We start from the raw sequence: 144,179 nt of genomic DNA, 5'->3' as shown, positions 1-144,179 counted from the left end.
TAGATTACTGTATACCCGGCCTTTGAAGCACCTCCCCAGTATGTTTTGCCAACCTGTGAAATGGCAGTGATGCCTAGGAAAGAACCAACGCCTCCTTATATACCTGCCTGAAGAAAGTCTGCCTTTGTCAATAAACACTGTACCGGCTTTTTGTCCTGTTTATTTTACAGAATGCTGCAAAACAGGCCTCTTCATACTTGTTTGATACAAAGTACATTTTCCTTTGTTCAAGTATTTTTTTTCAAACACTAACAAGCTATTTGGATACGTATTAAATATCAGATTTTGTTGTTGCTGTTGTTAAGAATATTATATTTTAGTGGTTTAAAAAAAAGAATATTACATTTCAGTGGTTTTTGAAGATTATCTAGGTTAAGCAAGAGCAAAATGCCATTGTTTGCCTTTGATGGGGGTTGGTGGAAAGGGGGTGTTCTCTACACCTATTCCTTTTTAACTGTGCACTTTCTTTTTATAATAGTTTGCATTTTGGTTATTTGCTATCCTGGATACTTTCAGGAAAAATGAATTAAATATTCAGGGTGAATGAGTTCAGTGTAAGAGCTGAAGTTTTCAGCTATAAAAGCAGGAAAAATATGTCACATTTTAATTTGACTGTGGAAGATGATGGTTGCATGTTTCTAATTTCTATGTGCTTCCATCTTTGAGATAAGATGCTTTAATAAATCTATTAAATATATATATATTTTTAAAGCAGCTCAGGGATGTGATCAGCTTGCCACCATCCTTTAAGACCCAAGTCAAATGTCCCTCTGTCTTCCCAATACCCCAGACAGTCCCGGTCCTGGAGAGCTCCCGCCAGCAGCCCAGGCACCCTGCCCAGGGGTGACAGGTAGGTCCTCAAGCGCAGAGACTGTCCCCTCAGTGGCACAGTGTCTGACACATGGTAAGTGCTCAGTAAAGAGTTTTCTAGCAGCCAATCACTCGATCAACACCCGTAGTCGTCAGTTTTACTTCCTCCCCACCATCCTGCCCAGTCAGGAAAGATCCACCCTACTGTGTTGGTTCAGACTCCTATCACCCCTTGGCTTCTAAGCAATCCCTCTGCCTCCCTTCTTTTTTTCTAAATTTATTTTTAATTGGGAGATAATTGCTTTACAATATTGTGTTGGTTTCTGCCATATATCAACATGAGTCACCCATAGGTATACAGATGGCCCTTCCCTCTTGAACCTCGCACCCATCCCACCCTATCCCTCCCCTCGAGGGTGTCACAGAGCAGCAGATTTGAGCTGCCTGCCTCATACAGCAAATTTCCCCTGGCAATCTAGTTTTACATGTGGCAGTGTGTATGTTTTGGTGCGCCTCTCAATGCGCCCCACGCTCTCCTTCCCCCACCGCGTCCGCAAGCCCCTTTGCTCTCTGTCTCCATTGCCGCCCTGCGAATGGGTTCATCAGCACCATCCTTCTAGATGCCGTATTGTGCCTCCCTTCTTTCCCCTCATAATCCATGCTCCACATGCCTACCAGGTTTCCTTCCTAAACAAAGGTCAGACCAGGCCATTCTGCTAACTTACACAAAGTTTCAGGTACTCCCCAAAGCCTGCAGGATCAAATACACATTCTTTAGGCTGATTGTTCAATGCCCTTCCCAATCCAATCTCAAACTAATCTCTCTGGCCTCAGGTTTCACTGGATCCCTCCTTCCCTTTATCCCGTCTACAGTCAAGCCCTAGAATGTTTCTCAAGCAGACCCCACTCCCACCCCATGCCCTACTTAGAATGCGCTTCCCTCATGTTTTCACACTGGAAAACTGCTGGTGCTTCAAGGTAGAGCTCAACTGCTAACCCGTCACAAAACATCTCCTCTCAGCCCCCAAATCCAAGATTAGTAACATCTTTTCTTTGTATTAATACATAGCTATTCCTAGCACCTTGCTCAGTAGCCAGCATGTCCAAGTCCCATCCTGTCCCTGCTCTGCGCTGTCCCTCATCAGCCACTGACGCAGCCGTGAAAAGTGCAATGTATGATAGAAACCAGCCCAACATTGTAGGGCAATTACCCTCCAATTAAAAATAAATTAATAATTTTTAAAAAAGAGTGGGAGGGTCGGGAAAGCAGCTCCCTCACCCCACGTGGGAGCTTGCATTCCCAGGAGGAAAGGGAAACAAAGCCACCCTTGTTCAAAACTTCAGACAAAGAAACAACTTGACCCGTATTCTAGGAAATGGTTTCTAAGCCTACAAAGAAGCATCCATTGTTTCTGGATGATTTCTTAAGCTCAAAAATAAAATATCAACTCTGTGATTTACATACTATAAATAAAAGTGACCTCCCCAGATTGCTCATTTTGTTTATCAAGACCTCTTTTTCACTCTTTTTCACATTTGCTTTGGGAGCCGTTCAAATTTATATCTACAGACGCAAATGTAGGAAATGCCCGGTGGAATATGAACTGTAGGATGAACTCCCCACATGGTGAGTCAGTGGTGTCATTGTTGGACACAAAGGGCATTTTTCAGCTGCCTTAATCAAGACACAAAGGAGTAGCAAAATAAATCAATCATGTGTTTGATTAAAAGTGTCTTCCTAAACATCTGCTCCAGGTCAGCAATAGCAAACACCTTAAATCAATGTTAAACCACTGATGTGACTGTAAAAGCTTTGTCACTCAGAGAAAGTCAGTCAGTCTCTCCACATACAGATTTTTTTGATATCCACTTTGTCACTCACTGGGCTTCCCTGGTAGCTCAATCAGTAAAGAATGTGCCTGCAATGCAGGAAGCCGGGGTTCAATCTCTGGGTGGGGAGGATACCCTGGAGAAGGAAATGGCAACCCACTCCAGTATTCTTGCCTGGAGAATTCCATGGACAAAGAAGCCTGGCAGGCTACAGTCTATGGGGTCGCAAACAGTCGGATACGACTGAGCAACTTTATCACTCACTGGTCTCTTCCTTCTTCTCCAAGACCAGCTTTCATCAGTTACCAAAGCGCATCAATGGCTGATTGCAAATGGTGGGGTTGGGACCCTGCACAAAGTTCTCTGCTGTCTTGGAATTCACAGTCCCACGCAGAAACACACATGCAAAACAGAGGCAACAAAATGGCCCCAGTAATATGTTGCATGGTACATACAACATATGAAATATCAGATTTCTCTTCATTTTCACATCATCCTGTGTGGGGACAGCTCCTTTGAAGTTTACTCTGTTTTCAGGACCACCCTGGGAGAGACACTAGGCAGGAGACTTCTGTCTCCATTTGACTAATGATCACACCAAGAGCAGAGGGGCTAAACGCTATGCCCAGGTTCATGCTGGTGAGTCCAGTGACAAGGGCAAAAACTGCGTCTGAATCTTCTGACTGTATATCCAGAGCTCTCTCCCCCTCTCCAGGGCTGCCTCCCACAGACCTGAGAAGATCAGAGAAAGACGGACAACGTTGGTGCCCTTGGAGGAAGAGAGAGATCTAGAGCTGGTGTTTAGGTGGGGGAGACAGGGAGAGGCTTGAGGAGCTAAGCCAGCTCGGACAGGTGGGATGCAAGCAACTGACACATCCAGATGAGGGAGATTTTTGGAAACCTTTTTTTTTTTTAATGGCTGTGCTGGGTCTTTGTCACCATGTGGGCTTTTTCTCTAGTTGCCGCTAGTGGGGCTACTCTCCAGTTGCCGTGTATGGACTTCTCATCGCAGGGGCTTCTCTTGTTGTGCGGCACAGGCTCTAGAGTGCCCTGGCTTCACTAGGCTGCACGTGGGCTCCGTAGGGCAATCCCCAGGCTCCAGAGCTCAGGCTGGTGTTGTGGCACACAGGTTTAGATGCTCCGCAGCGTGTGGGATCTTCCCAGACCAGGGATCAAACCTGGGTCTCCTGCATTGGCAGGCAGACTCTCCACCACTGAGCCACCAGGGAACCTTTTAAAATTATGGGAGAAAACTGACTTGATTTGTGGCAAGATGAAAAAAGAGGTAGATGAAAATGCAGGGCTTTGACTCTTACGGTGGTTCCCATATACTTTTTTTTGCCTAAGTGAATTTTTTAATTAATTAATTAATTTTTTATTGAAGGTTAATTGCTTTACAGAATTTTGTTGTTTTCTATCAAACCTCAACATGAATCAGCCATAGGTACACATATATCCCCTCCTTTTTGAGCCTCCCTCCCACCTCCCTCCCCATCCCATCCCTCTCCGTTGATACAGAGCTCCTATTTGAGTTTCCTGAGACATACAGCACATTCCCCTTGGCTGTCTATTTTAAATATGGTAATGTAAGTTTCCATGTTACTCTTTCCACACATCTCACCCTCTCCTCCCTCCCATATACTTTTGAAAGACACATTGAGGGTAGGAAATTCTAGATGCCCGTTCAGCTTCCCTCTCTTTTCCTGCCAAAACAGGAGCAAAGTTCCCCAGGGTCTGAGGCTACATCAGGAATGCCTGGGATCAGCAGTGAACTCTGGCAGCCCGTAAACCAGAGTTACACAGCAGCTGTCCCAGTAACTTGGCTAATTAAATTAGAGCCCACTGAATGCTTTATTGACCTAAAGCTCACTCCAGTGAGCAGGCCCACTTGGAAGGTGACTATGTTCACGGTTGTTGGTTAACAGATTAAATAGAATGGTCAAGGAAAATAAGGAGTGACGGGAAAAATCCCCTCGCTGCAAACAAATCATCTGAAGCGCAGCTGCTAGGGAATGACCTGTAGGTGATTTATCTGATGTTACGGGTTGAATTAGGACTTCCCTGTAGCTCAAGTGGTAAAGAATCTGCCTGTGATGCAGGAGACAAGGGTTCAATCCCTGGGTCAGGAAGATCCTCTGGAGAAGGGAATGGCAATCCACTCCAGTATTCTTTTGCCTGGAGAATTCCATGGACAGAGAAGTCTGGCGGGCTACATACAGTTCATGGGGTCGCAGAGTCGGACACGACTGAGTGACACACACACAACGGTGGAATTGCTCTCCCTCCACGGAATTCATGTGTTGAGATCCTAACTCCAGTGCCCCAGACAGTGACCTTATTTGGAGATAGTGACTTTACAGAAGTAACCAAGTTAAAATGAGGTCATTAGGATGGGCCCTGATCCAATATGACTAACAGTGTCCTTAAAAGAGGGGGAATTTGAACAGAGGGAAGATGATATGAAGAGACACAGAGAGAAGATGGTCAAGGAGAGAGACCTGGAACAGATCCTTCAGTTCAGTTCAGTTGCTCAGTCGTGTCCGACTCTGCGACCCCATAAATTGCAGCACGCCAGGCTTTCCTGTCCATCACCAACTCCCGGAGTTTGCTCAAACTCATGCCCATTGAGTCAGTGATGCCATCCAGCCATCTCATCCTCTGTCATCCCCTTCTCTTCCTGCCCCCAATCACTCCCAGCATCAGGGTCTTTTCCAATGAGTCAACTCTTCGCATGAGGTGGCCAAAGTATTGGAGTTTCAGCCTCAGCATCAGTCCTTCCAATGAACACCCAGGACTGATCTCCTTTAGGATGGACTGGTAGGATCTCCTTGCAGTCCAAGGGACTCTCAAGAGTCTTCTCCAACACCATAGTTCAAAAGCATCAATTTTTCTGTGCTCAGCTTTATTCACAGTCCAACTCTCACATCCATACATGACCACTGGAAAAACCATAGCCTTGACCAGATGGACCTTTGTTGGCAAAGTAATGTCTCTACTTTTTAATATGCTATCTAGGTTGGTCATAACTTTCCTTCCAAGGAGTAAGTGTCTTTTAATTTCATGGCTGCAGTCAATATCTGCAGTGATTTTGGAGCCCTCCCCAAAAACGTCTGACACTGTTTCCACTGTTTCCCCATTTATTTCACACGAGGTGATGGGACCAGATGCCATGATCTTAGTTTTCTGAATGTTGAGCTTTAAGCCAACTTTTTCACTTTCCTCTTTCACTTTCATCAAGAGGCTTTTTAGTTCCTCTTCACTTTCTGCCTTAAGGGTGGTGTCATCTGCATATCTGAGGTCATTGATATTTCTCCCAGCAATCTTGATTCCACCTTGTGCTTCTTCCAGCCCAGCGTTTCTCATGATGTACTCTGCATAGAAGTTAAATAAGCAGGGTGACAATATACAGCCTTGACGTACTCCTTTTCCTATTTGGAACCAGTCTGTTGTTCCATGTCCAGTTCTAACTGTTGCTTCCTGACCTGCATATAGATTTCTCAAGAGGCAGGTCAGGTGGTCTGGTATTCCCATCTCTTTCAGAATTTTCCACAGTTTATTGTGATCCACACAGTTGAAGGCTTTGGCGTAGTCAATAAAGCAGAAATAGATGTTCTTCTGGAACTCTGTTGCTTTTTCAATGATCCAGCGGATATTGGCAATTTGATCTCTGGTTCCTCTGCCTTTTCTAAAACCAGCTTGAACATCTGGAAGTTCTCAGTTCACATATTGCTGAAGCCTGGCTTGGAGAATTTTGAGCATTACTTTACTAGCGTGTGAGATGAGTGCAATTGTGCAGTAGTTTGAGCATTCTTTGGCATTGCCTTTCTTAGGGATTGGAATGAAAACTGACCTTTTCCAGTCCGGTGGCCACTGCTGAGTTTTCCAAATTTGCTGGAATATTGAGTGCAGCACTTTCAAAGCATCATCTTTCAGGATCTGAAATAGCTCAACTGGAATTCCATCACCTCTACTAGTTTTGTGATGCTTTCTAAGGCCCACTTGACTTCACATTCCAGGATGTCTGGTTCTAGGTGAGTGATCACACCATCGTGATTATCTGGCTCGTGAAGATCTTTTTTGTACAGTTCTTCTGTGTATTCTTGCCACCTCTTCTTAATATCTTCTGCTTCTGTTAGGTCCATACAATTTCTGTCCTTTATTGAGCCCATTTTTGCATGAAATGTTCCCTTGGTATCTCTAATTTTCTTGAAGAGGTCTCTAGTCTTTCCCATTCTGTTGTTTTCCTCTATTTCTTTGCATTGATTGCTGAGGAAAGCTTTCTTATCTCTCCTGGCTATTCTTTGGAACTCTGCATTCAAATGGGAATATCTTTCCTTTTCTCCTTTGCTTTTCACTTCTCTTCATTTCACAGCTATTTGTAAGGCCTCCTCAGACAACCATTTTGCCTTTTTGCATTTCTTTTCCATGGGGATGGTCTTGATCCCTGTCTCCTGTACAATGTCATGAACCTCCGTCCATAGTTCATCAGGCTCTCTATCAGATCTAGTCCCTTAAATCCATTTCTCACTTCCACTGTATAGTCATAAGGGATTTGATTTAGGTCATACCTGAATGGTATAGTGGTTATCCCGATTCTCTTCAGTTTAAGTCTGAATTTGGCAATAAGGAGTTCATGATCTGAGCCACAGTCAGCTCCCGGTCTTGTTTTTGCTGACTGTATAGAGTTTCTCCATCTTTGGCTGTAAAGAATGTAATCAGTCTGATTTCGGTGTTGACCATCTGGTGATGTCCATGTGTAGAGTCTTCTCTTGTGTTGTTGGAAGAGGGTGTTTGCTATGACCAGTGTGTTCTCCTGGCAAAACTCTATTAGCCTTTGCCCTGCTTCATTCCATACTCCAAGGCCAAATTTGCCTGTTACTCCAGGTGTTTCTTGACTTCCTACTTTTGCATTCTAGTCCCCTATAATGAAAAGGACATCTCTTTTGGGTGTTAGTTCTAAAAGGTCTTGTAGGTCTTTATAGAACCGTGCAACTTCAGCTTCTTCAGCATTACTGGTTGGGGCATAGGCTTGGATTACCATGATATTAAATGGTTTGCCTTGGAAACGAACAGAGATCATTCTGTTGTTTTTGAGATTGTATCCAAGTACTGAATTTCAGACTTTTTTGTTGACTATGATGGCTACTCCATTTCTTCTAAGGGATTCCTGCCCACAGTAGTAGATATAATTGTCATCTGAGTTAAATTCACCCATTCCAGTCCATTTTAGTTCGCTGATTCCTAGAATGTTGACATTCACTCTTGCCATCTCCTGTTTGACCACTTCCAATTTGCCTTGATTCATGAACCTAACATTCCAGGTTCCCACTCAATATTGCTCTTTACGGCATCGGACCTTGCTTCTATCACCAGTCCCATCCACAACTGGGCATTGTTTTTGCTTTGGCTCCATCCCTTCATTCTTTCTGGAGTTATTTCTCCACTGATCTCCAGTAGCATATTGGGCACCTACCGACCTGGGGAGTTCCTCTTTCAGTATCCTATCATTTTGCCTTCTCATACTGTTCATGGGGTTCTCAAGGCAAGAATACTGAAGTGGTTTGTCATTCCCTTCTCCAGTGGACCACATTCTGTCAGACCTCTCCACCATGACCTGACTGTCTTGGGTGGCCCCACATGGCATGGCTTAGTTTCATTGAGTTAGACAAAGCTGTGGTCCTGTGATCAGATTGGCTAGTTTTCTGTGATTATGGTTTTAGTGTGTCTACCCTCTGATGCCCTCTCGCAACACCTACTGTCTTACTTGGGTTTCTCTTACCTGGGACGTGGGGTATCTCTTCACGGCTGCTCCTTACCTTGGATGAGGGGTATCTTCTCACGGCTACCCCTCCTGACCTTGAACGTGGAGTAGCTCCTCTCGGCCCTCCTTGCCTGCACAGCAGCCGCTCCTTGGAGGTGGGGTTGCTCCTCTCGGCTGCGGCCCCTGACCTCCGGGGTGGGGTAGTTCCTCTCGCCCGCCGCCCCTTACCTTGGGCGAGGGGTAGCTCCTCAAGGCCACACTGCCGTGCGATCCGTCGCAGCCGGCGCGCTAGAAGGTACCAATTCTGCCAACACCTTAATTTTAGATTTCTAGCGTTCTGAACTGTGAGATGATACATCTCTGTTACTTAAGTCACCCAACTTCTGGTGCTTTGTTACAGCAGACCTCACCAATTAACACATCTGGGGACACACGAGAGCCAGAAAGACCCCTGGATGAGAAGGAATTTTCATGAGAACAGGGAAAAGAGCACCACCTCTGGAGTCAAACCAACCTGGGCCGGAACCCTGACTTTGTATTATCCACTCTGTGACCTTGGGCAAGACACTTCACCTCTCTGTGCCTTGATTCCTCATCTGTAAAATTGGGATACTAATATCCTTCTTTCTCAAAAGAGTGTTCTTAGGATTAAATGTGAAAAATATAGTCTTTGGCTTCTGTTGATCCAGGTCACACATGACCCCTCAGAAACTAGGCACAGTCATCAATGTAAATTATGACCATTTAACACCACTGATGTAATGGATATGAGTCATTTTTATAAAATAACTACAAAGTACATGAGAGTCTGATGTTACCACACCTTCATTGGGATTCTGTGACCATTATGATGATTGTGTCCCTTCTTCATTCTTTTGGCCTCACTGAATTTATCACATATTTTCTCTTTCTCCCTCTGTCAGGATGGCGACTCCTGCTTTTCTTTTCTTTATTTCCCTCAGCTGCGCTGGGTCTTTGTTGCAGTACACAGGGCTCCAGAACATGCAGGCTCAGTAGTTGCGGCAAATGAGTTTATTTGCCCAGTAGCATATGGGATCTTAGTTACCCAACCAGGGATCAAACCTACAGATTCTTTTTTTTTTTTTTTTCTGATTTTATTTTTTTTTTCATTTATTTTTATTAGTTGGAGGCTAATTACTTTACAATATTGTAGTGGGTTCTATCATACATTGACATTAATCAGCAATGGATTTACATGTATTCCCCATCCCAATCCTCCCTCCCACCTCCCTCTCTACCCAATCCCTCTGAGTCTTCTCAGTGCACCAGGCCCGAGCACTTGTCTCATGCATCCAACCTGGGCTGGTGATCTGTTTCACTATAGATAATATGCATGTTTCGATGCTGTTCTCTCGAAACATCCCACCCTCGCCTTCTCCCACAGAGTCCACAAGTCTGTTCTATACATCTGTGTCTCTTTTTCTGTTTTGCATATAGGGTTATCATTATCATCTTTCTCAATTCCATATATATGTGTTAGTATGCTGTAATGTTCTTTATCTTTCTGGCTTACTTCACTCTGTATAATAGGCTCCAGTTTCATCCATCTCATTAGAACTGATTCAAATGAATTCTTTTTAATGGCTGAGTAATATTCCATGGTGTATACGTACCACAGCTTCCTTATCCATTCATCTGCTGATGGGCATCTAGGTTGCTCCCATATCCTGGCTATTATAAACAGTGCTGCGATGAACACTGGGGTGCACGTGTCTCTTTCAGATCTGATTTCCTCAGTGTGTATGCCCAGAAGTGGGATTGCTGGGTCATATGGCAGTTCTATTTCCAGCTTTTTAAGAAATCTCCACACTGTTCTCCATAGCGGCTGTACTAGTTTGCATTCCCACCAACAGTGTAAGAGGGTTCCCTTTTCTCCACACCCTCTCCAGCATTTATTGCTTGTAGACTTTTGGATAGCAGCCATCCTGACTGGCGTGTAATGGTACCTCATTGTGGTTTTGATTTGCATTTCTCTGATGATGAGTGATGTTGAGCATCTTTTCATGTGTTTGTTAGCCATCTGTATGTCTTCTTTGGAGAAATGTCTGTTTAGTTCTTTGGCCCATTTTTTGATTGGGTCATTTAATTTTCTGGAATTGAGCTGCAGGAGTTGCTTGTATATTTTTGAGATTAACCCTTTGTCTGTTGCTTTGTTTGCTATTATTTTCTCCCATTCTGAAGGCTGTCTTTTCACCTTGCTTATAGTTTCCTTTGTTGTGCAAAAGCTTTTAAGTTTCATTAGGTCCCATTTGTTTATTTTTGCTTTTATTTCCAATATTCTGGGAGGTGGGTCATAGAGGATCCTGCTGTGATTTATGTCGGAGAGGGTTTTGCCTATGTTCTCCTCTAGGAGTTTTATAGTTTCTGGTCTTACATTTAGATCTTTAATCCATTTTAAGTTTATTTTTGTGTATGGTGTTAGAAAGTGTTCTAGTTTCATTCTTTTACAAGTGGTTGACCAGTTTTCCCAGCACCACTTGTTAAAGAGGTTGTCTTTTTTCCATTGTATATCCTTGCCTCCTTTGTCGAAGATAAGGTGTCCATAGGTTCGTGGATTTATCTCTGGGCTTTCAATTCTGTTCCATTGATCTATATTTCTGTCTTTGTGCCAGTACCATACTGTCTTGATGACTGTGGCTTTGTAGTAGAGCCTGAAGTCAGGCAGGTTGATTCCTCCAGTTCCATTCTTCTTTCTCAAGATTACTTTGGCTATTCGAGGTTTTTTGTATTTCCATACAAATTGAGAAATTATTTGTTCTAGTTCTGTGAAAAATACCGTTGGTAGCTTAATAGGGATTGCATTGAATCTATAGATTGCTTTGGGTAGAATAGCCATTTTGACAATATTGATTATTCCAATCCGTGAACACGGTATGTTTCTCCATCTGTTTGTGTCCTCTTTGATTTCTTTCACCAGTGTTTTATAGTTTTCTATGTATACTCTTTTTGTTGCAATGGTGAATGGTATTGTTCCTTTAATTTCTCTTTCTGTTTTCTCATTGTTAGTGTATAGGAATGCAAGGGATTTCTGTGTGTTAATTTTATATCCTGCAACTTTACTATATTCATTGACTAGCTCTAGTAATTTTCTGGTAGAGTCTTTAGGGTTTTCTATGTAGAGTATCATGTCATCTGCAAACAGCGAGAGTTTCACTTCTTTTCCTATCTGGATTCCTTTTACTTCTTTTTCTGCTCTGATTGATGTGGCCAAAACTTCCAAAACTATGTTGAATAGTAGTGGTGAGAGTGGGCACCCTTGTCTTGTTCCTGATTTCAGGGGAAATGCTTTCAATTTTTCACCATTGAGGGTGATGCTTGCTGTGGGTTTGTCATATATAGCTTTTATTATGTTGAGGTATGTTCCTTCTATTCCTGCTTTCTGGAGAGTTTTAATCATAAATGGATATTGAATTTTGTCAAAGGCTTTTTCTGCATCTATTGAGATAATCATATGGTTTTTATCTTTCAATTTGTTAATGTGGTGTATTACATTGATTGATTTGCAGATATTAAAGAATCCTTGCATTCCTGGGATAAAGCCCACTTGGTCATGGTGTATGATTTTTTAATATGTTGTTGGATTCTGTTTGCTAGAATTTTGTTAAGGATTTTTGCATCTATGTTCATCAGTGATATTGGCCTGTAGTTATCTTTTTTTGTGGCATCTTTGTCTGGTTTTGGAATTAGGGTGATGGTGGCCTCATAGAATGAGTTTGGAAGTTTACCTTCTTCTGCAACTTTCTGGAAGAGTTTGAGTAAGATAGGTGTCAGCTCTTCTCTAAATTTTTGGTAGAATTCAGCTGTGAAGCTGTCTGGTCCTGGGTTTTTTGTTTGCTGGAAGATTTCTGATTACAGTTTCGATTTCCTTGCTTGTGATGGGTTTGTTAAGATCTTCTATTTCTTCCTGGTCCAGTTTTGGAAAGTTACACTTTTCTAAGAATTTGTCCATTTCTTCCAAGTTGTCCAATTTATTGGCATAGAGCTGCTGGTAGTAGTCTCCTATGATCCTTTGTATTTCAGTGTTGTCTGTTGTGATCTCTCCATTTTCATTTCTAATTTTGTTAATTTGGTTCTTCTCCCTTTGTTTCTTAATGAGTCTTGCTAATGCTTTGTCAATTTTGTTTATTTTTTTGAAAAACCAGCTTTTACCTTTGTTGATTTTTGCTATGGTCTCTTTAGTTTCTTTTGCATTTATTTCTGCCCTAATTTTTAAGATTTCTTTCCTTCTACTAACCCTGGGGTTTTTCATTTCTTCCTTCTCTAGTTGCTTTAGGTGTAGAGTTAGGTTACTTATTTGACTTTTTTCTTGTTTCTTGAGGTAAGCCTGTAATGCTATGAACCTTCCCCTTAGCACTGCTTTTACAGTGTCCCATAGGTTTTGGGTTGTTGTGTTTTCATTTTCATTCATTTCTATGCATATTTTGATTTCTTTTTTGATTTCTTCTATGATTTGTTAAACCTACAGATTCTTAACCACTGAGCCACCAGGCAAGTCCCTGAGATTTTAGCTTAATGCTCAGAAGTTCTTCATTTGTCTTGCCAGACCTGGGCCAGAGGGGAGAGTTCATTTAGCAGTCTCCAGGGACTGCCTCTAACCACTGTCACTCTGGAGCTCACTCCTGGAGACAGCCAAGTAAACTTTGAGGGAAGAAAAATGCATTTTGATTTGTCTTTTTTGTTGCCTGCTTTAAAAAAAAATCTTGTCACTTACACCCTTCCACTTCCACCCAAAAATAATTATTATCATAACAAAATCAAATGGAAAACTGCTTCCTGTAACAATAAAGTTATATAGCAAAGCTCTATTTTTCCAGATTTGTTGGGAGATTAACTATTTTGGTTAACTTTCCATTCTACTGAAAAGTTATATTATCAGGATTTTCCTAGTGGCACAGTGGATAAGAATCTGCCTACCAATACAGGAGACATAGATTCAATCCTTGGTCCAGGAAGATTCCACATGCCTCAGAGCAACTAAGCCTGTTTGCCACAACTACTGAGCCCATGCTCTAGAGCCGGAGAGCCCGAACTGCTGAGCCCACGAGCTGCAACTACTGAAGCCTGTAGACCTCGAGCCTGTGCTCCAAGACCGGAAAAGCCACTGCAGTGAGAAACCCGAGTACTGCAAGGAAGGGCAGCCCCTTCTCCTTGAAGCTAGAGAAAGCCCTTGTGCAGCAACAAAGACCCAGTGCAACCAAAAATAAAATAATAATAAATAAATAAAGATCACGTTATCCAATCAAAGCTAGAGAAAAACTTCCAAAGAATTAGAATATAAATCAAATATGCTAAATTCCAAGTGCACTGGGATGGATTGCTCTTTCCTGGTTCAGAAGCCTTATAGAATTTGTCAGTGTTTCAGGGACAATATCAGGCCTTCAGTTAGTGCTGAAGAGTCCTGATAACAAGAACTGAAGTTATCAATAAACTTGCACCTCCAGGTGGCATGAATTCTAAACAAATAGGTTTGTATGCATCTGCATAAACATATACATATGTACCTACACATATATATATACACACACACATCCAAATATCTGCACACAGTCAAGGAAAACAATGTCAAACCCTTCCCACATGAGAGGACACAAGGACTGCACACAAGGACACTCCAGGTCACACCACAAACGTGCCCTCTTTTTATTTGGGCCAAACTGTCACACATTGTGTGGGGCTGACCTCAAATTAGTCCATGATTATCTATTAAGTATACTCTGCCCAAGAAGAGCATCAGACACCATTCTTGACCACAAGGAGCTCCAGTTTAGCTGGAGAAACCCCTGCATAACTAAACTCTAAGTTGAGTTCATTGAGGTTGAGTGCTGAAGTTAACGTCTGTGTGGTCATCACTCTGTGGCAGGCTGTGCCGTGCATCTTACATAAATCATCTCACTGAATCTCCTCAGCAAACCCATGACCTCAGTCATTAACTTCATTTTACAAATGAAGATACTGAGTCTTAGAATAAAAAACTTGTCCAAGGTCACAGAACTAAGCGAAAGTAGACTCAGATATGAAACCCAGGTCAGTGTGGCTCCACGGTCCATGCTGCACTTTCCCCACCCACCCCCAACCCTGCTTCTTCTGCCCTTCCTCGTAACCAAGTCTGGGTAGACCAGCTGGCCGCTGCAATGAGGTCAAAGCTCTTTCTTTTTGTCCCTCCCCTTTCATTCCCACCTACTCATCCATAGCTACTACTATTCTTCCCCAGAAAACAAAACAAACAAACAAACAAAAAACAGAGAACTAGGATTCAGGCTTTTCAGGAGCCTTTTTCTTCTACTCTGAAGCAAACTCCAAGGGGAAATATAATTCAGTGCAAAGCAAAAAACATTTTTACTGTCTTTGCTTCATGGAAAAATAATGTTACTTTCTTAATGAAACCATTACTTTATTTAAAAAAAAAGTTAGTTGTCATATAGGTCTGCTTATCCTCTAACTAAACTACTCCTTGTTCCTTACTGATTTGTTGGCAGAAATTACCTAGAAACAAACACCAGAGAGTTAAGATTGTACTTTCTCAGAGAACCCCAAGTTAAGTTCTCATAGGTTGGTAAAGTGAATGCTAAACTAGATACTTGGGGTAAAGAGAAACAGAAAATTAGAAATAATACTCCACAGGCATCTACTGCAGCACCACCCAGTCAGATGGAAGAGGTGGCTGATTTTTTTTTTTAATGAACAAGAAGTGGACACAGAGACATAGGGAATTTCTGCCTTCCATAAGTCTACTAGAGGTTCCATTCTACTAAAAACCAGGATGTCTAATGTGTTTTTTAATTGTTTTGCTAATAATTGCTTTTTAGAAAGTCAAAGAAGCAAAGAGGGGAACTTTTTGTTCAAAACTTTAGTTAGAAAACAATTGCAAATTTCACAATAGGTGAGGAAGAAATGATTTCACCAAGGCACAGTTCCCGGCTTTAGCAATGCATATTTCAAAGAGCACAAAAAAGGAATTCCCTGACAGTCCAGTGCTTAGGACTACAAACTTCCACTGCATAGCACAGGTTCAATCCTTGGTTAGGAAACTAAGATCTCACAAACCGTGTGGTGCAGCCAAAAAAGAAAAAAGAGCACAGAAAAGTGCCAGAAATAATCTCAAATCTGTCAGTTCAGTTCAGTCACTCAGTCGTGTCTGACTTTTTGCGACCCCATGAACCGCAGCATGCCAGGCCTCCCTGTCCATCACCAACTCCTGGAGCTTACTCAAACTCAAGTCCATCGAGTCGGTGATGCCACCCAGCCATCTCATCCTCTGTCATCCCTTTCTCCTCCTGCCCCCAACCCCTCCCAGCATCAGGGTCTTTTCCAATGAGTCAACTCTTTGCATGAGGTGGCCAAAGTATTGGAGTATAGACATAAAGTCTATATGTAGAATTTTTTTTAATGCGACTTATAAAAAAATTAACTTACTTACAAAATAGAAACAAACTCATAGGCATAGAAACAAATTTACTATTACCAAAGAAGAAAAGGGAAGGGGAGGGATTAAATTAGTAGTATGGGATTAGTAGATACACACCACTATATATAAAAGAGATAAATAAGAGGGATTTACTTTATAGCATAGGGAACTATATTCAATATCTTATAATAAACCATAATGGAAAAGAATCTGAAGCTGTACACTTGAAATTAATACAATATTATAGATCAATTATGGCTTAATAAGTAAAATTAAAAATACTTCATACTCTGAGTGAAAGAGGAGGGGAAGGACTTCCCTGGTGGTCCAGTGGTTAAGACTCCATGCTTCCACTAGAGGGCACAGGTTCTATTCCTGGTTGGGGAACTAAGGTCCCTCATGCCTTGAGGTGTGGCCAAAATTTTTTTTAAAAAGAAAGAGAAGGTATTTCAAAACTGAAAATCTGACTGTATAATAAACATGACAATACAATAAAAAAACAGGAAACTACAAATGAAAACCCAGCAATGAGTTCAACAAAACAGCAACAAAAACAGGCCCTTTATAAGCAAAAGCAGAAGAATGGCCTGGACATGAAAAGGTAGTGTCAGTAAGATCAAAGCCCAGAATATGCTGAAGTTTATGAAAAACATTATTTCAAGGAATTTGGCAGGGGGTGGGGGGTAGGGAAAGAGGATGGTCAGTGAAAGAAAAGGAAAAAAAAGGGTTCAGCTATACTTCATAATGAGGCTTCCCGGGTGTCTCAGCAGTAAATACTCCGCCTGCAATGCAGGAGACAAAAGAGACTAGCGTTTGATCCCTGAGTGGGGAAGATCCCCTGGAGGACAGCATGGCAACTGGATACGGTAGTCTTGCCTGGGAAATTCCATGGACAGAGGAGCCTGGCAAGGTACAGTCCATGGGGTTGCAAAGACATGACCGAAAGGACTGAGCATGCAGGCATGCATACGTGATCGTGTGATGTTAAAAAAGCAACACAAAGAGAACTGAACAACACGAACACGATTTTGCTCCCCAGTTCCTATCAAGGAGAATCATCTTCAACCTGGGAAGGCTAGAACAAAGCCCTTGAGAGGAAATGAAGCCTAAGTTAGGTGAAAAGACAGAAAAAGAAAACCTGGATTTTTAACAGTTCTAGATTCAGGTGAATTATGGGACATAAAAGAAACTTCAGAGGTAATCACAAATCCAGGTTACATCATCCTTGAAATGAGAAAGTGTCCCAATTTTCGAAAAGGGGGCAAAAGACCTACTGCGATTAAAGTCAGTTTTACAAAGGAAAAGATGACTAAAGAGAAGGTGAGCAAGAAGCCCTAATTTTTTAGTTTTAAGTCATAAGGTGGATACATATATAGCAAACTATTTAGACTATGCCTTTAGGAACGGAACTTAGCATGGAAATTAAATGAAATGTATAACAAGGTTAATCTGAGATATTTAAAGCTGTGCATAATTTTTATCATGCTGCATCAAGCATAAATGGAGCCCTTCATGCACATGAAAACAACTAATACTCTTTCAGGCAGCATTTCTGAAGTCAGAAAATGGGAATGGGAGACAGAAGCCAGCCAGCAGCTGCTCCACTCCTGACGCCGCTCCACCCAGACAGGCCTTAGGGAAGGGAGTCACTCTGCCTGAAACCAAGCCAGTCCGAGTCCAGCCAACACCCGAGAGCTGGAGCTGGGACGCCTAGTCTATTGGGATTGTCTGTGAGAGGCGGCCAGGAGACCCTGGCTCTAAGGGATGGCTCTCATCAGGAGACGTCCTCTCTGATGAGACGATCAGCAAGAAGACTCATTTCTGGGCAACGTTCAAACACGCAGAAACCACGGAACTGGGTTAACTGGAGCAAGTGGCTCGGCAGAGAGGAGCAGGACACAAAGGGCGCGTGGTGGCCAGTCAGCCACCAGCAGCATTCGAGACGTTTGTTATTTAGCAGCCAGCGCTCAGGAAAGGGAGTGGGGTGGATACAGGCTCAGCCTGAGTGAGGAACTGACGCAGGGATAACAGTGAGAGGCAGGCAGCTAGAAGACACTTCCTGTGGGCAGAGGAGAGAAGTGACAGGGGCGGAGAGACGGAGAAAGTGAAAGCTTCGCAAGAAACAGCATTCAGACTTCTCACAAGAATGAGCCCTGGGTTTAAAATGATAATGCTGTCTGGCATTCGCTTCAACAATTCAGTGTGTGTTTTCAGGAGCAATGGGGTGGGGGTGGGGGCACAGATGGAACAAGATTGGCTGTATGATCACAATTGCTGAAGATGGTTGGCAGCTACCTAGGGCTTCGCCATACTATTTTATATATATATATATATATATATATATATATTTATATATTTATATATATATATATATATATTTCTGCTTCTTTGGAAGCTACTAAAAGTTTCCCATTTGACTTAGATTAAAAAAATTTGAAAACCTATTAACAACCTGCACAGTCTTTCCCCCTCCACCCCCATTACTTCTCTAACCACCTTTCTTTCCCCTCTCTCCCTCACTCTCTGCTATTTCTTCACCAGACACATTCCTCCCACCTTAGGGCTTTGCAAGGGCTGGTCTCTCTGCTCAGAGTTGTCTACACTCAGACATCCACATAGCTTGCCCACCTCCTCAGGGAGGCGTCCCCTAACCATCCTATTCAGAATGTCAGCTCTCTCCCCCTTCCTCCAGCCCTGGAAGGACTGGAGGAGTTCATATTTATCACCCCATGTTTATTTTTCTCCACATATTTAAAATCTTCAAACATATTACCTAATTTACTTATTTCATGTGTTTATTTTCTCTTTCGGTTCAGTTCAGTTCAGTCGCTCAGTTGTTTCTGGCTCTTTGAGACCCCATGGACTGCAGCATGCCAGGGTTCCCTGTCCATCACTGACCCAGAGCTTACTCAGACTCATGTCCATTGAGTCGGTGATGCCATCCAATCATCTCGTCCTCTGTCGTCCCCTTCTCGTTCCTTCAATCTTCCCCAGCATCAGGGTCTTTTCTAAGGAGTCAGTTCTTCCCATCAGGTGGCCAAAGTATTGGAGTTTCAGCCTCAGCATCAGTCCTTCCAATGAATATTCAGGACTGATTTCCTTTAGGACGGACTGGTTTGATCTCCTTGCAGGCCAAGGGACTCTCAACAGTCTTCTCCAACATCATAGTTCAAAAGCATCAATTCTCTGGCACTCAGCTTTTTTTATGGTCCAACTCTAAATCCATATGAGTATTGTTTTCCATACTGGAAAAACAATATCTTTGACTAAATGAACCGTTGTTGGTAAAGTAATGTCTCTGCTTTTTTATATACTGTCTAGGTTGGTCACAGATTTTCTTCCAAGGAGCAAGCATCTTTTAATTTCATGGTTGCAGTCACCATCTGCAGTGATTTTGGAGCCCAAGAAAATAAAGTCAGTCACTGTTTCACTATCTATTTGCCATGAAGTGATGGAACCAGATGCCATAATCTTAGTTTTCTGAATGTTGAGTTTTAAGTCAACTTTTTCACTCTCCTCTTTCAATCTCATCAAGAGGCTTTTTAGTTCTTCACTTTCTGCCATAAGGGTGGTGTCATCTGCATATCAGAGGTTATTGATATTTCTCCCAATCTTGATTCCAGCTTGTGCTTCTTCCAGCCCAGCATTTCTCATGATGTACTCTGCATATAAGTTAAATAAGCAGGGTGACAATATACAGCCTTGACATATTCCTTTCCCAGTTTGGAACTAGTCCATTGTTCCATGTCCAGTTCTAACTGTTGCTTCTTGACCTGCATACAGATTTCTCAGGAGGCAGGTAAGGTGGTCTGGTATTCCCATCTCTTGAAAAATTTTCCACAGTTTGTTGTAATCCACACAGTCAAAGGCTTTGCTGTAATCAATAAAGCAGAAGTCGATGTTTTTCTTGAAATTCTTTTGCTTTTTCTATGATCCAATGGATGTTGGCAATTTGATCTCTGGTTCCTCTGCCTTTTCTAAACCCAGCTTGAACATCTGGAAGTTCTTGGTTCACATACTGTTGAAGCCTGGCTTGGAGAATTTTGAGCATAACTTTGCTGGCATGTGAGATGAGTGCAATTGTGCAGTAGTTGGAACATTCTTTGGCATTACCTTTCTTACCGATTGGAATGAAAACTGACATTTTTCAGTCCTGTGTCCACTGCTGAGTTTTCCAAATTTTCTGGCATATTGAATGCAGCACTTTCACAGCATTATCTTTTAGGATTTGAACTAGCTCAGCTGGAATTCTATCACCTCCACTAGCTTTGTTCATAGTGATGCTTCCTAAGGCATCACTACAAATAAATCTATCTCTTTAGTACCAGAATTTGAAACTCCAGAGAAACAGGGAATCTTTGTGGGGTTTTTCTGAGGGGAGCATTGTTCAGTGACTTGAATAATGCCTGCACCCAGGAAATGTAAGAGAATCGACGTAGGGAGTGTTAGGACCACTTGTAAAGCTGAGACAAGGGAGGGTGTAGACCTGATACTAGAGTCTTCTTCAGTGGCAGGTGTAGCTAAGACCTATCCACTCCCACCGGCTCTCTCACACTACACAAGAAATCTGGGGCACTCTGATTCCTGAGGAGGAGTGCAGAACTTATACATAGCTCATCAGCATCATTGCCCTCCCCCCCAAACTCAAAGCAGAGATTTCATAACACGGTTTCGAGACATCTAAGGCTAGCTCCAGTTATATTATGTGACATCACAAACTTCTCAACCAAACTTCTCATGACAAGGAGAGGAATGTCTGTCTAAACCACATAATTGAAAAACTTCTCAAAATTGGGTGTAACTTTCAGGAAATTTTAGGCTTTAGCAAAATGTCTATTTTTAGGAGGAAGTTATTGCAAAACCAAAACCCAATTTAAAAAGACTACTTTGTGCCATGACTTTTTGTGTGTGAGGCCATTTTCAATAGCCTTATTCCTTCCTGAATTTACAGCTACCTCCCTTTGCTAAGAAGTCACTCCTATACACGCCTTCATCTTTATATGGCACAAACTAGCTGTGGAACTTGTGCAAATTACTCCTTTGGGCCAGTTTTCTTATAACAAAAATATCCCCAGAGGATGTATGTGTACCTTTCAGAACTTTCAGAAGATAGGCATAATCATAGGGAATCGAATAAACAATAGCATGCGTGCATGCTCCCTCAGTCATGTCTGACTCTTTGCGATCCCCTGGACTGCAGCCCACCGGGCTCCTCTGTCCATGGGATTTTTCTAGGCAAGAATACTGGAGTAGGTTGCCATTTCCTCCTCCAGGGGATCTTCCCGACCCACAGATCAAACCCGTGTATCCTGCACTGCGGACAGATTCCTTACCGCTGAGCCACTAGGGAAGCCCACATCTTTTTTTTAACAATGTTATTAATCAAAGAAAATGCTGTTTGATCTATCCACAAGTGATTGTTCAGTGGTATGTCACCATTTATAACACAGATGCGTGCAGAGTCTGAACCACCTTCCTGGGCTGACCAAGGCCAGAAAAGCCCAGGGTGAAATGAAACAAGCTCCTTGGCCTCAGCTGCCACCAACCAGGCCTAGATGCCTTGTGCTGCTCGTAGGCCTGAGCAGAGAGTGCCATCTGGAGGATCCCCATTTCAGAGGGAATCCAATGCAAAAGTGACCGTGCATGGGTCACCAACAATTCAGGATCCACACTGCAACAGAACAACTATTGAGTTACCTCGGGGAGTTGCCTTTTTTAACAAAAACTTTCCTTTTTACTAAAACCTTGGAGATCCTTTCTGGAATTTCATTTCCCTGTCGTTGGTATAGTTCTGGGTGTAATCTGGGAAGAGGCTTCTTCTTGTTGACCTACAGACACATGAGTCAAGCCTCTTAAAGTTCCTTTACCCCCTGGGACTTCCCTGGCAGTCCAGTGGTTATAAGACTTCGCCTTCCAATGCAGGGGCTGCAGGTTTGATTCTCCGTAGGAGAACTAAAATCCCACATGCCTCCTGACCAAAAACACCCAAAACATAAAACAGAAGTTCAACACTGTAACAAGTTCAATAAAGACTTTGAAAGTGGTCCACATTAAGGAAAAAAAAAAAAAAAAAAAACCTTAAAAAAAAAAAAATCCTCCTACTCCCATAATCCACACTCTTTCTAGAGCAAGAAGGTTCCTAGGTTCCCAATCAGAATAGTTACCTTCAGGGTCTCAGTAAGAGCTGCAAGACCCTACTCCCATGTTGCTCAGTCAGATGGCTGAGCAGATCTCTGACCAGAGATCTCTGACCAGAACGAATATTCCCTTAAACACCAGTTGTTCACTGCCTTGGCAATTGGAGTCTGCCCGCTCTGTGTGATATAATATACAGAGTATTCACTAGAGGAACAAATGCTGAGGGATGGAGTCTACCCAGCCTCAGAAGAATTGTGATGCAGTTTTTTGTGCTAATGGGGGGGGGGGGGGATGAGGAGCACGCTATTCAATTATAAGAGATCCCACCCCTCAATTGCTACACCTGTCAAGCAGCAGGAATAGCTTCTATGAACAAAAGAAATCTGCTATTGTGTTAACAGTCCTGTAATTCATGTATTTCAGTTCTGTCCTTAGTTCCCCATTCTCTCCATCGCTGAAAAAAAGAATGCTACCTCAAATTGTGTGGATTTTCAAAAACAGTTATTTTCTTCATCTGTGAAAACGGTCCCCTCCCCCTCTCTCAAGGAAGACAACTTCTTTGTTCTCAAAAAAACTAGAGTTGGTTCAGGCGTCTTTTTTCTGTGTGTTGTCATAATAGGGTATGTTGAGTATAAATAAATAGGTTGTCATTAACCACAGCTGAGTTCTCTGATAAAAAAACACCAGACTAAGTAACCAGAATGTCTAGGGGCTGAGCCCGAACTAAGAACAAGGGGAAGCTGAAATAATTGAAGGCAGTTTATTCTATGCATGCCGGGGACTGGGGGCTGAAGCCCGAGGAAGCAGACCACTACACTGAAAACTTCCTCCAGACAGCACCTTCTCCGAGGCACACACAGGCGACACTCTTCTCCCTCTTTTCACAAGAGGAAATCATAGCTCTGCATGAAGAGATACAACCCAGAGTTCTCAGAGAATAACTTCAATCTAATACAAACCTCCAGTGGCTGCAGAGTTACAAACATAGAAAGCTGAGCTGTAGGATTAACCACGTTCACCAAATACAGGATTAGGCTGTAGAACCCAGAGTTCGCGCCTCACAGCACGTACCTACAGAAGGCACACTGGCAATTTAAAACCTTTGCCATCTGAGAGGTACAGAAACAGTGGAATTTGAGAAGACAAAAAAAAAAAAAGAAGAAGAAGAAAAGAAAATCCAATTAAAAAAAATAGAATTTAGTCTGGGAACTCCCCGGCAGTCCACAGGTTAAGACTCTGCACTTTCACTGCCTAGGGCCTGGGTTCAATCCCTGGTCATGGAACTAAGATCCTACAAGTCATGTGCAAGATCAGAAAAAAAAAAAAAAACAACCATTTAGTTGAAACAGCAAAAAGTGCCAAAAATTTATACTAAAAGAAAGTCTTAGAGGTCCTAAGAATGTTGAGAAATTATCAGACAGTATCATGAAGAAAGAAGATAAATCAGTAAGTCCTCTGTGAGGATCATAAATGTCAATAAAAAGAATGGCACAAAAGAGAGGAAAACTTGATGGCCTCCTTTGTTAAGCTCCCATATTATTAAAAACACTCACCATAACTGAAAATTATTATTTATTGGAAAGAAATATTAAAGGCAGTCTCTTTAATTCCCAAGAGACCAAATATAGTTCCCTTGCCCTCCAAAATAAATCTCCCATCCCTCAAAAATTCTTTATTGTGACTCTTGGAATGTCCCAGATTCCTTGATCCAAGGCCAGAGCTTTTATTTTCAATGGATACAGTCCCGAGATCCTGGAAGCAACATGAAATAATGTCACCCTGGGGTTTTTTTATCATGGGAGGGTGGCTGAAAAGTCAACAACTTGAGGTACTTCATTTGACATCTTACCATACAGGCCAGGAGGTAAGGCGTTCTTGGGTGAAATCAAACTTCCACAACATATCAGTGATTCCAAGAAGTCTTTAAAGGAGTGATTACGCCAAGAGGAATCCACCTGGTCAAGACATGGCCTTCTCAGGAAGATGGAGCTATTTAATCTTAGCAAGGGTGGCTGCTCTTCTTTCTGTGTTCTGGAACAAGGCACGAATTAAAGCTTTAACTTCACTCGAAGAGAATGCAGTTGCCAAGGGCCCTTTTCCATCTGCCCACCTGCAAAATAAAAAAATACAATTTCTATTTCCTATTAAGTATAAGCAAAGTTTTTAAATTGCTTACTTGATTCCAAACATGTATTTGTTTAACTCATTATTGACGAGGGGATTTTTGCAGAGACTACTGCCTGTGGCCGGTGATTTGTTATATAAGTGACATTGATTCAATAATGTGTTAAAATGGAAATAAAACAAATTCTGGCATTTCCCCCCTTCTTTATTGAGTCTACCACTCAGTATCTTTAACATCTTCTGCTTCTTGGCTGCATTTTGATATCAGCATAGACTGATGAAGAGACCAAGTTAGAAAGATAAACACTTCTTCCTTATTCTATACTCACTAGACCCGTTTAAACTTGACAATTAGGACCACATGCTCACAGGGTTATATACAGAAATATAACTGTAACTACTTTAAAAAGTGAACCACAGGCAGCACATTTTAACCGACAAAGAAGAGGCACAAAATAATACATTTAAAATCACAAAAAAAATCAGTAGAATAAAGGGTAAAAAATATGAATACCTCACAGACAGAGAGAATAAAAACCAGTTGTTACCAGTGGGGACAGGGAATTTAGAGGGAGGGGACTAAGAGGTACAAACTAATAAAATAAATTACAAGGATACATTGTACAACACAGGGAATAGAGCCAATAATAACTATAAAGGGGGTATAACCTTTAAAAACTGAATCACCATATTGGGCACCTCTAACTTAATAATATTATGCATCAACTATACTTCCACAAAAAAGCACAGATTTCCAATATAAAAAAAAATAAATAGGCATTTTACAATAGAAAAAAAATGATCACTAAAAAGATGCTCAATGACATTAGAATTTAGGGAAATATAAATTGAAAGGACAATGAGCTACCATTTCATAGCAACTAGGCTAGGAAAAATTTTTAAGTCTGATAATACCAAATACTGGTGAATATGTGAAACAACAGAATAAATAAACTATGAAATATGCAGCTATAAGATAAATAAGTCAACAGGGATGTAACATACCCATAAGGAATTCAGTCAATATTGTAACAACTTTGGTGATGGATGGTAACTGATATTACTGTGATGATCATTTCATAATGTATAAAGATAGCAAATCACTATGTTTTAAACCTGAAAGTAATCTGTTAATTATAACTTTTTAAAAAACTATGACTATTATCAGAATATGATACAGCAGTGCATATGAACTATAGCTATATATACTTTCATGAATGAATTCTCTAATCAAGAGAAGCAAGTTATAGAAGATTCTATTAACAGGAAGTTCAAAAACAGGCAAATCTAAAATTTATATTTAGGGATACATACAAATGTGGTAAAACTATAAAGAAAAGCAAGGAGATAACACAAAATTCAAGACAGTTACCTCTGGGGGTGGGGGGACCATTTAGAGAACAGCACAGGGTCTTCAAAGGTAATGATCATCTTTTTCTTAGTTGGGTAATAGGTATGCGAACATTTATTTTACTCTTTTGTTCTTTAGACTTGTGAATATGTTATATATACTGTACTCCTTCATAGGTATGTATTTTAATTTTTAAATGTTTAAACTACACAACCAAAGACAGTTTCTTTGGTAAAAAAATATTTTCTCAATTAGTTACTATCCTTATATCTACTGAAATCTCTGGGAGGAAGAATATCTTCCTAGGCGGAAGAAAAGAAGCTGAGATATATCAGTATTATAACTGTTCTCATAACAAAGAATTAATGATCATTCTTGAGCTGCAAGAGGGCCCTTTTAACAGCAGAAACAAAATTTCTCATCTGCTGCCCTCTGGAGTCTTATCTGAAGACATAACCCACCAAGGACTTGTAAATAACAGATGAATCACTTGAAGTTTGTACTAAGTGCAGTTAGAGGTCTTCTGAGGTGATTTTGTTTTTTCAAGCAAAAATCTCATTTACCTTGTTTAAGAATGAATAGTATTTGCTGGGAACAACTCAGACACATCAAGGACAGCTAGTCTAATACACTTGGGCATCTGTAATAAACCAACCTAAAGCAGCTAGACGAGTAGCTACAGAGATGGATATGGACCTCAATGCCTATTCAGTGCATTCTCTATGCAAGGTTATGTGTGTTTGTTAATCATATACCAAGACAATAATTAAAGCATCCATGGATATGCAACTAGCCAGTATCTATTCTGTTTTTGCACAGCATCAACGACCTTCACACACTCAATAGGATACAACAAAGTATGCAATTACATAGCACAGCAATGTTAACTGATGGTGCTGAGAGAAAACAACATCCACTGTATTTACGAAAAGATGAATCCTTTCTACGTGTGTGGTACTGAATCCCTGTAGAAAAACTGCTGCTCAAACAAACAGTGGTTTGATGCTGACTATTCTTACAGGTAAAAGTCACTTCTCTATTAACATATCAAAATCAATCTTAAAATGCATCCACTGTTGGTTAAAATGGGCAAGAATTTCCATCTAGGTGTCAGAAGGTTGTACTTCTTGTAAAATGCAAGCAGTACAAGATCATCTATCTATAGAGCATGACAAAACAACATGCTCAAGACAAAAATAATAGAAGCAAGAAGCCCTTACAGTATCAAATATGAGACAGTGGTCATGAGATCCACACTACAACAGGCCATGCAAAGGCCCCAGTTACTGCTACTCAATATGAAACTCTCCTGAGTAACACTAGGAAACAGAGGAAAGCACTGCCTTCAATGGCACTGATATTCTTTTATAGTTGTGAAGACATAAATAAATCCTACAGAAGGGTTTTACCCACCGATCCCCAATTTCTTGCAAACTGGCTTGTAGCATCATCATCAGTTCTTTGAATGGCATCCATTTTGACACATAGACTGGAACCTCTTCTTGGTATTTCTTATTCTTGTTTTCTTCAGACAGAGGTGCAAATACTTGAGGTCCTTCATCCACCACTGTTTTGCACAAGGAATACAATCTGTCACCGTCTTCGGTAGAGATGTCCTGATTTTGCACAAAGGGAACACGACAGAACAGAATTAGACTAGTTCAGTGGTAAGAAAAAAGCAGATCTTTGGTGCATGCTATTCATGGGGTCAGTGGCAGCAAGATGTTTTCCAACCAATTTAGCAGACCTTACTGATCTCATCAATTCTGACAATACTCCCAAAGCAAGAATGACATGCAATCGGTTTCAATAGATTGTCGGTAATTTCATTTGCCTGCATGAAAGAATCCATTTCTCCAATAGAAAGTGGGGCAGTGTGCTGCAAAGCAGGGAATCTTATTACAGGGGTTTAGCCAATCTATACTTTAGAGGAATCACCTCGCAGAGTCCAGGCAACTTTCCTGCAGGATCACACATATAGTCCCAACATCAACAGGGTGCTGGTAAAGTGGTACTTGCACAAGGCTGCATCTTATCTTACTAAATTAAAGTCTTCAGTCCACCTACTTATTAAGTATACAACCTCACACTCTGTATTTTGGGAGAACTGCCCCATTTCCAGGCTCCTCACTCATAATTTACAGATGCCAGGTGGCGTAAGCCATATGATCCTACTTTCTTAGATAGGTATGAAGGACAGAGATTAGCAAGACTCCAGAAAAACAGAATTAAGACAAAAGTAAGAAAATAACAGTACAATGACTTAGAGATGAGACACGAACAATTTCTTCTACCATCTGTGTTGACTAAAAATGAGACCTCAACATCACCTGGAGGAACAACTGCAGCTCAAGTCTGGAGAAGCATCTAATGGCCCTTACCTCCAGGGCAGTGATCCTGCCAATGATCTCAGAAACCGCTGTGTTGAGTAAAGTCCCCATAGCCTTGCAATATATGTTCACCGGCAGGACATCCTGCCACACAACTCCGAGTCTCTTTAGCTGGTGCAGTACCTGTCAGAAAAATACAATCTTTACATGAAACAGAGGTTGTTACAACTCACATTTTCCTTGCAACTCACATTTTCCTTACAACTCACATTTTCTAAATGGTAGATTTACATTTACCATTTCTGTGTGTAAGGAAGAAGTGTTACATAATAGTGATGTAAAGCCATTCAGAACACATGTTTCTCAAATATTTCACCCTAGTGATATCCTTGCTTGATGAAAAATACTTACCCTGTTGACAGGAAAACTGGAGTAAAAAGGTAAGTCACTTAAGAGAGAGAAGCATTTTTTTAAAGATGAAAGCTAGTATTTCAAACTTCTCCAAGTTTATGGGTTAAAACACTGAGTCGGTCAAAAAACTCATTTGGGTTTTTTGCAACATCTTACAGGAAAACCCAAACGAACTTTTTGGCCAACCCAACACTTGCGGTGGCAGACTTATTAGATAACTAGGCGCACTACTGGCTTGATGGGAAGACAGCTTCCTATTGACTTGGTGGGGCAGGGGAAAGGAAAGGTCATCAATGTGACTAGAAAAAGTGGCCACATTTCCACAGGGACTTGTGGGGAATCAACTGAGCTACCTGCCACATACGCTTTGCTACTTAAAAATAAGCAGGAAGCATCTAAAGAAAGAGCGCGAACTGCAGAGTTAACAACAGCTCCCCACCTGCCGCACTGCTTTACTTGCTGCAGAATAATTGTCCTCATCGTCCATGTTCGAAAAGTTTCTAGCACTTGACAATCTTTCCAGAAGTTCTCCTTTCTGTGCCCGCATCTGGGCCAGAAAGCACTCGGTCCCTATGATGAGAAAAGAGAATAAAGAATTCTGAGCGTTGTTCAGTTACACTAAGGGTGGAGGAGGAGAGACAAGCAGGAACCAAATATCTGTTTTTGCCTATTTGAAAACAATTGCTTGTTAGTTAACATAAGGTGGCCCTAAGGTTACGATTAATAAAAACACCACTTCTAATACAACCGCCAGTCCCTCCAAGCCCATCCTCAGAACAGTGAACTTTTTTTCAACAGTTTGTCCAGAATCAGATAAGAAAGACTACATATACAGTAGATGCCACTGCTTATTTTCCTGATATATCTACACTACCTCAGGGGAAAGTCAGGAATTGAAAAGCTAAGTAAACGATACAGATTCTCTGCTTTTCTTAAGCTATCATTATAGTAAACATACTGATATCCCATATTTCTTTTGATTTTTAATAATCAGAAGTAAAGCTAAGGGAAGCAGAAGAGAAGGGAGCTGGTTTGAGGTTTTGCAAATGAATAAGCACTGACATTAGTGACTCTTACAAACAATGCTAACAGGGCTGTCACACTATACCTCTTAGGACATGTCACTCTACTGACATAACTCTAATTTGGTGAATTCACCACACACCAGCAATGCAGTTTGGAACTCTAATGTACCACAGAATCATGTCATGAAAAAGTAATGCTTTCAAAAGATTGCATTCACTTCATAAAGCTATATAACTGGGAACACCTGCAAATTAAATGCCCTTTCTCTTCCAATACAGCTCAGGGACCACCATCTAATTTCGAACGGGTCTTATTTGTAAATTATAAAGATACTAGTCTGATAAGTTGCATTATCAGAATGCTCTCCTACATTTAAGGCATCATTACCAAGTCTCCGGAAGCCAGGTACAAGGTCCACAAAAGTAGCAGTGCCATCGCAGAGAATGGGGGCAAGACGCAACCTGAACTGATGCCCGAGGGTTAGCAAGTGGTGAGCAATATACATGCAGTTGTTGTGGTGAATGGCAGCCAACTGCGGCAGTTTTTGAAGGTTCTCCCTAGGTCAGGAGGAAGTGAAAGAAAAGAAAGAAATCACCTGTTATTGAAGTTGGCTCTTCTAACGAGTTTCTCGGTTATTAATCATTGTCTGCTGTATAAATGCTCTAAGTAGCAAGATGTAAACTCATTGCTCCCACTCCCACACAGTGAGTTTGTTCTGCCTGCATGAGACCTTATCCAATAAAACTAACCCAGTGATTAACAAGAAAGAAAGAGCAAGGGAATGGATGTTTACTTCTGTCAACTCTTTGTACTAGAAACCTAGAATAGCTAAACATAATTCCCTTAAAATTTAACACTGATAAGCCTGTGGCAATACAGGTTTGCTTCCTCTTTCTCCAAACTCCTATCTCATTTATACAATGAAGCACTTAATTATTTTCCAACTCACTAGTTTTCAAAAGTGGCTGCAGATTAGAGTCATCTGAGAAAGTTTAAATATATAGATGCTTAGACTTCACTCTCCAAACAAAACACAACCTCTGAGTGAAATCGGGGCATTTATATGTTTTAAAATCCCACCAGGTGATTTTAAATTTTCATAAAAGATTAAAAATCACTGTTTTAATTCTTCTGCACATATTAGTGTTATCTACCTAGCCTGGGAAGAGAGCTTGTCTTAAACTTCTGCTACATATCCACTTGCAGTCATTCAATTAAACTTCCTGGTTTGGCCATTCCATGTCAGGCTAGAATATACAAAGTTGGAAACTAACAACCTAAGACAGTTGTCCTCACTTTGGGCTACACGTCACAATCATCACAGGGCTTTAGAAAACAGAGATGTCTGAGTCTTAAATCACACCTATACATCAAAATCTCTAGAATTAGGGCTTAAGCAAATATATATATTCTCAAAGGTCCATGAAAGAGTCTAAAATACTGCCAAAGCTGAGAACACTAATCTAGAACAGTGGTTCTGAAAGTGTGGTCCCCTGGCAAGAAAATAGCAGCATCACCTGGAAATCTGTTAAAAAGTCTAGGCTTTATCCCAACCCTGCTGCTGAAGCTTAAGTTCCAATACTTTGGCCACCTGATGTGCAGAGCCAATTCACTGGAAAAGACCCTGATGCTGGGAAAGATTGAAGGCAGGAGGAGAAGGGTGTGGCAGAGGATGAGATGGTTGGACAGCATCACTGACTCAATGGACATGAATGTGAACAAACTCTGGGAGACAGTGAAGGACCAGGAATCCTGGCATGCTGCAGTCCACGGGGTCTCAAAGAGTTGGACATAATTCAGTGACCAAACAACATTACTCTAGTCCTACTGAATCAGATATCTGGAGCATGAAATCTGGTAATCTGTATCCTACCAAAGTTTCCTGGTGATTCTGAAACACACTAAAGTTTGTAAACCACTGGTCTAGCATAAAGTTCTTAGATCATACAAAGGGGGGAAATGGCAAATCTAACTCCACCCCAGTATGAAAAATGTTTCTAAGCACAAAAAGCCCTAAGCCAACTGAATCCCCAAGGACGTGGCTATTAACTGACCTGAAGATGTTTCCTCTTTTCCTTTACCTAAATAAGTAGAAAGTGAAATAAAAGTTTTAAGCCACAGCAAAGAGAATACAAATAAAAATAATAAGCTTACAATAAATAAGTGGTCTTTTAGAACAAAATAAATGGACCTACTTAAAAACGTCTCAATTGTTCAAAAATCTGAACTAAAAATCAGTATAAACATTAAACTGACCTTTTCTTTGAAACCAGAGTTCTTGACTTAAGGTATAGCTTTGCTGACATATTACTTAAAATATCTATAAAGTCATCCAAAACACTTTATTTGGATGATAACGAGAACTCCTGGAGGCTTAAATATTAACTTATCAGATTAATATTAAAAGAAACTTTAAAAAAAATCCAAGATGTGAGGTAAATACAGCCTAAGATCACTAAAAAGAGCAGCTGTGTGTGTGTGTGCGAAGTCACTTCAGTTATGTCCAACTCTCTGCAACCCTATGGACCATAGCCCACCAGGCTCCTCTGTCTATGGGATTCTCCAGGCAAGAACACTGGAGTAAGTTGCCATACCCTCCTCCAGGTGATCTTCCCAACCCAGGGATCAAACCGGCATCTCTTAAGTATCCTGAATTGGCAAGCAGGTTCTTTACCACTAGTGCCACCTGGTATTAAGTCTGCAAAGCTGTGAATGCCAAGGGGAAAATGTGGGATGTTTACTAGATAGCAATATGGAGCAATGGATGGCCTTTTTGTTTTGCAACCAAGTAAAGTGAGACAGTTTTGAAAATGCCTACCATCAGTAATAGGGTAAAAGTTCTCTTTTTTCAAATCCGTCTCACCTACTATCCTGCAGATTATAGTACCCTTATTAATGTATTATTAATGACGAATGTACTTTAAACATGTATTGTAAATGGTTTATTGCACTGTATTGTGAATTTTAGCAGCCAATTATCTTAGGTGGGAATATAAAGTTACTGTTTTAACCTGACTCAAACATTTTAAGCCTACAATATTATACAGAAGTCAGACACAGTGGCACTCACTTGTGATATGTTGGTACAACATCATGGAACAAATGGAAGATATTCCTCACTGAGTAGAAAAGTTGAACAGCGCTAAAAAGAAAACACAGTTTCAAGAGAAATGCATAAGGATATAAATTAAAGGCAATGAGAAAAAAAATTCAGTCAGTGCACCTTAAGTGAGAGTCCCCCACTAAGACCACAGCTGAAGAGACTAAGCTAAGTCTACAGTTAAGACTACAGCTGCCTTGGTCACTGCTGAAAACACCATTCCTCTGGATGGAATGAATTCTCAGCCAGGAGTTACCAACTGGACTGCAGGTCTGAAATCTGGGCCCATTCACGGAGTTAAGAACAGTGACTTTCAACGCAAAGCCTCTTTCCCATCTATCAGTTTGTGCTCTGCCAGGACCCCGAGTATCCCTTCAGCAATGAACGGAGCTAAGCCTCAGCAAATGTCACCCGCTCACCGGCGCGCTCGGCAAAGGGCAAGGCATCAAGAAAGGCACTCACTGGTGCTGTCGGGGCCAGTCTGCCTGCAGCCTCCACCTTGTCTCCCTCTCACCCCCATGCAAGGACGTGAATCAACATTTCCAGGAGAGGATCCAACCTCAAGATTTCTTGCCCTTTAAGTCTGGTCTTAGAACACCTAAAGATTATTATTAAAAAGCTCTCAGAGCAAATAAAAGGCTCATGGAGCTTACTTCTACATAAAACTAACTAAAACTATGTACCCTGAGTAAGTCACAGGAATTCCACAAATGATTGTTAAAAAAATTAGTCATGGTTCACTATACCACAAAACACTGTTAACACTTGATGACTATGATACCTGACTAAATTATCTCATTTTATTTTCGTTGCATTGTTGCTGTTTGAAGTTTGATAATAGGAAAGTGGGTTGTTGTAGTTGTGTTTCTGTTTGTCCTATTAAAACTAATTTTTTGGTGAGAAAGATGTCCGTAGACATTCAGTATACAAAACTGTTGTTTGGTGGGACTTCCCTGGTGGTCCAGTGGCTAAGTCTCTGCCATCCCAATGCCAGGGACGTGGGTTAGATCCCTGGTCAGGGAACCAGATCCCACAGTCCACAACTAAGAGTTCGAATGCTGCAATTAAAGACCCCACAGGCTGCAACTAAGACTTGGTGCAGCCAAATAAGTAAATTTTTAAAAATACATACACATATAGTTTGGTATTATCTTATGAAAAATTGTCTTGCATCCCTAACGTCTGCTCGGGTATATTTCAGGTGAATGCCATGCAAAAAAATGTGCATGCATACTCAGTCACTCAGTCATGTCTAACTCTGTGACACCATGGACTGTAGTCCACCAGGCTCCTCTGTCCATGGAATTTTCCAGGCAAAAATACTGGAGTGGGTTACCATTTCCTTCTCCAGGAGATCTTCTCGACCCAGGGATCAAACCCACGTCTCCTATGTCTCGTGCATTGGCAAATGGATTCTTTACCACTGGGCCACCGAGGAGGCCCTATTCACTCCTGTATTTATTCTGCCAAGTGAAAGCGGAAGCCACTCAGTCATGTCCAACTCTTAGGACCCCGTGGACTATACAGTCCCTGGAATTTTCCAGGCCAGAATACTGGAACGGGTAGCCTTTCCCTTCTTCAGGGGATATTCCCAACCCAGGGATTGAACCCAGGTCTCCTGCATTGCAGGTGGATTCTTTACCAGCTGAGCCAAAGGGAAGCCCTTATTCTGCCAAAGGAGTATATGATTCCTTTTACATGTATTACGTTTTTCTTCCTCCTTATATTTAAAACCGGATGGACTCGTGAACATAATGATTCATTAAAATCATTGAAGTATTTTAGTATACATGTTCTTTCTGGAACAGAATAAAATAAAAGGGTTTGTTTATACATGGAGATTAAAACTTCAGAAGCCCCTTGGAAGATGCAATTTGATTAAGTCAAGCTCTAATTGAAACTGTTTTCCTATGAGAATGTGAAATAAAAAAACTACGACACATAGATTCAAACTAAAGAGGCTTTGGAAAACCCACTCTACAATCAACTTGGGCTACACCCTACTGTCGTCTCCTCAGGGGAAGGAGCCTACTAAACAAAAAGAGATTCAAATATGGAGGTATGTGGAATCGAGTTTAGGTATCTTGAATGTAATGCTGACTAGAAGAAATCTTCTGGAAAGGGAGAAATCAGAACTTTGGTGCATTTCATTCTTTTCCTTCTACCTTTGGCTGCCCAACAAACTATTATTGCTTAACATTAGTATTTCAGATATAAATTAATTAGGACCTAGATTTCAAAAGGTAAAATGAATGTTAGGCTGAAGCAGATGGTACAGCTATCACTATGACCACCACAACCAATACTAATTTACATCTGAGTATTAATTATTTCCCAGGGAACATTCTAAGTTCTTCACAAGTGCTTTCTCATGTAATACCATTCAAGTCAAATAAAAAGTTAAAAGCAAAAAATTAGAAAGCTTTCGGTTAAAAAGTGATTAACAATTTTTAATGTCAAACCCATCTGTCCATCCACATTTATGATTTTATTTCTCATACTTTGCTATAAGACTATACGTTGTTGTAAGTAAAAATTAATTACCAGTACACACCTGTGTGCTATACTGAATCTCTAGGGAAAAAAAAAATTAACTAATAGGATAAGAAAACCCAAAGAATTCCAGCTAATTTTCTTAATAAATGTCTAGTTTAGATACACATTTAACCAAGTCATTGCCATTTTCAGATAACTCAGAGCTCATACCATTGATCACTGCTGGTTGTTGCCTCCAATAAAGTCTGATAGGCAAGTTCCATTAATTTCTTCACAGATTCACTGATGCGACATGTAGGCAAAGAAAAGGAATGTTGGTCCAACGTATTCTCAGGCTCTAAATTCGCCACCTCATTGTACTGAGCTGTGGACACTTTCTGTACTTGTAGCTTGTCGTCCTCATTAGGACAAGGTAAGTCTGGCAAACTTATCTTAGAAGCAGGAGTAATCTAAGAGTCAAACACAGAAAATGCATTGTCCTGAGAACAATCCAGATGTATGCAGACAGTGAGGAATAAGATACTGACCACTTCCATCACAATTAAGCAGTGGATCTACAGAATAATTATATAATATGAGTGAATATGGAAGTACTTTAATGGCTGCTCAATCTTGGGTGAAAGTAAATCATAAGGAATAAGCAATCCCTTTTACTGTGCCATTCTTTCATTCTGTGCATTCTTACTCTTGGTGGAAACAGCAAAGCTGTGAAACTGACCCAAGATTTTAGGTAAATGAAAGGACCTTCAAAAAATCCTCTTTCTCAGATTACAATACTGGATTAATGCACACCAGTATGATTTTGTGTTCCACTGTCATTAAATTATTTCCCATCAGAAACAACACATTCAAGCTAGCTTATGCTGCTCTTAAAAACAAAATTCCAAACAAAATCCAAAAAACGTTCCTTACATTTACACTGAATAAGAATTCCCAGATTTGGTGAAAACTAAAGGGAAGAATGGGGCTTTCCTGGTGGCTCAGCAGTAAAGAATACGGCCTGCAATGCAGGAGACACTGGTTTGATCCATGGGCTGTAGATCCCCTGGAGGAGGGTATGGGAACCCATTCCAGTATTCTTGCCTGGAGAATCCCATGGACAAAGAAGGCTGGCAGGTGACAGTCCACAGGGTTGCAAAGAGTCAGACACGACTAAAGTAACCGAGTACACACACATGAAGGGAAGAATACTAGGGCTCTAGTCTGGAAACATCAGTGATATTTTCTACCCTAACTTTAAGCAAAGTCATTTAACCTCTCTTGACCTAAATTTTCTCATTGTAATATGAAGAAACTGCACTAAAATAATGGTTTTCAAATTGTGCTTCTCAAAGATGCCTCAGGAGCCAAAAAAAAGTTAGGGGGAGATTAAGCAGGTAGAAGCAGCAGGTTCCTACCTCAAGAAGAGCTGCTCTGCTTAGTACATACTGGACCTCTATGGAAAATTTCTGATAGAAAAAGTTTAAGTTTTTTTCAAGTCTTAAAAAAACATTAAAGTCATCAGACTTGCCATCTATATATAAAATTTGTATAATAACATCTATTTTATAGGGCTGTTATAATGTTTCAATGAGAATACAAATATCACAACCAGGGGAGGTGCCACTGGCATCGAGTGGGTACAGGCTAGCGATGCTACTGAACATCCTACAGGACAGGCCCCAGAGCAAAGAATTATCTGGTCCCAAATGTCAACAGTGGCAATGCTGAGAAACTCTGATCTAGAGGAAGCTCCATCATTAGGATTTGGATATTTGGGAGGAAAATAAAATCTTACAGAATGTCAGAACTAGTTGAATAGGAAGCTCAGAGATTATCTAGTTCAATTCTGTCATATTACATAAAAGGAAACTGAGGTTCAACAAGGCTAAAAGATTTAGCCCAGAGTCACAAAGCAATCTAGTAACAATCATATTTATAACAAGGAGTTATGCAGAGCTATTGGGATATATATTAATTCATTTACCAAATATTTACTGAGTACTAAGTACACAGTAGCATGCACCAGGTATATTCTTGATGCTAGAGGTACAACAGTAAACAAAACAGTAAAGAACAAAACAAACTGGAAAAAAAGAGACCAACCCTCCACACACAGAGCATATTTTCTAGTGGGGAAAAACAATAAATAATTCAGACAAAATATTTATTTATAATAAGTAACTTGAAAGTCACTCAGCCATGTCCGACTCTTTGAGACCCCTTGGACCATAAGGTCCATGGAATTCTCCAGGCCAGAAACCAGAGTGCATAGCCCTTCCCCTCTCCAGGGATTGAACCCAGGTCTCCCGCATTGCAGGTGGATTCTTTACCAGCTGAGCCACAGGAGAAGCCCAAGAATACTGGAGTGGTAGCCTATCCCTTCTCTAGCAAACCTTCCCAACCCAGGAATCGAACCGGGGTCTCCTGCATTGTAGGCAGATTCTTTACCAACTGAGCTATGAGGGAAGAAAAACAAAGCAAGCAAAGAGTATAAGAAATAGGGGGAGGCTTCCCTGATGGCTCAGATAGTAAAGAATCTGCCCACAGTGCGCGACACCCTGGTTCAATCCCTCGGTCAGGAAGACTGCCTGGAGAAGGGAATGGCTACCCAGTCCAGTAGTCTTATCTGAAGAATTCCATGGACAGAGGAGCCCAGCGAGCTATAGTTTATGGGGTCACAAAGAGTCAGATGTAAATGAGTGACTCACACTTCCCTGGTGGCTCAGTGGTAAAGAATCCGCCTGCCAATGCAGGAGACATGGGTTCGATCCCTGACCCACCAAGATCCCAGATGCTGCAGGGCAACTAAGCCCATACACCACAAGTACTGAGTCTGGACTCTAGAGCCTGGAAGCCACAACTACTGAAGCCTGCAGGCCGAGAGCCTGTGCTTTGAAACAAGAGAAGCCACTGCAATGAGAAGCCCACACACTGTAACTAGAGAGCAGCCCCCACTCACGGCAACCAGAGAAAAGCCCACACAGCAAAGAAGACCTAGAACAGCCAAAAATAAAAATAAATATACAGATAATTTAAAAAAAAATAGGAAGAGGTTACAGTTTCAATAGTGGTCAAGTAACTTCCCTGGTGGTCCAGTGGTTAAGATCCTGTGCTTCCAATGCAAGGGATGGGGTAGGGGCCGGGGGGAGGGGGGTGGGGGGGGCGGCATGTGTTTGATCCCTGGTTAGGGAACTAAGATTCCACATGCTGAGCAGCACAGCCAAGGAAATATTTTTTAAAATAATGAATTTTTCTTAAAAAGTAAAATAGTGTTCAGGAAAGGGAGCAAGTCTATAGCAATATTCCAAGCAGAGGGGGAAAGAGGTTTCAAAGCTCTGTAGCCAAGCTGTCCTGGCAAATGAAGAGAGTGACTGAAGAGGAATGCCGTAGGATATGCAGTCAGAACGGCAACAGGGAACGCATCACCCAGGGCCTATCAGGCCACGGTAAGCCGACTGGGTCTTTCTCTGAATGAGATAGGAAGTCACTGGGTTTTGTGCACAAGAGTGACATAAGCGACATTCATGTAAAAACCCTGAGTGTATTTTAGTTCCCCCGACATTCCCAGATTTCACCAAAATGTGTTAGTATCTGTGGAGCTCAAATGGCTAATTAAATACTTTACTGAAGCGGACACTACAGCAGGGTAACCCCAGGAGAAAGGGGCAAGCAGAAAGCACAGAGGGGAGAAGGGCATGGTCCTCTCAGTGGTAACAGAAGAGCGGCTGAGGAATTTTCTAAGGGGTTATTCAGTCTATGTCTTTTTCTAATCTAAATAACACTTATATATGCCAAATATTAATTTATATATGTAAGATATTTTAAAAAACAGAAAAACTACACAGAATTATCTAAGGTCAAAGGAGTAAATTACACTCAATGCAAATTATAATTTGTCCACAGATTTTACGGATAATTTTTACACCATACAAAGATCGTATCTTTTTGTTTCCTTTTATTATCTTCAAAACTAGCACCTCTATTAGCCTAAGCAATGGAGTCAACATTTTCACAACAGGATATAATCTCTGTATATAACAGTAGTTGTCACAAAATTGCATACTAAAAATTCACGTGATAAAGTCAAGAAAACTATAGGTTGATATACTCTATGATTTCAACAACAGTAATCCATTAAATTCATGTAGCCTTTTTCAGTTTATACAATGATTTTATGTGCATTATCTTATCTGGATCCCACAATACCCTATGAAAGAGGTAGGTCTTAGGACCCCTTTCAAAATGAGAAAACTAATGTTTAAGAAAATAAATAACTCACCTCAATGATCTCAGCAAATGTCACATGCTCTTCCACTCTACCACAATCATTTTTAAAATAAGCTGCTTCCTAATGAAATGTAATAAATTATAACCATCCCGCCCATACCTTCACAGTGTTGTGAATTTCAGAGGTCATTAGGTTTCTAGCCGCCACAATCACATCCTGACACTTCTTGTTAGCAAAATGAGAATTGATATTACGGGCATATTTCAGCAAATCAGTAGTATCTCCTTTTAAAAACCTCATCTCCTTTAAGGCATTTTCAAATTCTTCAGTGGATTGTATGATCTGAGAAAGAAATGCAAGAAAAAGAAAGAAAGTAAAGAATTATATACATATATTCCTTTTCAATATTAAAATTTCAAATCCAATGTACAGAAAAGAACAACGAGCAGACGGCTAATTAAGTTTTAGAACAGACCATTCACTATTATGTAGAAAATATTACACATTTAAATTCATCAGGAAGAGCAACTTCATTATGAGTTTCTGACTCTGCTTAGTAAAAGTTTAACAAATTTTTTAGTAAATATACAGTAATCCCCCTCCCTTATCCTTGGTTTCAGTTACCCACAGTCAGCTATGGTCTGAAAATAATAAATGAAAAATTCAAGAAACAAACAATTCCTAAGTTTTAAATTGTGTGCTATTCTCAGTAGTGTGATGAAATATCACATTGTCCTGCTGTGTTTTACCAACAAGATATGAATCATCTGTTTATACAGTATATCCGTGTTATATATACTACCTGCCCATAGTATAGAAAAAACACTGCACATTTATCTACAGTTCAATACTAACCACAGGTTCACGTCTTCACTGAGGGTCTTATAACATACCTAAGAGGGGACTTCTGTACTTATTTTAGTGTTTGAGGAAACACTAGAAAGAAGCCAAAAAGTAAAGTATCGCCTAGTAGCTACTAGAGCTGATACAGATATAAAAACAATTCTTTTTCAAAAGTACCTTACTAATGAAAACATATTAATACTGAATAAGACAGCATACTTCCCAATCAAAAGGTAGCAAGCCAGAAGAGAAATGAAGTTATAGGGAATTTGCATCCACATCTTATGAATAATTTTCTTAAGGAACAAACTATCTCCAAGATAAACAAAGGACACTGACAAGAACCTGTGGTCTCTCCAAACCTCCGGTGACACCTCTGCTCTTACCTCTTCATACTGCTGTAACTTGCTGCTATTTGTCGGGATAGAATAAACCAAACAATCTTTAATAAGGCACTCAGATAGGTCCTCCCAGATCATGTCACCAAGCATCTCAGCCAATGTGATCTTAGATGTCTTTAACTTTTCTAGGTCAGCATCAAGAGGTAAATCTGAAATCAAAAGAAAAAATTTTAAACAAGAAGCTATTCACACACCAGATACATTCTCAAATTCCCTACTTTTCTAGAACTCTTCAATTTCAAGATGACAGGGAAGAAAACAGCGCAAGTAATTCTACCCTACTTCAATTATGTGGGAAATGCATGACACACAATTATTATTGTATTTTCACTGCTCAGATGAATCATATGCACTATAAGACTGCACGCCTGTTCTCTGCAACAATGAGGTAGTAAGCGATCTACATTATAATCATCTACTGCTAACCACAGATCTGATTATATGACAAGCACTCAGAAGTTCTGCATACCAAGTTGAAACTAGTTTAGAATAAAATCTCATTTCTCCAATAATAAATAAACATATTTTCTCATCTCTGCAAAGGATCAGAGTGTTTATTCTAAGCAAAATATCAATAAATACCTTACATTATCATGTAATATCTAGTCTGTCAAATGGAATACTTCAATACATCTTCCACGGTAATATTTTATGGTGGCTTCTTCTAACACATTTTGAGGAAGTTAATTAATTAACCGCTTCCCTTGTGGCTCAGCTGGTAAAGAATTCACCTGCAATGTGGAAGACCTGAGTTTGATCCCTGGGTTGGGAAGATCCCCTGGAGAAGGGAAAGGCTACCCACTCCAGGATTCTAGCCTAGAGAATTCCAAGGACCGTATAGGCCATGGGGTTGCAAAGAACTGGACACAACTGAGCGACTTTCACTATTAGTTAACTAAATAGTGTAAAGAGAACCGTAAAAGAAAGTGACCATACTACCTCAAAGCCTTGAGCTATCTTGTAAAATTGGAAGTCTAGGCCTGCACTGTTTGATATGATGGCAATCAGCCACATTTGGCTACTGAGCACATGACATGGGGCTAGTGTGACGAATTCAATTTTTTAAAATTTTAAGCAATTTCAACTTAAGTTTAAAACTGAAAGCAAAGGTGTGTGGTTATAAGGTAGCACAGGGGAGCCTTGTGGTGATAGGCTAGTTTCACATCTTGAGTGTAGTGTTAGGTACATGAATCTACACCAGTAATAAAATTGCATAGAACTATTCATACACACAAATGAGTGCAAGGAAAACTGAAAAAATCTGAATAAATTCTGTGAATTGTACCACAGTCCATTTCCTGGTTTTGATCCTATACTATGGTTACACAAGATGCTAACAGTGGGGAAAACTGGGTGAAGGGTATATGGGATCTCTATACATTTTTTTAATAAAAATTTTAAACTAAAAAAAAAAAAAAAATGAAGTACTGTAAAATACTTTTCTGTGAGGCACAATTTTGTTGCTTTGATAAGACCACATCTCACTTTAACCATAGCATCACCGTATGTGTACTGTAGTGCTCATTTCAGGCACGTATATTACTTCTAGTATTTCATATAAACACATTTTCTATGTAGTCAGAGTAAACAGATTCATTCCATTCCAATGACTTTGTTTTCCTTTGCATCAGTGTAACACTGTAATGTGTGTACTTGAATATTCTGTGCATACAGCACAGGTTACAGTGATAGCTATATAAACTGAAAAAAGGAGTTAAATTGAAGTGCTTATTATTTTCATTATGATATATTTTTCTCATTTAAGAAAATAACTATAAACAAACCTTCAACTTTAAAACTAAAATATACTATTGATGCAGAATCAAGTGAAGATGCAAAAGTTGGAGGAACTGGTAGAAACAGTAAAGGAAAAAAGAGACTGGAAGAATATATGCCAAGAATTTTACAACGAACGGCAGTGCAACTTGCTAAAACAGAGCAAGGCAAAATTTTGCTATGCAAAAAAATTTTTAAGATGATAAAGCAGACACTATTAGGAAACATTTTCAGCAAATATATTAGGAATTTGTCAAGCTTCCTCTTAAAAAAAAGAATTGACAAAATGAGTCACCTGAAATCACAATTAAATGTCCAACCAAAAATGCGATTTTAATGGGATCTGAGCTCATGGAAAAGACCCTGATGCTGGGAAAGACTGAAGGCAGGAGAAGGGGATGACAGAGGATGAGACGGTTGGATGGCATCACTGACGCAATGGACATGAGTTTGACTAAGCTCGGGGAGTTGGTGATGGACAGGGGAGCCTGGTGTGCTGCAGTCCATGGGGTCGTAGAGTCAGACACAACTGAGCAACTCAACTGAACTGAACTGAGCTTGTAAATTCAGCTAGTGATAAAATGACTTGATAAAATCATTCTACGTTTTCTCTGTGTGTACATTTTTATATCAAATTTATGCTTTTTTAAAAAAATTAATCAGGATGCTTATCTATCCTTTTCTATTGACCAAAAGAGCTTGATTATCAAAAGGATTATGTGTAATTTGAAGAGTACCTAGAATTTAGCCATAAACTTTATGTGCCTAATGGTGACCTTTTAAATAGGAAATCTTTAACAACCTTCAAATTTCTTCTACAACTATTTGCATGTTCAGAGTCTCTACTTCTCGGTAAATTTTAGTAACTTATACTTTCTAGAAAATCAATACCACTAATGTTTCTAAAGAAAAAGGACAATCTTCCCTCTCCATATCCACAAGTTTCTCTGTCTCTCTGTGCCCAAGTTACCGATGTTAAGAGTTTGGTTTGTATTCTTCCTCCCTTACATTTATAATACACACATTTGATATAGATCAAACTGTGTCCCCCACAAGTTCATATGTTGAAGCCCTAGTCCCCAATGTAACTGCATTTGGAGACAGGATTCACCTTTAAATAGGTCAGAAGGGTGGAGTCCTGCCCTTAATCCACTATGACTAGTGTCCTTCTAAACAAAGCAAAGACATCAGGGGTGAGCATGCAGAGAGGAAAGGCCATGTGAGGACACTGAGAAGACTGTCTGCTAAGCAAGGAGAGAGGGCTCAGCAGAAACCAAACCTACTAACACTTTGATCTTGGACTTCTGGCCTCCAAAACTGTGAGAAAATAAATTTCTGCTTTTTAAGTCACACAGCCTGTGGTATTTTGTTATGGAAGCCCTAGTAAACCAATATAATATTCAACTAAGGGGCCACGTCCATTTTTATAAAATGAGTTCATGCCACAGATTTTACACTTAACTTTTTATCCCTAAGAATAGATCATGGCCATCTCTGAGGTATCTAGCTCTACTTTACTTTTTTTTTTTTATCAGCAAAACTTTTATTTTTTTTTTCATTTATTTTTATTAGTTGTTCTAATGAGATGGATGAAACTGGAGCCCATTATACAGAGTGAAGTAAGCCAGAAAGATAAAGAACATTACAGCATACTAACACACATATATGGAATTTAGAAAGATGGTAATGATAACCCTATATGCAATACTTCACTTCGTTTTAATAGCTGCAGAGTACCCCATAGTATGGCTCACCTGTAAGATACACAACCATTTCCTCAGATGATACCCATTCCAGTATGCAAGTATATACAGTAATTACACAAGCAAACATACATACTGTCGATATGACGTCTGTAAGGAATTAAAAAGTGGGGTACCTGAGTCAAAGGGATGAATATCTTAGCATTACTATAGAGCTTCAGATTACTTGCTAAAAAACACTCACAAAGGCAATGAAGGAACCTACCTTTCCATTTTCTTACCAAAAGTGTCTTACACAGATCTCTGAATCTTGTTAACCTTAAGGGTGGAAAGTTCTATTCTAATGCTGTGATTTCCATTCCACTAATAGGGAGATTAAGCAACACCTATTTTTATGTTTATTAATAATTGGAACGTCTTCTTCCATAAATTGCCTATTCATATTTTTTACCCTTTTTCTGTTACTATGTTTTCTCTTTCTTTGGAAAAAAATCTTTATATCAACTCCTTGTCTGTCAAATGCATTGCAGATATTTTCTCCAAGTACAATATAATCTTTGTTTATGGTACTGTTTACCATACAGAGTTTGACATTTACACGCAGTCAAATTTGTCAACCATTTCCTTTATGCATTCAGACCTTCCTGATAATATTTAAGTATTATAAATTTTCTTCCAACACTTTTATTGTTCTACTTTTTGCATATAAGGCTTTAATTCATCTGGAATGTATCTCTGAAGAATGAAGCAGGAATCTAACTTTATCTCATTCCACATAGCCAACTTTGCTAGCACTATTATTTAATAAACTGCCCCACTAAACTAAAATGTGACTGATCAAATGGTAAATTCTCTTTTATTCTTGGCTCTACGTCTGGACTCTTTTTCATTCCATTGATCTTATGTCAAAAACATAGTTTTAATTATAAAATTCTCCAACTAGTGTTTTTCAAATCTTTACTGGCAAGTCTCATATTTTTTTATGTAAGCTCTAGAGTAATTCATTTGTCCAGTTCAAAAAATACCTAACAAGCATCTGACTGGAAATGTATTAAATTTATACATTATTTTGGAATGAGTTGACAATTTTTTAAGATTGTTTTCTAATCCAAGATAGCCTCCCTTCCCTTTATGTCCTCAATAAGTTTTATGCTTTCCTTTACATATATCCTTCCTATTAAATTTATCTTTAAGAATTTAATAGATTCTGTTGCCATTATAAATAACATATCTTTATATTTTAATTTATAACTGATTGTTGCTAGAGAGAAGAAATCTGATTTTTATAGATTTATACGGTACCTAGACAACTTAGTAAGTTTTTTACTAATTTATAAAAGTTTTAGTAGAGTCTTTTGGTTTTTTAGGTATACAGTCACATCATTTACAAGTAAAGATAAATTCTTCTCTTTATTTTAAAATAGTATACTTATTTTCTCTTCTTTGCATCAGCAATAACACCTAAAACAATGTTAACAAATATTAATGCCAGTGTGCATTCCTAATTTAAAACTGATTTTAATGGAAATAAATAGGGCTTTTTTTTTTTTAATGGTTTCATATATTTAAGATTATTTCTTCTGGGCAGATTCCTTGAAGTTGAAATCTTGGTTTAAAGATACAAACATTTTTTAAGGCTTTTTATATATTTTGCCAAATTATTCCCAAAAGAATTTTTTATCCTCTTTTTAAAAATTCCTTTGCTGTTGGTACAATGATGCTTAGTAATAAAGAAAACCTGAGAGTAAAAAACACATATTTAAAAGATGAAAGGAGCATGTAACCAAAGACAAACGTAAGAGGGAAGGTAAAAACCTTTATGAAGTTTCAGAATAACTAAGATGAAAAGAAAGCAGAGGACTCAGAAAAGAACTAAGGCTACAAAGTATGATCCTCAGGTTATATTTAGGAGAAGAAGATGAAGGAAGGGAATATTGACTGAAAGATATTAAAGAGATGGGAAGAGAACCGAGCAACAGTGAGTTGTCTTCTGCTCTGAATATCCTAGGTACAAAGAAAACTTACAGACACAATGGATTGAGCACTTAAAAGACCAATGTCAAACTGGAAAGACATTCCAGTGTGCTCCTGGAATTCCCCAGAGCACCCTCCAATTTAGCCTTATTCTAGGTTAATAGTACCATCACTGACTTAAGCTCTAAGAAAACATGATTATCAAATGTGCATTCAACATGAAGTAGAAAGGATAGTTAATGCACTGTAAAATTTTATCAAGTAAAATTCAACAAAGAATAACATTAACTGTAAAAAGTCAGGTGTAAGATAGGAAAGCAGCCGTTTGCACTGAATATGTGGGACTTTCATTTACATCAAGCTCAATAAGTTAACTGTGTAATAACAGCCTTTGGCTATACTAACAGAAACCTGAAACTGAGAATAAAGGAGTGAATGCTCCCGTACTAATCTGAGTTGGTTCAGACTGTATCTAGAATGCTTTGTTCTGTTTTGAACACCATACTGTCATAAAAAGGACTAATAAAAAATGGAATATATCCATAGAAGATCACTGAAGATAAGAAGATCTAACATTATTTAATTTTTAAAAAAAGTAAAGATGGTGGTAAGACGTAGGGGACATAATTACACAGACCGGAAAGAATTTCAAAGTCCAATTTCAAAGAATTAGACTTCTATACAGCTCCACAGAGTAGAAACAGCAGGTAAAGCAGGTATTACAGTGCAATATATTTTGAACATATTTTTTAAACAACTACCCCAAAGATTTAATTTCCAAAATGGGCATTTTGGCAAGAGTATTTAATACAGAAAGGAGATACAACTTTTTTTTTTAAAAACCAACAAAAACTTGACAGGACTCAAGAGCTGCCCAGAGGTAGGACAGACGCTCAAAGGTGCTCAGGTTTGTTGTGACCAATTGATGGGAGTGTTACAGAGAGGAGAGTCAAGCATCAGAGATATCTGGATTGATCACCTTTCTAGTTCCTTCCAATCCTTGGACTCTGTTGTTTACAACTTTTTGTTATATCTAATAAAAACAAGAGTATATTATCTCCCTAAGCAAAGGAACAAGAACAAAACCACCTTGGATTTCTGCAGTTCATACAAATCTTGAAATTTTTTATTCTCTGCTATCAAAACTAGAAAGAATTCCTTGCTTTACAAATAAATTATTTATATATAAATAAAGAATGTCTATATGTATACAACTGAGCTACTTTGCTGCACAGCAGAAATTGGCACAACACTGTAAATTAACTACACTTTAATAAAAAGTGATAAATTATTTATATATAATAAATTATGTGACTGCCAGGAAGGCTTACAAACAATAGCAGCATTTCTTTTTTTATTTTTTCCACAGCAAGAGTGCCTAATTTGACTATTCAATCAGACAACTGAGAAAAGCAAAAAGAAGGTAAGTCAAATAGACTAAAATGACAGTATTGTAATAAAAAAAGGAAGAAGTTTTACTTTTAGTGGTGTGACAGCCAAAAAATGACCCAAGCAGCACAGAAACTGGTTGTCTCAAGGGTGAACATATAAAGATCCAATCAGCAGGCTGAACTGGAGTGAAACTCATGTTCTATGTTAAACTCAGTTTGTGTATATCAACTAGGTTGATGGGGATTTTCCCACTGAAATATGTCAAACAGCACTCAGTTCATTTCTGCTTTTCCTATAACTAACCAAGAGTCCCAAAATATGATGTCCCTAGAAGTCCCATGAGAGAAAAGCATCCCAAAATCCAACTATATATCACAAACAAAGAACATGGGGTACCACTGATGATCTTACCTGGCAACACGAGGCAGAGAAGGAAAGCAAAACAGAGCAAGAAAGAGAAAGGTAACTACTTTTTTCCCAAGACAGAATTTACTCACCTCCATCCTCCACTCACTCAGAATGGCAGCATTTTTATCCACTTTTTAAAATAATATCCACTTTTTAAAATAATATTTACTTTCAAATACCACATCAACTTTTCTAAAATATGGAAGCATGGCCTTGGGTATACACACCTAAAAGTTGTTTCTGGACCACTTCCAGTACCAGTCTGATCTTGGCAAAAACTTCAGATGGTGATGGATGTTCCAAGTCAGTCATCACAGATTCAAAACGAATGATGGTGATGTTAGGTTGGCTTTCTATCACAGCAAGAAGGGATGGGCAAGATGCCAGAGGCTTAAGGATATACTTTAGAAGCATCTGACCTGAAAGTTATATGAACACTCATAAAAAAAATCACTTGAAGACACTTGAGAAAAAAAGATCTTTGAGCCTAACAACAAAAAACATATACCATGAGATTACACAATACAAGTTTTCCCACTGAAGTTTCCCAGATTGTCCACAGATTTTTATTTAAATTATTAAAAAATAAAATAAACACCAACAGCTAGTTTGAGAAAAAGAGAAAAGAAAAAAGGATCAGATCAAAGCCCTTAATGAAAAGGGTAATATTTATAACAATTCTACTTAATGAATCATGAAGCCAAACCTTATGATCCATCATCAATATCATTCAGAGAATATTTGTTGATTTTTCCCATCATTCTTTTAACACTGGACTTTCTGAAAATGTCATGTAAATGAAACAAACTAGGATATCTTACCAAATGACTTAAGCTTGGTATGTAGCTCTCCAAGAAGAGAAAATGCCAAGAGGACAGAACTGATTGGTGGCACAGGGTCCTTCTCTTCTTTCTGAGATTGTTCAGTGCATAAATGAAGCTCTGTTTGCAGGCAAGATTCCAAGTTGCTGATATCTATGGAGAAGGGAAAAAATATCAGCTGTCTCAGCAATACAAGATGTTCCCATTTCTATTCCTGAGAGCCCACTGTCTACCAAGAGTCCTAAAAACGTGGTTTTAGTACAATACACTTCTAACACAAGTACGAATTGCTGCATACAAGTCCTTGACATCACTTTAAAACAAGAAATTACTTCCTTTGATATGCTCAAAGAATCAAACTGAGTGCAAAAGATGATGCACTTACAATAACTGCATATTAAATGTGCTGAGAATGGATAAACAACAAGATCCTACTGTACAGCACAGGGAACTATATTCAATATCCTGTGATAAATCATAACAGAAAAGAAAATTTTAAAGTGTGTGTGTGTGTGTGTGTATATATATATATATATATATATGTACAACTGTATCACTTTGCTGTCCAGAGGAAATTAACATACCACTGTAAATCAACTATACCTCAACAACAAAAAAATATATTGAATGACTGAACGAAGGCAAAGAATAAAAAGTGAGATCCTAGTTTCAGTTAAGGCCTCTTCTTCTATGTTCCCTCTTTATGAAATAAAGAGACCAGCCTGCCAAACAAGTTTAACAAGAAGGATGTGTTACAACGAAGAATTGCCATCTTCTCTTAATTTTATAATCTGCTTGGAAATAGAATCTATAACTTTTGGATGACTTCCTTGAAAATACACATGGGATGGGGGGGTTGGGGGGGGGGCGGAGTGTCTATGTATATATATTCATATTCACTGTATTTGAAGGCCAAAGTGGATAAGGGGAAGGAGGAAAGGGGAGATTCTGAAGTTTCCTCTGAAACAGACTAAATTTCAAGATTAAATGTTGGCAAAGATACTGGATTTAATAGTATGTCTTTCAATATACCCTTGGAGATTTTACCTTGTGTAAACAAGATATCAAAGAGGGTTCATACCCAGAGGTGGGCAAAGGGACTGAGAGCCAAGTAGTATAAATAAAAGCCAGGCCCAGTTATCCCATTTCTCATGATTCTGTCACCAATTTTCCCCGAGGACTGAAAAAATTGGGTCAAACTCCTATCCCATCGATCCCGTCTTCCTTAGCAAGAGAGAGAAAGGTCGAACAGTTTCTTTAAGCTTTTAGAAAAGACTGACTGTTGGGATGAGGGCTCTGGGAATGAGCACACCCTACAATGGAATGGAACTGTGGGCTTAAAGTGCTACCACCTCCTCGGGCACACCTTCACCTCATGGACCCCTCCCAATCATCTCTCCTCTTCTCTGCTCCTTCCGAGCGAAAGGGACAGAAAGAGAACTGTGAAGGAAGTAACAAGCATTTTGGTCCTAATAAACATTCTGCTTAAATGAAAACTCAGTATAGAACCGGGAGATTAATAAATGAAGTCTTCTCTCCCAATAAAAAATATTTGGAACACATTCAGAAGCCAAACCGGTTCAGGCAGATTAAGCAAAGCAGTTCACTGAGGTCAGCAGCACCTTTTGATGGTGGGAACTTCCATACAATCAGCTTCTGCCACTCTTCTCCAAGGTGATAAAGTATGTTCTGTTTCTGTATTGTATGCTCCATGCTGAGAGATTTCAATATTTTTAAGTCAAAGCATTTTCTGGATTTTAATAACTTCAAGCATTTCTGGGCCTGGCAGTGAAATGGAATCACTATTAAACACTTCATCTGTACTCTAGGCAATTAGAATATATTTGTATAACAATAAGGAATACATGTGACACAAAATTTACTTAAAACAAGAGTAGCATTACTTGTTCATGCTTTAGAGAAAGTGTTTAATACCTCTTCTAGATGCTGAGCAGCAGAAATATACTTCTTTTCTGCTAAGGCACAACTATATTCCTCAATAGCAGTAGAAAACTGAAAAGATAAGTATAGTTATTAGATATTTTATCTGATACATCTTATTATTTCAAGTCTGTCTGCTTGTTTGTTTTTAAAATATGAAAAATATAGCACATAGTCAGAGGATACTCATTGAAAGATAAGACCAACTGGAAAAAAAAAACAACTTTCTCACCACTAAAGCACTAAAGTTTGGTGTGAATTTACTGACCTCTCGTAGCTGTCTAAGCAAACAGAGGACTACTGAGTCTCTTTCCAACTGTTGCTTCAAGTCTGTAAATTCAGCCGTTGATACATGAAGATCCCGGCGGACCTAATTCACAATCAAAGACAAGTACTTTTTAGCTATACTATACCTAAGAAATTAAATACTTCTTATAATCAACAAGCCTTATTAGCTGAAAATAACTCATGATTAAATTTAAATGCCAGTTAAGAATGGAATAAAAATCAGAGAATGTAGTAGGAAGAGACCTGAAGTGGTCCAAATGGCCCAAATCCTTGTCTTATGCAGAAACACCCACTGTCATCAACATAAAATCCTCTTGTCAGCAACGAGTCTTAGTTTAAGCAGTTACCTCACATCAGAGAACTCACCCACCTGGATTACTAGAAGGGTATCCCCACGGCCAAGTGATAATTCACTCTAGAGTTGAATAGTTCTAACCAATAGGAAGATTTTCTTAGGTTAAGTGAGGATCCACCTCCTATTCTGTGGCACATTTTCAGGAACTTTGCACTATCAATTATTTCCTCTTTTCTCTATCTTTTACCTCTTACTAATTCATTCTTCACTCATTAATTACATACTGATTCAATAGCTACTAGAGGATGGCTCCTCCCATCAGATTTAAATATGTTAAAAGTTCCCCCATCTTTAAGAAAAAAATATCAATCAAATCTTTGTTGTTATGTCTAAAACATGTATCACCAGTACTTAACCATTCATCAGTACACTATTATTCTCTTTCCCTTAGATCTACGACACCAATTTCTACTCATTTTTCTCCTGGTTCTTTGGCCACTTCTTTTCATTTCCTTTTCGGACCTTCATTTTCCCTCTGATCACTTCACACATACTGATATTCCTTTCTCCCTGGCCCTCTTATTACTCTGAACCAATGGTTCTCAAAAAATTAAAAATTTTTTGCCCACCCCCATCCAGGGACATTTGGCAATGTCTAGAGACATTTTGGCTTGTCACAAGTGAGCAAGTTCTACTGGCATCTAGTGAGCAGAGGCCAGGGATACTCAACATTTAAACATCTTACAAAGTACAGGATCGCCCCCCACAACAAAGAATAATATCCAGCCCCAATCTAGGTATTCAACAGTGCCTAGATTGAAAAACCCTGCTCTATATACTCTCTCCATTCTCACAGTTTCAATTTCTAAGTGCGGCTCTCTCAAGTCCACACCATTTTCCTAAAATCCAAATATGTATATGGAGGGGATAATGTGCAAACTATCCTCTAAAATCCACTCTCTCATAGGAACAGCATGTGGCTACCCAACTACACTATCTGTTTTTGCTGTCCCTCTCAGTCAGGTGTGACCATGTGACTCCCACCAGTGGAATATAAGCAGAAGTGATGTCTACCATTTCCAAATCTGGGTCTTAAGAAAACAGATGCATCTTCTCTGTTCCCTCTATTTTCTCTTAACCTCCAGATATCACTGGACATGGGGAGAGACCAACTGCAACCACATAAACAACAACAAAATTCTAACGCAGTGCTTCTCAAACTATAACATGCATATATACATACTGCTTGGTGAATCTTATTAAAATGCAGACTCAAACTCAGTAGGCCTGAGATGGGGTCTGAAATCTTCGTGTCTACCAAACCACCAAATAAATGCTGCCAGTTCCACTGCTCTACAGACTGTTGGAAGACAATTTTTTAGGATTTTCTCACACTTCAGCACCATCTTGCAAGTGAAGCAATGGACTGTCTTTTGCTCTGAACTATCTTTTCAAAAATGTTTGTAGAGTAAACAAACATTTGAAAAACAGAAAATAGTATTTCCCTTCATGATAAAAATCCAGCATGCTTACTACCCATTAGAAGACATTTGTGCTCTCTAAGCTCAGGAGTTTTCTTCTATCACGCAGCCCACCACACACTGCCCTGTAGAAACTGGGGCTCAGGGTGCTGTGCAAAAACGTTCATCCACTGGCTACTACTGTAGGGAACAAACTATCCGCCACAGTTCTTGACTCAGAATGCACTAGAATAGCCAGGCCCTGGGTTGTAGAATCAGCCTGCTAGCCTGGAGACCATGATTAAAAAATATGTATCTCGTTTGAGTCATTGCATTTCAGGTTTCTGGCCCTGCCCCATCTTTCTTTATAACAGTCTAGCCTCCATCTTCATACAAGCCAACTGTGCAGCTCCATTTAGATTTCATACAGGCAGCCCATGTTTAAACTCAACCAAAACCTACTCCTCCTCAAGATTCTCTATTTCAATGGATGGCACATCAATAACCCAGTTCCACAGTTACCTGAGACTCCTCCATCTTTCTCTTCTCAGGACAGCAATTCCCAAAGATCCTATATCTTTTGAAAGTCCCCAGGATTCATCCCCTTTTCTCTGTGCCCATTCATTGCCACTGACTACGGAGCAGGTCGCAGCCTGTCTTGCCTGATTAACTGCCTCCTGATGCTTCAACTGCCTTCTCATTTCCCAGTCTCTTTTTCCTCAAGTCTTTTCTTCAAACTGCGAGCAGAATGGAATTCTTAAAATTCAAATCTGACATCACTCCCCTACTTAAACTCCTCTACGGCTTCTACAGGGCAATCAAGAAAATCCTTACTACTTAAACTAATACACATGGTTCTGGTTTACCTTTTTAATCTCATGGCCCCTCCCACCTCACTCTATAAACATCTGTCATATGGAGTACTTGGAGCTTTCCGAAAGTGGTATCTCTCCACTACCTCCATGCTTCCACCATGCTGTCCCCTGTGCCTGCCTAAACATTTCTCCTTCTTTTGCTTAACTACCTATCACTTCAGACTTTGGTTTGGACCCCTGTTTGTACAGGAAGACATCTTTAGCAACATCTCCTCTAACTGAATTACTCCTATTTAGTGTGTATCGCATTATTTTATTCCTCTATAGTAGGCACGAGATTCACATTTTGAAATAAAAATCTATTTCACCAACTACCATAGTATCTGGCACCTTACAGGTGCTCAGTAAATATATCAAATGACTGAATAAACCATTTAGTCCACCTACTGAATCGAATTCCCCTCTCTAGTCATAAATTTGAGTCTTTCTCTCAAATAATAAGATTCCAAATATTGAAGTGTTTCTCACAGCTAAATACCCCCAGTTTCTTCACTGTTCTTCAAATGGTATGGTGGTCAGGTCTGGACCCTCTCATCAAGACCAATCATCTTTAAAAATACAACAATCAGAACTGAATAAATCTTGGCCAGTCATACTCTGGCCAGGAAAACATACACAGTCCATTACTCTCTTGTTCCAGATACTTCATTTCTAATAACACAGTCTATGATTGCACTATTGACTTATTTGTCTGACAAATACCCTTTGAATATATTATTTGAACTGTACCAGAGTTGCAGAGTAATGGATTTATTTTTATTAAAACCACTAACCAGAATGACAGGTAAACTCACTGTTAAATAGATTTTCCAAATGGTTAGTGGTTTCCCCACTTGTGATTCAAGTTTTATACAAAACTTTTAAAAACACATCTGTTCCCTTTCCTTCTTTAGTAACTGAGACACAGAGAAGAGACTTGATGTCTTTCATTTAGGACCTTGAGAATATCTTGACATCTTGATTTTGGATATCAATGCATCCTAAGTGAAAATTTAACAATAGACGTACAAGACACCTACTCAATTTAAACCTCTAATATCAGCTTGCTTTTATTAAACTGCTTATTTTTCCTAAAAGGAAACTGTAAGGGAAAAATCCTGGTGAGATAATATATATGAAAAGCATTTTTTAAATTATCAAGTAGATATTCCTGTTTCAACACTTGCTTACTCCTTTGTGATGACAGCACTCTGGCAAACATGGTGAACATTCTTAAAATCTGCCAGACTTTCCATAAGAAGTACAGTAAGCACTAGCTCCATAAAGTGTAAAGTGACACAGTACAAGATGGGCAGCGATTCCCTGCATGTCCAAGGAGAGTGGCCTTACGACAGGAAGTAAGAGTGGTTGTGGCTGGCAATCCAAGCCAATTTTCCACCAAGAAAGCCAAAAGACAAAGATTGTGCTGAAGCTTTAATATGTTGAGGCCAGCTGCAGATATAAGAGAATGCGTGCCATTAAGAGATACAAGCATTTTAAAGTAGGAGATGATAAGAAAAAAGGCCAAATGATTCACTTATATGCTTTATGTTTTTATTAAGAAGACATTAAAATCTTGAGGCTATTTTTTTCTTTTATAAAGTGAACTAAAATGCAAGACATTATTAGTATAGCTTAAAATTTTTTACCATAAAAAAGAAATTGTTTATGGTTTTAGAAAACATCTGTATTTTAAAACTGGAACTTACTTTAAGGTCATCTAATTCAGCTTCTATTCACCAATAAGGAAAGTGAGGTCTTTAGAAGCTGCATTAAGGGCTTCCCTGGTGGACTTCTCTGCAGTGACTAAGAAGGCCAATGCAGGGGGCCAAGGCTCAATCCTTGGTCAGGGAACTAGATCCCACATGCCACAATTAGGACCTGGTGCAGCCAAATAAATGATTTTTCTTTTTTTTAAAAAAAAATGAAGATTAAAAAAAAAAGTTGTAAACTGAGTTGTCTTTGGAATCCGGAAGCTGAATTTTCTCTCTACAAATCTATCCAACATAACAAACTATTCTTACCTCACTCTCTATCCGAGATTTCAGCAAGCCAATGTCATCAGATAGCTTATCCACTTGGGTAACCAGGTCCTGGGCGCTCTGCATGCTAGGCAGGAATTCGCTGTACTTCTTGCTGATCATACTGCACACCTCGCCCTATTATATAAGAGAAAAATTACAATGAGATGAGTAGCGAACTCTTAAAATATATAGCTCGTCTTCTGTTAGGTATCTTCCAAGTCAGGGCCTTTTTGCCAGCTACTCATACCCATTCACTTTCCCTCCAAGCCAATGGGTTTCTCTGAAAAAAAAATTTCTCCCGCCCTTAAGAGTCCCATAACACAAGGGTACAAGAAGACAATGATCAACAAATCCCAACAGTGCCCAAGAATTGTACAAACACTGAAAAAGAGAAAGGCAGAGCCAGAAATTCTCATTTTGAATCAAATCAGTTCAGACTATAATCACTAATTTTAATAATATATCTAATAGGAAAAAAAGTAAATGAATAAACTAAAACCATAATCTATATATCTCAATTGATTTATGAATTTCTATTTCCTTGCTTATAAAATTGCAAGACCTAATCTTAATTAATTCGGGCTTCCCAGGTAGCACTAGTGGTAAAGGATCCTCCTGTCAAAGCAGAAGACACAAGAGACACAAGTTTGATCCCTGGGTTGGGAAGATCCCCTAGAGTAGGAAATGGCAACCTGCTCTAGTATTCTCACCTGGAGAATTCCCTAGACAAAGGAGCCTGGAAGGCTATAGCCCATGGGGCTATGGAGTTGGACACAACAGAGCGACTGAGCACACACAATCTCAAAACCCTAAGTTGATCTGAGTTCCATTATCTCCTTTAACACAAAATAATTTATAAATTATTGAATATTTTTCACTGAATTAGTCAACGTTTGGGAGACACGAATAAACTATGCTTGTGTGCATGCTCAGTTGCTCAGTCATGTCTGACTCTTTTGAACTCCACAGAGCGTAGACCACTAGGTTCTTCTGTCCATGGGATTTTTCTGGCAAGAACACTGGAGTGAGTTGCCATTTTGTCCTCCAGGGGAGCTTCACAATCCAGGGATCGAACCCACATTTCCTGTGTCTCCTGCATTGCAGGCAGATTCTTTACCTCTGAACCAGGGAAATTATGCTTGTCCCAAATAAATTTCTTTTAGGTAGGAAAGATAGTATACACTTAAGTAATCAGAAAACAGAAATGCAATATAACAAGAGTTCAGGTACTCCAGAAGCACAACTAAGAAACAGAGCACCTCTGCCTGAGGGTAAATGGGGATATTTTTCACACACGAAACTACATTTGAGATGGAACTTGAAGAATGAGTAGGAATACTAACAGGTAAAAGATGGAGAGATGGCAACATAAATAAAATCGGGGAATTAGGGAAAAGTGGGTCTGCTTGGAGAATAGACAGTAATTCTCATCTGTCTGGATGGGAAAATAAACTGGTGAAAGGCAAGTTAGTTCCAGAACGGGGAGGGGCCTTGAGCGCCACGCTAAAGTAGCTTAACAGCCGGTCCTCTTTCCATCATATAAAAAGCAATGAAAAATCCTAAAGCCATATTCCAGGAGAGATGCCAGTGACATGAATACTTAACACTTAGGAAATCATTTTGGTAAAATAAAACCATTTTTGTGCCTTTATGGTTCACTGCCAAACTTGCTCTCTTAAAATCCACAGGGTACACGTCTTTTTAAGATGTTTAAGAAAGCAACAAAGATGTGGGCAAATAACAAATGTAAGGTAATGACAGTAGTACAAAGTGAAACTGCGTGTGGTTAGGTGTCTTTTGTTTTTGTATCAATCGCAAGACAGCAAGGTCCAAAGAAGTGCTATTCACGTGTTTTAGAACACTCGGCATAGTCTCAAAGGCCTGGGGTGGAGAAGAGAGTTGAGTTTAATAAAGTATTGATAGGTTTTTAATAACAAAAATTCAGGGAGGAGAAAGGTACAATCCTCCCAAAGCTATCACATTCATCCACGAATCACAAAGAGGAGGAAACTACACTCCGAAGAGGGGTGGGGTGGCCCTGCCCTCATTTCTATCCAGGTGCTACGCTCCCGCTCCCCAGACGCCTCGGGCTAACACTCCCAAATTCCCTGCTCTGCCGGTCTCCTCCGCGTTCCCCTCGTCCCCCTATCCCAAACGTCCCCAGCCTAACCCCACTCCCAATACTGCCCCAGCCACCGCCTCTTCCCAGCGTCCCAGCCTCCTCGGCTCCGCAGTCCCCAGTCCCTGTCTGGGCTCCCCTCTAAGCCCCCTCCTCACCCCACAGACTTAGACCTACTCTGGCTCCTCCCTCCGTCCCTTTAGAGTCAGCCGCCCGCTGCTCCGGCTTCACCTTGATTTCTTCCACCCGCTGGGTCAGGCGACTGATCCGAGTGCCCAGATCCTCCTTCTCCAGCCTCCCGGAGTGTGCCAGGACTTCCGTCACGAACGAGGCCATCGCTACCACAAGAACCAAAACTGACACGGTCACTCGCAGCCAGCGCGGCAGCTCCCGTCCCGCCGGCTGCCTTGGCGCGCGGCCTGCCGGGAAACGGAGTCTCGCGGGGCCCAGATCGCCTCACGAAAAGCGATGGCCGCACCACAACTCCCAGCAGGCACCGCGGCTATCCTGGCGGGCACTTTCCACGGTGTCCCGTAGTTGGCAAACTGTGCGTAGAAGCGTTTACTAGCTCATTTTGAAAAATTTGTCTTTTCCCGCCGCTGTTTCACTAGAAGTGAAATGGTTTTACTTAATTACCAGTCCCAAGTGAACCTTTCTCAATTGCAAAACGCTTTCCTGTGAAATTTTATGTAGCCTGAAGACCCATGGAGCCCATCTTGATTTTTTTCGTTAAGTATTCATTCTCATGGACTGCAGTGACCATCAGAATATGTGTGAATGGTACCCTCTGCAGTTGTGCAAGGACGTAGCATCACCTCATAAATAAAAGTATGCCATAATTGCACTCCTTTCATATTGCATAGTTTATATGTACGTATGTATATTTATTTATTTATGTGTGTGTGTGTGTGCGTGCTAAATTGCTTCAGTCCTATCGGACTCTTAGCGACCCTATGGACTGTACACCACCAGGCTCCTCTGTCCATGGAATTCTCCAGGCAAGAATACCGAAGTGGGTTGCCATGCCCTCCTCCAGGGGCTCTTCCTGACCCAGGGATGGAACCTGAATCTCCTGTCTCTCCTGCGCTAGCAAGCAGGTTCTTCACCACTAGCGCCACCTAGGAAGCCCCATACGTATGTGTAACATCTATTAAATATACATTTATATTATTTATATTACCTAAGTAGAAAAGGCAGAGGAACCAGAGATCAGATTGTCAACATCCGCTGGATCATCCGAGAAAGCAAGAGAGTTCCAGAAAAACATCTATTTCTGCTTTATTGACTATGCCAAAGCCTTTGACTGTGTGGATCACAATAAACTGTGGAAAATTCTGAAAGAGATGGGCATACCAGACCACCTAACCTGCCTCTTGAGAAACCTGTATGCAGGTCAGGAAGCAACAGTCAGAACTGGACATGGAACAACAGACTGGTTCCAAATAGGAAAAGGAGTACATCGAGGCTGTAGATTGTCACCCTGCTTATTTAACTCACATGCAGAGTACATCATGAGAAACGCTGGGCTGGAGGAAGCACAAGCTGGAATCAAGATTGCTGGGAGAAATATCAATAACCTCAGATATGCAGATGACACCACCCTTATGGCAGAAAGTGAAGAAGAACTAAGAGCCTCTTGATGAGATTGAAAGAAAAAACCACTACAATATTGTAAAGTAATTAGCCTCCAACTAATAAAAAATAAAAAATAAATAAATAAAAAGATTTGGAAAAAAAAAGAAAAATCAAAAAAAACTTTTTGGCCTACCCAATATTTAGGTATTACTGCAATAAAATTTTAAATTAAATTTTAAAAAAAAAAAGAAAGAGGAGAGTGAAAAAGTTGACTTAAAACTCAACATTCAGAAAACTAAGATCATGGCATCTGGTCCCATCACTTCATGGCAAATAGATGGGGAAACAGTGGCTGACTTAATTTTTCTGGGCTCCAAAATCACTGCAGATGGTGATTGCAGCCATGAAATTAAAAGATGCTTATTCCTTGGAAGGAAAGTTATGACCAACCTAGATAGCATATTAAAAAGCAGAGACATTACTTTGTCAACAAAGGTCCATCTAGTCAAGGCTATGGTTTTTCCATATCCACGAATGGATGTGAGAGTTGGACTATAAAGAAAGCTGAGCATTGAAGACTTGATGCTTTTGAACTGTGGTGTTGGAGAAGACTCTTGAGAGTCCCTTGGACTGCAAGGAGATCCAACCAGTCCATCCTAAAGGAGATCAGTCATGGGTGTTCATTGGAAGGACTGATGCTGAAGCTGAAACTCCAATACTTTGGCCACCTGATGTGAAGAGCTGACTCATTTGAAAAGACCCTGATGCTGGGAAAGATTGAGGGCAGGAGGAGAAGGGGATGACAGAGGATGGGATGGTTAGATGGCATCACTGACTCAATGGACATGAGATTGGGTACACTCCAGAAGTTGGTGATGGACAGGGAGGCCTGGCATGCTGCAGTTCATGGGGTCGCAAAGAGTTGGACACGGCTGAGTGACTGAACTGGACTGAAGTATAAATAACGTTAGTACCGAATGGAGTGGAACATAATACTTAGCACTTTCTGTCAGAGGTTACAAATCAATTTTATCAAAACTTTGAAAAATTTGTTTCACTTTTCAAGTGTGTTACATACTAAAAGATGTTTGCAATATAGTATGTGCATACGTGCCTGCATGCTGTCACTTCAATCATATCCGACTCTTTGCCACCCTGTGAACTATAACCCACCTGGCTCCTCTGTCTATGGGGATTCTCCAGGTAAGCATGCTGGAGTGGGTTGCCATTTCTTTCTCCAGGGAATCTTCTTGACCCACTGATCTAAGCACAGGGTTAATTATAAAGTTTTATAAGCTATAAAGCTCTAAAAAAAATGAACATACATGTAAGCTTTGTTCAGGGGAAAGGTGTAGAAGAGTAATTAATTTGGGAGGTGTTCTCAGAACATGTACACAGGGTCAAGTATGAAATGACCTAATTAAAATTAGGCTGCCACACACAAAGTTGATGAGAGCAGCGTCTCCCACTTGTAACTGCAAAGTGCTACTGTGTGAATATGTATGACCCACCTACTCTAGTTTGTGGCCAACTGCAAGGAGTCCTGATAGTCTCATTTCTGCACATGCTTATAAGCTTACAGTATTAAAAATAATAGATAAAAAAAATTAAAAAATAAAAAAATAATAAATAGATACAAATACATATATAGAGATAAAGTATGTACACCAAATTAACTTTTAGTGATAAATTGATGGCATTTATTCTCCTTTCCCCTGATTTTTCTATTTTTCTACAATAAACATATATTGCATTGATTAAAATGCTTTTAAAAAAATTTTAAAGGTATATTGTGAGGGTAGAGCCCAAGTGGATGCTGACCTGAGGGTCTTTGTCATTTTAAGTGTCCATGGAACAATCTGCTTATACTAGTGAGGCAGGGGAATCTTCCTGTGACATAAGCAAAGGAAATGAATTTGGGGTTGAGACAGGAAGCCATAATATCTTGAGAAGTGCCTCTCTCTAGAAAATTAACCAACTTTTGTTTGGTGGACCTGTCAGCCTCTCTTTGAAATATAAATATTTATATTAACAAATGTCCAGTGAGGAAAGAAGGACCTGCAGATGGAGTTCCTGAAAACTTGTAACAATATTTATTGAGCAACTACTATACGACAGACAGTGCTAGGCTGGGAATCCTAAATATGTGAATAAATAATCTCAGGAAAATATGGTCATTACTATCTTGGAGGTAGTTGAGAGGTTGATCCAGATGTTGTGGGACCTAAATCTTACACAATTGTCAGGAGGGAGAGGACTCTTTAAGGAAAAGAATGTAAAATAAAAGATTGAAAACCAAGTGCAGCCCTTGGAAGGGTTCTGTACAAGTAACAGCCCTGGAAGCTTAATATACCTCTAAGGAAGATACAAAGGGCAGAAGAAACATTGGAGGAGTACCCAGTCTCAGGTTGAATCAGGGAGGTTTCCCAGTAAGAAGGAATCTGAACTAAGAATGGAGAGTTATCGGGTTGAAGTTCTGGAATCTTCTTCTAAGAAAACTAAACTGTAGAAGTTCCACCTCTCCCTGAGTGCTGGATAAGCTAAAGACTGTTCTTCAAATTTCCAACAAAAGACAAGGAAGAGTCAGACAGGAAGAACAGGAAAGAGCATAGCGAATAGAATGGGATTGCTACACACAGTCAATGTACCCAAGTACAAATGAACACTTGAGTTAAGAAAAAGAAATTAACACCTCTCAGATTAGAAGAATTAATATTGTTAAAATGGCCATACTACCCAAAGCAATCTATAGACTTAATGAGAGTTCTTTCCAATTACCCATGAAATTTTTTCACAGAACTAGAAAAATAATGCTCAAGTTTATATGGAACAATAAAAGACCCAGAATTGCCAAAGCAATGCTGATGAAAAAGAGAAAAACTGGAGGCATAACCCTCCCAGATCCCAGACAGTACTGCAGAGCTACAGTAATCAAAACAGCATGGAACTGGCACAAAAACAGACATATGGATTAACGGAACAAAATAGAGAGCCCATAGATAAACCCACACACCTACCATCAATAAATCTTCGACAAAGAAGGCAAGAATATACAATGTGGCAGGGGGCGGGTGGGTGGTATAGCTCTTCAGCAAGTGATGTAGGGAAAGCTGGACTGCCATGTGACTCAATGCAGTTTGAACACCCCATCATACCATACACAAAAATAAACTCAATATGGCTTAAAGACTTAAGTGTAAAACATGATGCCATAAAATTTCTGGATGAAAACATAGGCAAAACATTCTCTGACATAAATCATAATAATGTCTTCTTAGGTCAGTCTCCCAAAGCAATAGAAACAAAAGCAAAAATATGCAAACAGGACCTAATCAAACTTGTAAGTTTTTGCACAGCAAAGTAAACCATAAACAAAACGAAAAGACAACCGACAAACTGAGAGAAAATATTTGCAAATGATGCAACCAACAGGGGCTAATTTTAAAAATATACAGACAACTCATACAACTCAATAACAAAAAACTCACACAACCCTATCAAAAAAATTGGCAGAAGACATAGACCTTTCTCCAAAGAAGGCATCAGTTCAGTTCAGTTCAGTCGCTCAGTCGTGTCCGACTCTTTGCGACCCCATGAATTGCAGCATGCCAGGCCTCCCTGTCAAAAAGTAGGACAAAAGGTGCTCAACATCACTAATTATTAGAGAAATGCAAATCAAAAGTAGTGCAATGAGGTTTGACCTCATACCACTTAAAATGGCCATCATCAAAAAGGCTACAAATAAGAAATCCTGGAGAGGGTGTGGAGAAAATGGAACCCTTCTATCCTCCTGATGGGAATGTAAACTGATGCAGCCATGATGGAAAACAGTATGTAAATTTCTCAAAAACCTAAAAGTAGAGTTAACTATATGATCTACCAATCTCTCTCCTAGGCATGAGTGAGTGAGTGAGTGAAGTCGCTCAGTCATGTCCAACTCTCTGTGACCCCATGGACTGTAGCCTACCAGGCTCCTCTATCCATGAGATTTTTCAGGCAAGAGTACTGGAGTGGGTTGCCATTTCCTTCTCCAGGGGGTCTTCCCAACCCAGGGATTGAACCCAGGTCTCGGATCGAACCCGAGTCTCCCGCATTGCAGGCAAATGCTTTACCCTCTAAGCCACCAGGGAAGCCCCAAGGCATATATCTGGAGAAAACTAATTCGAAAATATACATGCACCTCAATGTTGATAGCAGCACTATTTACAATAACCAAGACACAGAAGCAACCTAAATGCGTATTGACAGATGAATGGATTAAAAAAGATGTGGTATATATACAATGGGATATTAGCAATAAAAAGGAATGAAATAATGACATTTGCAGCAATACAAATGGACCTAGAGATTATCATACTAAGTGAAATAAATCAGAGAAAGACAAATATATAATATCACTTATATGTGAAATTTTAAAAAAAATGATACAAATGAATTTATTGACAAGATAGAAAAAGACTCACAGACAGAAAACAAACTTAGGCTACCAAAGGGGAAAGGGGGAGATGACAAATTAGAAGCTTGGGTTTAGCAGATACACATTACTACATACAAAACATAAATAACAAGATCCTACTGTAGCACAGAGAACTATATTTAATATCTTACAATAAATAAGAATCTGACAAAGAATTTATGTGTGTGTATACATATATATGTATATATTTATATAACTGAATCACTTTGCTGTACACCAGAAACTAATACAACATTGTAAATCAACTATACTTCAATAAAAAATAAGTTTAAAAAATTTTTAAAGAAATTAGGGGACTTCCCTGGTGGTCCAGTGGCTAAGACTCCATGCCCCCAATGCAGGGGGCCAGGGTTGGATCCCTGGTCAGATGTCACAACTAAGAGCTGGTGCAGCCAAATAAATATTTATTTTAAAAAAATTTAAAGAAATTAACAAATGAATGGGTTCTGTTCTCCCTCACCTGACCTCTTTTATAATTCACACTTATCCTGGTTTGTATATCTCCTAACTCACAGATTTTCACTAATCACCAAGGAAGGGCTCTAAAGAAAAGCCAAAGAAATAAGGAACAGTGTCTGAAAGAATTCCTCCTGACATAACATATCTCACACACATGTGGCATGCCTGGTTTCAGGAAGCAAAGTGTCAAACACAAATCTGGACAGATATAGTACAAGCAGTGTTTCCAGGGAAGCATAATATTTTTCCATCGCTTTGATTAGAACATGTGGTTGCTATAAAAGCAGCAGAAGGAGTCTACAATTTAAAGGAGCATCCCATTTGTTTCAAGGCAGGATTAAAGGAGGGACCGGGCGTTGTGGCTGCAGGTATGGATGAAACAAGATTGCTATCAGTGAATAATTTCTGAAGCAGAGTGAGAGTACACGAGATTTCTTTGTGCCATCTGCTCTACTTTTGTATATGCTTGAAATTTTACACAATAAAACATGAAAGGAAAGAAGGAGACATTCCAGACGATTCTGCTCACCTCTGTCCACCCTTACAAGGCTGATAAGTTAATCAGGCTGCTTAAGTGTTGAGGTGTCATTCAGGTTAAGTCAAGATACTGTTTTTTCAGATGCTTCCCCTTACTATCCCACTCCCCCTTTTCACTTCCTAGTGTACTACAGGGCACTCAGGTTAAAATGTAAATAGGGGAATGCGTTGGTCAACACTTACGTCTTCAATATAATAGATCCCAGTTTTCTTTCGTGTTTTGCCATAAAGATGAGCCCACAGTGGCATGCTGTGTCATCAGTGCTCAGGCGCAGCGCAGGAAGCGTCTCTGGGATTTAGATCCCAGTTTTCTTTCGTGTTTTGCCATAAGGATGAGCCCACAGCAGCATGCTGTGTCACCAGTGCGCAGGCGCAGCGCAGGACCCTGGAGCCAGAGAGGAAACGTCGGAGTCCCAGCCGCGGGCTCAGAGCTTGGATCTGTTGCTTACCAGCTGGGGCACCTTGGCAAGCTACCTAACCTGTATCTCACAGCGGGGGTGTGAACATTAAATAAGGATAAAGACTCTGGCCAAAAGTCTGGTATTTAGCCACACTCAGTAAATGCGAATTATTTCCTTTCCTGTCGTAACCTGCCTCTTGTCAGCAGCAACAAATAGGAATGGAAGCTGGTGTGACTACCATCTATTTATAGCTGCTGTCTGCCGGAGACCGAGGTGGAAGCGCATACCTCCTGCTATATTCTGGGTCTGAATAAACTCCTTGGATAGGAGATTTTTTTCTTTCTGCCCACGAAATCACTAAATGATTAAATTTGTAAAATGTATAAAATGTTGGGCTGGCCGAAAGGTTCCTTTGGGTTTTTCCATTATATGCTATGGAAAACCCCAAACGAATTTTTTGGCCAACTCAATACATAGGCACAAATAAGAAAGAAAAAACTATCCATGCTCTTTCCACTAAAAATAACAATGCTTAACACGTTGTGGTATACATATATATATATATATATATATACACACACACACATACATATATATATACACACACACACACACATATATGTTAATACACATAGATACAGATATATGCACTTTTTTGTGAAAGTGAACCTATATATTGTTTGGTCACTGTTTTTGTCACTTAACATATCAAAAACATTTTTCACATCATTAAAATTTCTTCTACGTCAGTTTAAAACAGCTGCCTAAACTATACATAATAATACACAATGATCAACACTAGTTCAAAGGATGTTTTCATATATCTTTGTATATATTCACAATAAATTAAGGTAAATTCTTGGAGGTAAGGTGTTGGGACAAAGTATGCATATATTTCCTGGAGCAGGGCCTGGCAACCCACTCCAGTGGAGAATCTGGAGAATCTCATGGACAGAGGAGCTTGACAGGCAACAGTCCGTAAGGCCCCACAGAATCAGACATGATTGAAACGACTGAGCAAGTATGCACCCATGTATATATTTTAAAGTGTAAAAGGCTTCCCTGGTGACTCAGAGGTAAAGAATCTGCCTGCCAGTGCAGGAGATGCAGGAGACATGGGTTCCATCCCTGGGTCAGGAAGATCCCTGAAGAAGGAAATGACAACCCACTCCAGTATTCTTGCCTGGAAAATCCCATGGATAGAGGAGCCTGGTGGGCTACAGTCCGTGCGGTCACAAAAGAATGGGACACAACTTAGCAACTAACCAAAAGCAACAACAAAAAGTGTAAAACGAAGTCATGTTACCCTCCAGAAAGATTATATAAATGTGTATTCCCAGAACATCATTCTTGTCTTCTTGGACCTGGGGAGTAAGTTTAAGTTTATTAATTTACTCATCAAATATGTATTGATGGTTTACTATCTGACTATTTTGCCTCTCATGGGCCCCTCCCCCAGGATCCACCCCCAAATCTAGTGTTGGGCACACCCCCTAAACCCAAACATTGCCAAGTTCCTGGCACCAGCTGTCTAGAAAACTGAAACAGGAATCCTCTCCAAACGTGAAAGACCTTCCACTCAACTTTGCAAAAGTCCTGCCTGACGCAGTCACTGAGCCACCTCTCCTCCTTTGCTTTCTGCCTTTATTCTCTGGTGGGAGTAACCATGTCCTGGAGTTTCCACGGGAAAACCCAGCTAGGGGGACTGCTCCTTTCTCTCCTTGGCTGCGTCTGCTTATGCATCACCACCATCCTTCCCCAGTGGAAGACTCTCAGTCTGGAGCTGAACGAAATGGAGACCTGGACCATGGGGCTTTGGAAGGTCTGCGTGGATCAGGAGGAAATCGCCACCGTGTGCAAGGCCTTTGAGTCCTTCCTGTCTCTGCCCCGGGAGCTGCAGGCATCCCGCATCCTCATGGTGGCCTCCCATGGGCTTGGACTTGTGGGGCTTCTGCTCTCTGGCTTTGGGGCCGAATTCTTCCAGTTTCACAGGATCAGACGAGTGCTTAAAAGGAGGTTTTGCCTCCTGGGAGGGACTTTGGAGGCATCAGCTGCAGCCACTACCCTCCTTCCAGTCTCCTGGGTGGCCTACACCACAATCCAAGACTTCTGGGATGACAGCATCCCTGAGATTGTGCCTCGGTGGGAGTTTGGAGATGCCCTCTACCTGGGCTGGGCTGCTGGTGTTTTCCTGGCCCTTGGTGGATTACTCCTCATCTTCTCAGCCTACCTGGGAAAAGAAGATGTGTCTTCTCCCCACATGGCTGTTTCTACAACTGCCCCGCCATCTCCAGCACAGGTGTCTGATGGCTCCTTCTACCTGATGCCAAGACCTGGGACCCCGTTCACCTAGGACAAGCTTCTGCCAAGGAATCTCTGGGACAGAGGAATGTCAGTAGAATCCTTTTTCTTCCTTACCCTCTTCACTGTATATTTGTTTGCCTCATTTTAGGGATGGTGGTCACTGTCCTGTTTGTTCAGGAATTTGACTGTCTTAGTGATGTGATGATCCTAATTTCAGAATGAAAAATCAAAGCGCAGTTTCTAAAAACATATTTATCTGATTTAGATTCTATTTACATAAAATGCTTTTAAACTTATGAATTATATACTTGATTCTTCTATTACCAAGAAAAACATTACAAAATTGCATCCATCCTAGAAAAACTAGTCTACTACACATGCAGACAGAAAAGCTTAAGAATATACCTTGGTAATTGAAAATGAAATATTGGCCTACAATAGCACCTCAGGATAGGAAACCTCCTTGCCTTCATTTTCAGCTTCAGGTGCATGATTTGAAAGGGAGCATCACAATATATCTTTGCTGTTTTGTAGATTCGTAATATTCCAAAGGGAAGACATATTCTTATTTCTGCTATGTTAGGAGGCTGTATGTAGTCTGCTCTGTCTCCCCAACATGAAGGTAAGAAATGGTGTGAGTGAGTGATAGGGTGGCCAACCATCCTGGTTTGCCCAGAACGGGGCACCTTCAGCACTGACACTAGGAAGATCTCTGGCGTGGCTGTGCCCAAGGACTGCCCAACATGGGCATATACGTGGAAAGAATTGTCAGCTCCCTGGAAATACCTTTTACCATGTGTAGACTCACATAATAAATCCCTTACATTTTAATCCAAATGTCAGATGACCTACCTAGGCTGTAACTACCAATAAAGTCCCTTTCACAACAACGACCCCATTTCCTTTGCTTGTCCCCCTTTCCTGACCACCCGCCCCAGATCCTCCCTAGGAATTTCTGCAGGTCCTCAAGAGGAAGCCTCCTGCTTGCTCATAAACCTGCTCATCAGCTGAAATTACCCTGCAAATCCACCCTCTTCCTTTCACTACCATCTGCCTCCCTCTCCCCTAATCGGCTGAGAGTCACCACTGACCCATCAACAATTCCTGCAGGAGAACAACTAAGGGTGATGCTTCCCAATGTCCTCAGATAGGTCCCTTCTCCAAGGTCAAAGGCACCTTTGCTCGCAGGACCGAGGAGACCTTCCCTGCACATGCTAGTGGTGTGCTTGTGTTCAAATGCCTCTCCTTCTCGATTGAATAGCCCTGGCCTAGCCCTGGCATCTTGAGAATGCCAGGTAGCCTGGCATTCTCGTTCAAGCAAGAATATGCACATACAAGAATAAACCATTTGCCAGCGTAGCCCATAGCAGTTCCCTTTATTTTTTCTGAGGAAATGAGTCTGCCCAGGTGCAACTTTGCCTGTAGTATCTGACTTACTTACCTTCTCACCCAGAATAGCATCCTGTAGGGGATAGTTTCTCCAGAAAACTCTTCTCCCTTTTACATATCCTTTTGTATATGTATAAAAGGGAATTGCATCAAATTTGTATTCTGGCTTTCTCTGGTTTTGATGCCCTTTTTATCAACTATTCTTTCTGGATTACATTTCAAAGATCTTGAGGCCAAGTTTCAATCAGGAGTGAAGCTCAAATATCCAAGAGTTCTCCTTGGATCCCATAGGATCTCCAAGCAGGACCCGTGTCATCATTCATCCATCTGGTCATTCATTCACTCTTTGAACAAATATTATTGTCTACCTACCACATGCCAGGCATTGTGCTAACAACCAGGAATAAGACAAAACTTGTCCCTGCCCCTCATCTAGGCAATTAGGGTAGACAAATACTGACAGGGAGTCACATCAGTGCAAATTGTAATTGTGACAAATTTACAAATTTGGAAAGGTACATGGTTCCATGGGCTTCCCTAGTAGCTCAGTGATAAAGAATCCATCTGCCAATGCAGGAGACATGGGTTTGATTCATGGGTGGGGAAGATCCCCTAGAGAAGGAAATAGCAACCCACTCCAGTATTCTTGCCTGGGAAATCCCATGGACAGAGGATCCCGGTGGGCCACAATCCATGGTGTTGCAAGAGAATCAGACACGACCGAGTGACTAAACAACAATAACACATAGTTCTATAAGATCATGCAATAGGAGGAATTTAACCTGGTCAGGTTCGATGAGTGGGCACCCTAAGGAAATGGTAACTGGCTAAAAGCTGAAGGGTGGACAGCAGTTCTAGATGGAGAGAGAAGAAAGTGTAAGGCAAGGTTGGTGAAATAGGAAGGAACCAGACCATGCAGGGCCTATAAGTCCTGAAGAATGTTATCTGTGTTCTTAGAACCACAGGAAGCCAAGCGTGGGGCCGGGAATAGGAGCTCAGCTGACCTGCAGCAGGAGCCCACCCCACTTTCCTAACAACTTGTCCCTGTGCCATATCCCTGCCACACAGCTGGGTGGGGATTAAGAATGACAATGCACTTTCACATATCTTGTGCTTTATTTACTGTTGTTTTGAGGGTTGGTTTTTCGTTTTTTTGAGCTGGGGAGAACAGATATTATTTGTTTTCCTAATGAGGAAACGAAGAATTTAGGCAACATGCCCACAGTGAGTAATTAGCTGGCAGAGACCTGAATCCCAGGTTTGGATGCCGTGGCATTCTCTCATCACCCCAACTGGTTGCTTCATGGGGGTGGGCTGCCGACAATCCACCAGAACAAAGGAAAAACTAGCACCCAAGCAGAAGGGGAAAAAAAAAGGACCTACAAGAAAAATCTTGCGCTCTGTGCATTTGTTGGGGTCTAAACAGGGTCTTTGTTGTCAGATAGCTCACCTGCTCCTGCTGGTGGCTTGCAGCCCTCACCCTAATCCCCAGGGTGCAGGTGCTGACGATGTTTTCCATCAGTGTGATTATGACTTCCTCTGCAAAGAAAGGGCACAAACTAAACATCTGTTAAGGGGGGGGAAAAAAAGTCTGTCTTCCTAACTCTCCTTTAAAAAGGACACAAAGACATTTAAAAAAAAATTCGGGAGTGGAGCAGGCACTGTTGATTGATTCCCAAGCAGTCAATAGCATGTCATCCCCTGAAGGAAGTGATCTGCATTCTGGACAGAATCTACTTTTCGAGAGAGAATCTGAGGAAGAAGATGCTTTTCACCTAAAACTGCCACCGTGCTTATCTACCTGCTACTTTGTAGGGAAAATAATGAGAAATAAAAATAGAACTCATTAAATCTTAACTTCAGCTCAGTCTTTTCTCATACATTTGTGGCAAATTAGCATTAAAAACATTTCTTTATTGTGGTTACACATGGAGAAGTGTGTTGTCATATGTATGAGAAACAGAAAGGGACATCAATCAATTAAGGTTTCAAGCCAAAAGCTTTTATTATGTGCAAGGCATTGTAAGAAAATAACTCAGGGACTTGCCAAACCTGATGCAGTTAGAATTTGATGAGTTCCATGCTATCTTCTCCCCTGGCCTTCCTTTGAATCTGAACATTTCACCATTTGCAAAGAAGGCATTCCAGAAAGTCCCTGTTAAAATGTTCATCTGTTACCCTTCTGAGCCTCTGGGACTAGCTCTAAGGGGAAAGTCGCAAGGGTGAGACAATGGGAGGAAAATCAGAAATAAGTTTCATGGGCTTCTGGACTGGAGGTGTGTCTTAGCAGCCAGGGTTAGGGTAATACAAAACTCAGAGGTCGGAAAATGTTTGTAGTCACTGGCCTCTGATGTAGAACTGAAAGAATCTGGAATCACATTCCACTCTAATTTGTGGGTTTATTTGTAAAGCCAGGTGTTCTTGCTATCTTGGCCATATCGATAGTTGCCCAGAATTTTGAATGGTACCTCAAAGCTAAATCCAGTGGGCGACATATGCCTTGGGTTCTTCAGGAAACCCTGTGTCTGGACAGAACTAGTTCTGGCAGGCTAGTCCTTAATGGTTGCAAAGAGCTGGACACGAGTGAATTGACTCAGTACTAGTACTCACTCTCAAGACAGGGGCTCACCACTCTGCTGCTAAGAAGTAAACTGGTGGTCAGCCTTCACACAGCCTGCCTAAGAGAAGCACCCAGACTCATCAGGGAGGATTCCTGGAAGGGAATTCACAACAGTCGGGAGCACTGTGATGTCTCCACCCTTCCTTGGGAGGGGGGCGGTGGGGAGATGGACCACAGGAGAACCACTCACAGATGCAGCTGTTCCCAGCGGGGAGGATGGTATCTGAAATGTACCCATCCCACCCTGCTGAGCGGCGGAAACTCCCGGATGACCGAGGCACAGAGGAGGGTGCCTGACCACCACTGGAGCAGCCCGAGGCAAGGGGCTGGCTTGGGTGGGGCGAGCAGCAGCACCAGTCCTCCTGCCTTTTACTGGTGCGTGGATGGTTAAGTTTTCTGTAACCTGAATGGGTGCTGGGGAAAGCAGTCTGGAGGGCACTGTCCGGAGCACCGCTGGAAGGTGGGAGGGGCGAGAGCAAGAGCTGAGAGGATTGGGAGAGCTCAGTCAGAAAGTCCCAAAGCTGCACCAGGGAATGATGCGGAGGTTTTGCACAGGGTTCTCTGAACAATCGTAAAATACCCCACACAAGAGCTAGTAGTTGGATTCCTGCCATAACAAAGTACCAAGAGATTATTTTTTAAAATATTGATTTATTTATTTGCTGTAGTGGGTCTTGGTTGTGGCATGTGGGCTCTAATTGTCCAACCCAGTCAGGAAATCGGTGTTTTCAAACTGTGGCACTGGAGAAGATTCTGGAGAGCCCCTTGGACTGCATGGAGATTAAACCAGCCCATCCTAAAGGAAATCAACCCTGAATATTCATTGGAATGTCTGATGCTGAAGCTGAAGCTCCAATACTTTGGCCACTTGATGCAAAGAGCCAACTCATTGGAAAAGACCCTGATACTGGGAAAGACTGAAGGCAGGAAAAGGAGATGACAGAGGATAAGATGGTTGGATGGCATCACCAACTCAACGGACATGGGTTTGAGCAAACTCCGGGAGATCGTGAAGGACAGGGAAGGGTGGTGTGTGCAGTCCATGGGGTCGCAGAGTCGGACACAACTGACTGACTGAACAAAAGTTCTTAAAAGAGCTAACAAACGCCAACAGAAGAGGACTGCAAGGCCAGTTAACCAGGGAGAGGCGAATCCCAGTCTCCAGGGAAGTCATGCAGAAGTCATGTAACCTGCCCAAACTCTTGAATCATCCCAGGTTAAGGGTCAGGTTGGTTCTTTCCCCCCCTTGGCCCCAACGTCCCTTCTGCTCATCCTGCTTTTTCACAACCCTTGAAATAAGTAAAACTATTCTTAGCCTGAGGCACTTTCCTGACCCTAAAAGAAATCAAGCAGTACCTAAGGCAGCCGCAGCACCCCGCTGGGTGGTCTGAGCAGATCCACCACTACAGATGTCCAGCTGTTCCTTTCTTCACCAACTGTAGATTTTCAAAAGCTGATCAGGAAATAACTAATATGAAAAAGCAAAAGATCTTACAAGACTTCCAAGGGCAGTCGAGTAGTTGTTAATAGCACAGGTTGTGAAGTGAGACACACCAAGGACAAGTGTCCTGGCTCCACTACCTAGGACACCTGTGACCTTGGGCAAGCCAACAGTCCTCATTAGCATCCCAGAGTTGTTACGTAACTGTGCACAGCACTCAGTAAGGGCAGGGATTTAAAAGCAAAGGGCAAATGGTAAACAGTAAAAGTCTTCCCAGGTGGCACTAATGGTAAAGAACCCACCAGCCAATGCCAAGAAACACGGGTTTGCTCCCTGTACCGGAAAGATCCCCTGGAGGAGGAATGGCAACCCACTCCAGTATTCTTGCCTGGAGAATCCCATGGACAGAGGAGTCTGGAGAGTTACAGTCCATGGGGTGGCAAAGAGTTAAGACATGACTGAAGCGATTCAGCACACACACAATCAATGAGTAAGAAAATTAATCAATTCCCCATGAAAAAAATCTTTGCAGTGAGCTTTAAAACACAAAAGCACCTCTGGATATCTGTAAAAGATGGCGTAACCATTCATTAGACCACAATATAAAAAATTCAGCTTCAAGAAAATAACTTTTTTTGACTTCTAAATCAAATTACAATGTGGATACACTTACATGCAATGCAACTAGCAAATGAAATGAAAACAGGTTACAGCACTAGGTGCTGCTCAAGAAGTGACTTGCCTTTGTGAAATGGAGTATCTACTGCCATATCTAGAAAGGAGGTCACAGCCATCTGTGATTCAGGCCCTCCACATGTTCATTTCTGAGCCCAAAGGACCCGAAAAGGGAGAACGATGCCCCCAGATAGCTGAGACGCATATGAAAGGAATGAGTTCAGTGAGCCCAGATGCTTGCATCTTCCCATACAGAGAAGAGCGCTAAACATGACAGCTGCTTTTCCTTAATTAACAGTAATCTTTGATGTTCAGACTACCTGCCTTTCTTTGGTACAAACTTCTGTATAACCTGACTCCTTCCCCCATGGCCTCCTTGGAGCAGTTTCTCAGGGCTACTTGAGAGGCTGCCTCCCAGGCTTGAAGTTCTAAAAATTCCCACCCAATAAAACCACTCTCTGCTTTCAGGTTGTAACTATTTTTAGTTGACACTTTTCATTCCCATCAAGTTTCTTAACTCTTTAATCTCCCCTTTTCTTTTTAAGAAGAAAAACTGAAACATGAGAAATGCTTACTGAGTCCATCTGTTTCCAAAATAGAACATATATACCAAAATAGAACATATATAAACAAAGGCCATACTGCATACCAAAGGTAAAACAAATACTTTTATTGCACATTTATAAAATCTGCATAGTTGTAGCAAGTCTTTGACCCTCCCACAATTCCCCTGGCAATCTTTAAAATTTGGTTAAAACATAATACCCAATCTGGAGCCTTTTAAAAATGGTCAATGGGATATTTCTCTCTCTACATATACATATATATATATTCTTTTTCTTTTTACAAACCCACATCCCCTATTTTTTAAAAGGAAAAAAGGGGGCGGGGCATTGAAATGTTCTTCTGGACCAGCAGGAGCCTTAGCCATGCGTTTTAGCCATTTTCAGATGCTAGAAAATTTTACCTTTAAATAGTTTACAACATTGAAAATGTGATCTTTAGTCAAGTTTCACAATGCTGCTATTCCATCTGATGTCCTTAATGCTTTCTCCCTTCTTTCACTCAGGACTGAGTATGAGGTTTTCCGGTTTATTTAAAAATATAAAATAAAATAGAAGAAAGAAAGGAGAGGCAGCTTTCCTTTGACTTTTCAGCATCTTACTGCCACATGACCTTATGTTCTACCCACATGTGAAAGGGTGGCGGCTCATCAACAACCTATTTTTTCATCTCCTGTCAAGAGCCAGGCAACAACCCATTTTTTCATCTCCTCCCTTGCAGTTAAATTTTTTTTAATGTCATCTGTATCTGATAAAATAACGAGTAGCTGTTCATACAGTTCAGGTCCTGATGAATCACCCTTCTAGTCTGCTGTCAAAAATACTTATGCCTGAAGGATACTCTGAGGCTCAGAAAAAAGCCCAGGCTGTCTTGTAGGGACAAGAGACATTTCAGGGCTTCTGCCACAAATCAACGCTTTAATACACTGGTTCCTGACTTTTTTTCGTGAAATCACTTCTATGATTCTGTACCTAAAAAGTGCAGTTTTATTTTCAATCCTTCTTTACACACACAGCATAGTTAGGATCTGGATCTGAGTCTCACTTTCCCACCTAATCCCTTTCATAGGGTATAAACACTGTGACAACAGACTTCTGTGCAACAGACGGTCAACCAAAGACCAGGCTGGGTCTTGAACGCGTGGGGGCTTATTTCACTGTCACAGTTGACACTCCTTGAATTGACTCCATGACAGCTGCAAATCGGCTACAAAGGTCATAGGGAGAATTGGGCCGAATAGTTGGAGGCTCCTTTAAGACAATGATTTCTGCAGAAGGATCTAGAAGTCTGGGTAGAAATTCCCCTAAGCACAGCTGCAGATTTTCTGTGGAGGGAAAATGGATGGTTACTATACAGCTAAATAAATCTCTTGAGTTAAAACTAGTACGTCTGTAACAATCTCCAAGTTCAAAGCATTGTTCTGGCCAGCTAATGAAAAATGGCGATTCCTTTAGACCAAATCAAGCGCAAAGACTTATCTGCCGACTACAGCAAAGTTTTAGGTCATTGTTTTAAGTCATCTGACATGCGCCAGGATAACACTATATACTCACTGCATTATGGACATGTCTTTTAATCAATCATCCTTTAAAATTTGAGAAAGTGCCATAAATATAATGTGCTGTAAACATACTACTGCCATAAAGCTAACACTGGTCTTATCCTTCAATTAAAATATACCAGTGTGTACACGGCATTAAGTAAAGCTATAATGTCACACATAGTTTAAACAAAAACTGAAAACATTAAAATGAAATTCTTAGCTACTAATTATTATAGATTTTCAAATATATCATAAACTTGAACACTTTGACAAATCAACAGAATATCTTTACATCAGTAAGCAACAAAGAGGCTTCATATTAGGATACATAACAATTTTCTAAGTCAACCAAACTCGCCTAAAAATATCTAGTTTTAAGCTCCCTCTCCAAAATGCTTTGGACAGGCACAAACATCCCCTTTACTAATTTATTAACCTTGAAGGCATCATAGTTAATAAAATGTTTATGTCTTGCAACTTCAAGTCATACGAAAATTTAATTATGGCACCGACAGGTAACCAAGCAGCAAAAACAGATTTTTTTAATATTTAAACTACAAACTTCAAGTTCAGATTTTGGCAGATGGAAAAGTAACAGCAGTCTAACATTGCTGGAGAGCAGTGATTTTTTTTCTGTGTGGGCCGGCTGTGGAGGTGATTCAGCCATCAGAGGAGATAGGGGAGGCTAAGGACAGGGGTTCAGATAAGATAAGGGAGGCTAAGGACAGGGGTTCAGGGTCCCCTTTCTTGTTTCAGCACAGCAGGTACACTTGCATGCATTTATATGCTAAGGGATTCCAATCCCTTAAAAAGGTGTGACAACCAGTGCTGCAGAGCGAGTCCACTGTCATTTCTAGAACTCGCAAGGGTCTCAGAAATCACTGGCAACAAACACCACACCTGCGATATCCTGCCCCAGGTAAGAGCACCAGTGGTTTCTCATGACCTCAATGGCATCCAGGTCATCCTTGGAGATGTCGTTATTAATGATAAGGTGAATGCAGGGAATGATCAACTCATTCATCACATTAATGCCCTCTGTTACAGAGTGCTCATCGTTTGTTTCAAAGAGAGAAGCTGCTTTGGCATTCAGTTCCTATGGATAAAAACAATGGGAAAAAAAAGTCTCAAAAAATATTTAAACAAGTAGTTACCAAACTTCACTGTACATTGGAATTGCCTGGGGATCCTTAAAAACCACAGATGCCCCAACCCACTCATGCCAATTTGATTGGTATTTGGCTGACCTAGACACTGGGATTTTTTTTATTTTTTAATGCCCCCAAGGTGATCTGAATGTGGCAAAGCCTCTGACCAAGTGGCCTAAACTTATAAGTCAAGGTCATATTTAACATCAACTTCTATCAAAAGATTCTATGGTTCTCACTCTTCACCAAAAATCAAAAATCACCTGCAGAAGATAAGGTGATGCCCAGGCCCCTCACCAGGAGACTGGTTTAACCGTCTGGGAGAGGCCTGGGCCACCAACATGTGAAAGCCCCTTAGGTGATTCTGACACACACCGGGAGTTGAGAGCCAGAGGCGGAAAGAAGCCAAATCCTTATTAGTGCCTTTCCGTGGCAGCTGAGCAGGACATTCAAAACATAATCTCTATTTGGTGATTTAAAAAATAAAAGCATCTGCGGTCCATCAAATCTACAAGGCTCCCTTTTCAGCTTCAAAGTGCCCCGCCATATCTACAACTGACATAGGAATCCAAGTATAATCAGAAAATGAAGTTTCTGAGATACACACATGTCACAACTTAATCTCCATTTGGCATTAACAAAAGGTAGTGGCAGAAATGCGGGCCTCACTCCTGGTGGAGGGTGATCCTGCTGGGTGGCAGGAGGCCCAAGGCAAGCTTAGCCTGAGGTTAAGCCACCTCTGCGGCTTTCTGAAGGACAAGCACCTGGAAGGAGCCCGGGGAGGCGGACAGACCATGGGGTGCCTGCCCACGCAGCCACCAAGCGCAAAACGACCGGGCGAGATCACCTGTGGTTCATGGCAAGGATGTTAACGGGATGGCAGGACCAGTCCTTACAGTTCAAAGCTTTTAAAAACTGGACTCTCTTTAGACATCACGAAAGCTTCTCATCTACTAGCTTACTACTTAGGGAACATAGAAAACACATGTTTACTAGATGCTTTCTATGTGCCAGGCACAGAGAACAAGGCTAAGAAGAGGATCTATGCTTAAGGAACTCACAATCTAGCAGAGAGGTGTGTGACATAAGCTGTAATGCGGCACACACAAAAGGCACCAGAAAGCGGAGATGCGGTTCTCATCCAACTTCTATCAGGGCGGAAGAAGAATGATGTTCACTGAAGTAACTTCATCTGTTTCAATGTAAAACTACTCTTGAGGGTTTAGAACAATCTAAAACCTGCAGGAGGGTTTTTTTTAATGTTGTATTTCTTCCTGGCTTCTAGGAACAGAGGTAAACACAATAAAAGACAAAAATCGTCAGGCTCTATAAAGAGTACACACCAGAAGGCATTTTCTTCGGTACAAAGCGATCACCGACTCCTTCACGCCCCGCTGGGGCCCCTTCATCAGCAGAGCGGCATTGCTTTGGTAGGCGTACACCAGGTAGGAAAGCGCCTCTTGGTACCTGAGAAAGTTATTGATGAAAACAGCTCAGTGCTCCTTCCGCAAACCCAGGGCTTAGTCCCCAGCACGCGCTAATACAAGAATGTAACCAGCTGCAGGGATGGAAAAGTCTTAAGCATGGAGGCAGCACGGTGCAGGTGGAAAAGCCTGAGAGCCAAAGACCACAGGTAGCCTCAGCTCCTCTGCAAACTGGCCGAGAAGCTCAAGGCAAATCATGGCACTTCCCTGGACTGTTTCTCCCAACTCTACAACAAGGAAGTGGACGAGAGGCTCACTACAGCCCACATTGACTCTAAAATTCATTTTCTGAGTTCATTTTAATTTATCACAAAGAAAATTGGCCATTATATCTCTCGACCAAGAAATCTATCATTATACAAAAGATGAAGACACACGTGTGATGTTCAGTGCAAAAGTGAAGTAGAACACTGAAAAACGTAGAGACACAGGGTGTGTGTGGAAGGGGCTGTGGTCCTCGGAGATCCTGGTGGGCATCCACAACCAGTACGCTCGGTAACATGAGACGCCACTTACTTTCCTTTCTGATAGAGTTCCAGGCCTGTCAGGAGATACACAGACACCTTTCGGAACAAACTATAATCTTCATGCCACTTCTGAAAAGGAATGACAGCCATTCATGATTATGACCAAAACTGCTTCTACCCTTTTCCCCACAGCAAGCTTCAAACTCAGTACTAATACTTACGGAGCTCATATGGCCCGGCACAAAAACAGGAGACACAAAAGCTTTCAGATAATAAAGTACTGGACATTTATGATAAAAAGCTGACCTTAATTTTCCGTGTCCTGTTCCTGCTGCCGAGGAACAGAAATATTCATTTCACATGAGCTTTAGAATTTCGGATCTTAACTTCCAACACCCACGTCAAAGTCATTCAGCTCTGGTCTGAATGAATGGCCTCCCGCGTTCAGAGGAAACCATTCAGATGAGGGAAGAAAGAAGGTCAAGGCCGCTCCAATCTCAGGAAAAACACTAAGCTTGCCTGGGGGGGGGTGGGGGCCAGGGGCGGCGAGTAGGGCATAGTGAGGTGGCACTCAACAGTGTCGTACCTACATGATGTGTTTCGTGTTTGGAAATTTGTAGTCATGCATTGCATTTTAATGCATAAAAATTTTAGTCTTGAATACAGAAATATTAGAAAACTGTATATTATTTAAAGCAAACTAAAACCGTGAAATCACGAATTTTATTGCCTAGGACAAGGCTAAAGTGAGTATTTAAGGGAAATGAAGTGCTGATCAGTTGAAGAGAATAATGAAATAAAGAAACTGGCCATTCAAAGGGTAAGAAAAGATCATTCTGACTCAGTTTTTTTTGAGAGGGTGTGGGAGTCACTTGGCGATAATATAAAATTGTTTGCTTTATAGCTTATATATAAAATTTATTAATAATACAAGTTGTACAAATTGGATTATAAATATATTTGTGCATATGTATAATTTACTATACGAGGAGGAACATATTGGAGAAGGAAATGGCAACCCATTCCAGTATTCTTGCCTGGAGAATCCCATGGACAGAGGAGTCTGGCAGGCTACAGTCCATACGGTCAAAAAGAGTTGGACACAACTGAAGTGACTTAGCACGCACGAAAAGAACATATAAATGACAGCCTCAAATGTTTCAACAGCTTGGCCTCCTTACATTTTTATTTGTTTTTTGTTAGGGTTGCCTTAGAAATTAACATGTTTGGTTTGTAGATGTAAAGAGAGGACCTCACCTTGTACTCTTCCATATTCATGTCATCTGGACCAATCTCCTTCAGTTTTGCTTGAGCCACCTTCATAATACTGATCGACCTGTGGACAAAGTTAAGAAAGGAATGAGTTTCCCCTTCAGAGGACTTAGTCAAGATAGAAGGAAGGGTGGTTCACTGAAGCACTCCCTTCTCACCTTTCATCATAGCTAAGATTTTTATCAGCAAATTGTTCCAGAAGGGTCCGCTCTACTACCCTTTTAGGTGCTTCGTTTTGGAAGAAGTAGACAAGCACGTGCTGAAGACGAGGATCACTGTGAGAGGTGGGGGTCTCCTTGGCGAGCTGATAGAGCCTGGAGTACTCTTCATGGAATGCCTATTGAAGACAGAATTGGTAGTCAGAAAAGGGGGCATGGTGGGCTTGTACACATAGAAACCATTGCCTAAGGCCTAAGGAGGTTTTCATCACTCTAAAACAACTTCTAAGACGTTCTTATTGAGGAATAACAGAGGCAACTGGAACCTATAATCTCTTTGCCTTTCAAAAAGGACAAAACTCCTCCGGCACCAAAGACATCCTGTACTCACAAGAAAATAATTTTCCTCATACCGTGCTCAGAAAAACAAAAGTTTTAATTGTTTCAGGCATATCTTTGAGTATCAAGGATCTGAAATTTAAAAATCCAAATAAATGCAATTTCTTTAAGAATCTTAAATTTTATTCAAGCACCTTAAAAAGCATGGCCTACTTTCTTATATTATGGCCTCCAAATTACAAAGGCGAGGTCTCATTCACAGCTTTATTAACAGGCATCTCCTAAGAACAAGGAGGTTACCCCTGGCCAGGTGGGCCACAGAGTGCCAAGGCCACGTTAGTGCCCCGAGGGGAGGAGCCGCCAGCGCCATGGAACGGCTGGGCTGTTAGTCGGGCAGCGAAGGGAGTTTTATGTTTTACCTCAATGAAAAACACTCTTTTAGCATCTGATATGATCACTGCCCCATGATTATGATCCCTGTGGTACAAGGATTAGGATTTAATCCTAATTCTAATTAAATTTAAAAAACAAGACAAAAACAGAGATACCTTAATAAGCCCTGCTTCAGACCCATCTCGGTCAAAGGTCTGACGGGCTTTAGCTATGGCCAGGATGACCCCTTGCATGGCAGGGCTCAGCATCACCTACCACAAGAGGGCACAAAACACAGAGAGAAAGCAGAGAAGAAAGGTTCAGAAGAAGACTGTGAGGGAAGGGTGAGCAGACTGCCGCAGGGAAGCAGAGCGGCGTGCCCCCTGGCCAGCAGCCACCGCGGGGGCAGGCTCACACGCCCCGTTCAACACTAGCAGCCCCTGGCCCTCTGCACGACAAGACTGTGCCCATGACAATCTACCCCTAGACTCTAATCTGGCAGATGAGTAAAGGTGTATGTCTAAAAATACCTACGATACGGCACTGCTACACAATCAAGGTAAATTATAGCTCTCAGAGGGGAAAGGTCTGAGGTGAGAATACCAATTGCGTTCTGAGGCTTGGGTGTCCATCCTAAATACACCAGTCTTTGAGTTTTACCTGGGTGAACAGCACATTTCAAACAGTCTGAAACTAGCAGGTACACAAATAGGACCTTATAAAGTGAAAACCTTGCAGTGATTAAAAAAAATAACCATCCCACAGAAACCTGAGGACAGGATTCATGCCTGTTAGTGTGTGGGGACAACTGCAAAGGAGGCAGACAGCAAACAACCGGGAAGTCTATAGCTTCAGAGTTAAAACAAGGTCAACGCACATATGACCTGCTCACTAGACAACTGAAATTTTCATATTTGGAGGAAATGCAATGGACTGAGATTACCAAAGACTCCTAATTTAAAGGGCAATTTTTTGTTCAGGATATGACACATGGAACTAGATTCTACCTTTCTGAGCCACTGCCTCGTAAGGGCAGGTCTGAGTACAGACCTGCTGGCAGCAGTGTAGGATGGTGACCAAGGCCCTCTCGCCCACCTCCTGTGTCAAGGAGAAAATACTGTTGCCGAACACCTTACACAGCTATACTCAGTCACGTGAGAAGGAAATACAAGACTGACAACAGACAGCTAGACCCTGACTCATCTCTGTACCTCCTCATCATATCCATCTGCATCAGATCTAACCAGAATCCTTCCCACACTGGGGATCTCGACTTCAGAGACCTCAGCGTTAGGCTGGGCAGCAGACTCTGCGTCACGAGCCTGTGGGGACTGCTCTGCCTGCTCTGCAAGCTCTGTTTCCGGGGGCATGGGCTTCTTGGGCTCAGCTTCCTTAAGCTGTGGCAGCAGAATGGAGAGAAAGAGTAAGAAAAAAACAGAAATAAAGAGGGATTGGTTAAACGCAGCAGATACAGAATAACAGAAATGTGAGAAAACTGCGGCACTTACTGCCGGAAGCCCACCCCTCTGGATTCCGGACTTCCAGGCCCCCTCACCTCACTCAGGGCAGCTTCCACGCCACTGTTCTCATAGGCATGTGCCGTGTTTGCAATCGCCTGGGCAGTCTGCTCCTTCACGATCACAGCATGCTCGGAGGACAGGCATCGAGCCCCGTGGGAAGAGGCCACTGAAGACTCTGAGAAACAACAGCAGGGAGGAATCAGCATCTGGTAATAAAACCACTAGAACACTCTACAAGGCAAGCAGGACTGGATACAAAGTTTAATGTGCACACCTTCTAACTAACCTTTTGAAAAAATTACATAAATTTCCCCTGCAAACTAGTGGCTAAAAGAAATAGCTACTTTAGCAAGGAGTCACTGATGATTCTGTAAAGTTTAATGTGCTCCCAATGTTGTCATATTTTTTCATGGCAAAAAGGTTCCTATAAACAACTATCCGTTAGGAAGATCACCTTTACAGAATAGTTTTCATAAAATCTACCTATTAATCTTACCATAGTTTGTCCTGCAACCTTGGAAATAAGCTAGCACTAAATATAGTGAAAGTACAGGTAGCTAGCTGCTAATCTTTCTGCTGTTGGTTCTGCCCAGCAGATATGACTGTCAGCCACAAGCTAGGCTGTCAGGTTGTGCGACACCAACTCTAGTTCCACTGTGCAGAGCGTGGCATGGCTCACTCAGAGGAAGTGCATGGGGCTGGCTATGGGAGTGCAGCGTGAACTCCCCCAAGTCACTGGCATAAATGCCCTGCTCAGATACCTTGTGATGGAGAGAAGTCCTGTGATGCTGAGCTGGTGGAAGATTCCATCTGAGGAATTTTGCAAGACTGCTCTTCTTCCCATTCCTCCACTTCCTGCTCAAACCTCCAGTTATCTTCCTGAATGTAATGCTTAAGTTCAACAGACAGGGCTTCCACTTCTCCTGACATCTGATCTAATTCATTTGGGGCCGCCTCTGAGGAAGAATAAAGACACAGTTAAAACAGTCCCACCAAGCAAAAGGTCTCAAGGAAACCAAAGCTCCTTTCCAGAAAGAAAGTAAGACACTTTGTCTTTTTTCTTACTTTTAATGAAAAATACACACCTAATCCATCCACTGTCTGAAGTACTGACAATATCAGGCCAATAGTCACGGTACCCCCGTAACAGTGGCTGGCATATTGGAAGGGAGGGACACTGAATATTTGTTAAATCAATCAATCAATGGTAATAAGTGAGGATTTGGAGTAGAGGTCAATCACAGACAAAGTAGCAAGAACAAACCAAATATTTCTTGGGAATTCAGAAAATCATTAGATTCAGTGGAAATTTCAAGATAAACAGTTTTATCAGTGTAAACAATGCCCCTATTACTGATAAGAATATCCATCTCCAGGACTTCCCTGGTGGTCCAGTGGTTGGGACTCTGAGCTTCCACTGTAGGAGATGTGGGTTTGATCCCTGGTCAGGGAAATAAGATCCCACAAGCAATATAGTGTGGTCAAAAAATTATAATAATAAATTGAATTAAATAACAAAGTATATCCATCTCAAGACGGCTGAAAATGAAAACCAAGACGTTTATACTGCCTTAAGTTTCACATAATCAAGTGCTACCACAAAGCAAAGGGATACAAAGGTTAGATCAATAGGTCACTAATACGTGGGGTTCACTAAAGGCTATGATGAAAAATGACAAGGCTATCAATGACATATTCAATCTCATTTCCAACCCTACAACCGAAACAAATCATAAAACCCTACAGCAGAGTAGCACATCCACATACTGGTTGCTGTTAACCAGCCTTTTCATTAAACGACAGTTCTCACTTTTGTCTATTTCTATAGATGAGCCACACCCGTTATAACAAGGCCCCTGTATGCCACCCACAGCCAGCACAATCGTTTGTACAGAAACTCCCACGAGCAGCTGTTCCTGCCCTCACACTGCAAACATGCAATTAGGACGATCAGTTACTGTGAAGTGAGCATTCTCTCCATCCCCTACCCACCAAGCACACGACAAAGACCACTTGCTGCCCAGACAAAATGCCTTATAGGTTTCCTTATGCAATACCGTGAAGTTTGAACACTAAAAGAAGACGCCTTCCATGATCTCAGATGTGAAAGAAGAAAGAGTAATACACATGGAAAACAGCATAGAATCTGCAACCAGAGTATTTACTGGCTGTATGACAAGTACAGAACCTCAGCTGGAAAATGTGGGTGATAAGAATTTCTGCCCTGCCTCCTCTGTGTTAGAGTTAATAAGCTATTAGAGAAATAAAGCTTAAAGTATGCAGTAAGGAGGGAAGTACCAGCATAAATGATAATTATGATTATCGTTAGCATTAGTAGCAGTATTATGAGAAGTCTGAAACCGCTGAGGCAAATCCATTTATAAAACCTAGCTCTTCTCCAAAAAGTGCAAAAAATACGTGCATAGGAGTATCACTAAAAAAGGGGAAAACTAGAGGCAACTTAAAAGTCTATCAACAGGAGGCTAGTTTAATAAATTATATACATATCCCATGCAATGGAATTATTTTACAGTTGTTAATAGGAATAAGTTGGTTCTATTTATAAAAATAGAGAGATTGCTAAGAAAAACAATGAAAAAGATGCCAAACAGAATGGAAAAATATCCCATTTGGTGGGGAAAAAATGAGGTATAGGTGAGATATCAATAAATAAAACCTAGCATCTGCACAGAACATTTCTAGAAGACTACATTAGGAGCCTAAGAATGAATGCTTGTTGGACTCAAGGAAGTAGGAAAGCAAACTTATTTTTCTTTTTTCTTCTCTTTTATACTATTTGTATTTCTTAAACACATCATTCAGTTCAGTTCAGTTGCTCTTTGCAACCCCATGAATCACAGCACGCCAGGCCTCCCTGTCCATCACCAACTCCTGGAGTTTACCGAAACTCATGTCCATCTAATAAATCCAAGTTTTTTTTTTTTAAACTACAAGATTGTTCCCTTCCCTGAGAAGTACAAAGTCTCTGCAAGCCTGGCCTCTGCTCATAGTGTTTTTACCTGCACTGAAGTGGGGCAGCTTGTCATTAATGTACATCAGGCAGTACGCACTAACGTTTCTCTGGCCCCCGTAGGAATCTCGCTCAAGTTCCTCCCAGGAGGACTCGGTAACAGAGATGTCGTTGTACTTGAGCCAGACTTGCCGTGGCTGATTGTATACGTAGGCCCAGTAGTGTCCCGCGTTTGCCTGTCCTTCGTGAACCAGCACTGCATGCAAGCGATAAGGCACCTGCAAGTCAGAGAGCATTCCCCGTGTCAGCTTAAAGCAAATTAGCTGACAGGGGTTGAGGCGACGAAAATTCCAAAGGATGCCCAACCATAAGACGTAAGACAACTGCCCGTTAACACGTGTGTTTGATGTAGGGTTCACATCAACAAAACATCTTGTTGATTCAAGATGCATTAAAAACAACACAGCCTTGGAATCTCCCATTCCTGAAGCTTTAAAATCAGACAGTTAAACCAGATGATTCTCTTTAACTCTAACTCCTATGATTATAATCTAAAACAAAAAATAACTGAGACCTATTTATTCCCCCAGTTCCAAACTCAGTCGTATCTAAAAACAGAAGCACCATGACCACTCATGTTGAGAAGATGCTTACCACACCTGGGGCCTTTAGCAGTTATGCTGCTCTATGACTGTTTTATTAACTAAAATTAATAAATGTTCTATTAACTAAAATCTAAGTTAACTTATTTCATTATGAATCAGTCATATATTTCATTATGAATCAGTCTTTATATTTCTTCTTGCAGGTAATCATCCACTTATCTGAGGTGAAGACCCTTTTAACTACCTACTTGTTTGTTTCAAAATGTGAAATGCTTCCCCCCCCGCCCCCACCCCACCATCCCTACTGGCAATATGCAGAAAATAAAAGTAATGCTTAAGTGCCAAGTTAAGTATTGGTGAAAGAAAGGCAAGTCAGTAAAGTAAAATTACATTTAATCAGTACCTTGACATGTTTTTACTGGTGGTAAATTTTTTCAAAAAATAGAAAAGAGAAAATGGTCAACACCCAAGATTCACATGGTGCATTCTTGCTATGCAACACAACTAGGGTTTCCCGTGACCCTAGAAACAGGGCTCCCCTCCCAGAGTCATTCATTTACACAGAAGCCCGTGGAGGGCAGTCCCCTAACTGCAGCCTCTTTCCCGTCAATGCCCAGAATGTTATTTTAAACAAAAACATATGTGGAAAGTAAGAATTTCTGCCCTGCCTACCTCTCTTTTGGAGTTACTAGGGACATAAAGGTTAAAAATCACACTGCTAAACAAAGAATCATGAAGGATCATGGTACTTTGGAAAGGATGGGGAACCAGTCCCTGGTCAGGTTTCCTTCACTGTACTGCTTCATTACCATTTTATGAGAAATTTTATTAATATTTAACAACACATGGAAAAGATACCATGTGGTAGACTTGAGACAAATATGTTTTACGTCCTGTTGGTGGTAGAAGGAAGATACACTACTCTTTTTAGCCTAAAATATAGAACAATACATATTTCTTTCGAAAATTAACTTTTATGTCCTAGGGAAGTTTCCACTCAGTTTCAAAGAAAACCATTAACTTCTCTGCATCTGCCCATTAGCACCATTAGAACATGCCTTGACTACTTCCCCATCAATTTGCATTCTACCTGACGGAGGAGAGGATCACAGTACATCTGCTCAATAGTCTGGGTAGTGCTTGCAATACAGTTCTTTAAGTCTGTTAAAAAAGAACACTCAGTTATAATGATTTCACCCCACGTCACACAGGCAGCTCTAGCTCTGCAAAGACTACAGCGTCTCTGTACCTGAGGTTTTCACCCTTTCAACTTCTCTCTATGAACCATAAGGAAGCATGCAGTTTTAAAGCAGCTAGTGCTTTAGGTTACAAAAGCTTCTAGTTTAATGTAACTACATTAAGATTTCTAAAAAAAAAAATCATGTCTTATAATTGGCACCAAAATTTCTTAGGAAACAGTCTCTAAAAACAGACTTTAAGGGTCACTCGGGTGTAAACTACATGTGCCAGAGACACCTGGAAAGGGAAGGCAAAGCAACAGGCAGGGCCAGACTTCTGCCAGTAAGAACCTGGGAGGAATCTAGATTTGCATAATTTACTTATTTATTGCTCTCTAGACAAAAGGAGAAAGGAGGGGAAGACGAGAAACAAGACAAGGCCATAGGATTTTAGGAACAAAATGCTGAATAATGTGATTTTACAGTGCAAGCATTACTCAGATATTCTTTGCCTCCTTAACTGTCAATAAAGCACACTGTATGTAGAAAAAACTTTAAAAGTGGAAATTCAGGAAACTGAAATTCTATGTTTGGGTCAGCTGAAGTCAGAGTTCAGATAAACTACAGGAAAGGAAATCCAGCAGACACAGAAAATTCTCTAAGGTGAGTGGCATTCCTGGTATCCAAGATACCTAGGAATTCCCAGAAAATTTGAGGAGGGAATCTAGGGAAGAACTTTTCATGGTTCTATTACTAAAGCAAAGTATCTGACCTAATCTCACAGGGAACAAAAGTACCAAAGAGGTCACAGTTCCTCAAATTCAACAGCATACATGGCAATGACAGGATGTGTCTCCAGGGTGCCTAATTCCCACGTGTTCACACAAACAGAAAAGGCAGAGAGTAACCGGCTGACAAGCAGGAAAAAGCCAACCTTGTATGTCCTGTTCAATCTCGCTCCTCCACCTCTGCAGGCACGTCTTAACAAAGCTGATCTCCTCTTCTGTGACCGTTCGAGGAGCTGGGTGTGCGGGCATCTCCACGGAAGAACGGGGGGGTGCAGGTGGCTGCTCTGCCACCTTAGACTTGTGCGCAGAATCTTCAGAGGAAGAAAAGGTTCCTTCAGCTTCCTGAGACGTGCTGTCTTTACTTGCACTGAAGGAAGATTAAGAAAAAAAAAATGCTCAGATTTTAATTTCTAAACTATGCATCTGTGCTCAGTCGCTAAATCATGTCCGACTCTTTGGGACCTCATGGACTGTAGCTCTGGAGGAGGGGCATGGCAACCTACTCCAGTATTCTTGCCCGGAGCATCCCATGGACAGAGGAGCCTGGCAGGCTACAGTCTATATGGTTGCAAAGAATTGGTCAGATATGACTGAAGCAACTTAGCATACATGCATGGACTGTAGCCTGCCTGGCTCCTCTGTTCACGGGGTTTCCCAGGCAAGAATACAGGAGCAGGTTGCCATTTTCTCCTCCATTTCCAAAATACGTCTTTGCCTAAATTAGTGCACTCTGTAAAACAAGCTGCTCTGTGGGAAAGCACAGTCACAATTTAGTGAGTGTTTACTCTGTAAAGTTACTGAGCCAAACCTTCCCTTTACAGGCATCATCTCACTTAACACAGCTTGCTGATGAGGCAGGTACTATCACCATGCCTATTTTACCAACTTTCAAATCTAAGATTCAGAGAAATAAGGCAGTGTTCCCAGGTTCACCCAGCTAGTGAAGGACAGGGAAGGATTTCGCTCAAATCTGCCTGAGTTTACAAGTCTAGGTCACCTGCTCTCTAACCACTTGTAACAATGAACCTTCTTCTCAAGAAGAAAGGATGAGAAGGAACATGGAAAAGAGATGGGGAGTAGTCAAGGGATAGACTATTGTGTTTCTAAGATGTAACTGACCAAAGTGAGATGGACAGGTGGATCCAGGAACAAAATACACAGAAGAAAAATATCAGCTGTATACCCAACATGCAGGAATGCAAACTAGGTGGCACTCTGGGAGAGCACCGGGTGAGAACTTACTGGCAGACAACTCCAGCTCCACCACATCTCAGCTAAACACCCAAGGAGACGGTGGTAACCTCGAGTAAGGAATCTAGCACTTCAGCTCTAAGAGGTGGATGTCAACCCCTTTACATCACTGTCATAAACTGAGAAGAAAGTATGTAAAGTAACTGTTAACTTATCTACTAATTAACTACCGCCAAAAAAACTGCACATAGACAAATCAGCAGGAATATACATGAATCTAACTGTACTGAGGCTTCTGTTTCACACCAAAACTCAAGAACATAAACTTCACAGTTCTCACTTAAACTCTCACTCCCCTTCCTACCTGCCTCTCTCTCATAAACAAAATAAAGGAGCAAACCTCTTTTCCCTGAGGACCCATACATATAGGAAAACAAGGCCAATGTAAGCAAGAGAGGAGATGCCTCAATCTCAAAAAAGATTACACATACACAGAGCAACTTTAAAATCTAATATCAGTCAGTACTATTTCATATTATTAAACAAATAAAACCACTTTTTAAAAATTAAAATAATTTATATTTTACAAAGGACATGAGAACATTCTACAAAAACCCAAACAGACACAGGTAGATAGAGTTTAAAGTAAAGGAACCCTCCCTCCACACCGTGCCTCGCGCCATCCCCTAGAGATAACCGCTATCACCGTTCGGTATGTTCTATCCAAATAGGCACTCTGCACACACATGAATGAATGAATAGTAATACATGTGTGTGTGGGAGGGGCAGCGAAGGAATGACTGGGTTTCTTTTAACAACATAAAAAAGTCTAAACTCTTCTATAGGCTCTAGTGTTTCCGTTAGCCAGGACCCACGGATCACATTTGATCCGCGCCGGCCCCAGTGGCTCCTCCAGACCACAAAGGCTGCTGCACACAGTTGAGCTAGAAAAGAATCAAGGGGTCATGTGACAAGGCCTCTCTGTCTCTGCTGGATAAGCCGCTGTAGGCTGTCCTCTTCAATTTCTAGCCAGTTCTTTCTTTTATTTTAATTTTCTACTTGTAAATAAGTTTCCCTTTGCTTGGTGTTTACTCAGTCGTGCAGACTCCTTCAGCAGACGAGTGAATGTCATGTTTTAGAAAACCAGCGGCTGAGTTTTCCTCTGGGAAAGGCCTTCCATGGCAGTTAGCTTACAGCAACCTCCGAGCCAGGTGGGCCTGGCGGAGAACGAACACTGTTCCAGACAGTTCAAGACACCTCTGTAATAATCCCAACTATCCCTTGGGTGAGACGAATGCATGGGTGGGAATTACGAACGATTTACTTAAGTGGCAAAACCCGTCCCTGTAAGACAAAGAGCTCATGGCCCATGAGCTCTCACGGGGCGAGTGTTCATCAGGAGGAAACAAGGCACACAGCTCAGGTTAAGCCCAAAACCCCAATATATACTATTTTAAAAACTTGTTTCTGTTACCTTTCCTTGGATGTCAGGTCAGAAGTCAGGCAGTGTGCTGAAGAAAGTGGTTCTGTCATGCATGCATCACTTTGAGACACAGAGCTCTCTGAGGCAGGTTTTGTACTGGCAAATTCAATTACGTATTTCAACATGTCCGGAAGCGGGAACCGGGCTGGGCCCGAGCCGTATTTCACATACCTACGAGGCAGATAAAATGTACTCTAGTGCCAAGGCATCTTGTACTTTCAGGCTCACTGTGTTATTATATGGAGAGTCAATGGAAAGGCTTATCCCTAAAGGCTATACAATATTTAATACATTAATCTACAGAGCAAACGTTTTCTAACTACAAAAGAGAAAACTGACAAAAGTCTGAATCTCTACACTTGACAGAAAGCATTTCAGATGGGCTCCTATTCAAAGTCACACCAGTGGTGTGATTCAATCACAGTTAGGCTCTACTCATAAAAGTAAACTCTAATAAAAAAAAAAAGTAAACTCTGTTTTTTAAAGGAAGAGAGATATCATTACTCAAATTTGAAAATAATGCTGGTGAACTATTAGGTTGGTACAAAAGTAATTGCAGTTTTGCGCTGCTGAAATTCGCCATTTGATGTTGGAATATATTCTTAAATAAACATGGTTATGTTATACATTTTAATGTGCATTTCTTGCTTCATGTTTTTTTGCTAATGGCTTATTACTTGCTGTTTATTTTATATGTGTTTTAGACTATGGAAATGATGTTAGTCAGAAAGCAATTTCATGCGATTTTCTTATTTGAGTTCAAAATGGGTCATAAAGCAGCTAAGACAACTCACAACATTAACAATGCATTTGGCCCAGGAACTGCTAATGAATGTACAGTGCGGTGGTGGCTCTGGAAGTTTGGCAAAGGAGACTAGAGCCTGAAAGATGAAGAACATAGTGGCCGGCCACCAGAAGTTGACAGTGACCAAATGAGAGCTGATCCTCTTACGACTACAGGATAAGTTGCCCAAGAACTTAGTGTTGACCATTCTATGATTGTTTGGCATTTGAAGCAAATGAAAAAAGGTGAAAAAGCTCAGAAAGTGGGTGCACTCATGAGCTGACTGAAAATCAAAAAATGTGTCACTCTCAAGTGTCATCTTCTCTTATTCTGCACAACAACAAATCATTTCTTACGGCTTGTGATGGACAACAAAAAGTGGACTCTATATGACAACCAGCTCAGCGGCTGGACAGAGAAGCAGCTGCAAAGCACTTCCCAAAGCCAGACTTGCTCCAAAAAAGGGCCTGGTCACTGTGTGGTGGTCTGCAGCCGGTCTGATCCACTGCAGCTTTCTGAGTCCCAGTGAAACCATTACATCTGAGAACTATGCTCAGCAAATGATGCGATGCACTGAAAACTGCAACGTCTGCAGCCAGCACCGGTCAACAGAATGGGCCCAATTCTTCTCCATGCCAATGCCCAACCAAACATCACACAAACAATGCTTCAAAGGCTCAACAAATTGGGCTACCAAGTTTTGCCTCACCTGCCATATTCACCTGACCTCTCTCCAACTGACTACGACTTCTTCAAGCGTCTCAACAACATTTTGCAAGGAAAACGCTTTTACAACCAGCAGGATGCAGAAAATGCTTTCCAAGAGTTCGTCAAATCCCAAGGCACAGATTTTTATGCTACAGGAATAAGCATACTTTTTTCTCCTTGGCAAAAATGTGTTGACTGTAATGGTTCCTACTTTGATTAATAAAGATGTGTTCAAGCCTAGTTATACTGATTTAAAATTCAGGGTCTGAAGCCACAAATACTTTTGTACCAATCTAATGTACGCAAGGTTTTTTTTTCTTTGCTGCCTTTTAGATAAAGTAATCTGCAATTAGGAAAAATGAGAGAGAAAGCTGGAAATGGGAAGTAGGTGTGACACAGGTCAGAGATTAAGTCCTATGTACACTATGATTCACGTACTCATTTAACAGTGCAGGCCATGCATAGATTACTGAAGATTTCATTGGAATCAGTAAATAATAAATGTCTTCAATATGTAATCAAAATAACCAATTATTTTAGTAATACCCAATGTTCTGCCACTACTAGCACATGCTACACTAAGAAAAGAGATTTACTTTAGTGAATTCTACAGTAGAGAGTCTAAATGGTAGATAAGTTGACTCACTGGTACAGGTAAACTATAATTCTGGGATTCCATTTACAAAAGGAGAGAGTCACTTCACATTTTTCTTCTCTGAATAAAGTGAAAGAAACAGCCACAGAACTAGGGAGAAGGAAAACTGTCTGTTTCTACATCAAAAAGTATATTATGAAGTGAAAAATAAAATAAAATGCAACTCAAAATCAACCACATGTTAAAGGATACATAGCAAAGACACTTCATCTTCTCTAATTTAAAAGACAAACAGAATGATTTCTCCTGTGGATTTGCCTGTCACACAGAGTTTTGGCTTTCAAAGAAAAGGATGTTAAATATATAAAGCTAGAGGAACGTTAAATAACTGTTTCTAGTCCTTAGATCTGTATCTTTGGCTTACTGTCAGCTATCAACTTATCTAAACTTGACTCATCTTTCAAGATCTATTTTCTCCAGGGTCTTCTTTTCAGTATGTCATTCCCTTTAATATGGAAGGAACATCTCCCATCTCTGAACTCCTTTTCTATCCCACAGACATGGTAAATGTCTTCTTAAGCACTGTTTGTTGAAAGAATTTATTAATACATGACTGCCGTGGACCAAAGGAAACATCTTTCTAGTAGCATTGCAGCACTGATAATCTGTCATAAGATTTTAAGCTGTCATTTTATATCTGTAACTCTTCCCAGGTTTACATGTATTTTAACATTCTGCTGTATTTTAACATGATATTCATACAAAATTTCAGGAAAAAATTTTCTTGGAGAAACTTATCTTCAATTCTATGACACAATCATTTTCCTGTTCTTCTAATGAATTCCTTTAGGCCAACTACTTCATACAATGTATTAATTTAGCAGAATTAGAATGAAAGTGGTTTCAAAAAAGATATCTACACTGTACACAAGAAATCTTATTTTTAATATGATATCAAGGTGCTTTTACAGAAGAAATGGTGAACTTTTTTTTTTAATAATAAAAGTAATACATATACCTGGTAAGAAAACTCAAATTCAAAAAAGGATAAAACAAACCATAAAAGCCATCCATTCCCATCTCAGTTCTACTACCTAATGGTATCCATTAACAAGTTGTTTGCAAAGATTCCCAGAACTATGTCACACATAGACAAGCAATTTTTCAAAAATAATTACCCAAGTAATATTATCCAAAAATTTAAGTTACTTTATTTTAAAAAGAAAGTCGTATTCATACTACAGAAAATACACCTGTATGCTATTTAAAATCTAAATAAGTCAGAATGCCTAGCTGGTTATTGCAAATTGAGTATTTTTCAGTCAAAATACATCAGATATACCAGGTATATTGTATGAAAACAATTATAACTTTCTAATCTTATAAAGTATCACTCAAACTTTTAAAGTGAAACATTTCCATAGGTATAAAGTCCTGTAAATCACTTCCAAGAGTATCTGAAGACTCAGTCTCCAGCTTAAGTCCACATTAAGACAACAAGATGATGGATCACAACAACCCTCGGATGAATCCTTCCTAAGTGAGGGGGAGGGGCTGGAAGGGGCACCCACAGGTGCGGGGTCTTTCGCAGGCTGGTGTAGCGGGTTTTGCCTCTCAGGGAAATTACTGAGCTAGCAATGAAGTAGTCAGAGCTGGAGTAGCGGTAGCAGCAAAAATAGTAAGTAGACAGAGGCAAAAAAAAGCCACTGACATCGTATGGAATCTCCTTCCTAAAGACTAAATTAATGGTCTCTGACTAGACAGAAGTTACACTGATTCCTTCTTAGGAAGTCAAGGGTGACTTCACAAAAGCAGTCAGCAAGAACAGATGAACAATGATTTCTCCACAGGAGAAAGGACTTCGTATGTGTCAAAAATACAAGCCCTCTCTGAGTCAGCACTGCTGACCTGTTTTACCTTTACAAGGCACTTCAAAAACTGCTTTCTCAAGACAAAGGGATTAGAGTTTTGTGATAGTTACCTCTCCTATGTTTGTGAACAAGATGGCAAGGAGAGCAAAAAAAGTAAAGAGCTATGAAATCAGAACTTGGCTTCTCTTTAGTACACTGTCAATAACTCACCATGTGACTTGGGTCGAAGGTGTCCTGGGACCACTACTGCCCATCTTAAAGACTGTTTCACATTTTCCTTATCCATTTTATAAAATATACGTGTTAATACTTACTCTGAATTCATTTTTAGATAAAAGCAAATTATCCAATTTTAATACCCCATTCTAAGTACAAAGGTGTCTATGACTCACCTTTCCAGTTTTTGCTGCAGAATTTTTATTTCTTCTTTGAGTTTTCGAATACACTCTCGCTTACTTCGAACAAGCTCTTTGCTCCTGTACATATACCTAAGCAAATAATAATCCCACAAACACAATTTATATTTAAAAACATTAATAACACAAAGTTTCAGCAAACTTTGGATACAAGGAAACTGCCTTAATCAGACACAGGGTTTGTTTTATGTTAGCTCTATGAAAATACAGAGCTAACATCATATTTAATGATGAAGGACTAAAAGTTTTCCCCCCTAAAGATCAGGAACAATCCAAGAAGGACCACTCTTGCCTATTCTATTCAATGTTTTTACTGGAGGCATAGTCAGTACAATAAGGTGAAAAAAAGAAATAGAAGTCATATAGATAGAAAGGAAGGAAGTGAAGTGAAACTGCCTTCATTTGTAGATAACAGGATCACTGTATGCAGGAAATCTCAAGGAATCTACAAAAATGTATCAGAACTAATAACTGAATTTATTAGTAATGCCAAAAGACACAAAATCAATTAAAAAAGAAAGAGGAAAAAAATCTACTGCATTTCTATATACCTGTAAAGGACAAATGAAAAGTAAATTTTTTTTCAAAGCCTTATAACATCAAAGGCAATAATTATTTAGGAATAAACAACCAGATATGTGCAAGAACTGTACACAAAAAATTGTAAATCACTGCTGAGAGAAATTAACAAAGAGTTGAATAAATGAACTCTTTAATATAAATATATAAATATTATGAATAAGTAAATAAATACCATGCTCATGGACTAGAGGACTAAAAATTGCTAAAATATCAGTTTCCCCAAATTGATCTATACATTCAACACAGTCCCAATCAGAATCCCAGTAGCTACCAGGGGTTTTGACAAGATGATTTTAATACTTAGATAGAAACGAATGAGAATAGCCAAAACATTTTTTTTTTTTTAAAGAGTAACATAGTAGGAGATTTATACTATCTGATGTCAAAGTTTATAATAAAATCACAGTAGTTTAAAGACTGTGGTACTGGCATAAGATGACACAACAGATAGAATAAAACCTCTAGAAAAAGATCCACAAATGTAAGTCCAACTAATTTTTTAAAAAAGTATCAAGATAATTCAGTGGGGAAAAGGGAGCTGTTTAAACAAATGATGCTGAAATAACTGGATATCCACATGTCGCCTTACTGCCTCCTGCAAAAATATACCCTTACCTCATACCATATATGAAAATAAACTCTAAATGGTCATAGACATGAACATAAGAGTAAAGATTACAAAATTTCTAGAAAAAAATATCAAAGACCTTTGTGACCCTGGGTTGGAAGATTCCTTAATTAGAATACAAAAAGCACAAACTATGAAATGGCAACTGATACATTAGACTTCATCAAAACTAAAAACTCCTGCTCTTCTAAAAACACTAGTAAAGAAATGGAAGAGACAAACAAAAATAGATTTAGATTCATACCCAAAATATATAAAGAACTCTTACAACTCAGTATGAACACAATCAACCAAACTAAAAAGTGGACAAAAGATACCTCCCCTAAGAAAATATACAAATGACCGTTAATTAAGCACACAACAAGATGCTCAGTGTCATTAGTTATCATGGAAATACAAGTCAAAAGAAAAATAAAGATCTTCCTATAAACCCAATGAACAGTGAAAATGAAAGTTGCTCCGTCATGTCCGACTCTGTGTGACCCCACGGACCAGCCCACCAGGCTCCTCTGTGCATGGAGTTCTCCACCCCAGAATACTGGAGTGGGTGCTAGCCATTCCCTTCTCCAGGGGATCTTCCCAACCCAGGGACTGAATCCAGATCTCGTGCATTGCAGGTGGATTCTTTACCATCTGAGCCACCAAGAAAAGCCCCAATAAACCCAACAGAATGGCTAAAATTTAAAAGACTGATAATTCCAGATAATGGTGAGGACTTAGAGCAAATGTAGCTTTCATACACGGCTGACAGGAACACAAAATTGTATAGCCACTTTAGAGAACAGTTTAGAAATTTCTTATAAAGTTAAAAACATACTTTTCATACAATAACCAGCAATCTCACTCCCGGGTATCTTACCCAGAAGCACTGAAAGCCACACCAAAACTTTTATGTGAAAATTCATATTCATAATAGCCTAAAACTGGATACATCTGAAATGTCCTTAAACTAGTTAATGGAAAAAATATTGTGGTAAATCCATACAATGTAATACTACTCAACAGTACTAAGAAAGAAATCACTGATATATGCAACAACATACATGAATTCCAAAAACATTTCTAAGTGAAAGATGATGACCACAACAGGGTGCATAATGAATATTAATGTCCCTAATTATAACACTTTATAAATGACAAAACTAGAGGGCCAGAAAATAAGTGGTTGCCTGAGGGCACAGGGAAGGGACTGACTGTATTTTTTTTTTTTAAACAATATATATATATATTTTCATTTATTTTTATTAGTTGGAGGCTAATTACTTTACAACACTGCAGTGGTTTTTGTCATACATTGAAATGAATTAGCCATGGATTTACATGTATTCCCCATCCCAGTCCCCCCTCCCACCTCCCTCTCCACCCCATCCCTCTGGGTCTTCCCAGTGCACCAGACCTGAGCACTTGTCTCATGCATCCAACCTGGGCTGGTGATCTGTTTCACCCTAGATATACATGTTTCGATGCTGTTCTCTTGAAACATCCCACCCTCGCCTTCTCCCACAGAGTCCACAAGTCTGTTCTATACATCTGAGTCTCTTTTTCTGTTTTGCATATAGGGTTATCGTTACCATCTTTCTAAATTCCATATATATGTTAGTATACTGTAATGGTCTTTATCTTTCTGGCTTACTTCGCTCTGTATAATGGGCTCCAGTTTCACCCGGGACCGACTGTAAAGGGGCATGGTGATGGAAATATTCTGTATATTGACTGTGGTAGTGGTTACCTGACTGCATATATTCATCAAAACTCATTGGCTGTACACTTAAGAATGGTTAACATTTCTGTATGTTGATAAAATAGACTTAAAAGTTCTGTAAGTCTGTCTAGGATTTTTTTCAGGAATACAAATAGTATTCAGATGAGAAAGAATCAGACGGCAGCTACTCCACATACTGGTCATCACTGCAGAGAGCAGAGCTTTCACCTAAAGCCTAGCTACTCAAATTGTGGTCCAGAGATCAGAAAACAGCATCACCCTGAGAACTTCTTAGAAATGCAAACTCTTGGGCCCCCACCTAGATCCACTGAATCCAAATTTGCATATTATCAAGACCTCCAGAAAAGTACACTTAGTACAAGCTTACTTCTGCTACAGCACATCAAGAAGACAATCAACCACAGAACTCACCTGTCCATATAAATGATCTGAGGAAATTCAAGCTTATTGTGAATTTTCTCTGGCTGACCCAGGGATTGATTAAACTCAAATCTTGAGAGTTCAAAGGTCAACACTGGAGGTAGTTTTGTAAACCAACGCTAAATCAAGAGTAGAAATACAGGAGAGAAAAGTTAAGTTTAGGAACCAACAATAGCCAGATTTAAACTATCCCTCATTAGACTCTCTTTTGGTATAAAATTTATATTCAAATGAACTCATACTGAAAATTTTTTTTTAATCCCAAATAGTTAAAATGCCCACATAGAATCATGCCTTCTTACAGAATATGGTTAAACTCTCCTCAAGACTCCAAACTTACAAGCCAGTGAACATTTTAATTCAACTATCATCGTCAGAAATAATGACCTTTAAATATGTGAACTGCACCAAAAATCTACATATCATTCACTATATCATCAACATTTAAGAGGCTTAAAACCTGGAGAAAATAGCTAGCCCAACCAATGAATTAGAAATTGTTTAAAAAGACTAATACGTGTACACATCCTCTATACTACTTACTCACACAGAGTTTGAATCCCCTTTACTACTAAAAACGGACCTTGAAATAGCCTCATGATTCTGAAAAAAAACTCTGAATCCCAAGAATTTATGGATAACACAAAGGACTTCGTCAAATCAACCAATAAGTTACCTTGAGTTTCAAGAAAAGAAAGTACTGAGTTATAAAAAAAGATCTCAACTGTCACTGATCATAGATGAGGAAAAACTAGACCAGGAAAGGCATTTCTGTTCAATTCACCTGTGTGGCAGAGGTTCATACTAACAACTTTAAAATGTTCCCTTTACCAAAGGTGCAAATAGCTATATTCCCTCCACATACCTGTGTCGGCATGAGGTAAATCCAAATAATCTGCCTGCCTTCCTCAGAGCTAAATCTAAACAGGCACTATTTTCTATTTTTTTTAATAGAGAGGTCCAATTCTTGAATAAAAGTCTCCAGAGGTCCAAGTTGTGAACAAACACTCTTTCTCTTTTGTAAGAGCATGCATCAGCTCTGCACAGGTGGCACAGACGTTAAGTCTCCCAATCAGGAATTAACACGTTCCTTGCAAAGCTAGGGAGGCAATAGTTCTCTCCCTGTTCTAACACTGCTCTACAGCTAATGTACTTTGACAAGGTTCATGTCAGGCTCCCTGTTAAATTCAAGAAAGATTTTCTTTCTCGTTTAAGTAATTACTGGATTGGACTCATAAAAAGCACAACTCTGTTTCAAAATGTATGATGAAAGGAGAATAATTCAAGCTGTGTGGTGTTGGCAATTATGCTACAATATAACTCACTAACTCTTACCAGTGGAAACGTTGAGATGTTTAATTACCCTTACTTGCCCTTCACCTTCCCCCTTTCTTTCCAACCCACAAAAACAAATAAATGAATCTTAAATTAAAAAAAATTTAAAGCAAAGGCAGAATTTACAACTGAGAACAGTAAATACTACAGTAGGGAAGATATTCTAAATGGCATGCCTTGGGAATAATCACTGCACTTTCACCCTCCAAAAATATGGAGGCAGGGGGTCTCCCTATTCAGGTACAGGGAGGCTTCAACAGAAAGACAAAAACTTGATCACACTTAAAACATCAGAGGCCGCATACAACCTTTATATAACTAACTCAAATCATACAAGAATTTAATATCAAACACTAAGGCTCACTACTCTTACCAACTCATGAGACACTTTAGACTAGTACAAGTCCTGCAAAGTGTAAAAAGTTATTAATACGTGATGTGAAAACAGTCTGCCCAAAAGCTCAGTCCTATTTAACTGGCTTTGTCAATGGCAAAAGCAAAAATATCCAACTCACCTCTTGTCCGTACTTCACTGCATGATCGGAAGGAAGCAGCTCAACGTCACCCTCCACCATGGCCCCTTCTAAACACTCGTCTAAGTTACGGTAGCCGTTTACCTGAAGGGGGTACTGGCCGAAGGTCTCATTGTTACAAAAGGGCTTTCCTAGGCGAAGAGACAGGTTGCTTTTTTAAATGCATCACTACTGCTTTCTAAAGCTTTTTTCCCTGGCACCACAGAAACAATATCTTCTTAATTCAGCAATTTGCTGAGAACACGTTAGAAGTATACATGGCCTTGATGAACCAGTGGATCCACGCACAGATCACTGACAACTGCTAACCTCACAAGAAAGAAAGACAACCAGAGGTAACATGTCTCTTAATCAAAGTCTGTCCTACCATCTACAGATAAGTCTAGACTAATTTAAAAGCCTTACTGGAATCTGGCCAAATTCTAGATCCAACTACCAATTTATGAAATGATGAGCAGAGAGGAATATGTTAAAACATATCACAGATAATGAGCAGCAAAATTTTAGACTGTAGAGAATATAAGAGAACAACGTAATTTCTTTAAAAAAAAAAGTCTTTCGAGGAAGAAAAAATGGGGGGATGGGATAGTCTGCAGATTCTGGAAAGATGTGAAAAGACCTATCAACCAGTGGCAAATGAGTCACATTTGATCCTGATAAACACAAACTGTAAAAAAGTATACACATAGGGAAGTGGATTTATATTTACATACATAAATTTATTTACTTATATACACAAAAAATCATAAAACAAATAGGGTATTTGAACACTTGGCTAGTTGTATACGACAGTAAGAAATGCTGTTTGCGGGGAGTGATAGTGGATTAGATTGTTCTAAGAGGCTATCAGAAGGGTAAAAGATGACAAGGGTTAGATAGGGAATGACTGGCCATGTGTCTGATATGCAGCTAGATAAGCCACTAGAGGAGACACACATTTTTTGGCAGTCTGACTCAACGACACTTTGAGCTTAGATATTATGTCTGGAAAAAAACAGAGAAAACTGATAAATATCAGTGTGTGTCTGATATTAATACCAGGTTTGGGTTGGGTAATATTATTCAATTCAATATAACACTTCTACAACAAACACTGTGCCCATTTTACAGATGAAGAGACTGAGGATCCAGGATCACAGAGCTTGTCCATGATCACACACATCAAAGAGGCAGAACTAGTATTCAGACCTGCATTTGTCTGACTCTCAAGCCTCTTCACAGTAAATATACATGTGGTCACAAGTCGAGAATTAACATTTAGAGCAAAGGATTTACCTTCACGAATCCCTTCAGTGAGGAAAGTACCATAGAACAGCTGCACCATTGGATTTTCAGATTTGTTCCTGGGATTGCTACTTTTAAAACAAGGAAACAATTCTGTATCATTTGGATGAGGTTAAGTAATATACTAAACCAAACCATCACTCAAAAGCAAAAATAAAACATTTTCATTAAGAGCCAGTTATGGTCTAAAGTGAAGGATTAGTTACTCACTGAATAAGTTTAGTTCAAAAACTCACTGGTCAAGTATATGCCCAGCACTGTACTAAAGTCTGGAGACATGAAGGCAACAGGCATGATCCCTGGCCTTAAGGAGCTGAAAGTCTAATAAGAAGTCATACATGCAAATACATGTATGTGTGTATATTCAATAGATACATCCATATCCAGTGACAGAAGTATATAAGGTACAGAAATTGTATAAAAGCAAGAGTGAGCCCTCTTGTGCAGCTTTTCAAATGAAAAAGTTTTCCTGGTGGCATAACAGAAATGGAAAGAAAACGGTTTATTTCTCTAATCCCTTCTTAAATTTATTAGAAAGCTATTTTATGATACATACTTCTTCCATCTAGAGTTAAAAAAAAAAAGTTTAGGGAACAAATACCTCTGCATCTATATTTGGTAAGAGGTATATTCTTTGCCTTGAATTTTACTTCTGTCAGTAACTGAAACAATTAAACTCAATGTATTCTCCATTCTCCATTCTCACATCAAGGATTGATTTGACCTTTCAATACATTTTACAGCACAGGTGTTGACTTTTAAAAGTTAATAGTTATGGCCCTTTTAGTAAAAAGTTACAGATTAATGTGATTATCTGTAGAGGGGAAAACCAAAGACAAGGGGGATAAACAATGACATATACGAGTGGCTACCCCATGGGGTTTGGTAAAAATCAGTAATTTCTACTTGAGAAGAATACTCTTCTCCTGTATCATCATTCTCAGTGAACTGCTATGAGTAGGAGAATGCACAAATCCGCAGCACTCACTTAACATTGACAGCTAGCTGGAAGGCGTCCTCCAGCCAATCCAGGAGCTTGTGTGTGAACTCACTCACATCTTGCTGTAAGAGAGGCATAAGGTGCAGAAGAGTTAGACTCAACACTGTACATGGGCAAATGAAACTCTGCCCTTATCCCGCCAATGAGGAAGGCACTATTACTGTGTAAGATTTCTTTTTCAGGTCCAAATATCATGAAGATACAAGGAACACCGGAGCCCAAGGGCTGCAGACAACACAAGGTGCTCTAGGGGATCCCTCACCAGGAGGAAATGGAACACTGCCCCTTCCAGCTGCATCTATTTGTAACAAATTATCAAACACATCTTCCAGCTAGGCCTTTTAGAAAGATTCAAAGAACAGACTGTAGTCCTCTAGAATAGGAGATCTGTAGGGGGAAACAAAATGTTTCTCGAAATGTTCTGAGAATTGGTACAACTACAGGACCTTTAGACAAACAGAGAAAAAAAAGTAATTGTATGAACAGTGCTAGTTTTGATTTTAATAGGAGATAGGGAAAGGAACAGACTTGTGACTAGAAAAGAAAGATTGCTCAGAAAAGCTACTGAACTCAGTTTTAGACAGTTTTAAAATTAGGATTTCGATCTGGGCCATTCCAAGACAAAGGTGCAGAAAAAGGATGGACTTTCTTTTCCTTGGTGACCCTTTGCCATGATTCACTGAGGAATCTTCCAACCTCCTCCTTTCTAATTCAACAGTCCCTGGAAAATTCTATTCTTTCTACTACTTCTTTCCTTTAGAACCGCCAGCCTCCTCTACACAACACACATACACATGCACATTCTTTTTTACCACCTGTTCCTTAAGCATTATAAAGGGCAAAAGCAGGCACTGAAGTCCTACACCATCATGTTCACAGTATTATGCAGCTGAAACAAAGCGGCATCACAGCAATAGTCACAAGGCATCACTGCAGGCTCCAGGACGACAGGCTTCCTGTACCTGCTGTTCCTCGGGTGATCGGAACGCTCCCTTTAAGAGATCCAGGGCTGCTGAAGGGTCTACAAACTTGCGATTTGATCCCATCATCAGAGCAAACAAATACTGAAGCTCCTGCATAAACACGATATTTCTCTTTTCCTGCAGGAAAGATAGTCATATGTACTCTTATAACCTTGTATTTGGAAAATTAGAACGCATAAAGAGAAAAGTTGTTAACGATCACTCCCTGATATACATTTATGAAGATCTAGATCAGAGTCAGGTCTCAAACTGTTACAGGTATTCTGATAAAGGCTGTGGTGGGGACTGCCCTAAACTCAAGACTACCTGTGTATTGACAGAAGCCAGAGACAGAATACTGTCAGAAAGTACAAGTGTTCCCTTTCTAAAGCCGCTGCCCTCCCTCCTGCTGGGAACAGGATCACCAAGGTGAAACCTTGGCAGGGCAGGGCTGACCCGAGCAGGAGGCTACCCGCTTTGGCAAGAACGAGCTGCAGTCTCCTGTGAAGGTCCAGGCCTCCAGCGTCCCATCATCCACCCTGCATCACTCAGCTCAAGTGGCTGAAGGTGCCTGAAGGAGGCCCAGGGGCAGAAAAGCTGAGGCCACCAGAGTGACTCACTGCTTTCTTAGAACTACTTTTCTCATTTTATTCCTGCTTAACTTCACATTTTTGTAAATCCTTATTTCTTGTCACAAAGAAATAAAAGGGGTCATCAGGAGACGGAAACAAATGCTGCAGAAGCCAGAGACCATCACAGTCACCAGCTTTAACCAAAACCTAAAGGTCTTTGGGATGAAAGGGGCTGAACACCGAAGACTCCTCAACACCAATTTACCGTGTGACTTGGACAATTTTCAAGTACGTTCTGTGGTAGACTATAGCTGAGGACAAGTCTTCGGAATTCAGGCAATTGAAACAGAGACTGAAATAAAGAAGGAAATGGATTAATAGCCTTTCTTTCAAAATAACTGCAGCAAAAAAATTTTTATTATCATAAAAATATGTGTATAACCATTAACTTAGTAATTCTATTCTAAGAATTTAATGGCTATGTATAAAAATTTAGCAGAAAGAATGTTAATCCTTTTTAGAGAAAAATTAGAAACAACCTAATGGCTAATAGGAAAAGATTAAATAAACTATAGTTTAGCTGTACAGCAGATTATTATACCATCATTAATACTGCAGAAACAACGTTTTCATAAAATGGACAACTACACAGTAAAAATGAATGCTCAAGAGTTACATATATCAACATGGATGCATCTCAGAAACATTCTATGTAGAAAAATAAGAGTACTATGCTGTGTATATGAAGTTCAACCATATAAAACAACATTGTACACTGTTAAGGGTTACATACATCTGTAGGTGTGTCTAGAAAGGCGGGGCACATAATGGGCAATGAGCATAACAGGGACTCAACAGTACAGGGATTTGAAACATTTCTTTCTAAAACTGTGTTCATTACTCTCCACTGTTTGTCGTAAGTACTGGTATTAAGAAATTATAACAGCTGATATCTCAGACTGGCAGAATTAGGGAAAGGGATTCCTTTTTATTGCTTATAAATTACACATCTTTCCAACTATGACTGACTCTCTTTTGAAAGTTGATGTTTTAAAAAATCTCTTGTATGACTCTTAACTCCTCATCCCAACATACTCCTCTAGTGAAAAAGCCTTCCAGCCCATAGACTGGAACTCTTGGAGCAGTAGCCTGAGTGGACAATGGGCCTCCGACTTCCCACACTCCAACACAAGCCCTACAGAATTCAGCCAGTAGTACACCTGGACTGGGGACATCACAAGCTCTACTGGGATTCAGCCAACAGGAGGAGTGGACACCTGGCCTGGCAACTTCAGTCAGGTGAGGCTGGGACAGCAAAGTTCTGTCTGGAGCCAGGCCTGGGATGCTCACTCTACCTGCCACCTGCTCTCTTCTCTTCCCACCTCCCCTGTCTACCTGGCCCTTCTCCACTCCTCTCAGTTTCATCCCCGTTCTGCTAACAGGAAAGTTCCAGGACTTCTCTTCCACCATGAGAAAAATGGTTTTATATTCCCAAGTCCCTTCACTGCAGCTCTGCAGCTTCGCCAAAGTCTGGCTTCCCCCAAAGATACTGTGATTCTTAACAATGACAACAGCGTGAGTTAACATTACTCACATTTCCCAATACTGACTGGCCCTCCACCATCTGCTGCTTTTCCAGAAGTCTCTCTAGCACTAATTACATCCTCCTCCTCCAGGCATCAGAGTTTAGAACTTCAGAATAATCTTTGACTCCTTTCCTTTTACTATCCATTGACATCCAGTAAGAAGCTCCTTGCACTCTGCCTCTGGGGCACTCTTTTATTCATAACCACGTCCTCTCCCTCAGTCTCGAGCACCTAATCCAACCTCCAGATCCTCCTCTCTACCAGCCCACTGTCCACACAGGTCCTTCTCACTCTCTTTCTAACATGTGTGACCAAAACAGAGCCCCGAGCCACTGAAGACTGTCACGTGGTGAGAGCTCTTCCGACCACCCCAAGTCCGCCAGCCTTCCTAGGTGACTTCGGTCAACATCCAACCCATGGGACAGCCTCTCAGCTCTGCCTTGGGGATAAATCAAGGTTCCAATCTCTCCTCCACTCCCACAGCCACCAACCTGGCCCAGCACGCCTCTCGGTGACGACTGCGGCAGCCCCCTTCACAAGTCTCAACACTTGCATCCTCACCCCTCCATTCTGCTCTCCTCAGGGGCCAGAGGGAGCCTTTGAAAACTCAAGCCAGAGTCCATCACTCCTCCGCTCAGAACCCGTACAACGACTCCCCGTGTCACTCAGAACAAAAGTCAAGTTACCTCTCCAACAACACCTCCGATGACCCTCACCTCCACTCAGCATTCCAGCCACTCGGGGCTCTGAAGTCCCCTGAACACGCCAAGTTCTCTCCCACGCTGGGGCCCTGCGAGGCACGACCGTCACCTGGAACACCCCCAACCCCTGCCCCCACCCCCGGCAGCTATGGGCCCGCTCCCTTGCCTGCTGCCCAGGCATGTGCTCCAGCCTCAGCCCCTCAAGAGTCCTGGCCTGACCTCACAGTCGATGTGGGAAACTCCTCCCGCCCTCCCGAGGCAGCTCCAGCCTCCCTCCCCCTCCTCTCTTCTCCACCACACCGACCACAGTTTAACATAGTATAGAAACTTCTCTCTCTAGTTAACTAGCTAAGTTTTCCAACTATTTATTATTTTTTATTTACTGTTCCTTGTCCATCTTGCCTCACAAGAATCAACCTTCCTAAGGGCAAGGCTCAGTCTGGGTTTGGTTCACTTCTGTATCTCAAGGGCTCAGAACAGCACTAGGCAGCTATCTGGCTTATATTCATGGAAGGAACACAGGTACTTTTGCTCAGTCCAGGGACCTCTGGCTCCCTGAGCATCTTACCTCTCGTGACCTACTCCTCGGCTCCATCTCCACACCCCCATCCACACCCAGGAAACCTCAGTACCTGAAACAACTACCAACACTCAGACCACAAATTCAGAAAACCCTGCTCTGGACAGATAACCTGTCCTCTGGCTCACGTGTTCAGGGGCCCACAGGACACCGGTGCTTTGACGTCATCAGGAAAGCAAGCAAACGAGTATCTTCCCTGTCTCCCCAGTCATTACCTCCTTCCTATCATCATTTCGCCCTCTCCCCAGCTTTGATCCCATGATCTCTAACCATGATTCATTAAATTCTCAAACTGTCCTTTCGTTCTTTCATCTTACCCAGCAAATCCTCCAACTTAGATGAACTTGAATTTTCCACTTAAGCAGTGTGGAGCACTGCCAAGAGAAAAAGTCTCGATAAAGCAGGACACACTGATACCACCATGCATTTCATGCATTTAAGTCTATAAGTTCAAGCAGAGCTTCGTATTTTTAGAAATTCTACTACTGTGGTCTGGTGCCAACTGGTTTCCTGCTGTTGACAACTATTTTAAACTTTCACCCTCTTAAAGAGATTCTGTCAACTTTTCCACGCTGTCTCAGAAAGTGGTGCTTATTTCAGAGGAAAAAATGACTATCAGGAACCATTTCAACGTGAGCTAGCAGTCATCACTTCCTCCTGTCCTCTCCTGTTACTCTCCTGCCCTCTTGCTACTGGAGGCCAAGCCCTCCCCACACGCGCTCTGTCCCATCCTCCCGTACTGTCTCTGAAACTCTTCTCAGTTGTCTCCTCTTCATCATCTCTCACAGGAGGGACGTCAACTGGGGGGGGGGGGGGGGGCTGGGGGGGGTCTCAGTCTCAGTCAATCTCTCTCCCTCTCTCTCAAAAGGAAAGAACTGACTGATGTCCCTAATTCCTGATGAACCTCCTACATCCTATTCTCAACACAGAAGCCAGTGAGCCTCTTAAAGCAGAAGCAGAATCACAGTACTCGTCTGCTCCAGAACTTCCAACACTTACCACCTCTCATAATTTCTGAATCCCTGGCATGACCCCTGGGTTCGCCCGTCTCCCCCAAACCTCTGTCGTCACTGCTGTCTGCTCCTCCTCCTCGGTTGCTCAGTCCCAGGTCTCCCCCTATTTCTCAATGTACTAAGCTCCTGACTCTGAGTCTTTGTGCTTGCCATCCCCTCTGTCTGCAGCGTTCTTTACGTGATCACAGGAAACATTCTTCATGTAACTACATGGCCCATCCAACCCCTCACCCAAGTCCAGCCTCTGCTCAGGTGCTCACTGTGGCAGAAAGGCCTTACCCAACCCCCCTGAAGAACAGCACCCCTTCCCTCTCTAGTTCCTCTTACTCTCGTTCGTCTTTATAGTCCTTAGCACCACCTGATATGTAATTTGTATTCTGTATGCCCCATTCTTTTCAAACTCCATGGGAGTGTGGGCCTTGTTTTATCTACTGCTGTTTCCCCAGTGCTAAAACAGTGCCAGGCAAGGAGTGAGCTGAAGGAACCCATGGATTTTATGCGTGGAAACAGAGGGCTCAGTTTTTGGTGAGCAGTTTTTGGTTGCTGGCAAGTACTACGAAGGAGAAGCTTGCAGGATGGGGTAAAGTGCCACGTTAAGTTTAAGAGGCAACATGTGCCCCAGGGTAATTCATCTACCCATCCACAGGGCTTGATCACCAACTACAGGCTACTGATTCCCAGAATTTTATCTGCAGCCCAGGTCTTCTTACTGAACAACAGATTCACAAAGATAACTGCCTACCCAGTAGTTCCATGTGGACCCTACAACTCAGCACGTTTTAAAACTAACCAAATCCCACGTCTGACACACATGCAAATTATTCCTCCTCTTGTGTCAGATGGCACTGTTGTCCACCTGGTATCTCAAGTCAGAAATCTGGTCTTCCTCAGCCCTTCCTACACATACCCTTACTAGGCTGCCTGCTATGCCCTATACATCTGATCTCCTGAACACCTTGAGAATGTTTTTACTCCCACCTTCCACAGTTTATGCCACTTTTCCATTCCAGGCTGCGACCATTTCCTTCCTGCTTGGTCCCTTACAATAGCCTCTCAAAGACTGATTTCTCCTTGTTAATTAACTCGTGCTCTGCTACAACACACCACTCACTCAACCTATTTAAAAACACGGAAGATTTTGTTTTCAGTACTGCCCACTTTAGACATCAGAGTGTATAGGTCCGAAACATAAGAAAATAACCGAAATAGGATAATACTGTGGGGAAAACTCTCCAGGTTTACTTATCTGTCTCCATTTTTTTCAAAGCTGTGTTTCTCATATTTCAGCTTAATACATTACAAAACTGTCTGCAAAGGCACAGTTGTCTCTCAAAAATTTCATACCTGAATAACAGCACTAAACCAACATGTATTGCCAACATTTTTCAACCCAACTGGCCAACCATCAACTCGTCTCCAGTCATTGGGATTGGGATTTTCTCCCCAGACTTCACAACGTTTTCTCTTGGAGCGTTTCGTTTCCGCAGAGGTTGCCTCGTGCATCCTATATTGTGCCAACACACCACACATCAAAAAAGAAAAGAGTTAAACAACAATATTCTATAAGGAGGCTGTAGATAACCTTTCATAGGAAATTCAAAATGCCAGGTACACTACTAACTGGGTTATCACTGGGAGTATCATAACTTTAGTTTTAACACAAATGAAAAGTAAGGTTTAAACATAAAGTTGTTAAAATCCTTCCAAGCAGAGATTATTACCAGTAAGGCCCTGATGGAACTGAGTTGAGACTCAAGACTATTAAAAGTTTTATATTTCAATGAAAGTGCCTTATTTCAGACTTGGCATTGAAAGAGGCAAGAGAGACACTCTGCTAAAGATAAGTGCCTCCAAATTGTTTAACACACATATCATGGTCCTAAACAACTCAGCAATAGGAGGGGATCAACGTGTCTACAAACTAACATGCCACCCCTGGAACTGGGTTATTTGTGAACAACACCAATCACTAAATCAGTACCAATTCAAACACTATATCCCTCTAGTCACTTCTGAGACAGGGGAGTTAATGATAACCTTCATTTTCAAATAGCCAACAACATAACTCTCAAAGTTTACAAAGGCTCAAGGTTTACAAACAGAATACGAACTCATAGACACTTAAAAAAAAAGAGAATATGTATTTATCAGATATTTGTACTAGTTTGGTTTCCATCTTAGCAACTAAAAATTACAAAACCTTGCAGTTTCTACTCAACTCAAAGACAGCAGGCTGCAATAAGACTCTTACCATATTTAGCTTCTTCAAAAGTGAACCAAAGAGTGAGTAAGCTAACATGAATTTAAATTTTCTTGTAAAAGAAGTTTCATTTAGGTGCAATTAAAGAAGCCTGGCAGAACTGTCTTTGACCTACACACTAAGGTGTGGAACAAAGATTATAAATTAAGTCAATAACCTGTTAAGATCTCTTCCATCAGTTTGAATTTTGGGGGACTCCAGTAGACTCAAAGCAATGGCAGCCTGAAGATCATCCTTGCTATCGTGAGTAAGGTCTATCACTTCTGTAAGATAAATAGAAATTTAATTAGTCTACATGCAGGAAACACTGCCTTTCTGTCTATATTGAAGGCAAAAAGGTAAAAGCAGTCACAAAATTAGCTCTCACTACAATGGCTCATCTGTGAAAATACAACCTTATTATTCCATGCCAGAGTCCAAGTAATAACTTACTGCCACACTGTAACCTTAAGATTAGCTAACAGCACAGTAATAACAAGCTGCTAAAGTGCAATGAATCAAATACCCCCTTTTGCAGCCTTACTTCACAGAGTCAGAAATTTATCCCATACCTGTAGTTTAAATAGTGTACTTATTGTAAAACATCAGCTAAAAGTTAAACATTCAAAAATTGGGTACTTTCAATCTCACACAAACTACTTATATGCAGAGTACATCATGAGAAATGCTGGGCTGGGCTGGAAGAAGCACAAGCTGGAATCAAGATTGCCGGGAGAAATATCAATAACCTCAGATATGCAGATGACACCACCCTTATGGCAGAAAGTGAAGAGGAACTAAAAAGCCTCTTGATGAAAGTGAAGGAGGAGAGTGAAAAAGTTGGCTTAAAGCTCAACATTCAGAAAACTAAGATCATGGCATCTGGTCCCATTACTTCATGGGAAATAGATGGGGAAACAGTGGAAACAGTGTCAGACTTTATTTTGGGGGGCTCCAAAATCACTGAAGATGGTGATTGCAGCCATGAAATTAAAAGACGCTTACTCCTTGGAGGGAAAGTTATGACCAACCTAGACAGCATATTAAAAAGTAGAGACATTACTTTGCCAACAAAGGTCCATCTGGTCAAGGCTATGGTTTTTCCACTGGTCATGTATGGATGTGAGAGTTGGACTGTGAAGAAAGCTGAGCACCAAAAATTGATGCTTTTGAACTATGAGAGTCCCTTGGACTGCAAGGAGATCCAACCAGTCCATCCTAAAGGAGATCAGTCCTGGGTGTTCACTGGAAGGACTGATGCTGAAGCTGAAACTCCAATACTTTGGCCACCTCATGTGAAGAGTTGACTCACTGGAAAGACCCTGATGCTGGGAGGGATTGGGGGTAGGAGGAGAAGGGGACGACAGAGGATGAGATGGCTGGATGACATTACCGACTTGATGGGCATGAGTTTGAGTAAACTCCGGGAGTTTGTGATGGACAGGGAGGCCTGGCATGCTGCGATTTATAGGGTCGCAAAGAGTCGGACACAACTGAGCAACTGAACTGAACTCTAGAGAATAGGGAATATACTCCTCAAGCCATTTTACACAGTCAACATAACACCTTGTTATGTCCCAAGCCAATCAAGGACAGTAAGAGAAAGGCAAAATGACAAACTCACGCATGATCACAGATGTAAAAAGCCTAAATATAAACAAACAGAATCCTGCTAACACACCACAAAAGATTATACATTAAGACCAAGCTGAATTTACTGTAGAAATGAAATACTGAGCTAATGTTAGAAAAGAGACCAGTAAAACTCATTATCTAAATAATTAAAGGAAAAAATGATCATCTCAATAGATACAGAAAAAGTATTTGATAACATTCAACTTCTATCAAGGAATAAAAACTCCAAGCCAAGTAGGAAGAGAAAAAGAGTATTTTTAGACTGATAAAGAATTATCCATGGAAAACCCACAGCAGACTTTATACTGAATTGTGAAATTTCCTTTAAAACCAAGAATAAGATGAAGATGTCTCCTGTGAGGGCTTTTACTCACTGTCGCTCTGAAAGTTCCAGGTAGTGTGATAAGAAAATAAGATAAAGTTTAAAAAATAAAGATTGCAAAGTAAGAAACAAAACTTGCAATTCACATATACAATGAAGTCCAAAATAATCTACGGAAAATGGGCATAATGATTAATAAGAGGTGGTTAGATAAGCAATCAATGAACAAAAGTTAAATGAATTTCTGTACCTGAGCAATGAAATAATTTATAAAGAAAAAAATCACAAAGAACACAAAACTAATCATCAAGACCTTGTCTACCAGCCCAAGAACAAATGTAAGGATCAGTGGAACAGAAGCACTGGAACTGAACTGACGGTCCAGGAATAAACCTCACGGTTGCAGTCAACTGATTTTCAACACAGATACCAAGGCAATTCAACAGAGAAAGAATATCTTTTCAACAAAAAATGCTGGGACAATTGGATATCCACAGGCAAAAAATGACTTTTAACTCCTTCCTCATATCATTTACAAAAATGAACTCAGAGTGGATCGAGCCCTCAAGATAAGAGGTAAAACAAAACTCTTAAAATAGGTAAATCTTCAAGACCTTGGATTAGACAATGGCGTCTTCCAGATGACACTTAAAGTACAAGAGTTAAAGAAAAAACTGATAAACTTGACATCATCAAATAAATATCTCTGGGCTTCAAAGTATACCATCAGGATAGTGAAAAGACAACCCACAAAATGAGAGAAAAATTTGCAAATCGTGTATCTGGTAAGGGAACTATATACAGAATATATTAATTCCTGCAACTGAAAAATAAAAAGACCAACTTTAATATAATAATATAATAATAATAAAAAAATTTTAAAACGGGCCAAGAATTTCAATGGACAGTCCTCCAAAGGAGATATACAAATGGCCAATAAGCACATGAAAAGGTGTTTCACATCATTAGCCATTAGGAAATTCAAATCAAAACCACAATGAGATTAACATTTCACGCCCACTTGGAAGGCTAAACAAGTGTCAGTGAAGACGTAGAGAAGTTAGAACCTTGTATAGTGCTAGTGGCAATGTAAAATGGTGCAGTTGCTGGGGAAGCTAGAGGAATGGAGTTTGGCAGTTCTTCAAAACGTTAAACACAGAAAGTTTCATGACATTGATTTTTTGGATATGACACCAAAAGCACAGACAAAAGCAAAAATCAACAAACAGAGCTAAATCAAGCTTTGTAAAAACTTTAGAAGCATGAAAGGACACAATCAAAAGAGTGAAAAGACAATCTACAGAATGGAAGAAAATACCTGCCAATCATATATCTGATAAAGAGTTAATATCCAGAATATATACAGAACTTCTACAACTTGACAACAATAAAAGCTCTACTAATCTGATTTTAAAATAGGCAAAAGACTTGAATAGACATTTCTCCAAAGATGATGTAACATGGCTAACAGGCATATGAAAACATGCTCAGTGTCACTAATCATCAGAGAAAGTGCAAAGTAAAACCACAATGTGCTGCTATCGCCTCACATGGATTAGGATGGCCATCAAAAAACCCATAACCAGAAAATAACAAGTATTAGTGAGGATTTGGAGAAACTGGAACTCTTTGGCATTTTTGGTAGGATTATAAAATGGTGCAAATGCTATGGGAAACAGTACAGAGGATCCTCAAAAAATTAAAAATAGAACTCCCATATGATCCAGCAATCTCACCTCTGGGTATACATCAGGGTCTCAAAGAAGTATCTGCACATCCAAGTTCAAATGGCTCTATTCACAAAAGTCAAGAGGTGGAAGCAACCCCAATATCCACTGGCAGATAAATGGATAAACAAAATTTGGTATATACATACAATGGAGTATTATTCAACATTAAACAGAAAGGAAATTCTAACATGCTACAGTGTGAATGAGCATTAAAGACCTTATACTAAGTGAAACAAGCCAGGCACAAAAGGACAAATACTCCACAATCCCACTTATAAAAGGTACCTAGAGTAGTCAAAATCATGGAAAACAGAAAGATGGAGGTTGCTAGGAGAGGGAGTAATAGGGAATTACTCTTAAATGGGTACAGGTTTCAGTCTCACAAGACAAAGAAAGAGTTCTGGAGATGGATGGTGATGATAGCTGCACAATGACATGAATGTACATAATACCAGTGAATTGTATGCTTAAAAATTGTTGTGATAGTAACTGTCATGTTATGTGTAATTTACCATAAGGAAAAAAACTGGAAAGAAAAGAAAGGAAATACTGTCACATGCCACTGCATCGATGAACATTGAGGATATTATGTTAAATGAGATAAGCTAGTCATGAAAACGTAACTATATGATTCCACTTATATGAGGTATTTAAAGTAGTCAAATTCATAGAAGTAGAAAGCAGAAGGCTGTTACCAGAGGTGGGGTAGAGAGAGAAAAGGGTTGCTTAACTGGAATGAAGTGTCAGATTTACAAGATAGTTCTGGAGATCTTTTACATGATAATGCGAATATACTTAACACTACTGAAATATACACTTAAAAATGGTTAAAATGTAAATTTTGTTACTGTGTTTTTACCACAACTGAAAAAAAGAATTCTAACTAATAAATTACAAGGTAATGACATATAAAATATTATCATTTTGAAATCTCCAATAAAATAAAGAATCTAAGCAATAATCACCAATGGTGGCTGGAAACACTAGGTAGGGAATTTTGTAATAAATGAATCAAGTTGACAACCTGAACACAGTAACAATTTTAACAACACAAAAAGGGGGTGACCAGACATTATTTGCTTCTTGATATGACAAAACAGGAGAAATATACACAATACTACCTATGACCCTGTCATGCTAGATAAGCACCTAAATTAACAGGAAAGACAGAGGACATAAAACTTCATATACCACAGGAATGCAAACAGCAAATTCCAGAATGCATGATACATGACAGAAAAAGAGGTGGGACTTTATAGATAAAAGGAATCTGAAAAACATTTCAAACATATTTTTTTAACTTTTTTTTTTATTGAAGTATAGTTGACTTACAATGTTTCAGCTGCGCAGCAAGATGATTCAGTTATACAAATACACATATATTATTTTTGACATTATTTTCCATCATAGGTTATTATAAGATATTGACTATAGTTCCCTGTGCCATACAGTAAACCTTTGTTGCTTCATATGAGCATTATCTATTTTTTAATTAGAAATCAAGCATTCTATTCATACTAAGTCAAACAAGTGGAATCAAGATGTCATAATTTTTTTAGTTAGGCAAAAACTCATAAGTTGTTAAAAATATATATATATTCGTATACAAAAGCTTTTCTATTACACCTGATAAAGGCTTGAGAAAGAAAATTTTTAAAAGAGACGGAAAAGTTGGAGAACATAAACTAAGTGAAATGGGAGTACTGAATATGAAATATAAAAAGTTGAAACAAACTAGATAAAAGATCATCATATAGTCCAGTTGTTTTTAAACATGACTGCTCATTAGAAACATATCTGGAGCTCTAGAGAAAATAAAGTAATACCTGAGCATTTGTATTTTTCAAAAAATTCCAAGATAATTCTGGCATGCACCTGGATTTTAAAAACTGATTTTTTTCAAAGGTTTTTCTATTATATCCTAGTTTTGGTGATACAGAGCTCTGCTATTTTTCTGTTGCCAATCATGATACAATGGTATTAAATGAGTAATAGTTACATAATCACAATAGTAAAAGATGTTTATCAGTTTTCACAATCAATAGCCAGACAAAAAATAAAAGATAATTACAATTGCAAGCCATAATGGGAACATGATTAACTGAATAATATAAAATAATTACATACAATTTGGGAGGGGGGGGTCAAGCAGAGTGATGTGGTAAATGGAAGTGCATACATGCACATGTTTTCATCTGCCCAGCAAGTCTATGTCTTTTGGTTGATGCATTTAATCCATTTACATTTAAGGTAATTAGCGATATGTATGCCCCTATTACTGTTTTCTTAATTGTTTTGGACTTATTTTCTGTAGGTCTTTTCCTTCTCTTGTGTTTTCTGCCTAGAGAAGTTCCTTTAGCATTTGTTGTAAAGCTGGTTTGGTGGTGCTGAATTCTCTTAACTTTTGCTTGTTTGGAAAGCTTTTGATTTCTCCATTAAACCTGAAGGGCAGTCTTGCTAAGTAGAGTATTCTTGGTTGTAGGTTCTTCCCTTTCATCACTTTAAATATATCATGCCATGCCCTTCTGGCTTGCAGAGCTTCTGTTGAGAAATAGGCTGACAGCCTGATGACGGTTCCCTTCTAATATTTTATTTGTCTTTAATTTTTGTCAGTTTGATTACTATGTGTCTTGGCGTGTTCCTCCTTGGGTTTATCCTTCCTGGGACTCTCTGTGCTTCCTGGGCTTAGCTATTTCCTTTCCCATGTTCAGGAAGTTTTCCGTTATTATCTCTTTAAATATTTCTCAGATCTTTTCTCTTTTTTCCTTCGGGACGCATATAACGTGAATGTTGGTGTGTTTACCATTGTCCCAGAGGTCTCTTAGGCTGTCTTCATTTCTTTTCTTTCTTTTTTCTATATTCTGTTCTGTGGCAGTCATTTCCACGACTCTTTCCTCCAGGTCTTTTATCCATTCTTCTGCTTCAGTTATTCTGCTGCTGACACCTTCTAGTGTATTATTCATCTCTATTTGTCTGCCCTTTAGTTCTTCTAGGTCTCTGGTAAACATTTCTTGCACCTTCTCAATCTTTGTCTACACTCTCTTCTGAGATCCTGGATCATCTTCATTACCATTATTCTGAATTCTTTTTCTATAAGGTTGCCTATCTCCACTTCATTTAGTTGTTTTTTTAGGATCTTATCTCATCCCTTCACCTAATAGATAACTTTCTGCTTTTTCACGGTGATTAACTTTCTGTAATACGGTTTGTTTTAGCCATCTGTGAGACAGTGCTGCTTCTTGCTTCTTCTGTCCGCCCTCTGATGGACGAGGCTAAGAGGCTTATGTAAGCTTCTTGATGGGAGAGACTGGTGACAGGAAAAACTGGGTCTTGCTCAGCTGGCCAGGGCCTTGCTCAGTAAAGCTTTGGTCCAAGTATCTGTTGATGGGTGGGGTTGCACTCCCGCCCTTGTAGTTGTTTGGCCTGAGGCAACCCAGCCCTGGGGTCTACAGGCTCTATGGTAGGGTTAATGGCAACCTCCAAGAGGGTTTACATTAAGGGGGACCTTCTGGTGCCCCTGTCTCTGTGGTGAGCCCCTGCTAACCCACGCCTCCACAGGAGGCCCTCCAGCCTAGCAGGTAGTTTTGGTTCAGCCTCCTGTGGGGTCATTGTTCCTCTCCTCTGGTCTTGGTGCGCACAAAATTTTGTTTATATCCTCCAAGACTGGAGTCTTCTTTTTCCCTCAGTCCTCTAGAAATCCTATAATCAAATCCTGCTGGCCTTTAAGGCCAGATTCCCTGGCCTTCCAGTCCCTTTGTTGGATCCCAAGGCTGGGAAGCCTGACATGGGGTTCAGAACCTTCACAAGAGTGAGAAAACTTTGGCATTACTGTTCTCCAGCCTGTGGGTCACCCACCCAGCAGGTATGGGATTTGATTTTTTACATGACTGTATGCCTCCCGCTGTCTAACTGTGGCTTCTTCTTTTTCTTTGGATGTGGGGTATCTTCTTTTGGTGGGTTCCAGTGTCATCCTATGGAGAAGGCAATGGCAACCCACTCCAGTACTCTTGCCTGGAAAATCCCATGGACAGAGGAGCCTGGTAGGCTGCAGTCCATGGGGTTTCGAAGAGTTGGACACAACTGAGCAATTTCACTTTCACTTTTCACTTTCACACACTGGAGAAGGAAATGGCAACCCCCTCCAGTGTTCTTGCCTGGAGAATCCCAGGGACAGTGGAGCCTGGTGGGCTGCAGTCTATGGGGTTGCACAGAATCGGACACGACTGAAGTGACTTAGCAGCAGCAGCAGCAGCAGTGTCGTCCTGTCTAGCTGCAAATTTCTGCAGGTTGTCCTCCTGCAAAGCTAGCTGCAATTGTGGTCCTCTCGCAGGAGGAGATGAGTGCACATCCTTCTATTATCTGCCATCTTGAACTTCAAACATAGCTTAATGTTTTATTTTATGTGGGTCATTATACTCTCAAACCAACTACCAACATATTGTTCACGAGACAATCTGGGAAATTTCTTCAATAGTATTTGATGAGATTAAGAAATTGTTATTAATTTTTAAGTGTGATAATGTTGCAGTTATGAAAAAAGGTATTCTAAAATTTTAACTTAAGCACAAATTGTTATATGATCTAGCAATTCCACTCCTATGTATATACCACAAAGAATTAAAAACAGATAATGAAGTAAAATGGAAAACACGAAAATAATGTAACAGAACTAATACTGCAGATCAGTGGGAAAGTTCTGCCTTTTCAACAAAAGGTCCTGGATAGCTAGGGGAAGTGCTAGGGGGCAGTGATGGATCTAACTATATTTCTATCTTATGTCTGACCAAAATAATCCATTTCAGATGAATTAAATATTTAAATGTGAAAAGCAAAACATTACAATTTTAGAAGAAAATGTAACAGAATATCCTATGACATCATTTTTGTTCTTAAACAAAAAGCATAAACCACAGCAGAAGATTAATAAATTAAAGCTATTTATTAGCTCATCACCACAGAGGAAAAACATAGGTCATCAACAAGAAGGTATCTGCAATGCCCAAGTCCAGAATAAAGGATTCATATCAAGAAAATAAGGTCAGTATCAGTAAGAATATCAAGAATCAATACAAAGAAACAAACAGAAAAACCAGCAGAAGATACTAAGAGAAATGTCACATGAAGAAACATGAACTGTAAAAAGGGCAAAGATGATCAGTATCATTATTTAATTTTTAAAAAATTCTAGTTAAAAACAAGACAATCATTTTATATCAAAAACACAAGCAACAATTTTACAATCTAACAATTCTAAGAGCAAGAGTTACCCTCAAACTCTATTAGTGGGAGTATACATAGGTTAAAAAAATCATTTCAGAAAATACTGTCACTAATGCTGTGTGCTTGGTCGCTCAGTTGTGTCTGACCCTTTGTGTCCCCACAGACTGTAGCCTACCAGGCCCCTCTGTCCATGGGGATTCTCCAGGTAAGAACACTGGAGTGGGTAGCCTTTCCCTCCAGGGGGATCCTCCCAACACAGGGATCAAACCCAGGATTTCCACATTACAGGCGGATTCCTTACCGTCTGAGACACCTAATACCTACTAAGATGAAGATGGGCATGTTTCAGTACTTACCGATTACATCGTGAGTTTTTAAACACTAAAGAAAACTCTTGCATATGTGCACGAAAAAACACAAATCAAAACAGCTCACAGTAGATTTGTTCACAATGGCAAAAAAAAATTCAAAACAACTCCAAAGTCAATCAACAAATGTATCAATTCTCTTGTGTATTCAGAACAAGAAATACTACACATGAAAAGAAATAACTACAGGTATAGCCAACACGGATGCATCTCAAAAAGAAAAATATGGATTGAAACAAGTCACTGTGCACTCAAAGACATATACAAGAATACTCACAGCAGCAGCACTCAGAATAGCTTGAAATTGCCCAAATATCCATTAATACCACCTGACCCAGCTGACAGGTCCTCCTCCGAGAACTCTCTCTGGTCTCCAGAGTACCACTCTCTGGGTCTTCCTGCTACGCCTCTATACATTCTTCACTGCCCCCTCCACCTTCCCCAGATATCTCAACAGTGGAAGTACCTACTGCTGAGACATGAAAGCTTTTCTCGTTTCTCTACCCGCTCCCTAGGAGAGCTCATCCTTTCTCATAACTTTATGTACCATTTACAAGTTTATGATTTCAAGTCTTATTCAGGTCCAGCCCAGCTCTCTCCCTTGAACGGCACACCTGGATCTCCATGGTCTTTCTGATACTCCACCTTGATGTCTAATAGGCCTCTCAAATTTAATATTGCCAAAATCGATCTTCTCATTTTCCACCCTAAATCTGCTCCATCAGTAATTATTCCCATGTCAGTTAAGTACAACTCCACCGTTTCAGCTGCTTAGGAAAAAATCCTGGTGTCATCTTTAATCCTTCTCTTTTTTGTCACAGCCCTCATCTCCTTTGTAAGCAGATCCTGTGCAACAAGCACTTGTCACCCTTCCACCACTGCATCCTGGCCCATACTGCCCTCATCAGTGACAGCTTCCTGAATAGTGCTGGGCTCCCTTCTCTGCCCCATGCTCACTACTCTCCCTCACAGTTCTTTTCTCAACACAGCGGCCAGAATGATCCTTAGGAAGTGGAAACCAGTTTACAGCATTCCTCTGCAGCAAACTCTCCAATGGCTGGTCCTCCGGCTCAGAGCACAAGCCAAGCAGCTATGAAGCCTCTGCATGATCTGCCTTCTGTTCGCTCCCTCCACAGCCTCATCTCTTACAAGGCAGCAATTCTTGTTCCTTTTGTTCATCTCCAGTGCCTAAAAGAGTGCTTGGCACCTAACAGGGGCTCATTAAATAACTGCTGAATGAATGGAACCATTTAAGTGCTGAGAATTGTGCCTGGCACCTCATTATGGCTCAGTAATTAGCCATGATTACCATTATTTCCGAAGGGCTGATGTGATGGAAAGGACACTCACAGAAACTCATCTCTTAATTTCTGCTAGTTCAGAAAAGGGCCCGCCAGGATATACCTACTTGTTAATTCCTCTTTGCTGGCAGCACTCCCCTCTTCTTCAGATGGTTCTGCAGCAGTCTCTTGGCTGGGCTCTTTAACTCTTTCATCAGTGAGAAGGCTGACTGCTTGGGTGATGTCACCATTACTGGCCTAAGGGGAGGGAAAAAAACAAATTTCAAAAGTCAAACATCATGGCATTTAAAATAAACAGCAAGTGAGTTTGGGGGTTATAACTCCTTACTACCCTAGTGTCACACTAAATCTAGGCATAATTCTAGGATATACAGTAGGAAACTTGAAGCGATGCTATCACACTCTCAGGTACAGGACAGGAGCGCCACGTGCTGATTTCCCACAGCATGCAAACAAGAATGAAACCTCATTGCTTTGGATACTCCTCCTCCTGATTGCATAATGGCTAAGGCATGATGTATCAGACTCCAAATGAAGTCAGCCCCTACAATAAAGGTGCCAAACAGTCATCATATTCTCAAGTGGTGACCATACTTCTATTTCGTTTTAACTTTTTAAACTTTCCTTAGGGAAAAATTCTAATGTATACAACAGAAGTGAGAACATATAACTGAATCGCAAGTGCCCATCACTCGACTTCGATAGTCACTGAGCCAGTCAATCTTATTTTATCTCTTCTGCCTTCCCTCCCTCAGATATTCTGAAGCAAATCCTAAGCATCTTATTACATCATCATTCAACATTTCAGAATGTATCTTTAAAAAAATATACAACCCACAGTGCTGTCCTCACACAATAACCAGTTTAAATTGCCCTGCCTCAAGTATTTTTTAGTGTGAATCAGGAGCCATAAAAAAAGGCCCATACAGGGCAGTTAGTTGATATATATCTTAAATCTCTGCAGAGTTCCCTGCACTGTCTCTTCCATCCTCAACTTTTTCCTGCTCTTATAATTTACAGGTTGAAGATGCTGGGTCATTTGACCTCTAGAACTTCTGTCCCTATACATATGCACTTTCATTTTGGCATAAAAATAGCCTGAACTGACATAACTACGACATGAACAACTGTTCTAAAACCTGTTGACTCATAGAGGCCTTGAACTAACCTTCAGAGCTTCATGAAGAAAAGAAGGGTCCTGAATGCCTGTGATTTCTCTCAGTTGATTCAACAGCATTTGACAGCTCTGTATTTGAGAAAAAAAAATGAACACAAGACATGTGTCAATCAGAAAGTAAACCTGGATACACGTAAAGAAGAGACATAAACATCTAGGGTAAACAGGTTTGAGAACTGTATTTCTTACTTTAAAAAACCAACAAGCTCCAAGCAACAAGGTACTGACTGTCAGACACATTGTGAAATGTCAAATGTATTACTCTTCTAAAGGCTTAATCATAGAAAGTGCTTTTGGCACTTGTGGAAGAAATACAAGTAAAAAGTAAAACTACAAATACACAAAACATTTAAAAGTAATATTCTAGCCCTAATGGGCACTTAAAGTGCCTCATGTTTCTCTCTGTGAGCAATGTGTAAGTAGGTCACTATAAGGAGTCCAGGGAATTTGCATGGATGTGAAGATGTGCTATTTTAAGCTTCACTGCACATGCCATTTGTGTGTGTCATTTTTCACTGACAATAAATTTCCGATCATGTAATTAACAAACGATATCACCAATGTCACATTTGAAACTTTAGGTCTGATTGCTTAAAAAGAAGTATAGATAAAGCTGGAATCTTCTGAATTATAAATAAAATTCCAGAGAGAATAAAGTATGGAGTGTTTTCTCTTCATTAATCTGAATCATGGCAAAACCTTCCATGCTACAAGATCAGTTTATAACCCCTTTCAGCCTCAAAGTCTTCACTAAGCATTTTGTCCTGTTTTGCACAAAGACAAAAGTTAACACAAAACACCTATTTACAAGTAAGATAAACCTAAACAGTCAGTTGGCCCAAGTGAAGACACAGTGATCTTTCAGATGAATACTGAAAACGAAACTGTTCATATTTAGTCCAACCAGTAGAAATCTAATTTACACTATTCTTAAGGGTATCCTAGAATGAAGCCCCAAATCAACAGCTGACGTGTGACCACTATCTTTCAGTTAGCGCTGTGTCTCCAAGAGGCAGTCTAGCTCCCTGCCAACTGTGAGAGAAACAGTATCCTCTGTTCTTCAACAGCTGAGGGCCCAATGCAACACTCAAGTATCACTCACTAGAAAAAACAAACTGAAACACCCCTCTACAGTCCTCAGAAAAGCATCAACAGTCTTTCTGTTCTAGTCACAGGCCGTGGTCATAGGCTCGAAATGGAACCCTACCCTGCTGAGCCCAGCAGTCCTGGAGGCTGGGCATGTCTCGGGCAGTCACTGCCGGGGCACTGGGAGAGGGACTTTCGCACTAAGAAGTGTCCAAAGCTAACTTTGGGAAACACTGAACACACACAGCATCTGATGCTTAGAAAAGTAAAGCATCAAAAAGTCTGTTTCCAAACAAATCCTAATTCCGTTGATCATACTGTGTAAAAGTGTGTGAACCTATATAGCTCAATCATACTCAATTTCCTAAAAAGTTCAAACTGACGTACCCAAAAAAGGATGGAATAACAACTGGGAAGGGGAACTGGGTAGCATATCAGGCTGAACTGGAACCAAGAAGGGAAGAGTGGGATAGACAAACATACCTTCACCTCAGACCACTCGGTGTATCAACAAAAGACAATGCCAGATGGCATAACAGCTCACACACACTGCTTACTTCCCACCAGGTGATGTTCAAAACACTTCAGAGGTATTAACTCCTTTCTCTCTCAGAACAAACCTGTGAGAGAGACACTGCGCCCATCTGACAGAAGACTGAGACACAAAGAGGCTGAGTAACTTACAGAAAGTCACTGCTAGTAAGGGTTGGAGCTGGGATTGGACTCCAGGCTGCCCGACTCCAGAGTCTGCACCCTAACCTCTATGCCATGCTATATCTGAGAAGACGAAGAAAACAGGCAAGAATGCCTACTTAATGCAAAACAATGCAAATATTTTATCCTGAAATTTTGACCTTGATCTTAGCAAGTTTCCTATTTTTATTACAGCTGCCTTTATATAAGCACAGTTTTAATTACTCTGTAGAACAACCAGTTCCAAATAAGCTACCATCATGAGCTAGAGAGGTAAACACAAAAGAGACTGAATCTAAGGTGCCATCAGTTATAAAATGGTGCCACCAGAGAGAAAAACTGCTGCTACTTACACTATGACACAAGACCTTCACGACAGTCTTAGGAGACACATGAACTGGTCACGTCAGCTTCTTGTGGCTCCAAAATGTCTCATTTATGTTGAGAAACAGAACAATTCACCCTGCTTTCAGGTGCACAGCCTGGCATGCATTAAATAACTCTCTTGCATATTTCTCAGCAACAACAACAAAAAAGGCTTAAAACACCTTTCTGAGGTCCCATGATACATTTGATTGTAGTTTTGCAAGAAAATCTGAAATTGCAGTCATTCCTCCAAAGACAAATATTTTACTTCACATAAAATCAAATCTGTACCCTGCTGTTCTGTTTCTATGCTTTTCTTCATAGTTTTTGTTTGTTTCACTGTTGAATCATAGTGGGATCTTTTTAAAGTCATTTTAGATGGCAAATTAAACTAACACCTTGCTTATTTAACTTATATGCAGAGTACATCATGAGAAATGCTGGGCTTGAAGAAACACAAGCTGGAATCAAGACTGCCGGGAGAAATATCAATAACCTCAAATGTGCAGATGACACCACCATTATGCAAGAAAGTGAAGAGGAACTAAAAAGCCTCTTGATGAAAGTGAAAGAGGAGAGTCAAAGAGTTGGCTTAATTCAGAAAACTAAGACCATGGCATCTGGTTCCATCACTTCATGGCAAATAGATGGGGAAACAGTGGCAGACTTTATTTTTCTGGGCTCCAAAAATCACTGCAGATGGTGATTGCAGCCATGAAATTAAAAGACGCTTAATCCTTGCAAGGAAAGTTATGACCAACCTAGATAGCATATTTAAAAGCAGAGATATTACTTTGCCAACAAAGGTTCGTCTAGTCAAGGCTATGTTTTTCCAGTGGTCATGTGTGGATGTAAGAGTTGGACTGTGAAGAAAGCTGAGCACCGTAAAATTGATGCTTCTGAACTGTGGTGTTGGAGAAGACTCTTGAGAGTCCCTTGGACTGCAAGGAGATCCAACCAGTCCACCCTAAAGGAGATCAGTCCTGGGTGTTCACTGGAAGGACTGATGCTGAAGCTGAAACTCTAGTACTTTGGCCACCTCATGCAAAGAGTTGACTCACTGGAAAAGACCCTGATGCTGGGAGGGATTGGGGGGAGGAGGAGAAGGGGGCGACAGAGGATGAGATGGTTGGATGGCATCACCAACTCGATGGACATGAGTTTGAGTAAACTCTGGGATTTGGTGATGGACAGGGAGGCCTGGCATGCTGCGATTCATAGGGTCGCAAAGAGTCGGACACGACTGAGCAACTGAACTGAACTGAACTAACCATGCAGCACCAACAGGGCAAGTAACTGGGCTGCCATGGTGGCAGGAACAGCTATGACCAAGCCCACACGTGTGTAGACCATGATAGCTACACCACATGTGCTACGTGGAAGATAGTCAAGCAAGGAGCATCTCAATTTCAGAGATCTCAGAATGCCAAATAAGTGCTAATGAAGGAAATATGGTATTCAAATGATAAGTAACTTACTAGCCATTACATGTGGCCACAGGTTAAAATCCCACTCCTCTGTCTCCACGCTTTAACAGGTAGCAGCAGACATTAACACATCTAGAATAATACACTCAGGAAAGGAAACTCAGGTTCCCTTTTTTTTAAAGCTATTGGGCAGAGATGACAAAGACATAAAATCATTCTGTGCAGCTCCAAGAACAGTGTTGCTCATCTCATCTCCCTCAGGAACTCTGTGTGTGTGCTAGGTCAGTCACTGCAGTCTGACTCTGTGCAACCCTGTGGACTGTAGCCCGCTAGGCTCCTCTGTCCTTGGGGATTCTCCAGGCAAGAACATCGGAGTGGGTTGCTCTGCCTCCGCAGAGGACCGTCCTGACCCAGGGATCAACCCGCGTCTCTCATGTCTCCCGCGCTGGCAGGCAGGTTTTTGACCACTATTGCCACCTGGGAAGCCCCATGCTCTTCAGGGACTCCAGCCCCTTGCTATTCTCTGCCCTTTCTAACCTCCCATGCCAATGGAACAAATGAGCCTGCAAAGGAATGGGACTTCCTATCTTTACCTGATGTTTCTCACCATGTGGATCTCTGTTTTAAATGTGAAATTCCTGCCTCCATAAAGACAACAATCACACAACACACCACCTAATGTGAATTATCCACAGGACAGTGCTGTTCACAATTGTAACTAACACTTAGTGAACGCCTGTCAGGAACCATGGATGCCTCATACATCATGTAACCCCTGGAACAACCCTAAAATAGTCAAGGATCATCTTCATTGTGCAAATTAGAAAACTAAGGTTTATAAAACCAATTTTGTCATCAAATGTCTTGGAACTAAATGATTAACCAAAAATAACCATTAAGAGTCTGAACAACACATTTCACAAGGAATAAGCTATGCTATTGGCACACATGAACAATTGCTATGACATGACTCAGTCTTACAAATATTTAGCTAAACCTAAATTCTCAGTAGTACCCACAACCCAAATCCAGATCAGGGCTTCCTGGGTATAGACGGTAAGCAATCCATCTGCAATGCAGAAGAGTCAGGTTCGACCCCTGGGTCAGGAAGATCCCCTGGAGTGGGAAAAGGCTCCAGTATTCTTGCCTGTAGAATCCATGGACACAGGAGCCTGGTGGGCATATCTGACATGTTAATTTTACAACAGACAGGCTGAGTTCATTAGGCTCTTACTGCATCGCTAACTCACAGTTTCTCCTCGACTTCACATGAAATTGATTTAAATATTAACTTCCCCATTAACTACGATGCTACAAATAAAGTACACACCCAACAAGAGACAAGACAAAGCCTGTGCTCCAGTCATAATGAAGTCAAATAACTGGCAAGAGCCAACAGGTTTGCATTTCCTTAACTAAATACATATTAGTTTCATAAAACAAAGAGTACTCTCTTTTCTTGCCCAGAGGCAGTGAAGAAAGACAGGCACACACACATCTCTAGAAAGAGCTCAGCTACTCTATGGTTTTGGGGCAAAGCTTCTTTGTACTGAGGTTCTCTTAAAGCAAAGACGGCAACTCGGCACCTTATCATAAACAATAAACAGGATTATTACATGGTAAAAACATTAAGTTATCAAGATTTTGTAATAAACTACTGGCCTAATTCTACCACAACTAAATTAAAACTCAATGAGCAAACTACTGTGATTACTAATCTCATAATCTTCAAAATACCCAGTTTAGCACTGTGACAAGGGTGCTTTCTAGATGATTCCATTCCTTCAAACAGGAATGCTATTTTCACCATTCTGATGCACATTTACTGATCTCAATTGTCTATTTTTACAAGTACATTTCTAAATTTAAAACTAAGTAATTGATAAATGTTACTTTACTCCAAAGAAATACCAAGGTGTGCATAATAAAATTCTCTCCAAAGTTAAAGATCTGGTTTTCTAATTTTAAAATAAACCTTAAATATCCAAGGAAAGCAAAGGGTAACTCTAAGAGTCAAAGAAAATACACAGCAGCAACTCCAGAAACCCAGGCTATATAACAGTCTTAACACAGTCTGAGACTGCTGCTAACCTTTCCAACTTCCACGGAAAAAGTCCGCAAAAGTCCTGCTATTTTTTCAGTTTTTATTCCAGCAACAACTCTATGTTGGTACAATTTACTCATAATATGAAACTCTAAAATGCCTTATGACTCCACAAATGACAAATAGCCATTTTTTCTGGATAAAACTGAATCCCCTGAAATTGATAACTTATTTTAATGGTGTAAAAATTAGGTACATGATGAAAATCACTGTTTCAGTTCATCAACTGGCTTAACGTTTTTAAAAAGCATTAAAAGCTTTTAAAAGTTAGTCAATCCTAAATGGTGTAGAGGGGTCTGAACTAAAATTAAAAGCAAGGAAAAAGAACTAATCATTATTTACTCAGACTTTTCCATGTCTTTTGTCCACATTCACTGAGTAGAAAATTCTAACAGCACAAAATGATATAAAATGAAACGGAAATTTCCTTGTTCCTTCCATCCAGTTCCATGTCCCAGGAGTAATCACTATTAATAGTTTCTGACATCTTTCAGAAATGGTCTTTGCACATGAATGTCTTCTTTCATACCATACACAGTCCTGCACCTTGTTTTTTTCTTACTTTAGAATACACTAAGACAAAGTTTTTTCATTTCTTTAAATACATATATGCCTCAACCAAGTACAAGAAACAGGTCCAGAGAACTAATATGACAAGGTCTTATGAAATGCATCTTTAAACATTTAAGAAAACGCCATTTAGCAATTTATTTGCTAAATGATAAACTAAGAAAATACAGGAAGAGATATAGAAACCAAGTTTACACGCTTATAGTTTTAGAAACAAAATTCTACGTTATTATTAGGTGGGCCTCAGTGTGTAGTTTCCATCTTTTATAAATAACAGGGACCAGAGAGGTGACTTGGGATGGGATTATGAACAGTTCTAAATGTCAGGATGAGTTTAGACTTGATCTAATGAACAACATAAAATCATAACAGGCTCTTCAGCAGGGAAGAAATGTGAGGGGCAAAAAAGGCATTTTAAAGGGATTAATCTAGCATATGTTAACAGTTAGTTTAAATGTGGGTTAAAACTAGGAAAAGAAAGCTTAACCATGAGTTACAGAGCTACTGAATAAACCAAAGATGATGAAAGCAATAGGAAGCTGGTAGGAATAGTGGAATGGCAGAGTACAGTCTATGGGTTTTCCCAATGGCTCAGTGGGTAAAGAATACACCTGCAATGCTAGAGACACAGGAGATGCAGGTTAGATCCCTGGGTTGGGAAGATCCCCTGGAGGAGGAAATGGCAACCCACTCCAGTGTTCTTGCTGAAAAATCCAATGGGCAGATGAGCCTGGCAGGCCCCAGGCCATGGGGTCACAGGGCTAGACACAAAATTGAGCGACTAAGCACCTGACTAAGCACTTAAGAGTATGCTCTGCACATCTCAGAGAAGGAGAGATGAAGCCTAGTCAACATCTGAAAACGGATGCCTAAGAGAACGTGACTGACAAAGACATGAAAAGAAACCATAAAAAAAGTAGTTACCACACTGACAGAATGAAGGGGGAAAGTCATCTTGATCAGTGCAGGAAAACACAACACATTTGATAACATACATAATTGGGAAACTAGGAAAAAAAGGGTATTTCCTCAACATGATGAAGGGCCTGTATTTAAAAAAAAAACTCACAGTTAACATCATACACAGTAGTGCAAGACTGAAAGAGTCCCCCTTAAAATCAGTATTAATACAAAGAAGCCCATTTTCACCAATATTATTCAACATTATACTAGAAGTTCTAGCCAGAACAATTAGGCAAGAAAAATAAATAAAACGCACCTATACTGGAAAGGAAAAAGCAAAACTATCTCTATTTACAGATGACATGATATATAAAACACCCAAAAAAATCCACAAAAAAGTCACTAGAGCTAATAAACAAATTCAGCAAAGCTGAAGAGCATATGATCAATAGAAAAAAATCAGCTGTGTTTCTATACAGTAATACTGTACAATCTAAACAGGAAATTAACAATTCCATTCATAAAAGTATCCAAAAGAATAAAATACTTTGGAATAAATTTAACGAAGAAGGTGAAAGATCTGTATACTAAAAACTACATAACACTGAGAAAAAACTTACAGGAAACTTTCATAGCATCCAAGTTCATGGACTGGAAGACCGTACTAAGGTTCTCCAGAAAAACAGAACCAACAGGGCGTGCATGTGTGTGTGTGAAGAAATCCTGTATTCATAGTTTCCAGTATATGTGAGTTAAGAAATTTATTATTACAAATTGGCTCTTAGGATTTTGAAAGCTGGGAAGTTCCAAGATCTAAACTAGCTGGAGAACCAGCCAATGGGGTTATTTTAACCTGAGCAGGAAGCCTGAGAACCAGGAAAGCTTATGACATAACTTTCAGTCTGAGGGCAAGAGAAGACCTGCACCCAATTAGGTAAAGTTTCCTCTTTTCTACTTAGTCTTTCTGTAGCTGGGATGAGGTCCAAAGACATCAGAGAGAGCAATCAGCTTTATTCACCCTACCGATTCAAATGCTAATCTCATCCAGAAGCAACCCTCACAGACATAACCAGAATGGTTGACAAAACATCTGGACACCTACTGGTCTAGTCAAGCTGACACATAAAATGAACCATCACAAAGACTTAACATTAATATGTCAATACTACCCAAAGTGATCTACAGATTCAATGCAATATAAAAAAAAAATCAATTCCAATGATCATTTTTACAGAAATGAAACCGCTGACCGACCCTCAAACCCATATGGACTTTCAGGAGACGTTGAATAGCCAAAACAATATTGAACAAACAGGGCTCACACTCTAAGATTTCAAAAATTACTGTGAAACTATAGTAATCACGACAGTATAGTACTGGCATAAGGATAAGCAGATAGGCAAATGAATTGGAATTGGGAGTCCAGAAAAGAGTCATAATCTCCAGTCAACTGATTTTTAAGTTTTTTAATTTTATTATCTGTTTTATTTATTTAATGTTTGGCTGTGCTGGGTCCTCACGGCTGCACACAGGCCTTCTCCAGTTGCGGCAGGTGGGGGCTGCTCTTTGTTGCAGCGTCCGGGTGTCTTGCTGCGGAGCACGGGCTCCAGGCGCAGGGGCCTCAGTAGTTGTGGCACATGGGCTTAGCTGCCCCGTGATACATGGGATCTTCCAGGACAATAGACGGAACCTATGTTCCCTGCACTGGCAGGCAGAGTGTTAACAACTGGACAACAAGGTGAGTCCTGGTCAATCGATTTTTGATAAGGATGTCAAGACTATTTGATGGGGGAAAAAAAAAGACTCTTCAAAAAATGGTATTAGGGATGGTATAGGGATAAGACTGACAGTATTTGAGAGCATGAATTTGCAACAAGTACTAAAATAGCCATAGAGATTTAATGTAAAGATTATTGAACATAATAATAATGCACTATAGGTAAGTGATGTGATAAACATCAGAAGAGCAAACATATTGTAATATATGCACTTACTGAAGCAACATGATGTACACCTTAACTTTACACACTCCACAAACAAAAATGGTGGTAAAACAACTAGATATACATTTGCAAAAGAATAAAGTTTGCATCCTGCTGCTAAGTCACATTGTCGTGTCCAACTCTGTGCAACCCCATAGACGGCAGCCCACCAGGCTGCCCAGTATTCAGGCAAGAACACTGGACTGGGTTGCCATCTCCTTCTCCAGCGCATGAAAGTGAGAAGTGAAAGGGAAGTCGCTCAGTCGTGTCTGACTCTTAGCGACCCTATGGACTGTAGCCTACCAGACTCCTCCGTCCATGGGATTTCCCAGGCAAGAGTACTGGAGTGGGGTGCCATTGCCTTCTCCCGTTTGACTCCTGCTTCACATAATATTCAAAAACTAACTCAACATGGATCAACATCTAAAGTATAAGAGCTAAAATTATAAAGCTCTAACAAGAAAGTTAGAGGTAAATCTTCAGTATCTTGAATTTGACAATGGCTTCTTTTTATATTATCCCAAAAGCACAAGTGACAGAAGAAAAAAATAGGTAAGTGGCACTTCATCAAAATTAAAAATGTTTATGCAACAAAGGACATTATCAAGAAAGTGAAATGACAACCTACAGAATGGTAGTAAATAGTTTCAAAACATAAATCTGATAAGGATCTAGTATTCAGATTATATTCAAATTCTTACAATTCAAAAACCAAAGACAAAAAAACCTAATTCAAAAAACAGGCAAAGGACTGGAACAGACATCTCCCCAAAGAAGAGATACAAATGATCAATAAGCATAAGAAAAGACGTTTAACAACAACTGCCATTAAGAAAATGCAAATCAAAACTAAATGAGATATCACTTCATAGGCAAAGATGACTCCTATAAAACAAAGCAAAGATGGAAAATTACAAGTTTCGGGAGGATATGGAAAAACTGGGATCTTTGTGTGCTGCTGGTGGGAATGTAAAACAGAAAAGATGCTATGGAAAGGTCTGAAGGTTCTTCAAAATGTTATACATAGAATTACCCTAAGATCCAGCAATTCTACACTTAGGTATATACCCAAAATAATTGGAAGCAAGTATTCAAATATTTAGGGCTTTATGTATGGCTCACTGGTAAAGAATCCACCTGCAATGCAGGAGACACAGGTTTGACCCTGGGTCAGGGAGATGCCCTGGAGGAGAGCATGGCAACCCACTCCAGTATTCTTGGCTGGAGAATCCCAAAGACAGAGGAGCTTGGTGGGCTACAGTCCACAGAGTCACAAAGAGTCAGACATGACTGATATGACTTAGCACTCACTCAAATATTTGGACACGAATGTTCACAGAAGTACTATTCACAAAAGCCAAAAGGTGGGAAAAACTCAAATGTCCACCAATGGAAAAATTACATCTTACATCAGGTATGATGTACTAGATATATGTGTTATTCAGTCACTCAGTCGTGTCCAATTCTTTGTGACCCCATGGACTGCAGCATGCCAGGCTCCCCTGTCCTTCACTATCTCCTGGAATTCACTCATACTCGTGTACGTCGAGTCAGTGATGCCATCCAACCCATCTCATCCTCTGTCATCCCCTTCTCCTCCCACCTTCAATCTTTCCCAGCATCAGGGTCTTTTCCAATGAGTCAGCTATTTGTATCAGTTAAGAGCTTCAGCATCAGTCCTTCCAATGAACATTCAGGGTTGATTTCCTTTAGGACTGACTGGTTTGATCTCTATGCTATCCGAGGGACTCTCAAGATCTTCTCCAGCACCACAGTTCAAAAGCATCAATTCTATCCAAGGGACTCTCAAGAGTCTTCTCTGGTACCACAGTGCAAAAGCATCAATTCTTTGGGGCTCAGTCTTTTTTATGGTCCAACTCTCACAACTGTACATGATTACTGGAAAAACCACAGCTTTGACTATATGGACCTTTGTCAGCAAAGTGATGTCTCAGTTTTTTAATACACTGTCTAGATTTGTCATAGCTTTTCTTCCAAGGAGCAAGCATCTTTTAATTTCATGGCTGCAGTCACCATCCACAGCGATTTTGGAGCCCAAGAAAATAAAGTCTGTCACTGTTTTCATTTCCCTTTCTATCTGACATGAAGCGATAGGACCAGATGCTATGATTTTAGTTTTTAGAATGCTGAGTTTCACGTCAGGTTTTTTACTCTCCTCTTTCACCTTCATCAAAAGGCTCTTTAGTTCCTCTTCACTTTCTGCCATTAGGGTAGTGTCATCTGCATATCTGAGGTTACTGACATTACTCCTGGCAATCTTGATTCCAGTTTGTGCTTCATCCAGCCCAGCATTTCACATGACGTACTCTTCATATAAGTTAAATAAGCAGTGTGACAATATACAGCCTTGATGTACTCCTTTCCCAATTTGGAACCAGTCCATTGTTCCATGTTTGGTTCTAGAGCTGAATATTAGCCATTATTGAAAGGAATGAAGTACTGATACATGCTATAACTTGAATAAACTTCAATAAACTAAGTGAAAGACACAAGACACAAAAGGTCACATATTATACGATTCCATTTACCTGAACTATCCAGAACAGGTAAAACACAGCTACAGAAAGCAGATCAGTGTGGTCAGGGGGGAGAGTGGAGGGGAAACAGGGAGGGACTGATTAGTAGAATTTGGTTTTCTTTTGGGGTGATAAAAATATTTTGGACCTAGACAGAAGTGGTGGTTGTGCAATGTTGTGAATATACTAAATGTATACTTTAAAATAGGTAATTTATATTATATGAATTTCACCCCAACTGAATAAAAATTGAACTTTGCATATGCATGTACATACACACAACAAAAAAGAAAAAAAAAAAACCACCAGGAAAGTACTGACTTGCACAGGAATATTGGAAAAAGAAATATTTTCTTAGGATATCTCAAATTTAACCTACCAACCACCATGAAGCAGCTGCTAGCATCAATTCATGCAGATCTATAATCTGGCTTTGAATGTCTGGCATTTTGACCTCTGTTTTTATTAGAAAGCCTTGATGGTGGAAATAGCACCAGGTAGCCCCGACTCCACCATTCATTAGCCTCTGAGAAAATTTCAACTTTCTTGAGCATCAATTTCTACAGCTGGAAAGTAAAGAATACCATAAGCTTTGACAGCACAGGTGTGACTATGAAATGAAGTAATGCATACAGGAATTGTTATTAAAATGAAAAAATGATTTTTAAATGTAAAATACTGTGACCTGTCCATCTAACAAGACTCATCTACAGATTGTAGTAAAAATACTGATATCCTAGGAAAATAATTGCCTTTGCCAGGGTTTTAGTTTTATTACTTACTAGTTGTGTCATTTTGCAAATTCTGCTTCACACTAAATTTTATTTCACAGGGTTGCTATATGGGCTCAGTGAGAAATATATGTTAAGGTGCTCCATAAATTGTCAAGGGAGTCAAAAAGTATGGTTCTAAAAAGGCACATACTGCAGCAAAGTCAGAATGGCATGAAGTCTCAACTGTGCTATGCTGTGTATGCTCAGTTGCTAGGTCATATCTGACTCTCTGCCACCCTATGGACTGTAGCCTGTAGTCCCACCAGGCTCCTGTCTGCAGGACTTTTCAGGCAAGAATACTGGAGTGGGTAGCCATTACCGTCTTCAGGGGATCTTCCCGACCCAGGGAGGGAACCCTGCTTCTTCCGCCTTCATCTCCTGCATCCGCAGGGAGATTCTTCACCACTTGAGCCACCTGGGAAGCCCCTCAACTTGCTACTTAGAATTTATTCTTGAGTAAGTCATTTTTTCAAATGCAATACAGAGACAGACTTTGGTTTAAAAATTTCTCATTAGGACCCTGTAAGCTATAGTAATATCTGAGGCTGAGTTTCCCCACAGTAATAAGACATAATCATTCATACCTTGTAGGGTTTTTATAAAGATTAAAAATGTTCAAAAAAAAAAAAGTACCAAAAACTGGCATATGGTAGAGGCTATGATTACAAGTACATATTTGCAGGGCTGGTATAGTAACTGTGGGAAAAGGAGTGAGGCAGCAAATGTTTATCTCAAGTAGAAATGCTCAAAAAGCATTTGGAAAAAGAGGAGTTGAGGTCATCTGCAATTTGGAATCAGACATACAGATCTGGAAGCAGTTAAGAAAGGGACAGTAACAACAAAAAAAGCAAAGGTTCGCCTCTAGCAGAGAAGAAATGTAGAAAAGCCAGAAAAATAAAGGCCTCAGGGCCTTCCTTGGTGCAGTGGCTGGGACTCTGAGCTTCCAGTGCAAGTGGCCCAGGTTCCACCCTTGGTCAGAGAACTAGATCCCACATGCCGCAACTAAGAGTTTGCACGTCGCAACTAAAGATGCTGCGTGCAGCTTAGACCCAGTGCAGCCAAATACATACACACAAACATACATAAACACAGGGCCCAAAGGTCCCAGGGAAGAGGGCTCAGCAAGTTCAGGAGCAGCAACGCTGGGCACACTAACAGGACATGGAAACAAAGTCTGAGGCCAGGGCTCCGCCACAGACTGTGATCACGAGTAAGTCAACTCCCTAAACCAGTTACTATATCTGCAAGACCAAGAAGGCTGCAGTAGGGGATTTCCCTGGTGACGCAGTGGGTAAGAATCACCTGCCAACGCAGGGGACAGAGGTTTGATCCCCGGCTCAGCAAGATCCCACATGCCACAGAGTAGCTAAGCCCGAGTGTGCCTCACACTCGAGGGCAGAGGTGCAGTATGGAATTCCTTGGTGGTCCAATGGTGGGGACTTGGCACTTTCATTGTAGGGCACAGACTCAACCCTTGGTTGGGAACTAAGATCCTATAAAGTTGTGCAGCACGACTCCATCCCTCCACGCAAAAAAGAAAAAGAAAGCTGTAGTACATAAATTCAAACATCTTTTCCAGGGCTAGTTTTCATAAGAAAGTTGTAAAACGATGTTATCTGTTCAGAAGTGAGGGCTTACTGTGGTACATCTGTGATGAGACTATGGTGAATGATTCAAGAAAACAGGCTGGAATTTTTTTGTAAAAAGCAGAATAGTTGATAATAACTAGCAACAAAATCAAAAGCCGAAATAAGTATCAACCAAAAAGTGGCCATGAAAAAGCATCACAAATCAAAATATGCAAATGGGACTTGAGAAAGTATTTGAATAAGCAAGGATGTAGAAAGAACTAGTACTGAAAGGTCACTGACCTGACCAGAAGGTGATTAGTCACTGGTCACCTCCAAGAGATCCATTTCACTTGCTACCAATACTAAAAGCCTACTGCTGGCAAGGCTCTCGTTGGGTGGCCTGGGAGATGCTAATCACATAAAACCACTCACTGCCCTACAATCTAATCTTCTGTTGCCTGATCAGCCTCTCTGTGGGCCTGTGGGCAACCAGCCCTCATCTTGCTGGAGCCTAAGTGATCCCCAGAGTCACCTCCTAACTGGGTTTTTGCAAAGTTGCTGCTGCACCTCAAGTAAAACCTGGGAACCAGCTCACTTCGGCCTGAGGACTGGGAGCCTCCTACCAGCCAAGAGCTAAACCTTGCCTGGGTCTGTGTTTTTCAAATTTTCCACAATGAGCTGGAATTACATTGTAACTGGAAAACTGTTTTAGAGAGGAAACAGGTGGACTTGGAAGAAAGTAAACAAAATGAAAGGAAAGACAGCAAACAAGATTAAAGAACAAGGCAGAGACAATTTTGCTATTGTTGCTATTTTGTTTGAGGATTGAGGAGAAGTGTGCATAGCTGAAGGGAATATGGCAATCCTTTGGAGCAGAAAATTGATCACTTTCTCAAAATTTATCACCCAGGGATCTTGTCAAAAGGCGATTCTGATTCTGCAGGTCTAGGGTAGAGGCTCAAACAGTGGTATGATGGTTTGTCCAGCCAATTTATTGCCTTAATAAAAATATTTCGACGAAGATTTCAAGCTACTAACATGAGGTCATTGAACAGATAGTTGGGAAGAAATGTATATAGTCACCTGGAGAGGCAGTACAAGTACAAGCTGGCTGCAGCACATCCAAATTTCTACATTTCTAACAAACTCTTGGATGATATGGATGCTACTGGTCCATGGACCATATCCTGAGTCTCAAGGGAGCAGAAGGCAGTGAAGGTACCTGGGAGTTAGGCTAGGATAAGGAAGATGAAAGAAAACTTAGGCAAATGAGGAGAAACATCATCTAAACCAGGGTTTCTTAAGCTCCATTGACATTTTGGGCCAGACAACTTGTTTTGGGGAAGGGGAGGCTCTCTATACACTGCAGGATATTTAGCAGCATTCTTGGCTTCCACCCACTAGATGACAAGCGTATTCTTCCCTAGGAGTCACAATCAAAAAGGTTTCTAGACACCACTGATTTAGATTCATCTCTAAAAGACGGGAGAAGGGAAGAGTACATCTTCCACTAAGAGAAAAAAGATTCCGAAGGGGGGAGGACCCCAAGCATGAGACAGAGCGCTCTTTAGGTATCAGTTAGCTCATCCAAGTAGAAAGGAAGGTAATCTATTGAGAAAGAGTGCAGTGAAATTCCTGAAAATTTAAAACATCAGGAAGAGAGTTCTACAGAGTAAGAGGTTCTGACCCAAAACTATGGGTCCATCAACAAAGAAGTAGGATCAGAGATTTCTTGAGCTCTTGGGAGTTAGAAATCCCTGGGTTAAACCCTGGCTGTACCCTTTACTAGGTAAGTAACCTTGTGTAAATTATTTAACAAGAAATAAGAAAACTTCCTGAAGTTGTCCTAAGTACTGAGATAATATGTTAAGTTGTAAGCACAGTCTGGCATATAGTACATGGTTAGTCAAGGTTATCTACTACTACTATCAGCATCATTATTCTCCTTGAAAAATATGCTTCACTTGGCTATTGCTTTAAATTTCTTTGATGAAAGAAAACACATGGCAAGATCTTGCCTGGTGAGGTGTTACTTGTCAATGTGTTTTATAAATTTTCTAAAAGTACTGTGTGAGTAGGAACCGTCTGAAGCTGGAGGCATGAGAGTTGTGGATGCCAACCAAGCACTCACTTACTGATGTTCCAAAAATTACAAGACATGAGACAAGATAAAAGAGTGTATAAAACCAATACATCAGAAGAAGGCACTAAATTTTCTAAGAAACAGATTTTCATAGGGCTTCCATTAGCAGGATGTATGATGAGCCTTAGTACAGCTGCGAAGGCTGGCAGGTTTGTAAGAGCCAATCTGACTTAAAATTGCTTGTCCTACTAGGGTCGGAGAAAATGGGTCTCCAGGCCGGACACCTGGTGGTTGTCAAGTGGAGTAAAACTAAGCCTTTGTTCTCAACCAGACACTCTAAGGACAAAGCTAGTGGTAAAAGCTGAGCTCTGCTAAAGCAAAGAGATAAGGTGCCCACTCCTGAGGTCAAGGAAGACTTCCCTGTCTGCACATGTGAAGGAATGTTTTGGGGAGTTGAAAAGGGAGGGGACCCCACTCCATAATAAGTGTGGACATGCACCCACAGGCCGCTACAGTGGGAACCGTCTCAGCAAAAAGTTGCATGTGCATCTTGGGGAGGATCCATGGGTCAGTCAGGCATGAAGAGAGAAACAAGATAATGGGTCAAAGGTAAACAAAGCCCTGGAAGGACTGTCCTATATAAATGATTTACATCATCTCCTCACTCCTCCTCCTTATCCAGGACAGCCACACATCTCTCTGGGTGTGTCTCTAAACGCCTGCACTCCTCTCCGGGTGTGTGTCTCTGCCTAGCTTCTGACTTATTGCACCACTCCTCATCAGAGAGGATGCCCATACCCCGTCAGGGTGTGTATTTCTGCCCTGATTCTGAGTTGGATAAACTATTTTCCTGTGTGCTCTCCCATATATCATGCTGTGTCTCGAATAATAAACTTTGTTTTTAAACTTTTTGCCTCCTTGAAATATTCTTGCTCGGGACAAGAGCCAGGGCCACTTTGCCCCTAGCCTCTAGCCCTTGGTGGTCCAGTGGCTAGGACTCTTGGTTTTCATCCAGGTTACCCAGGTTTAACTCCTGAGCAGAGAACCAAGATCTCTTTTTAGGACTGCTCAATGCTCTCCCTCCAAGAGCACTACATTAACAGTAAACACTGCTGCTGGGTTTTCATCTAAGAACTGATTTAAATGGTACAAGCTAAGTCGCTTCAGTCTCGTCCAACTCTTTGCGATCCCATGGACTGTAGCCCACCAGGCTCCTCTGTTCATGAGATTTCTCCAGGCAAGAATACTGGAGTGGGCTGCCATGCCCTCCTCCAGGGAATTTTCCCAACCCAGGGATTGAACCTGCATCTCTCAGGTCTCCTGCATTAGCAGGTGGATTCTTTACCACTAGCGCCACCTGGGAAGCTGGAATTTAAATGGTACCTATCCTCTTTTAGACTCAAGTGCAGACTAAGAACAGATTTCAAGAGTACTGCGTTTTCGTCTGACTCAAGTTCTTCGGGGCTATAACAGATTCTGCCTGTTCGCTGACCAATAAGGGAAAGGAAGCACTCTAAGTTTTAAATAGCTGCTGAGTGTCAGGGGAGGAGCGCTCCCCTCAATTAGAACAATTCAAGATCCTTTAAGGGCAATGAAGAATTGCTTCAGAGAATTTAGAGTTCATTCTAACATGAAACTTAAGATGAAGAAGAAAATACCAAAATCTTTCCTCTGAGATGGGAAAAGTACCCCCCATATAGACTCCTTCATTCTAACCAGCTAACTTCAGGCATTTTACATTAGAAAAAACCAAAAGGGCAAACATTATCAAGCATTCCAAGCTTATCATCTGTCTGTATGGGGCGAATCACTGGGAAGAACAGTAAATGTCATCACTCTGCAGGTTGCCAGGAATAAGGTCCTCCAGCCAGCCACAGCCACTGGAGTTCCAAAGCTTTCCAAAAATAGCTATGACTTATATACAAGTGTTCATCAAACACCTCACACATGAGCATGAGCGCTTAAACCGAGAAGGCTGAGACAGTGGTCATCCCTCAAACTGAGGCAGAGGTAAAAGCAGTTGCCGCTGACCAAGACACATGGTCTCAGCCAACAAATTTAAATATGACTTGCTCTCCCTTAAAATAGTCTCTTCTCTAAATCAACATGACAATCTCAAAACTAAGATTTTCCCACCTGCTTTTAAGTCACTGTCCTTTGAAGAAACAGAACTGATCTGTGAAACGAAAGAAAATCCTGACTCACATTCCAAGGGTCATTTGTAAACACCTAACAATATTTCTATTAAAAATCAGCACATGAAACACCATTTGCCTACTTTCATTTTGGAGCCCAGGAACTGGAGGTATCTTTTACTACAGGAATTTAAAAAGGAAGTGCGGTCACTTTATTGGTCTCTTGAGTGTCCGAAGAGGGGGGTAAAAAAAGGGTGTAAAAGGTTTCTCACGTGGAGGTATCTGACAGCTCTGTACTGTAAATAGATAAATAGTTTATGAAATTCCTCACTTCCAAACTCGCATTTAAATACTTGGTACAGGTTCCCCATTCTGTCTTGAAAAAGCGCACCACTTGAGGGGTGACAGGGTAATGTTAAGTTAGAACATTCCAAAGTAACATTAGAAGACATTCTCAAATTGCCCACTTCCCAAGGTTTTTTTTTTTTTTTTGGAACAGACATTAGCCTTTTTTTCTCTCAAACCAGTGTTCTTTTCCTCTCACCTTCTTAGCCCAGAAATCCCTGTATTGATTTCAATCTTATTAGATACTAGAACTAGGAAAGCATTATCAGCATACCTTCTATTCATCACGGTGTTCCTCCACTTTCCTTAAAAATCTACAGTGATGAATGCAGTAACTGGGGAGGCTGCTTTCTGCTTAAAAATATGGGGGGGGGGGGATGTGGAAGGTAGTAAGTGGTAACAAGGACCCTTGGTCTTTCACACGGTGTAGATAAAATCCTCGCTTTAACTTAGATAACTTCGGTCTGCTTTAGACTCTTAAAACAGCACTGCCCTAAAACAGATTCGAAAACAAAAACAAAAAAACCCACAATCCAGCAAAGCTGCCCCTTTCCGAAGTTTCTCACCCCTGGTCGGGGGCCAGGAGCGCTCTCTTTAGAGATCCCTGATGCAGACAGTAGCCCACGTCCAGTCCTTTATTTTTGATATCCCAAATTAGTTAACCTCCCTCGAACTTCAGCCCGTCTCCGGACCCCAAAAAGAGTCCTCAATCTCTGCGAGCGAGCCTTGCAGAGACTTCAGCTTCCTCCCGGAGCCCCGGTGCTCACCCCGGCCGGCGCGCTGCCTTCGCCCCCGCCGGGCCCGGGCGCCCTCCGCAGCCCCGCGCCCCATCTCCGCAGGCCCGCCCGCCCGCGCCCCGCGCCGCTCCAGCCTGGGCCCCGCACCCCTACCCCGTGGGACCCGGAGCCCGCCCCCTGGTCCGCGCCCGCCGCCGCGAGGCCCACCGAGCCGTGGCGGTCGGTCGCTCCGGCCGCGTCGTCCTGCTGCAGCTCCGCAGTCATGGCCGAGACGCCCCTCCGCGGGTCACCCGCCTCCCGCCGCCGCCGCCGCCGGCCCAGCCTCGCCGGAGGAGGAGGAGGAGGTGAAGGAGGAGGCCCCGCCTCCGCCCTCCACCCCGCTCGAGCCCCGCCTCCGCCCCGCCGCGCGCCTGAGGCTCAGCCCACACGCCCCGCCCCCGGCCTGCGCGCGCACGCCAGGCGCGCGGCCGCGGCCCGAGCCGCTTTGCGTGCTCCCGCGTACGCCGGGCTCTGACCCCGCGCAGGCCACGTGACCCCGGCCCCGCCCTCGCCTAACGGTCAGATTGTACGTCGGTCGGGCGGTCTGCGGCCCGGAAGTGGTGTTGAGGAGATGGGACCTTGCTTTCCCAAGTCTCGTTCTCCGACGTCAGCGGTCAAAACCTCCTCATTTTTCGGACTCACCGCCGGCTCTAGAGTCCTCACAGACGAGTCAAAGCTACTCCCTGTTTTGGGAACCTGTCTTAGGGAACAGGTAATAGAGGGTGTGTCACCTCACGGTGGAGTCGTTTCCAAGTCCAGTGACTCGAAAAATGTTTCCTCCTGAAGAAAAGGGAAGACAGACTCGATGGAGTGGGCCGACGTCTGAAGTTAACCAAATGGACCAGAACTTGTGTTCACTGATGATCGGGGAGGTACCCTGACACTGACCTGGGCGTGGGGAGCAAGAATCGCCGCGTTGTCCCATTTTAGATTTTCTGACGTTCAGACTAAAATTTCATAGTGTTTTAAGCTTGAGCCGGATATATATGATGGCATATAAAGAGCTAAGGTGCCCTCAATTTATTTTCAATAATTTAGTGGAAATGGTAACTGCTAAACCCTACTTCACATTCACATGTACCACTTGGCTGTTCCAAGTCTGTGTGGAGGCTGGGTAGGGAAGGATCTCTTTTAGGGCTCACAGCTTATATCGTTGCCCTGGTCTAAGCCCTTGGGCAGCACCTTCAGTGTGAATTTTATGTGGATGGTGGCCTTTCCTGTTCTGGCATTGTTGTCCATGTGATTGTGATGTTTCAGCTGCAGGCCTTCCTAGTCTGCATGTGAGCAGTTTGAGGCAAAAGTAAACAGGTACAGATCAGGTGCAGCTCCCATGGGAGACCCGATTATTCTCAGGAGCATGGACCATGACTGCTGCTACTTCCTTCAACTGGAGATTCAGGGGGTCCCCTTTGCCTGGCAGGTAAAAACTCGCAGCGTGATCGTAATCTTCCACATAAAACAGGCTGTGTGTTTATGTCTGATGGTTGTAGGACTTTTTATGCTTTTGGCTTTGTCTTTTTTCCCCCTCACGTATAATCCTGTGTTCCTGGCCTCAACTTGGAGGGGAGGATGTCCCTGCAAAACAAACTGATTTCTCAGTCCAGTTTACTTGCAGCATTGCATACTTCTACATTGCTCCTAGAGCAGCTCCTATTTGCCTTTGCAATTTTTAGGAAATTGCGTATTTAATGTGTTTAAATGAGCTGGAAACTTACAAATCTTGTTTATGAAAATTTCCTTATAAGACCACCAGAGATCTATACTCCTCTATCTGAAAGAGGTATGTACAGCCATTTGGTAAGTAGAGGTCTCTTTTGAGTTTTGAGTAAACGTCTTTCTGCTACATGGTTCTAAACAGTGCTCCAGATGTAACAAATTTGATAGAATCTGAGAGCTGTATGTATGGTAAATCCTCTTAGCCCCCTTGGGTTTAACTGCCACCTGATCCCAGACATGGTAATCAGCTAGAGACACGCTGTCCAACTAGAGTATTTAATGACCACTGTACATCATTGCTTTGCCATGAGTTGTCCATCTTTATGGTGATCAGATATCAAAGTAGGTATCATGGAAAGTGCTGTCACTACAGAAAACCCCTTCTCATTTTCCCTTAAACCCATACTTGAAGCTCCAGATTAATTGCATTATTAGTTGATAATCATTTCAAGAATATTCAAGAAAAAAAGAATAACAAGCAGTAGCAAATACTTGTTTAAAAAGGGAATCATTTCCAGAGTATTTTCCCAAAGGAAAAAATTGAAAAAACGTTCCTTTCCTGGAAAAGTTTTTGTCCCAATGCTGAATTATTTTCTGAATCAGTGTATTTATATTTCTGCTTCTGACTTACCTCAATTCCAAGGTATAGTTTCCTTTAATAAAATGATCCCACTTCAGTGTTATTGAATACTAGTTTGGAGCTTATGTGGGCTAAATGAGAATAAAAGGGGAAATGTTAGAAAAGAGAAAAGGAAACAAAGATGTTTACATATATTTCATCTCTGCTTCACCCTGTGAATAGTTTTGCCACTGGCTTCAGAGCAACTGGATTTGAAAGCTGATGGCTGAGGTTGATTGACAGGTGTGAATGTTCTTTGAGAGATGGATTCCTTTCCAGGAATGATCTGGTCGGGAATGTCCTTAAGAGCCAGTTTCTCAGCAGTTAGGAAATGGTCTTTCTTACTATGGAGGAAAGAAAATGGATATTTCTGTTACAACCCCTAGATAAAAGAGTTGGATGATGTATAAGGTTAAATATAGATGTTAAAAAATATTTGAGGAAAGGCTTTCATTTTGCCAGACAATAAATGGGTTTCCAACCTTTGTGAAATGTATACTGTAGGCAGTGTAGTTTGTGGAGAAGTGAAACAACTTTCAGTGAAATTAATGAGTTCATTTTATAATAATTTGAGAAGTATTTGGTCTTGGTATTCAATATAACATCAAATTCCCTTCTTTTTGTATCTCTAGAAAAGACAGAGAAATACCTTTTAAAAAAGCTTCTAAAATCTACTTTCATGAAATTCGTGAAAACCTTAAAACTCTTGGGATTCAATTTTTCTTTTATTAGAAAGTAAAAACAACTTTAGCCTCCAGATAAAAAGATAAAAATAGACAACTAGAAATAAGCCCATTTTTGCAAACTTCAGTTTTGACAGCATTGTAACCCAGTGGGGATAAGATGGATTTTAAATAAATAGTCCTCATTTCTTTATATAAAAGTTAATTTTGGACTCGTAGGTTATAAACAAATGTAATCAAAGGCTTAAATAT

General features: G+C 40.6%; 3 protein-coding genes and 2 pseudogenes across 12 annotated transcripts; 3 read left to right on the top strand and 2 right to left on the bottom strand.

Annotated features, from left to right (window-relative positions):
- Window positions 1–111, top strand: part of LOC110124271 (lysosomal-associated transmembrane protein 4A pseudogene) — a 9,172-nt pseudogene extending 9,061 nt beyond the window's left edge.
- Window positions 112–23,520: 23,409 nt separating this feature from the next.
- Window positions 23,521–57,757, bottom strand: ZW10 (zw10 kinetochore protein). Of its 3 annotated transcripts, XR_011490028.1 has the most exons (17): window positions 57,490–57,757; window positions 55,194–55,328; window positions 50,541–50,642; window positions 50,267–50,344; window positions 49,954–50,113; window positions 48,332–48,484; window positions 47,738–47,929; window positions 40,243–40,406; window positions 39,173–39,355; window positions 35,014–35,252; window positions 32,278–32,349; window positions 29,595–29,764; window positions 28,621–28,751; window positions 27,822–27,953; window positions 26,854–27,056; window positions 23,815–24,075; window positions 23,521–23,717 (listed from the first exon to the last, which is right to left on the bottom strand). XR_011490028.1 is itself a non-coding variant. In XM_070473564.1 (16 exons), exons 1-16 carry the CDS (start codon window positions 57,646–57,648, stop codon window positions 23,955–23,957), a joined length of 2,394 nt encoding a protein of 797 aa, XP_070329665.1. In that variant the 5' UTR covers window positions 57,649–57,757; the 3' UTR covers window positions 23,521–23,954. The 3 variants fall into 3 exon arrangements, 2 of the variants coding, with proteins under 2 accessions (XP_070329665.1, XP_020728452.2); XM_070473564.1 differs by having other exon boundaries at window positions 23,521–24,075; XM_020872793.2 differs by having other exon boundaries at window positions 23,521–24,075; window positions 57,544–57,751.
- Window positions 54,390–54,730, top strand: LOC110124295 (large ribosomal subunit protein eL42-like; annotated as a pseudogene).
- Window positions 57,758–66,427: 8,670 nt separating the features above from the next.
- On the top strand, window positions 66,428–67,114 carry CLDN25 (claudin 25). The gene has a single exon (XM_020872782.2). It carries the CDS (start codon window positions 66,428–66,430, stop codon window positions 67,112–67,114), a length of 687 nt encoding a protein of 228 aa, XP_020728441.2.
- Window positions 67,115–73,832: 6,718 nt separating this feature from the next.
- On the bottom strand, window positions 73,833–141,659 carry USP28 (ubiquitin specific peptidase 28). Of its 8 annotated transcripts, none has more exons than XM_070473563.1 (26): window positions 141,641–141,659; window positions 121,550–121,627; window positions 120,489–120,618; window positions 109,984–110,089; window positions 108,911–109,070; window positions 103,952–104,038; window positions 103,115–103,252; window positions 102,141–102,214; window positions 101,144–101,223; window positions 99,851–99,999; window positions 97,992–98,119; window positions 94,624–94,719; window positions 90,265–90,444; window positions 87,746–87,966; window positions 86,724–86,794; window positions 85,078–85,306; window positions 82,819–83,013; window positions 82,093–82,232; window positions 81,749–81,934; window positions 80,714–80,809; window positions 79,827–80,005; window positions 79,654–79,732; window positions 78,446–78,525; window positions 77,789–77,912; window positions 76,198–76,393; window positions 73,833–75,078 (listed from the first exon to the last, which is right to left on the bottom strand). In XM_070473563.1, exons 2-26 carry the CDS (start codon window positions 121,616–121,618, stop codon window positions 74,903–74,905), a joined length of 3,369 nt encoding a protein of 1,122 aa, XP_070329664.1. In that variant the 5' UTR covers window positions 121,619–121,627; window positions 141,641–141,659; the 3' UTR covers window positions 73,833–74,902. The 8 variants fall into 8 exon arrangements, with proteins under 8 accessions (XP_070329664.1, XP_020728434.2, XP_020728431.2 ...); XM_020872775.2 differs by lacking the exon at window positions 141,641–141,659 and adding an exon at window positions 141,078–141,253 and having other exon boundaries at window positions 81,821–81,934; XM_020872772.2 differs by lacking the exon at window positions 141,641–141,659 and adding an exon at window positions 141,078–141,253 and having other exon boundaries at window positions 101,144–101,220.
- Window positions 141,660–144,179: the final 2,520 nt, after the last annotated feature.

Source organism: Odocoileus virginianus, chromosome 10 (assembly GCF_023699985.2).
Source record: "Odocoileus virginianus isolate 20LAN1187 ecotype Illinois chromosome 10, Ovbor_1.2, whole genome shotgun sequence".
NCBI classification, from domain to species: Eukaryota; Metazoa; Chordata; class Mammalia; order Artiodactyla; family Cervidae; genus Odocoileus; species Odocoileus virginianus.
Note: the sequence above shows the minus strand (reverse complement) of the source record. Positions and strands in the feature narration are given on the sequence as shown.

Excerpts from the sequence above, each read along its gene's own strand:
- USP28 (XM_020872771.2), bottom strand. The coding sequence starts at position 141,134 with ATGACTGCGGAGCTGCAGCAGGACGACGCGGCCGGAGCGACCGACCGC. Across the intron at positions 120,619-121,549 it reads TTCTTCATGAAGCTCTGAAG|GCCAGTAATGGTGACATCAC; the intron begins GTTAGTTCAAGG and ends CCCTCCCCTTAG. Across the intron at positions 101,224-102,140 it reads CAGCTAGCTGTCAATGTTAA|TAGCAATCCCAGGAACAAAT; the intron begins GTGAGTGCTGCG and ends TTGTTTTAAAAG.
- ZW10 (XM_070473564.1), bottom strand. The coding sequence starts at position 57,648 with ATGGCCTCGTTCGTGACGGAAGTCCTGGCACACTCCGGGAGGCTGGAG. Across the intron at positions 39,356-40,242 it reads AGTTACAGCAGTATGAAGAG|ATCATACAATCCACTGAAGA; the intron begins GTAAGAGCAGAG and ends TTTCTTTCTCAG. Across the intron at positions 32,350-35,013 it reads ACAACCAGCAGTGATCAATG|CGCTGTTCAACTTTTCTACT; the intron begins GTATGAGCTCTG and ends TTTTCTTTTTAG.
- CLDN25 (XM_020872782.2), top strand. The coding sequence starts at position 66,428 with ATGTCCTGGAGTTTCCACGGGAAAACCCAGCTAGGGGGACTGCTCCTT.